A 144,179-nucleotide genomic window follows, 5' to 3' on the forward strand; every position below is an offset into this window, starting at 1 on the left:
ACATAACTGTACAGTAAAATATCTTGATCTTTTTTCTTTTTTTTTCAGAATTTCATATTTTATCAAAATACCTAGGCCCCCATTGTATATATAATTAACTGATAGTTGTCATCAAATAGGGTAAAAGTTAATCCTTAATATCGACTGTAGTGTTATAACCTAACTGGGATTCCGTTAATAGTACAACATCATAACTTCTTATTTATTAAAGAAAAAAGTGGATCTGTTATTTTATCATATTACTTTGAAATAAACCCACCTATGTTCTAGACACAAAATTTCATGTTGTGGAAAAAAACCTTCTCTTTTGACCGATCAGAATGGTTATTTCAGTAAATCTTTTAAAAATCATTCTGACCACCTAATTTGTTAGTTGTACAATAATCCAATATCATGATTGATAGGGTATTAGGCTTGATTATCCACAATGTCACTAATATATCACTATTCAACATGCCTCAGACACTTTATTTCACAAAAGTCACCAATGAATTTCTATGCAATATGCATCATGAAATATCACACAAAATGTATAAACACGTTAACACATATATACAACATGTATTAACAATATCCACCAATTTATAATATCACCTTGGGATGTTCAATTATCCACAATTACACAATGACACAATGATGCGTGTACAATGCTTCCATGCACAATGAATTGATATGAACACACTAAACGCACACACTATCCCTTCGTTTGATATGTTTGAGCTATTGATTTTGCCACTGTATTAGGATTTACGTCAAAAGAGTAGGTTTCAGCTTCCCAATAGTGAAGCATTGGGAAGCTGAAATCATCACTTCGTAATTTTAACGGACGCCATCACAAGTATGTTTACCGTCATGAAATATTTGTTATATTAATGATATCGGATATGTTCCTAACATGTATGTCGTAACTACAATCCCGTTCTCTTTTCGAGAATGTGACCTTTCGAATTAGAGTTTTTACCTGTAATGTCTGTTTGTTAAGTTGTTGTTGTCCATTCGTTTGATGTGGGGTTTTTTTGTCATTTAATTAGGGACTTTCCGTTTTGAATTTACCTCGGAGCTCAGTAGTTTTGTGATTTTACTTTACACTGTTTATCACTTTGAATCTGAACCAAATGAATATATTCCAAACTGGTAAAATTAAACACAGTTGACTTTGACTTATAAACTTCCACAATATAACGACTTGCAACACCAGCAAGTATACATCGTGTATTCTGACTATTACACATCGATGAAGTATTCATATTTCCCAATAGTACAACTTGCAACACCAGGAAGTATACACCTTGCTATATCACTAATATACTGCCGCAATAACAAAACTTGCAATGGCAGCAAGTACTGCTTGATTTCTTTTACTTGACTGGGCAGAGTTTTATCGGTTTGCTCATAATAGACTAGTTCATCTATATATAGGTGTTTTATACACTCATCAGTGAACTGTCCACATCATACACTCATTTTGTTTGTAAATTCGTTTGGTGACATGATAGGTGATTAGAAATCAATAATAATTGAAGTGGCAATCCTCTTTATCACACACATCTTCAAATAGACTGTCCTTATGTTAATCAAAACGTAAGCTCCACCCAATCAGGTGAATTAACATTTGTGATAAACACCTTGTATTCTCACTAATACAACAACATAATATATAAGTTTCACTTTGTATCAATTACTTTTGATTAAGTTCGTAATTTGTTTTTCTTCACAAAAATAATCAGTAAGCTTAAATGCAGATATATGTGTGTGAATGCGTTTACGACTGTTTATCTGAAATATTACATCACAAATGTAATGTTTATCAAAAGTATCTTTTTATAGATATTCTTATTTGTGTTTTATTGCACATTTGTCATTAGTTTTGTCATTTCAAAACCCTCCTAATACATGTAACAGTAAAAAATGTCATTTTTTCGCAATTTTTTATAAATAAGACTGTATAACGTGGCTACTTTTTTTCCTCAATATGTTTCCCAACATTTAACCACATTATACTCTGCCGTTATATAAGATAACATAAACATGATAAATGTACAGTGAAATACCTTGATCTTGGTGTTAAGCTTTCTTTCTTACAGTCATTCGACTATCCCTGTCTGGAAAAGTTGCCGCAACTTTTGCGTCAAATCTAATGAGAGTATTCCTTAAGTATTAAAATTATTGTGAAATTAATTATTACAAATCGTCAACAATTGTATATTAATGAAGCAAGTTATCAAAAAACAATAGAAACCCGTATATACTAAATTTGTTTCAGATCAATAATTGTTTTACAAAAATAATCAATATCCATAAATGCAGATACATGTATCTATTAATAGCATTGCCTATCTATTTTTTTTTGCATAATTTGTCACCAGCTCTGATGTGTTGAAGACTTCCCATGCAATTAAAAAACGTCATATTATTTGTAATTACTCATAAAAAAAGCTTTTGTAAATATAACGGAATTTGATGAGACTGTCACCAAAGTCAGAGGGTTACCGCTATGAAACCAGGTTTAATTCACCATTTTCTAAATTTGAAAATGCCTGTACCATGTCAGGAATATGAGTTCTTGTCCATTCGTTTTTGATGCGTTTTGGTATTATGTTTTGCCATGTGATTATGGACTTTCCAAATTGATTTTCCTCAAAGTTAAGTATTTTTTTGTTATTTTACTTTTAACGTTTAGTAAATATTAATCACAAACCTGAACTACATACAAGATCGCCGTTATAATAGGAAGACTAACTGTGCAGTTGGTTGTCTTGATAGCGGTGTTTTGCATGTTTATTAACAGTTATTTGAATACCTGTTTACAAAAAATTGTCCAAGATGTATGCTTCTGATTTGAAGAAACTATTCCAAGAAATCAAAAAGTATCCTAAAAATAGAAAAAAAAATTGTCAATATTTGTATATTTATGTAGTAAGTTATAATTGTACAAAAGAAACAGTGTACACTTAAATCAATAAAGTTCTTTTTTTATTAGGGGGGGGGGGATTATCAGTTACCTTGGGTGCAGATATATGTGTTCGAATGTTTTTACGACTATTTGCCTGAACTCTTAAATTACCAATGTTATTCCTATTAAAAGCATTTTTTTATTTAACAGTTCATATTAGTGGTTCATTGCACACTATGTCACTAGCTTCGTACTTCAAAAAACTCTTCTTACAATAGCAAATCGTCATTCTGTTTTCAATTTATTAAAAATAAGTCTGTCTTACGTAGCTACGTGGTTTGGTCAAACTGTTGATCAAAATTAAACCACATGACACTGTGCCGTTATATGAAATAACATAGTGTACAGTTAGATATCTTGGTCTTCATGTTTTGCTTTTTTCTAACAGTAAGTCGAGTTTCTATCCCCAAGTTAAGAAATTGCAGTTAAATTAAGTTCATAAAAAAAAATTTGTACAAAAATATTCAGATGCAGATATGTGTTATTGAATGCGTTTACGACTAATTGTCTGTAAAATGACGTTTCCAACACAATGTTCATTAAAAGCATCTTTTCATACGAGTGCCTATTTGTGTTTTATTGCACATTTGTCATAAGCTTTGTCTTTTTCAAAATTAATCAGTCAGCTCAAATGTAGGCATCTATCTTCGAATGCGTGTACGAGTAATTGTCTGAAAAACGACGTCACCAATGTTATGTTTATTATAAACATCTTTTTTATAGCAATGCTTATTTGTGTTTTATTGCACAATTACAACTGGCTTCTTTCTTTTTTAAAACTCTCCAAACAATAGAAAAACGTCAATTTTTTCGTAATTTCTTATAAATGATATTGTTTTAGTTGGCTACTTTTTTAGGTTCATATGTTTATCAAAATTAAACCATATAACAGTGTGCCGTTATATAAGATAACATAAATGTCCAGTTAAATATCTTGATCTTGATGTAATGCTGTTTTTCTAACAGTCAGTCGAATATTCATGTCTGAAAAGTCGCCGAAATTTTTGCATGTTATCTTTTTAGAGTATTCTTCATTTTTTGAAATTCTAGTGAAATTAATAATTACAAATCGTAAATAATTGTATATTAATGAAGTAAGTTATCAATGTTTAATAGAAAACAGTGTATACTAAATTTGTTTGATATCAATCACATGTTTACAAAAATAATCAATATCCGCGAATGCAGATAGATGTGTTCGAATGTGTTTACGACTAATTGTCTAAAATATTACGTTGCCAATTGTATGTTCCTTTAAAGCATCTATTGATAGCAGTGCCTATATTTTTTTAGGCATAATTTGTCACCAGCTTTGATGTGTTGAAAACTTCCCATGCAATTGAAAAACGTTATTTTGTCGCATTTTCTTAAAAAGACTGTCTTACGTGGCTTAATGTCTGGGTCAATATGTTTATCAAAATTAAACCACATTACACTGGGCCGTTATATAAGATAACATAAATGTCCAGTTAAATATCTTGATCTTGATGTTATGCTGTTTTTCTAACAGTCAGTTGAATATTCATGTCTGAAAAGACGCCGACATTTTTGCGTCTTATCTTTTAAGAGTATTCTTCATTTTTTGAAATTCTAGTGAAATTAATAATTACAAATCGTAAATAATTGTATAGTAATGAAGTAAGTTATCAATGTTAAATAGAAAACAGTGTATACTAAATTTGTTTGAGATCAATCACATGCTTACAAAAATAATCAATATCCGCGAATGCAGATACATGTGTTCGAATGTGTTTACGACTAATTGTCTAAAATATTACGTTGCCAATTGTATGTTCCTTTAAAGCATCTATTGATAGCAGTGCCTATATTTTTTTAGGCATAATTTGTCACCAGCTTTGATGTGTTGAAAACTTCCCATGCAATTGAAAAACGTTATTTTGTCGCATTTTCTTAAAAAGACTGTCTTACGTGGCTTAATGTCTGGGTCAATATGTTTATCAAAATTAAACCACATTACACTGGGCCGTTATATAAGATAACATAAATGTCCAGTTAAATATCTTGATCTTGATGTTATGCTGTTTTTCTAACAGTCAGTCGAATATTCATGTCTGAAAAGTCGCCGAAATTTTTGCGTCTTATCTTTTAAGAGTATTCTTCATTTTTTGAAATTCTAGTGAAATTAATAATTACAAATCGTAAATAATTGTATAGTAATGAAGTAAGTTATCAATGTTTAATAGAAAACAGTGTATACTAAATTTGTTTGAGATCAATCACATGTTTACAAAAATAATCAATATCCGCGAATGCAGATACATGTGTTCGAATGTGTTTACGACTAATTGTCTAAAATATTACGTTGCCAATTGTATGTTCCTTTAAAGCATCTATTGATAGCAGTGCCTATATTTTTTGGGGCATAATTTGTCACCAGCTTTGATGTGTTGAAAACTTCCCATGCAATTGAAAAACATAATTTTTTTCGCATTTTCTTAAAAATAAGACTGTCTTACGTGGCTGAATGTCTGGGTCAATATGTTTATCAAAATTAAACTACATTACACTGGGCCGTTATGTATGATTACATAAATGTACAGTTAAATATCTTGATCTTGATGTAATGCTGTTTTTCTAACAGTCAGTTGAATATTCATGTCTGAAAAGTAGCTAAATTTTTTTATGTTAATATTACTAGATTTTTTGACAATTTGTCAAATTCTAGTAAGAGTAATAGTAGCAAATAGTCAATGATTGTATATTAAAGAAATATTACACAGTGATCACTAAATGTGTTAAAGTTCATAAAGTCTTGTTTTTACAAAAATAATCAGTTAGCTCAAATGTAGACATCTGTGTTCGAATGCGTGTACGAGTAGTTTTCTGAAAACCAACGCTACCAATGTTATGTTTATTATAAACATCTTTTTATAGAAATGCTTATTTGTGTTTTATTGCACAATTGTCACTAAGTTTTTCTTTTTTCAAACTCACTAAACAATAGAAAAACGTCATTGTATTCGTTATTTCTTATGAATAATACTGTTTTGCGTGGCTACATTTTTGGGTTATTATGTTTATCAAAATTAAACCATATTACAGTGTGCCGTTATATAAGATAACATAAATGTCCAGTTAAATATCTTGATCTTGATGTAATGCTGTTTTTCTAACAGTCAGCCGAATATTCATGTCTGAAAAAGACGCCGAAATTTTTGCGTCTTATTTTTTATGAGTTTTCTTCAAGTTTTGAAATTGTAGTGAAATTAATAATTACAAATTGTAAATAATTGTATATGAATGATGTAAGTTATCAATGTACAATAGAAAACAGTGTATACTAAATGTTTTTGAGATCAATCATATGTTTACAAAAATAATCAATATCCACAAATGCAGATACATGTGTTCGAATGTGTTTACGACTAATTGTCTAAAATATTACGTTACCAATTGTATGTTCCTTTAAGGAATCTTTTGATAGCAGTGCCTATAATTATTTTGGCATAATTTGTCATCAGCTTTGGTGTGTTGAAAACTTCCCATGCAATTGAAAAACGTTATTTTGTCGCATTTTCTTAAAAATAAGACTGTCTTACGTGGCTTAATGTCTGGGTCAATATGTTTATCAAAATTAAACCACATTACACTGGGCCGTTATGTATGATGACATAAAAGTACAGTTAAATATCTTGATCTTGATGTAATGCTGTTTTTCTAACAGTCAGTTGAATATTCATGTCTCAAAAGTCGCCGAAATTTTTGATGTTAATATTATTAGATTTTTTGACAAGTTGTCAAATTCTAGTAAAATTAATAGTAGCAAATAGTCAATGATTGTATATTAAAGAAATATTACACAGTGATCACTAAATGTGTTAAAGTTCATAAAGTCTTTTTTTTACAAAAATAATCAGTTAGCTCAAATGTAGACATCTGTGTTCGAATGCGTGTACGAGTGGTTTTCTGAAAACCAACGCTTCCAATGTTATGTTTATTATAAACATCTTTTTATAGAAATGCTTATTTGTGTTTTATTGCACAATTGTCACTAAGTTTTTCTTTTTTCAAACTCTCTAAACAATAGAAAAACGTCATTGTATTCGTTATTTCTTATGAATAATACTGTTTTGCGTGGCTACATTTTTGGGTTAATATGTTTATCAAAATTAAACCATATTACAGTGTGCCGTTATATAAGATAACATAAATGTCCAGTTAAATATCTTGATCTTGATGTAATGCTGTTTTTCTAACAGTCAGCCGAATATTCATGTCTGAAAAAGACGCCGAAATTTTTGCGTCTTACTTTTTAGGAGTATTCTTCAAGTTTTGAAATTGTAGTGAAATTAATAATTACAAATCGTAAATAATTGAATATGAATGAAGTAAGTTATCAATGTACAATAGAAAACAGTGTATACTAAATTTTTTTGAGATCAATCATATGTTTACAAAAATAATCAATATCCACAAATGCAGATACATGTGTTCGAATGTGTTTACGACTAATTGTCTAAAATATTACGTTGCCAATTGTATGTTCCTTTAAAGCATCTATTGATAGCAGTGCCTATATTTTTTGGGGCATAATTTGTCACCAGCTTTGGTGTGTTGAAAACTGCCCATGCAATTGAAAAACGTTATTTTGTCAAATTTTCTTAAAAATAAGACTGTCTTACGTGGCTTAATGTCTGGGTCAATATGTTTATCAAAATTAAACCACATTACACTGGGCCGTTATGTATGATGACATAAAAGTACAGTTAAATATCTTGATCTTGATGTAATGCTGTTTTTCTAACAGTCAGTTGAATATTCATGTCTCAAAAGTCGCCGAAATTTTTGATGTTAATATTATTAGATTTTTTGACAAGTTGTCAAATTCTAGTAAGTGTAATAGTAGCAAATAGTCAATAATTGTATATTATAAGAAATATTACACAGTGATCAATAAATTTGTTAAAGTTCATAAAGTCTTTTTTTTATAAAAAAAAAAACAACAGCTAGCTCAAATGTAGATATCTGTGTTCGAATGCGTGTACGAGTAGTTTTCTGAAATACGACGTTACCAATGTTATGTTTATTATAAACATTTTTTTATAGAAATGCTTATTTGTGTTTTATTGCACAATTGTCACTAGGTTTTTCTTTTCTAAAACTCTCCAAACAATAGAAAAACGTCATTTTATTCGTTATTTCTTATGAATAATACTGTTTTACTTGGCTACTTTTTTAGGTTCATATGTTTTATCAAAATTAAACCATATAACAGTGTGCCGTTATATAAGAAAACATAAATGTCCAGTTAAATATCTTGATCTTGATGTTATGCTGTTTTTCTAACAGTCAGTCGAATATTCATGTCTGAAAAGTCGCCGAAATTTTTGCGTCTTATCTTTTAAGAGTATTCTTCATTTTTTGAAATTCTAGTGAAATTAATAATTACAAATCGTAAATAATTGTATATTAATGAAGTAAGTTATCAATGTTTAATAGAAAACAGTGTATACTAAATTTGTTTGAGATCAATCACATGTTTACAAAAATAATCAATATCCGCGAATGCAGATACATGTGTTCGAATGTGTTTACGACTACATATGTAATTGTCTAAAATATTACGTTGCTAATTGTATGTTCCTTTAAAGCATCTATTGATAGCAGTGCCTATAATTTTTTTTTGGCAAAATTTTTCACCAGCTTTGATGTGTTGAAAACTTCCCATGCAATTGAAAAACGTTATTTTTTCGCATTTTCTTAAAAATAAGACTGTCTTACGTGGCTTAATGTCTGGGTCAATATGTTTATCAAAATTAAACCACATTACACTGGGCCGTTATGTTTGATGACATAAAAGTACAGTTAGATATCTTGATCTTGATGTAATGCTGTTTATCTAACAGTCAGTTGCAAATTCATGTCTCAAATGTCGCCGAAATGTTTGCTATTAATGTTATTAGATTTTTTGACAAGTTTTCAAATTCTAGTAAAATTAATAGTAGCAAATAGTCAATGATTGTATATTAAAGAAATATTACACAGTGATCACTAAATGTGTTAAAGTTCATAAAGTCTTTTTTTTACAAAAATAATCAGTTAGCTCAAATGTAGACATCTGTGTTCGAATGCGTGTACGAATAGTTTTCTGAAAACCAACGCTACCAATGTTATGTTTATTATAAACATCTTTTTATAGAAATGCTTATTTGTGTTTTATTGCACAATTGTCACTAAGTTTTTCTTTTTTCAAACTCTCTAAACAATAGAAAAACGTCATTGTATTCGTTATTTCTTATGAATAATACTGTTTTGCGTGGCTATATTTTTGGGTTAATATGTTTATCAAAATTAAACCATATTACAGTGTGCCGTTCTATAAGATAACATAAATGTCCAGTTAAATATCTTGATCTTGATGTAATGCTGTTTTTCTAACAGTCAGCCGAATATTCATGTCTGAAAAAGACGCCGAAATGTTTGCGTCTTATTTTTTAGGAGTATTCTTCAAGTTTTGAAATTGTAGTGAAATTAATAATTACAAATCGTAAATAATTGTATATGAATGAAGTAAGTTATCAATGTACAATAGAAAACAGTGTATACTAAAAATTTTTGAGATCAATCATATGTTTACAAAAATAATCAATATTCACAAATGCAGATACATGTGTTTGAATGTGTTTACGACTAATTGTCTAAAATATTACGTTACCAATTGTATGTTCCTTTAAGGAATCTATTGATAGCAGTGCCTATATTTATTTTGGCATAATTTGTCACCAGCTTTGATGTGTTGAAAACTTCCCATGCAATTGAAAAACGTTATTTTGTCGCATTTTCTTATAAAAAAGACTGTCTTACGTGGCTTAATGTCTGGGTCAATATGTTTATCAAAATTAAACCACATTACACTGGGCCGTTATGTTTGATGACATAAAAGTACAGTTAGATATCTTGATCTTGATGTAATGCTGTTTTTCTAACAGTCAGTTGAATATTCATGTCTGAAAAGTCGCCGAAATTTTTGATGTTAATGTTATTAGATTTTTTGACAAGTTGTCAAATTCTAGTAAGAGTAATAGTAGCAAATAGTCAATAATTGTATATTATAAGAAATATTACACAGTGATCACTAAATTTGTTAAAGTTCAAAAAGTCTTTTTTTACAAAAAAAAATCAGTCAGCTCAAATGTAGACATCTGTGTTCGAATGCGTGTACGAGTAAATATCTGAAATACGACGTTACCAATGTAATGTTTATTATAAACATCTTTTTATAGAAATGCTCATTCGTGTTTTTTTGCACAATTGTCACTAGCTTTTTTTTATTTAAAACTCTCCAAACAATAGAAAAACGTCATTTTATTCGTAATTTCTTATAAATAATACTGTTTTACGTGGCTACTGGTTTAGGTTAATATGTTTATCAACATTAAACCATATAACAGTGTGCCGTTATATAAAATAACATAAATGTACAGTTAAATATCTTGGTCTTGATGTAATGCTGTTTTTCTAACAGTCAGTCAAATATTCATGTCTGAAAAGTCGCCGAAATTTTTGCGTCTTATCTTTGAAGAGTATTCTTTAAGTTTTGAAATTCTAGTGAAATTAACTATCACAAATCGTAAATAATTGTGTATTAATGAAGTAAGTTATCAATGTACAATAGAAAACAGTGTATACTAAATTTGTTTGAGATCAATCACATGTTTACAAAAATAATCAATATCCGCGAATGCAGATACATGTGTTCGAATGTGTTTACGACTAATTGTCTAAATATTACGTTGCCAATTGTATGTTCCTTTAAAGCATCTATTGATAGCAGTTCCTACTTTTTTTTTGGCATAATTTGTCACCAGCTTTGATGTGTTGAAAACTTCCCATGCAATTGAAAAACGTAATTTTTCGCATTTTCTTAAAAATAAGACTGTCTTACGTGGCTTAATGTCTGGGTCAATATGTTTATCAAAATTAAACCACATTACACTGGGCCGTTATGTTTGATGACATAAAAGTACAGTTAGATATCTTGATCTTGATGTAATGCTGTTTTTCTAACAGTCCGTTGCAAATTCATGTCTCAAAAGTCGCCGAAATTTTTGCTATTAATGTTATTAGATTTTTTGACAAGTTTTCAAATTCTAGTAAAATTAATAGTAGCAAATAGTTAATGATTGTATATTAAAGAAATATTACACAGTGATCACTAAATGTGTTAAAGTTCATAAAGTCTTTTTTTTACAAAAATAATCAGTCAGCTCAAATGTAGACATCTGTGTTCGAATGCGTGTACGAGTAATTGTCTGAAATACGACGTTACCAATGTTATGTTTATTATAAACATCTTTTTATAGAAATGCTTATTTGTGTTTTATTGCACAATTGTCACTAGGTTTTCTTTTTTAAAACTCTCCAAACAATAGAAAAACGTCATTTTATTCGTTATTTCTTATTAATAGTACTGTTTTACGTGGCTACATTTTTGGGTTAATATGTTTATCAAAATTAAACCATATTACAGTGTGCCGTTATATAAGATAACATAAATGTCCAGTTAAATATCTTGATCTTAATGTAATGCTGTTTTTCTAACAGTCAGTCGAATATTCATGTCTGAAAAGTCGCCGAAATTTTTGCGTCTTATTTTTTAAGAGTATTCTTTAAGTTTTGAAATTCTAGTGAAATTAATAATTACTAATCGTAAATAATTGTAAATTAATGAAGTAAGTTATAAATGAACAATAGAAAACAGTGTATACTAAATTTGTTTGAGGTTTATCTCGTGTTTACAAAAATAATCAATATCCGCGAATGCAGATTCATGTGTTCGAATGCATTTACGACTTCTTGTCTAAAAAATACGTAACCAATTGTATGTTCCTTCATAGCATCTATTGATAGCAGTGCCTATATTTTTTTTGGCATAATTTGTCACCAGCTTTGATGTGTTGAAATTTTCCTATGCAATTGAAAAACGTTATTTTTTCGCATTTTCTTAAAAATAAGACTATCTTACGTGGCTTAATGTCTGGGTCAATATATTTATCAAAATTAAACCACATTACACTGGGCCGTTATGTATGATGACATAAACGTACAGTTAGATATCTTGATCTTGATGTAATGCTGTTTTTCTAACAGTCAGTTGAATATTCATGTCTGAAAAGTCGCCGAAATTTTTGATGTTAATGTTATTAGATTTTTTGACAAGTTGTCAAATTCCAGTAAGAGTAATAGTAGCAAATAGTCAATAATTGTATATTAAATAAATATTACACAGTGATCACTAAATGTGTTAAAGTTCATAAAGTCTTTTTTTTACAAAAATAATCAGTCAGCTCAAATGTAGACATCTGTGTTCGAATGCGTGTACGAGTAATTGTCTGAAATACGACGTTACCAATGTTATGTTTATTATAAACATCTTTTTATAGAAATGCTTATTTGTGTTTTATTGCACAATTGTCACTAGGTTTTCTTTTTTAAAACTCTCCAAACAATAGAAAAACGTCATTTTATTCGTTATTTCTTACTAATAGTACTGTTTTACGTGGCTACATTTTTGGGTTAATATGTTTATCAAAATTAAACCATATTACAGTGTGCCGTTATATAAGATAACATAAATGTCCAGTTAAATATCTTGATCTTAATGTAATGCTGTTTTTCTAACAGTCAGTCGAATATTCATGTCTGAAAAGTCGCCGAAATTTTTGCGTCTTATTTTTTAAGAGTATTCTTTAAGTTTTGAAATTCTAGTGAAATTAATAATTACTAATCGTAAATAATTGTATATTAATGAAGTAAGTTATAAATGAACAATAGAAAACAGTGTATACTAAATTTGTTTGAGGTTTATCTCGTGTTTACAAAAATAATCAATATCCGCGAATGCAGATTCATGTGTTCGAATGCATTTACGACTTCTTGTCTAAAAAATACGTAACCAATTGTATGTTCCTTTATAGCATCTATTGATAGCAGTGCCTATATTTTTTTTGGCATAATTTGTCACCAGCTTTGATGTGTTGAAATTTTCCTATGCAATTGAAAAACGTTATTTTTTCGCATTTTCTTAAAAATAAGACTATCTTACGTGGCTTAATGTCTGGGTCAATGTATTTATCAAAATTAAACCACATTACACTGGGCCGTTATGTATGATGACATAAACGTACAGTTAGATATCTTGATCTTGATGTAATGCTGTTTTTCTAACAGTCAGTTGAATATTCATGTCTGAAAAGTCGCCGAAATTTTGATGTTAATGTTATTAGATTTTTTGACAAGTTGTCAAATTCCAGTAAGAGTAGCAAATAGTCAATAATTGTATATTAAATAAATATTACACAGTGATCACTAAATGTGTTAAAGTTCATAAAGTCTTTTTTTTACAAAAATAATCAGTCAGCTCAAATGTAGACATCTGTGTTCGAATGCGTGTACGAGTAATTGTCTGAAATACGACGTTACCAATGTTATGTTTATTATAAACATCTTTTTATAGAAATGCTTATTTGTGTTTTATTGCACAATTGTCACTAGGTTTTCTTTTTTAAAACTCTCCAAACAATAGAAAAACGTCATTTTATTCGTTATTTCTTATTAATAGTACTGTTTTACGTGGTTACATTTTTGGGTTAATATGTTTATCAAAATTAAACCATATTACAGTGTGCCGTTATATAAGATAACATAAATGTCCAGTTAAATATCTTGATCTTAATGTAATGCTGTTTTTCTAACAGTCAGTCGAATATTCATGTCTGAAAAGTCGCCGAAATTTTTGCGTCTTATTTTTTAAGAGTATTCTTTAAGTTTTGAAATTCTAGTGAAATTAATAATTACTAATCGTAAATAATTGTATATTAATGAAGTAAGTTATAAATGAACAATAGAAAACAGTGTATACTAAATTTGTTTGAGGTTTATCTCGTGTTTACAAAAATAATCAATATCCGCGAATGCAGATTCATGTGTTCGAATGCATTTACGACTTCTTGTCTAAAAAATACGTAACCAATTGTATGTTCCTTTATAGCATCTATTGATAGCAGTGCCTATATTTTTTTTGGCATAATTTGTCACCAGCTTTGATGTGTTGAAATTTTCCTATGCAATTGAAAAACGTTATTTTTTCGCATTTTCTTAAAAATAAGACTATCTTACGTGGCTTAATGTCTGGGTCAATATATTTATCAAAATTAAACCACATTACACTGGGCCGTTATGTATGATGACATAAACGTACAGTTAGATATCTTGATCTTGATGTAATGCTGTTTTTCTAACAGTCAGTTGAATATTCATGTCTGAAAAGTCGCCAAAATTTTGATGTTAATGTTATTAGATTTTTTGACAAGTTGTCAAATTCCAGTAAGAGTAATAGTAGCAAATAGTCAATAATTGTATATTAAATAAATATTACACAGTGATCACTAAATGTGTTAAAGTTCATAAAGTCTTTTTTTTACAAAAATAATCAGTCAGCTCAAATGTAGACATCTGTGTTCGAATGCGTGTACGAGTAATTGTCTGAAATACGACGTTACCAATGTTATGTTTATTATAAACATCTTTTTATAGAAATGCTTATTTGTGTTTTATTGCACAATTGTCACTAGGTTTTCTTTTTTAAAACTCTCCAAACAATAGAAAAACGTCATTTTATTCGTTATTTCTTATTAATAGTACTGTTTTACGTGGCTACATTTTTGGGTTAATATGTTTATCAAAATTAAACCATATTACAGTGTGCCGTTATATAAGATAACATAAATGTCCAGTTAAATATCTTGATCTTAATGTAATGCTGTTTTTCTAACAGTCAGTCGAATATTCATGTCTGAAAAGTCGCCGAAATTTTCGCGTCTTATTTTTTAAGAGTATTCTTTAAGTTTTGAAATTCTAGTGAAATTAATAATTACTAATCGTAAATAATTGTATATTAATGAAGTAAGTTATAAATAAACAATAGAAAACAGTGTATACTAAATTTGTTTGAGGTTTATCTCGTGTTTACAAAAATAATCAATATCCGCGAATGCAGATTCATGTGTTCGAATGCGTTAACGACTTCTTGTCTTAAACAATACGTAACCAATTGTATGTTCCTTTATAGCATCTATTGATAGCAGTGCCTATATTTTTTTTGGCATAATTTGTCACCAGCTTTGATGTGTTGAAATTTTCTTATGCAATTGAAAAACGTTATTTTTTCGCATTTTCATAAAAATAAGACTATCTTACGTGGCTTTATGTCTGGGTCAATATATTTATTAAAATTAAACCACATTACACTGGGCCGTTATGTATGATGACATAAACGTACAGTTAGATATCTTGATCTTGATGTAATGCTGTTTTTCTAACAGTCAGTTGAATATTCATGTCTGAAAAGTCGCCGAAATTTTTTATGTTAATGTTATTAGATTTTTTGACAAGTTTTCAAATTCTAGTAAAATTAATAGTAGCAAATAGTCAATATTTGTATATTAAAGAAATATAACACAGTGATCACTAAATTTGTTAAAGTTCATAAAGTCTTTGTTTACAAAAATAATTAGTCAGCTCAAATGTACGCATCTGTGTTCGAATGCGTGTACGAGTAATTGTCTGAAATACGACGTTACCAATGTTATGTTTATTATAAATATCTTTTTATAGAAATGCTTATTTGTGTTTTATTGCACAATTGTCACTAGGTTTTTCTTTTTTAAAACTCTCCAAAAAATAGAAAAACGTCATTTTATTCGTTATTTCTTATGAATAATACTGTTTTACTTGGCTACTTTTTTAGCGAATTCAGATTCATGTGTTCGAATGCGTTTACGACTTATTGTCTAAAAAATTACGTTACCAATTGTATGTTCCTTTATAGCATCTATTGAAAGCAGTGCCTATATTTTTTGGGGCATAATTTGTCACCATAATGTGTTGAAAACTTCCCATGCAATTGAAAAACGTTATTTTTTCGCATTTTCTTATAAAAAAGACTGTCTTACGTGGCTTAATGTCTGGGTCAATATGTTTATCAAAATTAAACCACATAACACTGGGTCGTTATGTATGATGACATAAACGTACAGTTAGATATCTTGATCTTGATGTAATGCTGTTTTTCTAACAGTCAGTTGAATATTCATGTCTGAAAAGTCGCCGAAATATTTGCTGTTAATGTTAAATTTTTTGACAAGTTTTCAAATTCTAGTAAAATTAATAGTAGCAAATAGTCAATAATTGAATATTAAAGAAATATAACACAGTGATCACTAAATTTGTTAAAGTTCATAAAGTAGTTGTTTACAAAAATAATTAGTCAGCTCAAATGTAGGCATCTGTGTTCGAATGCGTGTACGTACAAGTAATTGTCTGAAAAACGACGTTACCAATGTTATGTTTATTATAAATATCTTTTTATAGAAATGCTTATTTGTGTTTTATTGCACAATTGTCACTAGGTTTTTCTTTTCTAAAACTCTCCAAACAATAGAAAAACGTCATTTTATCCGTTATTTCTTATGAATAATACTGTTTTACGTGGCTACATTTTTAGGTTAATATGTTTATTAAAATTAAACCATATTATAATGTGCCGTTATATAAGATAACATAAATGTCCAGTTAAATATCTTGATCTTCATGTAATGCTGTTTTTCTAACAGTCAGTCGAATATTCATGTCTGAAAAGTCGCCGAAATTTTTGCGTCTTATCTTTGAAGAGTATTCTTTAAGTTTTGAAATTCTAGTGAAATTAATAATTACTAATCGTAAATAATTGTATATTAATGAAGTAAGTTATAAATGAACAATAGAAAACAGTGTATACTAAATTTGTTTGAGGTTTATCTCGTGTTTACAAAAATAATCAATATCCGCGAATGCAGATTCATGTGTTCGAATGCGTTTACGACTTCTTGTCTAAAAAAATACGTAACCAATTGTATGCTCCTTTATAGCATCTATTGGCATATTTTTTTTGGCATAATTTGTCACCAGCTTTGATGTGTTGAAATTTTCCCATGCAATTGAAAAACGTTATTTTTTTGCATTTTCTTATAAATGAGACTGTCTTACGTGGCTTAATGTCTAGGTCAATATGTTTATCAAAATTAAACCACACTACACTGGGCCGTTATGTTTGATGACATAAAAGTACAGTTAGATATCTTGACCTTGATGTAATGCTGTTTTTCTAACAGTCCGTTGCAAATTCATGTCTCAAAAGTCGCCGAAATTTTTGCTATTAATGTTATTAGATTTTTTGACAAGTTTTCAAATTCTAGTAAAATTAATAGTAGCAAATAGTTAATGATTGTATATTAAAGAAATATTACACAGTGATCACTAAATGTGTTAAAGTTCATAAAGTCTTTTTTTTACAAAAATAATCAGTTAGCTCAAATGTAGACATCTATGTTCGAATGCGTGTACGAGTAGTTTTCTGAAAACCAACGCTACCAATGTTATGTTTATTATAAACATCTTTTTATAGAAATGCTTATTTGTGTTTTATTGCACAATTGTCACTAAGTTTTTCTTTTTTAAAACTCTCTAAACAATAGAAAAACGTCATTGTATTCGTTATTTCTTATGAATAATACTGTTTTGCGTGGCTACATTTTTGGGTTAATATGTTTATCAAAATTAAACCATATTACAGTGTGCCGTTGTATAAGATAACATAAATGTCCAGTTAAATATCTTGATCTTGATGTAATGCTGTTTTTCTAACAGTCAGTTGCAAATTCATGTCTCAAAAGTCGCCAAAATTTTTGCTATTAATGTTATTAGATTTTTTGACAAGTTTTCAAATTCTAGTAAAATTAATAGTAGCAAATAGTTAATGATTGTATATTAAAGAAATATTAAACAGTGATCACTTAATGTGTTAAAGTTCATAAAGTCTTTTTTTTACAAAAATAATCAGTTAGCTCAAATGTAGACATCTGTGTTCGAATGCGTGTACGAGTAGTTTTCTGAAAACCAACGCTACCAATGTTATGTTTATTATAAACATCTTTTTATAGAAATGCTTATTTGTGTTTTATTGCACAATTGTCACTAAGTTTTTCTTTTTTCAAACTCTCTAAACAATAGAAAAACGTCATTGTATTCGTTATTTCTTATGAATAATACTGTTTTGCGTGGCTACATTTTTGGGTTAATATGTTTATCAAAATTAAACCATATTACAGTGTGCTGTTATATAAGATAACATAAATGTCCAGTTAAATATCTTGATCTTGATGTAATGCTGTTTTTCTAACAGTCAGCCGAATATTCATGTCTGAAAAAGACGCCGAAATTTTTGCGTCTTATTTTTTAGGAGTATTCTTCAAGTTTTGAAATTGTAGTGAAATTAATAATTACAAATCGTAAATAATTGTATATGAATGAAGTAAGTTATCAATGTAAAATAGAAAACAGTGTATACTAAATTTTTTTGAGATCAATCATATGTTTACAAAAATAATCAATATCCAAAAATGCAGATACATGTGTTCGAATGTGTTTACGACTAATTGTCTAAAATATTACGTTACCAATTGTATGTTCCTTTAAGGAATCTATTGATAGCAGTGCCTATATTTATTTTGGCATAATTTGTCACCAGCTTTGATGTGTTGAAAACTTCCCATGCAATTGAAAAACGTTATTTTGTCGCATTTTCTTAAAAATAAGACTGTCTTACGTGGCTTAATGTCTGGGTCAATATGTTTATCAAAATTAAACCACATTACACTGGGCCGTTATGTATGATGACATAAAAGTACAGTTAGATATCTTAATTTTGATGTAATGCTGTTTTTCTAACAGTCAGTTGAATATTCATGTCTGAAAAGTCGCCGAAATTTTTGATGTTAATGTTATTAGATTTTTTGACAAGTTGTCAAATTCCAGTAAGAGTAATAGTAGCAAATAGTCAATAATTGTATATTAAATAAATATTACACAGTGATCACTAAATTTGTTAAAGTTCATCAAGTCTTTTTTTTACAAAAATAATCAGTTAGCTCAAATGTAGACATCTGTGTTCGAATGCGTGCACGGGTAGTTTTCTGAAATGCAACGTTACCAATTTTATGTTTATTATAAACATCTTTTTATAGAAATGCTTATTTGTGTTTTATTGCACAATTGTCACTAGGTTTTCTTTTTTAAAACTCTCCAAAAAATAGAAAAACGTCATTTTATTCGTTATTTCTTATTAATAGTACTGTTTTACGTGGCTACATTTTTGGGTTAATATGTTTATCAAAATTAAACCATATTACAGTGTGCCGTTATATAAGATAACATAAATGTCCAGTTAAATATCTTGATCTTAATGTAATGCTGTTTTTCTAACAGTCAGTCGAATATTCATGTCTGAAAAGTCGCCGAAATTTTTGCGTCTTAATTTTTAAGAGTATTCTTTAAGTTTTGAAATTCTAGTGAAATTAATAATTACTAATCGTAAATAATTGTATAATAATGAAGTAAGTTATAAATGAACAATAGAAAACAGTGTATACTAAATTTGTTTGAGGTTTATCTCGTGTTTACAAAAAAATAATCAATATCCGCGAATGCAGATTCATGTGTTCGAATGCGTTTACGACTTATTGTCTAAAAAATTACGTTACCAATTGTATGTTCCTTTATAGCATCTATTGATGGCAGTGCCTATATTTTTTTTGGCATAATTTGTCACCAGCTTTGATGTGTTGAAATTTTCCCATGCAATTGAAAAACGTTATTTTTTTGCATTTTCTTATAAATAAGACTGTCTTACGTGGCTTAATGTCTGGGTCAATATATTTATCAAAATTAAACCACATTACACTGGGCCGTCATGTTTGATGAAATAAACGTACAGTTAGATATCTTGATCTTCATGTAATGCTGTTTTTCTGACAGTCAGTCGAATATTCATGTCTGAAAAGTCGCCGAAATTTTTGATGTTAATGTTATTAGATTTTTTGACAAGTTTTCAAATTCTAGTAAAATTAATAGTAGAAAATAGTCAATAATTGTATATTAAAGAAATATAACACAGTGATCACTAAATTTGTTAAAGTTCATAAAGTCTTTGTTTACAAAAATAATTAGTCAGCTCAAATGTAGGCATCTGTGTTCGAATGCGTGTACGAGTAATATTCTGAAATACGACGTTACCAATGTTATGTTTATTATAAATATCTTTTTATAGAAATGCTTATTTGTGTTTTATTGCACAATTGTCACTAGGTTTTTCTTTTTTAAAACTCTCCAAACAATAGAAAAACGTCATTTTATTCGTTATTTCTTATGAATAATACTGTTTTACTTGGCTACTTTTTTAGGTTCATATGTTTATCAAAATTAAACCATATAACAGTGTGCCGTTATATAAGATAACATAAATGTCCAGTTAAATATCTTGATCTTGATGTTATGCTGTTTTTCTAACAGTCAGTCGAATATTCATGTCTGAAAAGTCGCCGAAATTTTTGCGTCTTATCTTTTAAGAGTATTCTTCATTTTTTGAAATTCTAGTGAAATTAATAATTACAAATCGTAAATAATTGTATATTAATGAAGTAAGTTATCAATGTTTAAAAGAAAACAGTGTATACTAAATTTGTTTGAGATCAATCACATGTTTACAAAAATAATCAATATCCACGAATGCAGATACATGTGTTCGAATGTGTTTACGACTAATTGTCTAAAATATTACGTTGGCAATTGTATGTTCCTTTAAAGCATCTATTGATAGCAGTGCCTATATTTTTTGGGGCATAATTTGTCACCATAATGTGTTGAAAACTTCCCATGCAATTGAAAAACGTTATTTTTTCGCATTTTCTTATAAAAAAGACTGTCTTACGTGGCTTAATGTCTGGGTCAATATGTTTATCAAAATTAAACCACATTACACTGGGTCGTTATGTATGATGACATAAACGTACAGTTAGATATCTTGATCTTGATGTAATGCTGTTTTTCTAACAGTCAGTTGAATATTCATGTCTGAAAAGTCGCCGAAATATTTGCTGTTAATGTTAAATTTTTTGACAAGTTTTCAAATTCTAGTAAAATTAATAGTAGCAAATAGTCAATAATTGAATATTAAAGAAATATAACACAGTGATCACTAAATTTGTTAAAGTTCATAAAGTCTTTGTTTACAAAAATAATTAGTCAGCTCAAATGTAGGCATCTGTGTTCGAATGCGTGTACGTACAAGTAATTGTCTGAAATACGACGTTACCAATGTTATGTTTATTATAAATATCTTTTGATAGAACTGCTTATTTGTGTTTTATTTTACAATTGTCACTAGGTTTTTCTTTTTTAAAACTCTCAAAACAATAGAAAAACGTCATTTTGTTCGTTATTTCTTATGAATAATACTGTTTTACGTGGCTACATTTTTAGGTTAATATGTTTATTAAAATTAAACCATATTATAATGTGCCGTTATATTAGATAACATAAATGTCCAGTTAAATATCTTGATCTTCATGTAATGCTGTTTTTCTAACAGTCAGTCGAATATTCATGTCTGAAAAGTCGCCGAAATTTTTGCGTCTTATTTTTTAAAAGTATTCTTTAAGTTTTGAAATTCTAGTGAAATTATATTACTAATCGTAAATAATTGTATATTAATGAAGTAAGTTATAAATGAACAATAGAAAACAGTGTATACTAAATTTGTTTGAGGTTTATCTCGTGTTTACAAAAATAATCAATATCCGCGAATGCAGATTCATGTGTTCGAATGCGTTTACGACTTCTTGTCTAAAAAAAAACGTAACCAATTGTATGTTCCTTTATAGCATCTATTGATAGCAGTGCCTATATTTTTTTTGGCATAATTTGTCACCAGCTTTGATGTGTTGAAATTTTCCCATGCAATTGAAAAACGTTATTTTTTTGCATTTTCTTATAAATAAGACTATCTTACGTGGCTTAATGTCTAGGTCAATATGTTTATCAAAATTAAACAACATTACACTGGGCTGTTATGTTTGATGACATAAAAGTACAGTTAGATATCTTGACCTTGATGTAATGCTGTTTTTCTAACAGTCAGTTGAATATTCATGTCTGAAAAGTCGCCGAAATTTTTGATGTTAATATTATTAGATTTTTTGACAAGTTGTCAAATTCTAGTCAGAGTAATAGTAGCAAATAGTCAATAATTGTATACTAAAGAAATATTACACAGTGATCACTAAATTTGTTGAAGTTCATAAAGTCTTTTTTTTATAAAAAAAAAAAAACAGCTAGCTCAAATGTAGAGATCTGTGTTCGAATGCGTGTACGAGTAGTTTTCTGAAATACGACGTTACCAATGTTATGTTTATTATAAACATTTTTTTATAGAAATGCTTATTTGTGTTTTATTGCACAATTGTCACTAGGTTTTTCTTTTCTAAAACTCTCCAAACAATAAAAAAACGTCATTTTATTCGTTATTTCTTATGAATAATACTGTTTTACTTGGCTACTTTTTTAGGTTCATATGTTTATCAAAATTAAACCATATAACAGTGTGCCCTTATATAAGATAACATAAATGTCCAGTTAAATATCTTGATCTTGATGTTATGCTGTTTTTCTAACAGTCAGTCGAATATTCATGTCTGAAAAGTCGCCGAAATTTTTGCGTCTTATCTTTGAAGAGTATTCTTTAAGTTTTGAAATTCTAGTGAAATTAACTATCACAAATCGTAAATAATTGTGTATTAATGAAGTAAGTTATCAATGTACAATAGAAAACAGTGTATACTAAATTTGTTTGAGATCAATCACATGTTTACAAAAATAATCAATATCCGCGAATGCAGATACATGTGTTCGAATGTGTTTACGACTAATTGTCTAAATATTACGTTGCCAATTGTATGTTCCTTTAAAGCATCTATTGATAGCAGTGCCTACTTTTTTTTTGGCATAATTTGTCACCAGCTTTGATGTGTTGAAAACTTCCCATGCAATTGAAAAACATTATTTTTTCGCATTTTCTTAAAAATAAGACAGACTGTCTTACGTGGCTTAATGTCTGGGTCAATATGTTTATCAAAATTAAACCACACTACACTGGCCGTTATGTTTGATGACATAAAAGTACAGTTAGATATCTTGATCTTGATGTAATGCTGTTTTTCTAATAGTCCGTTGCAAATTCATGTCTCAAAAGTCGCCGAAATTTTTGCTATTAATGTTATTAGATTTTTTGACAAGTTTTCAAATTCTAGTAAAATTAATAGTAGCAAATAGTTAATGATTGTATATTAAAGAAATATTACACAGTGATCACTAAATGTGTTAAAGTTCATAAAGTCTTTTTTTTACAAAAATAATCAGTTAGCTCAAATGTAGACATCTGTGTTCGAATGCGTGTACGAGTAGTTTTCTGAAAACCAACGCTACCAATGTTATGTTTATTATAAACATCTTTTTATAGAAATGCTTATTTGTGTTTTATTGCACAATTGTCACTAAGTTTTTCTTTTTTAAAACTCTCTAAACAATAGAAAAACGTCATTGTATTCGTTATTTCTTATGAATAATACTGTTTTGCGTGGCTACATTTTTGGGTTAATATGTTTATCAAAATTAAACCATATTACAGTGTGCCGTTATATAAGATAACATAAATGTCCAGTTAAATATCTTGATCTTGATGTAATGCTGTTTTTCTAACAGTCAGTTGCAAATTCATGTCTCAAAAGTCGCCGAAATTTTTGCTATTAATGTTATTAGATTTTTTGACAAGTTTTCAAATTCTAGTAAAATTAATAGTAGCAAATAGTTAATGATTGTATATTAAAGAAATATTACACAGTGATCACTTAATGTGTTAAAGTTCATAAAGTCTTTTTTTTACAAAAATAATCAGTTAGCTCAAATGTAGACATCTGTGTTCGAATGCGTGTACGAGTAGTTTTCTGAAAACCAACGCTACCAATGTTATGTTTATTATAAACATCTTTTTATAGAAATGCTTATTTGTGTTTTATTGCACAATTGTCACTAAGTTTTTCTTTTTTCAAACTCTCTAAACAATAGAAAAACGTCATTGTATTCGTTATTTCTTATGAATAATACTGTTTTGCGTGGCTACATTTTTGGGTTAATATGTTTATCAAAATTAAACCATATTACAGTGTGCCGTTATATAAGATAACATAAATGTCCAGTTAAATATCTTGATCTTGATGTAATGCTGTTTTTCTAACAGTCAGTTGCAAATTCATGTCTCAAAAGTCGCCGAAATTTTTGCTATTAATGTTATTAGATTTTTTGACAAGTTTTCAAATTATAGTAAAATTAATAGTAGCAAATAGTTAATGATTGTATATTAAAGAAATATTACACAGTGATCACTTAATGTGTTAAAGTTCATAAAGTCTTTTTTTTACAAAAATAATCAGTTAGCTCAAATGTAGACATCTGTGTTCGAATGCGTGTACGAGTAGTTTTCTGAAAACCAACGCTACCAATGTTATGTTTATTATAAACATCTTTTTATAGAAATGCTTATTTGTGTTTTATTGCACAATTGTCACTAAGTTTTTCTTTTTTCAAACTCTCTAAACAATAGAAAAACGTCATTGTATTCGTTATTTCTTATTAATAGTACTGTTTTACGTGGCTACATTTTTGGGTTAATATGTTTATCAAAATTAAACCATATTACAGTGTGCCGTTATATAAGATAACATAAATGTCCAGTTAAATATCTTGATCTTAATGTAATGCTGTTTTTCTAACAGTCAGTCGAATATTCATGTCTGAAAAGTCGCCGAAATTTTTGCGTCTTATTTTTTAGGAGTATTCTCCAAGTTTTGAAATTGTAGTGAAATTAATAATTACAAATCGTAAATAATTGTATATGAATGAAGTAAGTTATCAATGTACAATAGAAAACAGTGTATACTAAATTTGTTTGAGATCAATCACATGCTTACAAAAATAATCAATATCCGCGAATGCAGATACATGTGTTCGAATGTGTTTACGACTAATTGTCTAAATATTACGTTGCCAATTGTATGTTCCTTTAAAGCATCTATTGGTAGCAGTGCCTACTTTTTTTTTGGCATAATTTGTCACCAGCTTTGATGTGTTGAAAACTTCCCATGCAATTGAAAAACGTTATTTTTTCGCATTTTCTTAAAAATAAGACTGTCTTACGTGGCTTAATGTCTGGGTCAATATGTTTATCAAAATTAAACCACACTACACTGGCCGTTATGTTTGATGACATAAAAGTACAGTTAGATATCTTGATCTTGATGTAATGCTGTTTTTCTAACAGTCCGTTGCAAATTCATGTCTCAAAAGTCGCCGAAATTTTTGCTATTAATGTTATTAGATTTTTTGACAAGTTTTCAAATTCTAGTAAAATTAATAGTAGCAAATAGTTAATGATTGTATATTAAAGAAATATTACACAGTGATCACTAAATGTGTTAAAGTTCATAAAGTCTTTTTTTTACAAAAATAATCAGTTAGCTCAAATGTAGACATCTGTGTTCGAATGCGTGTACGAGTAGTTTTCTGAAAACCAACGCTACCAATGTTATGTTTATTATAAACATCTTTTTATAGAAATGCTTATTTGTGTTTTATTGCACAATTGTCACTAAGTTTTTCTTTTTTAAAACTCTCTAAACAATAGAAAAACGTCATTGTATTCGTTATTTCTTATGAATAATACTGTTTTGCGTGGCTACATTTTTGGGTTAATATGTTTATCAAAATTAAACCATATTACAGTGTGCCGTTATATAAGATAACATAAATGTCCAGTTAAATATCTTGATCTTGATGTAATGCTGTTTTTCTAACAGTCAGCCGAATATTCATGTCTGAAAAAGACGCCGAAATTTTTGCGTCTTATTTTTTAGGAGTATTCTCCAAGTTTTGAAATTGTAGTGAAATTAATAATTACAAATCGTAAATAATTGTATATGAATGAAGTAAGTTATCAATGTACAATAGAAAACAGTGTATACTAAATTTGTTTGAGATCAATCACATGTTTACAAAAATAATCAATATCCGCGAATGCAGATACATGTGTTCGAATGTGTTTACGACTAATTGTCTAAATATTACGTTGCCAATTGTATGTTCCTTTAAAGCATCTATTGGTAGCAGTGCCTACTTTTTTTTTGGCATAATTTGTCACCAGCTTTGATGTGTTGAAAACTTCCCATGCAATTGAAAAACGTTATTTTTTCGCATTTTCTTAAAAATAAGACTGTCTTACGTGGCTTAATGTCTGGGTCAATATGTTTATCAAAATTAAACCACACTACACTGGCCGTTATGTTTGATGACATAAAAGTACAGTTAGATATCTTGATCTTGATGTAATGCTGTTTTTCTAACAGTCCGTTGCAAATTCATGTCTCAAAAGTCGCCGAAATTTTTGCTATTAATGTTATTAGATTTTTTGACAAGTTTTCAAATTCTAGTAAAATTAATAGTAGCAAATAGTTAATGATTGTATATTAAAGAAATATTACACAGTGATCACTAAATGTGTTAAAGTTCATAAAGTCTTTTTTTTACAAAAATAATCAGTTAGCTCAAATGTAGACATCTGTGTTCGAATGCGTGTACGAGTAGTTTTCTGAAAACCAACGCTACCAATGTTATGTTTATTATAAACATCTTTTTATAGAAATGCTTATTTGTGTTTTATTGCACAATTGTCACTAAGTTTTTCTTTTTTAAAACTCTCTAAACAATAGAAAAACGTCATTGTATTCGTTATTTCTTATGAATAATACTGTTTTGCGTGGCTACATTTTTGGGTTAATATGTTTATCAAAATTAAACCATATTACAGTGTGCCGTTATATAAGATAACATAAATGTCCAGTTAAATATCTTGATCTTGATGTAATGCTGTTTTTCTAACAGTCAGCCGAATATTCATGTCTGAAAAAGACGCCGAAATTTTTGCGTCTTATTTTTTAGGAGTATTATTCAAGTTTTGAAATTGTAGTGAAATTAATAATTACAAATCGTAAATAATTGTATATGCATGAAGTAAGTTATCAATGTAAAATAGAAAACAGTGTATACTAAATTTTTTTGAGATCAATCATATGTTTACAAAAATAATCAATATCCACAAATGCAGATACATGTGTTCGAATGTGTTTACGACTAATTGTCTAAAATATTACGTTACCAATTGTATGTTCCTTTAAGGAATCTATTGATAGCAGTGCCTATATTTATTTTGGCATAATTTGTCACCAGCTTTGATGTGTTGAAAACTTCCCATGCAATTGAAAAACGTTATTTTGTCGCATTTTCTTAAAAATAAGACTGTCTTACGTGGCTTAATGTCTGGGTCAATATGTTTATCAAAATTAAACCACATTACACTGGGCCGTTATGTATGATGACATAAAAGTACAGTTAGATATCTTGATCTTGATGTAATGCTGTTTTTCTAACAGTCAGTTGAATATTCATGTCTGAAAAGTCGCCGAAATTTTTGATGTTAATGTTATTAGATTTTTTGACAAGTTGTCAAATTCCAGTAAGAGTAATAGTAGCAAATAGTCAATAATTGTATATTAAATAAATATTACACAGTGATCACTAAATGTGTTAAAGTTCATAAAGTCTTTTTTTTACAAAAATAATCAGTCAGCTCAAATGTAGACATCTGTGTTCGAATGCGTGTACGAGTAATTGTCTGAAATACGACGTTACCAATGTTATGTTTATTATAAACATCTTTTTATAGAAATGCTTATTTGTGTGTTATTGCACAATTGTCACTAGGTTTTCTTTTTTAAAACTCTCCAAACAATAGAAAAACGTCATTTTATTCGTTATTTCTTATTAATAGTACTGTTTTACGTGGCTACATTTTTGGGTTAATATGTTTATCAAAATTAAACCATATAACAGTGTGCCGTTATATAAGATAACATAAATGTCCAGTTAAATATCTTGATCTTAATGTAATGCTGTTTTTCTAACAGTCAGTCGAATATTCATGTCTGAAAAGTCGCCGAAATTTTTGCGTCTTATTTTTTAAGAGTATTCTTTAAGTTTTGAAATTCTAGTGAAATTAATAATTACTAATCGTAAATAATTGTATATTAATGAAGTAAGTTATAAATGAACAATAGAAAACAGTGTATACTAAATTTGTTTGAGGTTTATCTCGTGTTTACAAAAATAATTCGATTTAAAGGGCTTGACCGTTAAATCACGTTATCAGAGGAAGACAAGACTTGCTACAGTTCATGCACAGGTCAATGTAACGCGCATGTCTTAATTCGATTACACGGAATATCAATTTTACCAGCTAAAGCACTCCTCACAATATTTTGAATGCACGGTCTGCTAGGAAGTAACTATATATATCTCAGGTCAGATTGTTGAGTTTATTTTACGCATAATTATTGTAAATACTTATCTTAATAATTTTTCAATTTCAACTGATTATTGATTAATTAATTTCAAATCGGTCACATTCAATTTGATAATTCATAAATTATTGGACAATTTACTAAAGCAAGGATTTATATATAGTATACAAATCTTTGTCTAAAGTTATTATAATACGAGCGAATTTATTTTAATTTATTTTTATGATTGTATAATAAATTTTTGATTCGCATAATTTCTAATTCCAGTTATATTGATATTTTTGTATCTTTTTATCGAGGTATTAAAATATGAAAACTAGGTTCCAGGTATTTCTATTCAATTTACATTTCGTAATGCAGATTAAAATGGTAATGTTCCATTATCAGGTATGTTTAACTATTATTTAATAATGGGGTTTTCTTGTGAGACATTAACACCATCAAATGCAATAATTAATTTATGGTATCATTTATTGTTCTTTAGCGTGTTTAGGACAGCAGTAAATCGTAAATTATATTTCAAAGTTGAGCATCCGTTAAAAGAAACTAGTTGATAAAATTTGATACGGCAGCTACAGTAATGTCTTTATAACCGATTATTTTTCAGTCAGCCAAATTGCGTTGCACATACATGTATACAGCGACATATAATACAATATGTCTCTGATATTTATATTTAATATTTATTTCAAATAATATTCATTCATATTTTGAAGTAATGTCTTTATAACCGATTGTTTTTTCGGTTATAAATGCAAATTTCATTGCACACATTTTAATATTTATTTAGTGTATAAAATCAAGGATTTGTATAGTTGTATATTATTTTAATTATATTTGTTCATATTGACATTTATTGTAAGGTTTATGATGCCTGAGAAGTAAAGGCGTTAAAAGAGGTGTTATAATTGGGGTAAAGAAAACGGCTTTAGCCACCTGTGAGGTCAAATAGCTACGCATCGGAAACAGAAACTGAAATTTGTTATCTAGGATTATTTCATTCATCAGCAGGATCATTTTTATGTATGTCAGTCAGAGAAGTGGCAGTATGCCTTATCTAAATACATCAATAAAAAAAGGTACATCTTTTATTCTTTAATTTTAATGTAACTAATTCAGTACATGACATTTTTAGCTTTAGCATTGATTTGAGTAGTAACATTTCGAGCATAATAAGAAAACGATTCTAAATGGCGGATACTATATTGATCCGGATTGCTTTTTACTATGAGAGACCATACCACGAATAAGAATAAGATTGATTTAGTTAATTGGTTTCTTATCTATATATCTCACCACGATTAGAAAACATTTCAACATTGATTTATTTTATAATTACACTGAGAAGGTATAGTCCCGCAAGTCATTTTTTATTCAGTGCATATTTTTAGTATGTGTATATATCACGAAGGAATTTTTACATTTTTCTCTTTTTATCACTCTGACCACAAGTATACCTAAATTTGATTTATTTTCACGCATCTTTATAAAAGAGAGATTCATTTCACTAATTTCAGAAACTAAATCTGCACTACTTAATATAAAGTATAAATATAAAAATAAATGGTATCTCGCAGGTATATAAAAATTCATCAACAAAATATCAATGATGATGCATTTTATATCAGATATTTATTTGACAACCAATTTTAATTAGGCAAGAGAGCAAAGAAGACTTGGAGCTAGCAGGGTTCAGGTCATAAGTTGGAAACGAGCTGTTTCGGCTAAGGAAAGCAATTTCACAGTCTTGTAATTGGGGACCAGTTGATTTAGATCTATGGATATTATTCATGTACCATGATCACAACAAATCATTCATGCCCTGTCTGTATTATGTATAAATAATGTGATCAAAACTAAGGTCTTGCACAAGGGTAAACCATCATGACTCATAAAGCTTTTTTGCGCACGTTTTAATCGTGCCCAGAAAAATAAAATGCTACATGTAATGGACAAGATAATCAATTGTTGATTTTCAAATATTTACATAAGCTGAAAATAGTATTGCCATGTGTTTGACGTTCAAGTCACGAATCTTTATTGTTTTTTTGGGGGGGTTTGTTTAAACTAGCTTTTATATTGGATTTTTCACATGAGTGGAACTAGTAGCTATTAATTCGGGATCCACTTGGGCATTTTTAACTTTAAAGTTTCCATTAGCCTCAAATTTTAGAAAATTGATCAGCAAGGCAAGATATTTTTACTACTATACTTGGAAAAAGGCTTCGTTGGTCTATGTCTGTCATATTTGTTTTTCGTAAACTGCTTTGTTATAAATTAGGCCGTTAGTTTTCTCGATTGAAATGTTTTATATTTTCCATGTCGGGACCTCTAATAGCAGACTATATGGTATGGGTTTTTCTCATTGTTGAAAGCCGTAAGGTTGACTATATTTGCTTACATTTACTTCATTTGTACTTTCAAGTGGATAGTTGTCTCACTGGCAATTATAATCTTTTAATTAACACTAATAACGATTAGAGCAGAAATAGTATACACTTCTGCAAGTTACGTTTACAAACTGTATTACCAGATGCGTAGATCTCTGATAAATTATCGTCTGAAAATTGTTGATATAAATTTACAACTTAAGCGAGTTTTTGTCTGGGTTAATAGTTTTCTTTAATCTTATGTATATCATTACAGAGGTCAAGAAAAGTTCAAATTAGTTAGGTGATGCATTGATTTTATTGCTTTTGTAGTATAGATATTAAAGTTGCGTATATCCCAGACTATAAAATTGCTAATTAGTACGATTTTGTTATCTGAAAGAGAAACAACGTAATTGGGTTAAATACTGTGAACAGTTATACATGGAATTTTATGTATATACGTTTATTAGAGAATACTAGTTTTTTGTAAGCAGTCATAAATGATTTGGCATAATAATTGTTGTCGAACGCCATACTAATGATATGCAATAAAACAAAACAAAACAAACAAAAACAAACAAAACAAAAACAAACAAAACAAAAACAAACAAAACAAAAACAAAACAATAAACAAAAACAAAATTAAACAAACAAAACAAAATATTACACGATAAAAGTTTTAATGCCGTATTGACGAGCGCCCCTAAAACGTCGGCTATTTTTAGAGTCAAATTTTTGGGGGGTCTTAACTGCACCTCAGTTTTAAAAGTTTTTGTCTAGGCAACACGATTCATTAACTAGTTTGAATTGACTCTGAACAGGCTTTCAGTAACTGCGAGTACTCTTAGGTGGGTACTTGATGTCTTTAGTCTATTTGTTAGTTGTGTATTGTGTTTTGTGTCTAGCTAATGAGTTAAACCTACCTCAACTTTGTTTCATTTTGTGTTGTTAACCAATGTCCCCGGTTACGGTAGGGATAAATTCTCACAAACTTGTAGTGTGTCGCAGTCTTTTATACTTGTTGTACGTTTAAATTGATTTATACTAAAATATGGCTTTGTTTTCTTGTTTGCCGGGACCCTTTGTTGCTAATATACTGTATGGACTATGTTTATTGGTGAATGCTGTAAGGTGGTATATAGCTGTTTACGACCACGCTATTAAGTTTAAAAATAGTTCATGTCAGATCTTCTAGTTTATTTTCTGATAGTAAAAGTAGAATTCAGCCAATGGTAATATAAAAAGTATCAACCATATATCTGATTACAAACATACATATAACAGTTGGCAAGTCAAATATTTTTTATCTGTTATCATATCAATTTTATTTATTTTTCTATATTGTAAATTACCAATCTAGAGCTGATTATTGATTGATTGTCAATTTAAGATATTTCATGTTTCCAAAAGCGTGCTTGGAAAGTGGGATTTTCAATCACCAAAACTTCGTTGTTGCTCGGAAGTTTGTAGTTACTTATTTTTGTGTTCTCTTATACATTTTCGTATCACAATTTTTTAGCAAGGTCAAAGTGTTATGGGGCACTTTAAGTAAAGAGATAAACTAATCGTATGCTCATTTTTGAAGGGCCCTGCAATATTAAGTAATCCACTAAAATGAACATGACATCGGACAACCGTTCTATACGATAGGTCCTAACTTATAAGCGATTTGATTTTCTCCAAGATTTGTTACCTTAGTCAAATTTGCTTTGTTCAAATGTTACCACGATTGCAATACAAGCACAAGATTCCAAATAAGTGATTGAACCAAACTACAGTGAGAAGGAATATGTTATTTGTCAGATTTGAAAGCTATCTAATTTTATGCAAGTTACAATTTTAATTTATGCTATTATCTATTTTCATCTATTTATTGTCTATCAAACGGCGAAGTAGGTTATTGGCTTCGGGAATCTGTTAGCTAGTAGTTACTGCGGTCAGATTCTTGTTATTACACAATATAACAGTCAGAGTTATCTGTTATATCGACTCTCAATGTATGGTACTGGTTGGCGGTAACAAGTTCCAAAACATTCTTTGTGAAATCAGTGTTTTTGAACTTGTTTAGTGGCGGACTTTATAGGCTGCACCAGTACCGATGAACTTGATTTATCACTGTATTATTATTTCATTTAGAACATTAATCCAGGTTATCTTTATTTTCACCTCAAACGAAATTTCTCATGTTGATTTTGGACATCTGTTGCCAGGGTTCAATTCAGCACCCCATTATTTCAAAATTTTCATTTCATTTTAGTTTTTATTTGAATTTTGAATTTTATTTATCTATTTTATTTGCATTTTATTTACGGTTGCCCAAAGACCCTTTGTTTGTGGGTTGGTAACCGACAGAAGCCATGATCTTACTTCGCCAATAAAATATATTTTGACTTTAATAACGTCTTCTCTCTTATAATTCGATTTAAAGGGCTTGACCGTTAAATCACGTTATCAGAGGAAGACAAGACTTGCTACAGTTCATGCACAGGTCAATGTAACGCGCATGTCTTAATTCGATTACACGGAATATCAATTTTACCAGCTAAAGCACTCCTCACAATATTTTGAATGCACGGTCTGCTAGGAAGTAACTATATATATCTCAGGTCAGATTGTTGAGTTTATTTTACGCATAATTATTGTAAACCCACCCATCCCTCCTCTTATATTTTTTCGATACTGCTGTTTTATGTCTTATTTTACAGATTTCTGCTTGTTTTTAACCTCAACATAGAACTCCTGTCACGGCTTCTGGATTTACAACTCTTCGCCAGTCTATAAACACAATTAACCACATTATGCCGTCCATCTGACGAGTGATAACGGATTAACAGTCATAGTGAATCGATAAATAATGTTATGACAGTCTTTTAGAAGAGTTCATCACATTTTTGGGTTAATATGTTTATCAAAATTAAACCATATAACAGTGTGCCGTTATATAAGATAACATAAATGTCCAGTTAAATATCTTGATCTTAATGTAATGCTGTTTTTCTAACAGTCAGTCGAATATTCATGTCTGAAAAGTCGCCGAAATTTTTGCGTCTTATTTTTTAAGAGTATTCTTTAAGTTTTGAAATTCTAGTGAAATTAATAATTACTAATCGTAAATAATTGTATATTAATGAAGTAAGTTATAAATGAACAATAGAAAACAGTGTATACTAAATTTGTTTGAGGTTTATCTCGTGTTTACAAAAATAATCAATATCCGCGAATGCAGATTCATGTGTTCGAATGCATTTACGACTTCTTGTCTAAAAAAGACGTAACCAATTGTATGTTCCTTTATAGCATCTATTGATAGCAGTGCCTATATTTTTTTGGCATAATTTGTCACCAGCTTTGATGTGTTGAAATTTTCCTATGCAATTGAAAAACGTTATTTTTTCGCATTTTCTTAAAAATAAGACTATCTTACGTGGCTTAATGTCTGGGTCAATATATTTATCAAAATTAAACCACATTACACTGGGCCGTTATGTATGATGACATAAACGTACAGTTAGATATCTTGATCTTGATGTAATGCTGTTTTTCTAACAGTCAGTTGAATATTCATGTCTGAAAAGTCGCCGAAATTTTTTATGTTAATGTTATTAGATTTTTTGACAAGTTGTCAAATTCCAGTAAGAGTAATAGTAGCAAATAGTCAATAATTGTATATTAAATAAATATTACACAGTGATCACTAAATGTGTTAAAGTTCATAAAGTCTTTTTTTTACAAAAATAATCAGTCAGCTCAAATGTAGACATCTGTGTTCGAATGCGTGTACGAGTAATTGTCTGAAATACGACGTTACCAATGTTATGTTTATTATAAACATCTTTTTATAGAAATGCTTATTTGTGTTTTATTGCACAATTGTCACTAGGTTTTCTTTTTTAAAACTCTCCAAACAATAGAAAAACGTCATTTTATTCGTTATTTCTTATTAATAGTACTGTTTTACGTGGCTACATTTTTGGGTTAATATGTTTATCAAAATTAAACCATATAACAGTGTGCCGTTATATAAGATAACATAAATGTCCAGTTAAATATCTTGATCTTAATGTAATGCTGTTTTTCTAACAGTCAGTCGAATATTCATGTCTGAAAAGTCGCCGAAATTTTTGCGTCTTATTTTTTAAGAGTATTCTTTAAGTTTTGAAATTCTAGTGAAATTAATAATTACTAATCGTAAATAATTGTATATTAATGAAGTAAGTTATAAATGAACAATAGAAAACAGTGTATACTAAATTTGTTTGAGGTTTATCTCGTGTTTACAAAAATAATCAATATCCGCGAATGCAGATTCATGTGTTCGAATGCATTTACGACTTCTTGTCTAAAAAAGACGTAACCAATTGTATGTTCCTTTATAGCATCTATTGATAGCAGTGCCTATATTTTTTTGGCATAATTTGTCACCAGCTTTGATGTGTTGAAATTTTCCTATGCAATTGAAAAACGTTATTTTTTCGCATTTTCTTAAAAATAAGACTATCTTACGTGGCTTAATGTCTGGGTCAATATATTTATCAAAATTAAACCACATTACACTGGGCCGTTATGTATGATGACATAAACGTACAGTTAGATATCTTGATCTTGATGTAATGCTGTTTTTCTAACAGTCAGTTGAATATTCATGTCTGAAAAGTCGCCGAAATTTTTGATGTTAATGTTATTAGATTTTTTGACAAGTTGTCAAATTCCAGTAAGAGTAATAGTAGCAAATAGTCAATAATTGTATATTAAATAAATATTACACAGTGATCACTAAATGTGTTAAAGTTCATAAAGTCTTTTTTTTACAAAAATAATCAGTCAGCTCAAATGTAGACATCTGTGTTCGAATGCGTGTACGAGTAATTGTCTGAAATACGACGTTACCAATGTTATGTTTATTATAAACATCTTTTTATAGAAATGCTTATTTGTGTTTTATTGCACAATTGTCACTAGGTTTTCTTTTTTAAAACTCTCCAAACAATAGAAAAACGTCATTTTATTCGTTATTTCTTATTAATAGTACTGTTTTACGTGGCTACATTTTTGGGTTAATATGTTTATCAAAATTAAACCATATAACAGTGTGCCGTTATATAAGATAACATAAATGTCCAGTTAAATATCTTGATCTTAATGTAATGCTGTTTTTCTAACAGTCAGTCGAATATTCATGTCTGAAAAGTCGCCGAAATTTTTGCGTCTTATTTTTTAAGAGTATTCTTTAAGTTTTGAAATTCTAGTGAAATTAATAATTACTAATCGTAAATAATTGTATATTAATGAAGTAAGTTATAAATGAACAATAGAAAACAGTGTATACTAAATTTGTTTGAGGTTTATCTCGTGTTTACAAAAATAATCAATATCCGCGAATGCAGATTCATGTGTTCGAATGCATTTACGACTTCTTGTCTAAAAAATACGTAACCAATTGTATGTTCCTTTATAGCATCTATTGATAGCAGTGCCTATATTTTTTTGGCATAATTTGTCACCAGCTTTGATGTGTTGAAATTTTCCTATGCAATTGAAAAACGTTATTTTTTCGCATTTTCTTAAAAATAAGACTATCTTACGTGGCTTAATGTCTGGGTCAATATATTTATCAAAATTAAACCACATTACACTGGGCCGTTATGTATGATGACATAAACGTACAGTTAGATATCTTGATCTTGATGTAATGCTGTTTTTCTAACAGTCAGTTGAATATTCATGTCTGAAAAGTCGCCGAAATTTTTTATGTTAATGTTATTAGATTTTTTGACAAGTTGTCAAATTCCAGTAAGAGTAATAGTAGCAAATAGTCAATACTTGTATATTAAATAAATATTACACAGTGATCACTAAATGTGTTAAAGTTCATAAAGTCTTTTTTTTACAAAAATAATCAGTCAGCTCAAATGTAGACATCTGTGTTCGAATGCGTGTACGAGTAATTGTCTGAAATACGACGTTACCAATGTTATGTTTATTATAAACATCTTTTTATAGAAATGCTTATTTGTGTTTTATTGCACAATTGTCACTAGGTTTTCTTTTTTAAAACTCTCCAAACAATAGAAAAACGTCATTTTATTCGTTATTTCTTATTAATAGTACTGTTTTACGTGGCTACATTTTTGGGTTAATATGTTTTTCAAAATTAAACCATATTACAGTGTGCCGTTATATAAGATAACATAAATGTCCAGTTAAATATCTTGATCTTAATGTAATGCTGTTTTTCTAACAGTCAGTCGAATATTCATGTCTGAAAAGTCGCCGAAATTTTTGCGTCTTATTTTTTAAGAGTATTCTTTAAGTTTTGAAACTCTAGTGAAATTAATAATTACTAATCGTAAATAATAGTATATTAATGAAGTAAGTTATAAATGAACAATAGAAAACAGTGTATACTAAATTTGTTTGAGGTTTATCTCGTGTTTACAAAAATAATCAATATCCGCGAATGCAGATTCATGTGTTCGAATGCATTTACGACTTCTTGTCTAAAAAATACGTAACCAATTGTATGTTCCTTTATAGCATCTATTGATAGCAGTGCCTATATTTTTTTTGGCATAATTTGTCACCAGCTTTGATGTGTTGAAATTTTCCTATGCAATTGAAAAACGTTATTTTTTCGCATTTTCTTAAAAATAAGACTATCTTACGTGGCTTAATGTCTGGGTCAATATATTTATCAAAATTAAACCACATTACACTGGGCCGTTATGTATGATGACATAAACGTACAGTTAGATATCTTGATCTTGATGTAATGCTGTTTTTCTAACAGTCAGTTGAATATTCATGTCTGAAAAGTCGCCGAAATTTTTGATGTTAATGTTATTAGATTTTTTGACAAGTTGTCAAATTCCAGTATGAGTAATAGTAGCAAATAGTCAATAATTGTATATTAAATAAATATAACACAGTGATCACTAAATTTGTTAAAGTTCATAAAGTCTTTGTTTACAAAAATAATTAGTCAGCTCAAATGTACGCATCTGTGTTCGAATGCGTGTACGAGTAATTGTCTGAAATACGACGTTACCAATGTTATGTTTATTATAAATATCTTTTTATAGAAATGCTTATTTGTGTTTTATTGCACAATTGTCACTAGGTTTTTCTTTTTTAAAACTCTCCAAAAAATAGAAAAACGTCATTTTATTCGTTATTTCTTATGAATAATACTGTTTTACTTGGCTACTTTTTTAGGTTCATATGTTTATCAAAATTAAACCATATAACAGTGTGCCGTTATTTAAGATAACATAAATGTCCAGTTATATATCTTGATCTTGATGTTATGCTGTTTTTCTAACAGTCATTCGAATATTCATGTCTGAAAAGTCGCCGAAATTTTTGCGTCTTATCTTTTAAGAGTATTCTTCATTTTTTGTAATTCTAGTGAAATTAATAATTACAAATCGTAAATAATTGTATATTAATGAAGTAAGTTATCAATGTTTAATAGAAAACAGTGTATTCTAAATTTGTTTGAGATCAATCACATGTTTACAAAAATAATCAATATCCGCGAATGCAGATACATGTGTTCGAATGTGTTTACGACTAATTGTCTAAAATATCACGTTGCCAATTGTATTTTTCTTTAAAGCATCTATTGATAGCAGTGCCTATATTTTTTTTGGCATAATTTGTCACCAGCTTTGATGTGTTGAAAACTTCCCATGCAATTGAAAAACGTTATTTTTTCGCATTTTCTTAAAAATAAGAATGTCTTACGTGGCTTAATGTCTGGGTCAATATGTTTATCAAAATTAAACCACATTACACTGGGCCGTTATGTATGATTACATAAAAGTACAGTTAGATATCTTGATCTTGATGTAATGCTGTTTTTCTAACAGTCAGTTGAATATTCATGTCTGAAAAGTCGCCGAAATTTTTTATGTTAATGTTATTAGATTTTTTGACAAGTTTTCAAATTCTAGTAAAATTAATAGTAGCAAATAGTCAATGATTGTAAATTAAAGAAATATTATACAGTGATCACTAAATGTGTTAAAGTTCATAAAGTCTTTTTTTTTACAAAAATAATCAGTTAGCTCAAATGTAGACATCTGTGTTCGAATGCGTGCACGGGTAGTTTTCTGAAATGCAACGTTACCAATTTTATGTTTATTATAAACATCTTTTTATAGAAATGCTTATTTGTGTTTTATTGCACAATTGTCACTAGGTTTTCTTTTTTAAAACTCTCCAAACAATAGAAAAACGTCATTTTATTCGTTATTTCTTATTAATAGTACTGTTTTACGTGGCTACATTTTTGGGTTAATATGTTTATCAAAATTAAACCATATTACAGTGTGCCGTTATATAAGATAACATAAATGTCCAGTTAAATATCTTGATCTTAATGTAATGCTGTTTTTCTAACAGTCAGTCGAATATTCATGTCTGAAAAGTCGCCGAAATTTTTGCGTCTTAATTTTTAAGAGTATTCTTTAAGTTTTGAAATTCTAGTGAAATTAATAATTACTAATCGTAAATAATTGTATAATAATGAAGTAAGTTATAAATGAACAATAGAAAACAGTGTATGCTAAATTTGTTTGAGGTTAATCTCGTGTTTACAAAAAAATAATCAATATCCGCGAATGCAGATTCATGTGTTCGAATGCGTTTACGACTTATTGTCTAAAAAATTACGTTACCAATTGTATGTTCCTTTATAGCATCTATTGATAGCAGTGCCTATATTTTTTTTGGCATAATTTGTCACCAGCTTTGATGTGTTGAAATTTTCCTATGCAATTGAAAAACGTTATTTTTTCGCATTTTCTTAAAAATAAGACTATCTTACGTGGCTTAATGTCTGGGTCAATATATTTATCAAAATTAAACCACATTACACTGGGCCGTTATGTATGATGACATAAACGTACAGTTAGATATCTTGATCTTGATGTAATGCTGTTTTTCTAACAGTCAGTTGAATATTCATGTCTGAAAAGTCGCCGAAATTTTTGATGTTAATGTTATTAGATTTTTTGACAAGTTGTCAAATTCCAGTAAGAGTAATAGTAGCAAATAGTCAATAATTGTATATTAAATAAATATTACACAGTGATCACTAAATGTGTTAAAGTTCATAAAGTCTTTTTTTTACAAAAATAATCAGTCAGCTCAAATGTAGACATCTGTGTTCGAATGCGTGTACGAGTAATTGTCTGAAATACGACGTTACCAATGTTATGTTTATTATAAACATCTTTTTATAGAAATGCTTATTTGTGTTTTATTGCACAATTGTCACTAGGTTTTCTTTTTTAAAACTCTCCAAACAATAGAAAAACGTCATTTTATTCGTTATTTCTTATTAATAGTACTGTTTTACGTGGCTACATTTTTGGGTTAATATGTTTATCAAAATTAAACCATATTACAGTGTGCCGTTATATAAGATAACATAAATGTCCAGTTAAATATCTTGATCTTAATGTAATGCTGTTTTTCTAACAGTCAGTCGAATATTCATGTCTGAAAAGTCGCCGAAATTTTTGCGTCTTATTTTTTAAGAGTATTCTTTAAGTTTTGAAATTCTAGTGAAATTAATAATTACTAATCGTAAATAATTGTATATTAATGAAGTAAGTTATAAATGAACAATAGAAAACAGTGTATACTAAATTTGTTTGAGGTTTATCTCGTGTTTACAAAAATAATCAATATCCGCGAATGCAGATTCATGTGTTCGAATGCATTTACGACTTCTTGTCTAAAAAATACGTAACCAATTGTATGTTCCTTTATAGCATCTATTGATAGCAGTGCCTATATTTTTTTTGGCATAATTTGTCACCAGCTTTGATGTGTTGAAATTTTCCTATGCAATTGAAAAACGTTATTTTTTCGCATTTTCTTAAAAATAAGACTATCTTACGTGGCTTAATGTCTGGGTCAATATATTTATCAAAATTAAACCACATTACACTGGGCCGTTATGTATGATGACATAAACGTACAGTTAGATATCTTGATCTTGATGTAATGCTGTTTTTCTAACAGTCAGTTGAATATTCATGTCTGAAAAGTCGCCGAAATTTTTGATGTTAATGTTATTAGATTTTTTGACAAGTTGTCAAATTCCAGTAAGAGTAATAGTAGCAAATAGTCAATAATTGTATATTAAATAAATATTACACAGTGATCACTAAATGTGTTAAAGTTCATAAAGTCTTTTTTTTACAAAAATAATCAGTCAGCTCAAATGTAGACATCTGTGTTCGAATGCGTGTACGAGTAATTGTCTGAAATACGACGTTACCAATGTTATGTTTATTATAAACATCTTTTTATAGAAATGCTTATTTGTGTTTTATTGCACAATTGTCACTAGGTTTTCTTTTTTAAAACTCTCCAAACAATAGAAAAACGTCATTGTATTCGTTATTTCTTATGAATAGTACTGTTTTACGTGGCTACATTTTTGGGTTAATATGTTTATCAAAATTAAACCATATTACAGTGTGCCGTTATATAAGATAACATAAATGTCCAGTTAAATATCTTGATCTTAATGTAATGCTGTTTTTCTAACAGTCAGTCGAATATTCATGTCTGAAAAGTCGCCGAAATTTTTGCGTCTTATTTTTTAAGAGTATTCTTTAAGTTTTGAAATTCTAGTGAAATTAATAATTACTAATCGTAAATAATTGTATATTAATGAAGTAAGTTATAAATGAACAATAGAAAACAGTGTATACTAAATTTGTTTGAGGTTTATCTCGTGTTTACAAAAATAATCAATATCCGCGAATGCAGATTCATGTGTTCGAATGCATTAACGACTTCTTGTCTAAAAAATACGTAACCAATTGTATGTTCCTTTATAGCATCTATTGATAGCAGTGCCTATATTTTTTTTGGCATAATTTGTCACCAGCTTTGATGTGTTGAAATTTTCCTATGCAATTGAAAAACGTTATTTTTTCGCATTTTCTTAAAAATAAGACTATCTTACGTGGCTTAATGTCTGGGTCAATATATTTATCAAAATTAAACCACATTACACGGGGCCGTTATGTATGATGACATAAACGTACAGTTAGATATCTTGATCTTGATGTAATGCTGTTTTTCTAACAGTCAGTTGAATATTCATGTCTGAAAAGTCGCCGAAATTTTTTATGTTAATGTTATTAGATTTTTTGACAAGTTGTCAAATTCCAGTAAGAGTAATAGTAGCAAATAGTCAATAATTGTATATTAAATAAATATTACACAGTGATCACTAAATGTGTTAAAGTTCATAAAGTCTTTTTTTTACAAAAATAATCAGTCAGCTCAAATGTAGACATCTGTGTTCGAATGCGTGTACGAGTAATTGTCTGAAATACGACGTTACCAATGTTATGTTTATTATAAACATCTTTTTATAGAAATGCTTATTTGTGTTTTATTGCACAATTGTCACTAGGTTTTCTTTTTTAAAACTCTCCAAACAATAGAAAAACGTCATTTTATTCGTTATTTCTTATTAATAGTACTGTTTTACGTGGCTACATTTTTGGGTTAATATGTTTATCAAAATTAAACCATATTACAGTGTGCCGTTATATAAGATAACATAAATGTCCAGTTAAATATCTTGATCTTAATGTAATGCTGTTTTTCTAACAGTCAGTCGAATATTCATGTCTGAAAAGTCGCCGAAATTTTTGCGTCTTATTTTTTAAGAGTATTCTTTAAGTTTTGAAATTCTAGTGAAATTAATAATTACTAATCGTAAATAATTGTATATTAATGAAGTAAGTTATAAATAAACAATAGAAAACAGTGTATACTAAATTTGTTTGAGGCTTATCTCGTGTTTACAAAAATAATCAATATCCGCGAATGCAGATTCATGTGTTCGAATGCGTTAACGACCTCTTGTCTTAAACAATACGTAACCAATTGTATGTTCCTTTATAGCATCTATTGATAGCAGTGCCTATATTTTTTTTGGCATAACTTGTCACCAGCTTTGATGTGTTGAAATTTTCCTATGCAATTGAAAAACGTTATTTTTTCGCATTTTCTTAAAAATAAGACTATCTTACGTGGCTTTATGTCTGGGTCAATATATTTATCAAAATTAAACCACATTACACTGGGCCGTTATGTATGATGACATAAACGTTCAGTTAGATATCTTGATCTTGATGTAATGCTGTTTTTCTAACAGTCAGTTGAATATTCATGTCTGAAAAGTCGCCGAAATTTTTTATGTTAATGTTATTAGATTTTTTGACAAGTTTTCAAATTCTAGTAAAATTAATAGTAGCAAATAGTCAATATTTGTATATTAAAGAAATATAACACAGTGATCACTAAATTTGTTAAAGTTCATAAAGTCTTTGTTTACAAAAATAATTAGTCAGCTCAAATGTACGCATCTGTGTTCGAATGCGTGTACGAGTAATTGTCTGAAATACGACGTTACCAATGTTATGTTTATTATAAATATCTTTTTATAGAAATGCTTATTTGTGTTTTATTGCACAATTGTCACTAGGTTTTTCTTTTTTAAAACTCTCCAAAAAATAGAAAAACGTCATTTTATTCGTTATTTCTTATGAATAATACTGTTTTACTTGGCTACTTTTTTAGGTTCATATGTTTATCAAAATTAAACCATATAACAGTGTGCCGTTATTTAAGATAACATAAATGTCCAGTTATATATCTTGATCTTGATGTTATGCTGTTTTTCTAACAGTCAGTCGAATATTCATGTCTGAAAAGTCGCCGAAATTTTTGCGTCTTATCTTTTAAGAGTATTCTTCATTTTTTGTAATTCTAGTGAAATTAATAATTACAAATCGTAAATAATTGTATATTAATGAAGTAAGTTATCAATGTTTAATAGAAAACAGTGTATTCTAAATTTGTTTGAGATCAATCACATGTTTACAAAAATAATCAATATCCGCGAATGCAGATACATGTGTTCGAATGTGTTTACGACTAATTGTCTAAAATATCACGTTGCCAATTGTATGTTCCTTTAAAGCATCTATTGATAGCAGTGCCTATATTTTTTTTGGCATAATTTGTCACCAGCTTTGATGTGTTGAAAACTTCCCATGCAATTGAAAAACGTTATTTTTTCGCATTTTCTTAAAAATAAGAATGTCTTACGTGGCTTAATGTCTGGGTCAATATGTTTATCAAAATTAAACCACATTACACTGGGCCGTTATGTATGATTACATAAAAGTACAGTTAGATATCTTGATCTTGATGTAATGCTGTTTTTCTAACAGTCAGTTGAATATTCATGTCTGAAAAGTCGCCGAAATTTTTGATGTTAATGTTATTAGATTTTTTGACAAGTTTTCAAATTCTAGTAAAATTAATAGTAGAAAATAGTCAATGATTGTATATTAAAGAAATATTACACAGTGATCACTAAATTTGTTAAAGTTCATAAAGTCTTTTTTTTACAAAAATAATCAGTTAGCTCAAATGTAGACATCTGTGTTCGAATGCGTGCACGGGTAGTTTTCTGAAATGCAACGTTACCAATTTTATGTTTATTATAAACATCTTTTTATAGAAATGCTTATTTGTGTTTTATTGCACAATTGTCACTAGGTTTTCTTTTTTAAAACTCTCCAAACAATAGAAAAACGTCATTTTATTCGTTATTTCTTATTAATAGTACTGTTTTACGTGGCTACATTTTTGGGTTAATATGTTTATCAAAATTAAACCATATAACAGTGTGCCGTTATATAAGATAACATAAATGTCCAGTTAAATATCTTGATCTTAATGTAATGCTGTTTTTCTAACAGTCAGTCGAATATTCATGTCTGAAAAGTCGCCGAAATTTTTGCGTCTTAATTTTTAAGAGTATTCTTTAAGTTTTGAAATTCTAGTGAAATTAATAATTACTAATCGTAAATAATTGTATAATAATGAAGTAAGTTATAAATGAACAATAGAAAACAGTGTATACTAAATTTGTTTGAGGTTTATCTCGTGTTTACAAAAAAATAATCAATATCCGCGAATGCAGATTCATGTGTTCGAATGCGTTTACGACTTATTGTCTAAAAAATTACGTTACCAATTGTATGTTCCTTTATAGCATCTATTGATAGCAGTGCCTATATTTTTTTTGGCATAATTTGTCACCAGCTTTGATGTGTTGAAATTTTCCCATGCAATTGAAAAACGTTATTTTTTTGCATTTTCTTATAAATAAGACTGTCTTACGTGGCTTAATGTCTGGGTCAATATATTTATCAAAATTAAACCACATTACACTGGGTCGTCATGTTTGATGAAATAAACGTACAGTTAGATATATTGATCTTCATGTAATGCTGTTTTTCTGACAGTCAGTCGAATATTCATGTCTGAAAAGTCGCCGAAATTTTTGATGTTAATGTTATTAGATTTTTTGACAAGTTTTCAAATTCTAGTAAAATTAATAGTAGAAAATAGTCAATAATTGTATATTAAAGAAATATAACACAGTGATCACTAAATTTGTTAAAGTTCATAAAGTCTTTGTTTACAAAAATAATTAGTCAGCTCAAATGTAGGCATCTGTGTTCGAATGCGTGTACGAGTAATATTCTGAAATACGACGTTACCAATGTTATGTTTATTATAAATATCTTTTTATAGAAATGCTTATTTGTGTTTTATTGCACAATTGTCACTAGGTTTTTCTTTTTTAAAACTCTCCAAACAAAAGAAAAACGTCATTTTATTCGTTATTTCTTATGAATAATACTGTTTTACTTGGCTACTTTTTTAGGTTCATATGTTTATCAAAATTAAACCATATAACAGTGTGCCGTTATATAAGATAACATAAATGTCCAGTTAAATATCTTGATCTTGATGTTATGCTGTTTTTCTAACAGTCAGTCGAATATTCATGTCTGAAAAGTCGCCGAAATTTTTGCGTCTTATCTTTTAAGAGTATTCTTCATTTTTTGAAATTCTAGTGAAATTAATAATTACAAATCGTAAATAATTGTATATTAATGAAGTAAGTTATCAATGTTTAAAAGAAAACAGTGTATACTAAATTTGTTTGAGATCAATCACATGTTTACAAAAATAATCAATATCCACGAATGCAGATACATGTGTTCGAATGTGTTTACGACTAATTGTCTAAAATATTACGTTGGCAATTGTATGTTCCTTTAAAGCATCTATTGATAGCAGTGCCTATATTTTTTGGGGCATAATTTGTCACCATAATGTGTTGAAAACTTCCCATGCAATTGAATAACGTTATTTTTTCGCATTTTCTTATAAAAAAGACTGTCTTACGTGGCTTAATGTCTGGGTCAATATGTTTATCAAAATTAAACCACATTACACTGGGTCGTTATGTATGATGACATAAACGTACAGTTAGATATCTTGATCTTGATGTAATGCTGTTTTTCTAACAGTCAGTTCAATATTCATGTCTGAAAAGTCGCTGAAATATTTGCTGTTAATGTTAAATTTTTTGACAAGTTTTCAAATTCTAGTAAAATTAATAGTAGCAAATAGTCAATATTTGTATATTAAAGAAATATAACACAGTGATCACTAAATTTGTTAAAGTTCATAAAGTCTTTGTTTACAAAAATAATTAGTCAGCTCAAATGTAGGCATCTGTGTTCGAATGCGTGTACGTACAAGTAATTGTCTGAAAAACGACGTTACCAATGTTATGTTTATTATAAATATCTTTTTATAGAAATGCTTATTTGTGTTTTATTTTACAATTGTCACTAGGTTTTTCTTTTTTAAAACTCTCAAAACAATAGAAAAACGTCATTTTGTTCGTTATTTCTTATGAATAATACTGTTTTACGTGGCTACATTTTTAGGTTAATATGTTTATTAAAATTAAATCATATTATAATGTGCCGTTATATAAGATAACATAAATGTCCAGTTAAATATCTTGATCTTCATGTAATGCTGTTTTTCTAACAGTCAGTGGAATATTCATGTCTGAAAAGTCGCCGAAATTTTTGCGTCTTATTTTTTAAAAGTATTCTTTAAGTTTTGAAATTCTAGTGAAATTAATAATTACTAATCGTAAATAATTGTATATTAATGAAGTAAGTTATAAATGAACAATAGAAAACAGTGTATACTAAATTTGTTTGAGGTTTATCTCGTGTTTACAAAAATAATCAATATCCGCGAATGCAGATTCATGTGTTCGAATGCGTTTACGACTTCTTGTCTAAAAAAATACGTAACCAATTGTATGTTCCTTTATAGCATCTATTGATAGCAGTGCCTATATTTTTTTGGCATAATTTGTCACCAGCTTTGATGTGTTGAAATTTTCCCATGCAATTGAAAAACGTTATTTTTTTGCATTTTCTTATAAATAAGACTGTCTTACGTGGCTTAATGTCTAGGTCAATATGTTTATCAAAATTAAACAACATTACACTGGGCCGTTATGTTTGATGACATAAAAGTACAGTTAGATATCTTGATCTTGATGTAATGCTGTTTTTCTAACAGTCAGTTGAATATTCATGTCTGAAAAGTCGCCGAAATTTTTGATGTTAATATTATTAGATTTTTTGACAAGTTGTCAAATTCTAGTCAGAGTAATAGTAGCAAATAGTCAATAATTGTATACTAAAGAAATATTACACAGTGATCACTAAATTTGTTGAAGTTCATAAAGTCTTTTTTTTATAAAAAAAAAAACAGCTAGCTCAAATGTAGAGATCTGTGTTCGAATGCGTGTACGAGTAGTTTTCTGAAATACGACGTTACCAATGTTATGTTTATTATAAACATTTTTTTATAGAAATGCTTATTTGTGTTTTATTTTACAATTGTCACTAGGTTTTTCTTTTCTAAAATTCTCCAAACAATAGAAAAACGTCATTTTATTCGTTATTTCTGATGAATAATACTGTTTTACTTGGCTACTTTTTTAGGTTCATATGTTTATCAAAATTAAACCATATAACAGTGTGCCCTTATATAAGATAACATAAATGTCCAGTTAAATATCTTGATCTTGATGTTATGCTGTTTTTCTAACAGTCAGTCGAATATTCATGTCTGAAAAGTCGCCGAAATTTTTGCGTCTTATCTTTGAAGAGTATTCTTTAAGTTTTGAAATTCTAGTGAAATTAACTATCACAAATCGTAAATAATTGTGTATTAATGAAGTAAGTTATCAATGTACAATAGAAAACAGTGTATACTAAATTTGTTTGAGATCAATCACAGGTTTACAAAAATAATCAATATCCGCGAATGCAGATACATGTGTTCGAATGTGTTTACGACTAATTGTCTAAATATTACGTTGCCAATTGTATGTTCCTTTAAAGCATCTATTGATAGCAGTGCCTACTTTTTTTTTGGCATAATTTGTCACCAGCTTTGATGTGTTGAAAACTTCCCATGCAATTGAAAAACGTTATTTTTTCGCATTTTCTTAAAAATAAGACTGTCTTACGTGGCTTAATGTCTGGGTCAATATGTTTATCAAAATTAAACCACACTACATTGGGCCGTTATGTTTGATGACATAAAAGTACAGTTAGATATCTTGATCTTGATGTAATGCTGTTTTTCTAACAGTCCGTTGCAAATTCATGTCTCAAAAGTCGCCGAAATTTTTGCTATTAATGTTATTAGATTTTTTGACAAGTTTTCAAATTCTAGTAAAATTAATAGTAGCAAATAGTTAATGATTGTATATTAAAGAAATATTACACAGTGATCACTAAATGTGTTAAAGTTCATAAAGTCTTTTTTTTACAAAAATAATCAGTTAGCTCAAATGTAGACATCTGTGTTCGAATGCGTGTACGAGTAGTTTTCTGAAAACCAACGCTACCAATGTTATGTTTATTATAAACATCTTTTTATAGAAATGCTTATTTGTGTTTTATTGCACAATTGTCACTAAGTTTTTCTTTTTTAAAACTCTCTAAACAATAGAAAAACGTCATTGTATTCGTTATTTCTTATGAATAATACTGTTTTGCGTGGCTACATTTTTGGGTTAATATGTTTATCAAAATTAAACCATATTACAGTGTGCCGTTATATAAGATAACATAAATGTCCAGTTAAATATCTTGATCTTGATGTAATGCTGTTTTTCTAACAGTCAGTTGCAAATTCATGTCTCAAAAGTCGCCGAAATTTTTGCTATTAATGTTATTAGATTTTTTGACAAGTTTTCAAATTCTAGTAAAATTAATAGTAGCAAATAGTTAATGATTGTATATTAAAGAAATATTACACAGTGATCACTTAATGTGTTAAAGTTCATAAAGTCTTTTTTTTACAAAAATAATCAGTTAGCTCAAATGTAGACATCTGTGTTCGAATGCGTGTACGAGTAGTTTTCTGAAAACCAACGCTACCAATGTTATGTTTATTATAAACATCTTTTTAAAGAAACGCTTATTTGTGTTTTATTGCACAATTGTCACTAAGTTTTTCTTTTTTCAAACTCTCTAAACAATAGAAAAACGTCATTGTATTCGTTATTTCTTATGAATAATACTGTTTTGCGTGGCTACATTTTTGGGTTAATATGTTTATCAAAATTAAACCATATTACAGTGTGCCGTTATATAAGATAACATAAATGTCCAGTTAAATATCTTGATCTTGATGTAATGCTGTTTTTCTAACAGTCAGCCGAATATTCATGTCTGAAAAAGACGCCGAAATTTTTGCGTCTTATTTTTTAGGAGTATTCTTCAAGTTTTGAAATTGTAGTGAAATTAATAATTACTAATCGTAAATAATTGTATATTAATGAAGTAAGTTATAAATGAACAATAGAAAACAGTGTATACTAAATTTGTTTGAGGTTTATCTCGTGTTTACAAAAATAATCAATATCCGCGAATGCAGATTCATGTGTTCGAATGCATTTACGACTTCTTGTCTAAAAAATACGTAACCAATTGTATGTTCCTTTATAGCATCTATTGATAGCAGTGCCTATATTTTTTTTGGCATAATTTGTCACCAGCTTTGATGTGTTGAAATTTTCCTATGCAATTGAAAAACGTTATTTTTTCGCATTTTCTTAAAAATAAGACTATCTTACGTGGCTTAATGTCTGGGTCAATATATTTATCAAATTTAAACCACATTACACTGGGTCGTTATGTATGATGACATAAACGTACAGTTAGATATCTTGATCTTGATGTAATGCTGTTTTTCTAACAGTCAGTTGAATATTCATGTCTGAAAAGTCGCCGAAATTTTTGATGTTAATGTTATTAGATTTTTTGACAAGTTGTCAAATTCCAGTAAGAGTAATAGTAGCAAATAGTCAATAATAGTATATTAAATAAATATTACACAGTGATCACTAAATGTGTTAAAGTTCATAAAGTCTTTTTTTTACAAAAATAATCAGTCAGCTCAAATGTAGACATCTGTGTTCGAATGCGTGTACGAGTAATTGTCTGAAATACGACGTTACCAATGTTATGTTTATTATAAACATCTTTTTATAGAAATGCTTATTTGTGTTTTATTGCACAATTGTCACTAGGTTTTCTTTTTTAAAACTCTCCAAACAATAGAAAAACGTCATTTTATTCGTTATTTCTTATTAATAGTACTGTTTTACGTGGCTACATTTTTGGGTTAATATGTTTATCAAAATTAAACCATATTACAGTGTGCCGTTATATAAGATAACATAAATGTCCAGTTAAATATCTTGATCTTAATGTAATGCTGTTTTTCTAACAGTCAGTCGAATATTCATGTCTGAAAAGTCGCCGAAATTTTTGCGTCTTATTTTTTAAGAGTATTCTTTAAGTTTTGAAATTCTAGTGAAATTAATAATTACTAATCGTAAATAATTGTATATTAATGAAGTAAGTTATAAATAAACAATAGAAAACAGTGTATACTAAATTTGTTTGAGGTTTATCTCGTGTTTACAAAAATAATCAATATCCGCGAATGCAGATTCATGTGTTCGAATGCGCTAACGACCTCTTGTCTTAAACAATACGTAACCAATTGTATGTTCCTTTATAGCATCTATTGATAGCAGTGCCTATATTTTTTTTGGCATAATTTGTCACCAGCTTTGATGTGTTGAAATTTTCCTATGCAATTGAAAAACGTTATTTTTCGCATTTTCTTAAAAATAAGACTATCTTACGTGGCTTTATGTCTGGGTCAATATATTTATCAAAATTAAACCACATTACACTGGGCCGTTATGTATGATGACATAAACGTTCAGTTAGATATCTTGATCTTGATGTAATGCTGTTTTTCTAACAGTCAGTTGAATATTCATGTCTGAAAAGTCGCCGAAATTTTTTATGTTAATGTTATTAGATTTTTTGACAAGTTTTCAAATTCTAGTAAAATTAATAGTAGCAAATAGTCAATATTTGTATATTAAAGAAATATAACACAGTGATCACTAAATTTGTTAAAGTTCATAAAGTCTTTGTTTACAAAAATAATTAGTCAGCTCAAATGTACGCATCTGTGTTCGAATGCGTGTACGAGTAATTGTCTGAAATACGACGTTACCAATGTTATGTTTATTATAAATATCTTTTTATAGAAATGCTTATTTGTGTTTTATTGCACAATTGTCACTAGGTTTTTCTTTTTTAAAACTCTCCAAAAAATAGAAAAACGTCATTTTATTCGTTATTTCTTATGAATAATACTGTTTTACTTGGCTACTTTTTTAGGTTCATATGTTTATCAAAATTAAACCATATAACAGTGTGCCGCTATTTAAGATAACATAAATGTCCAGTTATATATCTTGATCTTGATGTTATGCTGTTTTTCTAACAGTCAGTCGAATATTCATGTCTGAAAAGTCGCCGAAATTTTTGCGTCTTATCTTTTAAGAGTATTCTTCATTTTTTGTAATTCTAGTGAAATTAATAATTACAAATCGTAAATAATTGTATATTAATGAAGTAAGTTATCAATGTTTAATAGAAAACAGTGTATTCTAAATTTGTTTGAGATCAATCACATGTTTACAAAAATAATCAATATCCGCGAATGCAGATACATGTGTTCGAATGTGTTTACGACTAATTGTCTAAAATATCACGTTGCCAATTGTATGTTCCTTTAAAGCATCTATTGATAGCAGTGCCTATATTTTTTTTGGCATAATTTGTCACCAGCTTTGATGTGTTGAAAACTTCCCATGCAATTGAAAAACGTTATTTTTTCGCATTTTCTTAAAAATAAGAATATCTTACGTGGCTTAATGTCTGGGTCAATATGTTTATCAAAATTAAACCACATTACACTGGGCCGTTATGTATGATTACATAAAAGTACAGTTAGATATCTTGATCTTGATGTAATGCTGTTTTTCTAACAGTCAGTTGAATATTCATGTCTGAAAAGTCGCCGAAATTTTTTATGTTAATGTTATTAGATTTTTTGACAAGTTTTCAAATTCTAGTAAAATTAATAGTAGCAAATAGTCAATGATTGTATATTAAAGAAATATTACACAGTGATCACTAAATTTGTTAAAGTTCATAAAGTCTTTTTTTTACAAAAATAATCAGTTAGCTCAAATGTAGACATCTGTGTTCGAATGCGTGCACGGGTAGTTTTCTGAAATGCAACGTTACCAATTTTATGTTTATTATAAACATCTTTTTATAGAAATGCTTATTTGTGTTTTATTGCACAATTGTCACTAGGTTTTCTTTTTTAAAACTCTCCAAACAATAGAAAAACGTCATTTTATTCGTTATTTCTTATTAATAGTACTGTTTTACGTGGCTACATTTTTGGGTTAATATGTTTATCAAAATTAAACCATATAACAGTGTGCCGTTATATAAGATAACATAAATGTCCAGTTAAATATCTTGATCTTAATGTAATGCTGTTTTTCTAACAGTCAGTCGAATATTCATGTCTGAAAAGTCGCCGAAATTTTTGCGTCTTAATTTTTAAGAGTATTCTTTAAGTTTTGAAATTCTAGTGAAATTAATAATTACTAATCGTAAATAATTGTATATTAATGAAGTAAGTTATAAATGAACAATAGAAAACAGTGTATACTAAATTTGTTTGAGGTTTATCTCGTGTTTACAAAAATAATCAATATCCGCGAATGCAGATTCATGTGTTCGAATGCGTTTACGACTTCTTGTCTAAAAAAATACGTAACCAATTGTATGTTCCTTTATAACATCTATTGATAGCAGTGCCTATATTTTTTTTGGCATAATTTGTCACCAGCTTTGATGTGTTGAAATTTTCCCATGCAATTGAAAAACGTTATTTTTTTGCATTTTCTTATAAATAAGACTGTCTTACGTGGCTTAATGTCTAGGTCAATATGTTTATCAAAATTAAACAACATTACACTGGGCCGTTATGTTTGATGACATAAAAGTACAGTTAGATATCTTGATCTTGATGTAATGCTGTTTTTCTAACAGTCAGTTGAATATTCATGTCTGAAAAGTCGCCGAAATTTTTGATGTTAATATTATTAGATTTTTTGACAAGTTGTCAAATTCTAGTCAGAGTAATAGTAGCAAATAGTCAATAATTGTATACTAAAGAAATATTACACAGTGATCACTAAATTTGTTGAAGTTCATAAAGTCTTTTTTTTTATAAAAAAAAAACAGCTAGCTCAAATGTAGAGATCTGTGTTCGAATGCGTGTACGAGTAGTTTTCTGAAATACGACGTTACCAATGTTATGTTTATTATAAACATTTTATTATAGAAATGCTTATTTGTGTTTTATTTTACAATTGTCACTAGGTTTTTCTTTTCTAAAACTCTCCAAACAATAGAAAAACGTCATTTTATTCGTTATTTCTTATGAATAATACTGTTTTACTTGGCTACTTTTTTAGGTTCATATGTTTATCAAAATTAAACCATATAACAGTGTGCCCTTATATAAGATAACATAAATGTCCAGTTAAATATCTTGATCTTGATGTTATGCTATTTTTCTAACAGTCAGTCGAATATTCATGTCTGAAAAGTCGCCGAAATTTTTGCGTCTTATCTTTGAAGAGTATTCTTTAAGTTTTGAAATTCTAGTGAAATTAACTATCACAAATCGTAAATAATTGTGTATTAATGAAGTAAATTATCAATGTACAATAGAAAACAGTGTATACTAAATTTGTTTGAGATCAATCACATGTTTACAAAAATAATCAATATCCGCGAATGCAGATACATGTGTTCGAATGTGTTTACGACTAATTGTCTAAATATTACGTTGCCAATTGTATGTTCCTTTAAAGCATCTATTGATAGCAGTGCCTACTTTTTTTTTTGGCATAATTTGTCACCAGCTTTGATGTGTTGAAAACTTCCCATGCAATTGAAAAACGTTATTTTTTCGCATTTTCTTAAAAATAAGACTGTCTTACGTGGCTTAATGTCTGGGTCAATATGTTTATCAAAATTAAACCACACTACACTGGGCCGTTATGTTTGATGACATAAAAGTACAGTTAGATATCTTGATCTTGATGTAATGCTGTTTTTCTAACAGTTCGTTGCAAATTCATGTCTCAAAAGTCGCCGAAATTTTTGCTATTAATGTTATTAGATTTTTTGACAAGTTTTCAAATTCTAGTAAAATTAATAGTAGCAAATAGTTAATGATTGTATATTAAAGAAATATTACACAGTGATCACTTAATGTGTTAAAGTTCATAAAGTCTTTTTTTTACAAAAATAATCAGTTAGCTCAAATGTAGACATCTGTGTTCGAATGCGTGTACGAGTAGTTTTCTGAAAACCAACGCTACCAATGTTATGTTTATTATAAACATCTTTTTATAGAAATGCTTATTTGTGTTTTATTGCACAATTGTCACTAAGTTTTTCTTTTTTAAAACTCTCTAAACAATAGAAAAACGTCATTGTATTCGTTATTTCTTATGAATAATACTGATTTGCGTGGCTACATTTTTGGGTTAATATGTTTATCAAAATTAAACCATATTACAGTGTGCCGTTATATAAGATAACATAAATGTCCAGTTAAATATCTTGATCTTGATGTAATGCTGTTTTTCTAACAGTCAGCCGAATATTCATGTCTGAAAAAGACGCCGAAATTTTTGCGTCTTATTTTTTAGGAGTATTCTTCAAGTTTTGAAATTGTAGTGAAATTAATAATTACAAATCGTAAATAATTGTATATGAATGAAGTAAGTTATCAATGTAAAATAGAAAACAGTGTATACTAAATTTTTTTGAGATCAATCATATGTTTACAAAAATAATCAATATCCACAAATGCAGATACATGTGTTCGAATGTGTTTACGACTAATTGTCTAAAATATTACGTTACCAATTGTATGTTCCTTTAAGGAATCTATTGATAGCAGTGCCTATATTTATTTTGGCATAATTTGTCACCAGCTTTGATGTGTTGAAAACTTCCCATGCAATTGAAAAACGTTATTTTGTCGCATTTTCTTAAAAATAAGACTGTCTTACGTGGCTTAATGTCTGGGTCAATATGTTTATCAAAATTAAACCACATTACACTGGGCCGTTATGTATGATGACATAAAAGTACAGTTAGATATCTTGATCTTGATGTAATGCTGTTTTTCTGACAGTCAGTCGAATATTCATGTCTGAAAAGTCGCCGAAATTTTTGATGTTAATGTTATTAGATTTTTTGACAAGTTTTCAAATTCTAGTAAAATTAATAGTAGAAAATAGTCAATAATTGTATATTAAAGAAATATAACACAGTGATCACTAAATTTGTTAAAGTTCATAAAGTCTTTGTTTACAAAAATAATTAGTCAGCTCAAATGTAGGCATCTGTGTTCGAATGCGTGTACGAGTAATATTCTGAAATACGACGTTACCAATGTTATGTTTATTATAAATATCTTTTTATAGAAATGCTTATTTGTGTTTTATTGCACAATTGTCACTAGGTTTTTCTTTTTTAAAACTCTCCAAACAATAGAAAAACGTCATTTTATTCGTTATTTCTTATGAATAATACTGTTTTACTTGGCTACTTTTTTAGGTTCATATGTTTATCAAAATTAAACCATATAACAGTGTGCCGTTATATAAGATAACATAAATGTCCAGTTAAATATCTTGATCTTGATGTTATGCTGTTTTTCTAACAGTCAGTCGAATATTCATGTCTGAAAAGTCCCCGAAATTTTTGCGTCTTATCTTTTAAGAGTATTCTTCATTTTTTGAAATTCTAGTGAAATTAATAATTACAAATCGTAAATAATTGTATATTAATGAAGTAAGTTATCAATGTTTAAAAGAAAACAGTGTATACTAAATTTGTTTGAGATCAATCACATGTTTACAAAAATAATCAATATTCACGAATGCAGATACATGTGTTCGAATGTGTTTACGACTAATTGTCTACAATATTACGTTGGCAATTGTATGTTCCTTTAAAGCATCTATTGATAGCAGTGCCTATATTTTTTTTGGCATAATTTGTCACCATAATGTGTTGAAAACTTCCCATGCAATTGAAAAACGTTATTTTTTCGCATTTTCTTAAAAATAAGACTATCTTACGTGGCTTAATGTCTGGGTCAATATATTTATCAAAATTAAACCACATTACACTGGGCCGTTATGTATGATGACATAAACGTAGTTAGATATCTTGATCTTGATGTAATGCTGTTTTTCTAACAGTCAGTTGAATATTCATGTCTGAAAAGTCGCCGAAATTTTTGATGTTAATGTTATTAGATTTTTTGACAAGTTGTCAAATTCCAGTAAGAGTAATAGTAGCAAATAGTCAATAATTGTATATTAAATAAATATTACACAGTGATCACTAAATGTGTTAAAGTTCATAAAGTCTTTTTTTTACAAAAATAATCAGTCAGCTCAAATGTAGACATCTGTGTTCGAATGCGTGTACGAGTAATTGTCTGAAATACGACGTTACATCTTTTTATAGAAATGCTTATTTGTGTTTTATTGCACAATTGTCACTAGGTTTTCTTTTTTAAAACTCTCCAAACAATAGAAAAACGTCATTTTATTCGTTATTTCTTATTAATAGTACTGTTTTACGTGGCTACATTTTTGGGTTAATATGTTTATCAAAATTAAACCATATTACAGTGTGCCGTTATATAAGATAACATAAATGTCCAGTTAAATATCTTGATCTTAATGTAATGCTGTTTTTCTAACAGTCAGTCGAATATTCATGTCCGAAAAGTCGCCGAAATTTTTGCGTCTTATTTTTTAAGAGTATTCTTTAAGTTTTGAAATTCTAGTGAAATTAATAATTACTAATCGTAAATAATTGTATATTAATGAAGTAAGTTATAAATGAACAATAGAAAACAGTGTATACTAAATTTGTTTGAGGTTTATCTCGTGTTTACAAAAATAATCAATATCCGCGAATGCAGATTCATGTGTTCTAATGCATTTACGACTTCTTGTCTAAAAAATACGTAACCAATTGTATGTTCCTTTATAGCATCTATTGATAGCAGTGCCTATATTTTTTTTGGCATAATTTGTCACCATAATGTGTTGAAAACTTCCCATGCAATTGAAAAACGTTATTTTTTCGCATTTTCTTATAAAAAAGACTGTCTTACGTGGCTTAATGTCTGGGTCAATATGTTTATCAAAATTAAACCACATTACACTGGGTCGTTATGTATGATGACATAAACGTACAGTTAGATATCTTGATCTTGATGTAATGCTGTTTTTCTAAGTCAGTTGAATATTCATGTCTGAAAAGTCGCCGAAATATTTGCTGTTAATGTTAAATTTTTTGACAAGTTTTCAAATTCTAGTAAAATTAATAGTAGCAAATAGTCAATAATTGAATATTAAAGAAATATAACACAGTGATCACTAAATTTGTTAAAGTTCATAAAGTCTTTGTTTACAAAAATAAGTAGTCAGCTCAAATGTAGGCATCTGTGTTCGAATGCGTGTACGTACAAGTAATTGTCTGAAATACGACGTTACCAATGTTATGTTTATTATAAATATCTTTTTATAGAAATGCTTATTTGTGTTTTATTTTACAATTGTCACTAGGTTTTTCTTTTTTAAAACTCTCAAAACAATAGAAAAACGTCATTTTGTTCGTTATTTCTTATGAATAATACTGTTTTACGTGGCTACATTTTTAGGTTAATATGTTTATTAAAATTAAACCATATTATAATGTGCCGTTATATAAGATAACATAAATGTCCAGTTAAATATCTTGATCTTCATGTAATGCTGTTTTTCTAACAGTCAGTCGAATATTCATGTCTGAAAAGTCGCCGAAATTTTTGCGTCTTATTTTTTAAGAGTATTCTTTAAGTTTTGAAATTCTAGTGAAATTAATAATTACTAATCGTAAATAATTGTATATTAATGAAGTAAGTTATAAATGAACAATAGAAAACAGTGTATACTAAATTTGTTTGAGGTTTATCTCGTGTTTACAAAAATAATCAATATCCGCGAATGCAGATTCATGTGTTCGAATGCATTTACGACTTCTTGTCTAAAAAATACGTAACCAATTGTATGTTCCTTTATAGCATCTATTAATAGCAGTGCCTATATTTTTTTTGGCATAATTTGTCACCAGCTTTGATGTGTTGAAATTTTCCTATGCAATTGAAAAACGTTATTTTTTCGCATTTTCTTAAAAATAAGACTATCTTACGTGGCTTAATGTCTGAGTCAATATATTTATCAAAATTAAACCACATTACACTGGGCCGTTATGTATGATGACATAAACGTACAGTTAGATATCTTGATATTGATGTAATGCTGTTTTTCTAACAGTCAGTTGAATATTCATGTCTGAAAAGTCGCCGAAATTTTTGATGTTAATGTTATTAGATTTTTTGACAAGTTGTCAAATTCCAGTAAGAGTAATAGTAGCAAATAGTCAATAATTGTATATTAAATAAATATTACACAGTGATCACTAAATGTGTTAAAGTTCATCTGTGTTCGAATGCGTGTACGAGTAATTGTCTGAAATACGACGTTACCAATGTTATGTTTATTATAAACATCTTTTTATAGAAATGCTTATTTGTGTTTTATTGCACAATTGTCACTAGGTTTTCTTTTTTAAAACTCTCCAAACAATAGAAAAACGTCATTTTATTCGTTATTTCTTATTAATAGTACTGTTTTACGTGGCTACATTTTTGGGTTAATATGTTTATCAAAATTAAACCATATTACAGTGTGCCGTTATATAAGATAACATAAATGTCCAGTTAAATATCTTGATCTTAATGTAATGCTGTTTTTCTAACAGTCAGTCGAATATTCATGTCCGAAAAGTCGCCGAAATTTTTGCGTCTTATTTTTTAAGAGTATTCTTTAAGTTTTGAAATTCTAGTGAAATTAATAATTACTAATCGTAAATAATTGTATATTAATGAAGTAAGTTATAAATGAACAATAGAAAACAGTGTATACTAAATTTGTTTGAGGTTTATCTCGTGTTTACAAAAATAATCAATATCCGCGAATGCAGATTCATGTGTTCTAATGCATTTACGACTTCTTGTCTAAAAAATACGTAACCAATTGTATGTTCCTTTATAGCATCTATTGATAGCAGTGCCTATATTTTTTTTGGCATAATTTGTCACCAGCTTTGATGTGTTGAAATTTTCCTATGCAATTGAAAAACGTTATTTTTTCGCATTTTCTTAAAAATAAGACTATCTTACGTGGCTTAATGTCTGGGTCAATATATTTATCAAAATTAAACCACATTACACTGGGCCGTTATGTATGATGACATAAACGTAGTTAGATATCTTGATCTTGATGTAATGCTGTTTTTCTAACAGTCAGTTGAATATTCATGTCTGAAAAGTCGCCGAAATTTTTGATGTTAATGTTATTAGATTTTTTGACAAGTTGTCAAATTCCAGTAAGAGTAATAGTAGCAAATAGTCAATAATTGTATATTAAATAAATATTACACAGTGATCACTAAATGTGTTAAAGTTCATAAAGTCTTTTTTTTACAAAAATAATCAGTCAGCTCAAATGTAGACATCTGTGTTCGAATGCGTGTACGAGTAATTGTCTGAAATACGACGTTACCAATGTTATGTTTATTATAAACATCTTTTTATAGAAATGCTTATTTGTGTTTTATTGCACAATTGTCACTAGGTTTTTCTTTTTTAAAACTCTCCAAACAATAGAAAAACGTCATTTTATTCGTTATTTCTTATTAATAGTACTATTTTACGTGGCTACATTTTTGGGTTAATATGTTTATCAAAATTAAACCATATTACAGTGTGCCGTTATATAAGATAACATAAATGTCCAGTTAAATATCTTGATCTTAATGTAATGCTGTTTTTCTAACAGTCAGTCGAATATTCATGTCTGAAAAGTCGCCGAAATTTTTGCGTCTTATTTTTTAAGAGTATTCTTTAAGTTTTGAAATTCTAGTGAAATTAATAATTACTAATCGTAAATAATTGTATATTAATGAAGTAAGTTATAAATGAACAATAGAAAACAGTGTATACTAAATTTGTTTGAGGTTTATCTCGTGTTTACAAAAATAATCAATATCCGCGAATGCAGATTCATGTGTTCGAATGCATTTACGACTTCTTGTCTAAAAAATACGTAACCAATTGTATGTTCCTTTATAGCATCTATTAATAGCAGTGCCTATATTTTTTTTGGCATAATTTGTCACCAGCTTTGATGTGTTGAAATTTTCCTATGCAATTGAAAAACGTTATTTTTTCGCATTTTCTTAAAAATAAGACTATCTTACGTGGCTTAATGTCTGAGTCAATATATTTATCAAAATTAAACCACATTACACTGGGCCGTTATGTATGATGACATAAACGTACAGTTAGATATCTTGATATTGATGTAATGCTGTTTTTCTAACAGTCAGTTGAATATTCATGTCTGAAAAGTCGCCGAAATTTTTGATGTTAATGTTATTAGATTTTTTGACAAGTTGTCAAATTCCAGTAAGAGTAATAGTAGCAAATAGTCAATAATTGTATATTAAATAAATATTACACAGTGATCACTAAATGTGTTAAAGTTCATAAAGTCTTTTTTTTACAAAAATAATCAGTCAGCTCAAATGTAGACATCTGTGTTCGAATGCGTGTACGAGTAATTGTCTGAAATACGACGTTACCAATGTTATGTTTATTATAAACATCTTTTTATAGAAATGCTTATTAGTGTTTTATTGCACAATTGTCACTAGGTTTTCTTTTTTAAAACTCTCCAAACAATAGAAAAACGTCATTTTATTCGTTATTTCTTATTAATAGTACTGTTTTACGTGGCTACATTTTTGGGTTAATATGTTTATCAAAATTAAACCATATTACAGTGTGCCGTTATATAAGATAACATAAATGTCCAGTTAAATATCTTGATCTTAATGTAATGCTGTTTTTCTAACAGTCAGTCGAATATTCATGTCTGAAAAGTCGCCGAAATTTTTGCGTCTTATTTTTTAAGAGTATTCTTTAAGTTTTGAAATTCTAGTGAAATTAATAATTACTAATCGTAAATAATTGTATATTAATGAAGTAAGTTATAAATGAACAATAGAAAACAGTGTATACTAAATTTGTTTGAGGTTTATCTCGTGTTTACAAAAATAATCAATATCCGCGAATGCAGATTCATGTGTTCGAATGCATTTACGACTTCTTGTCTAAAAAATACGTAACCAATTGTATGTTCCTTTATAGCATCTATTGATAGCAGTGCCTATATTTTTTTTGGCATAATTTGTCACCAGCTTTGATGTGTTGAAATTTTCCTATGCAATTGAAAAATGTTATTTTTTCGCATTTTCTTAAAAATAAGACTATCTTACGTGGCTTAATGTCTGGGTCAATATATTTATCAAAATTAAACCACATTACACTGGGCCGTTATGTATGATGACATAAACGTAGTTAGATATCTTGATCTTGATGTAATGCTGTTTTTCTAACAGTCAGTTGAATATTCATGTCTGAAAAGTCGCCGAAATTTTTGATGTTAATGTTATTAGATTTTTTGACAAGTTGTCAAATTCCAGTAAGAGTAATAGTAGCAAATAGTCAATAATTGTATATTAAATAAATATTACACAGTGATCACTAAATGTGTTAAAGTTCATAAAGTCTTTTTTTTACAAAAATAATCAGTCAGCTCAAATGTAGACATCTGTGTTCGAATGCGTGTACGAGTAATTGTCTGAAATACGACGTTACCAATGTTATGTTTATTATAAACATCTTTTTATAGAAATGCTTATTTGTGTTTTATTGCACAATTGTCACTAGGTTTTTCTTTTTTAAAACTCTCCAAACAATAGAAAAACGTCATTTTATTCGTTATTTCTTATTAATAGTACTATTTTACGTGGCTACATTTTTGGGTTAATATGTTTATCAAAATTAAACCATATTACAGTGTGCCGTTATATAAGATAACATAAATGTCCAGTTAAATATCTTGATCTTAATGTAATGCTGTTTTTCTAACAGTCAGTCGAATATTCATGTCTGAAAAGTCGCCGAAATTTTTGCGTCTTATTTTTTAAGAGTATTCTTTAAGTTTTGAAATTCTAGTGAAATTAATAATTACTAATCGTAAATAATTGTATATTAATGAAGTAAGTTATAAATGAACAATAGAAAACAGTGTATACTAAATTTGTTTGAGGTTTATCTCGTGTTTACAAAAATAATCAATATCCGCGAATGCAGATTCATGTGTTCGAATGCATTTACGACTTCTTGTCTAAAAAATACGTAACCAATTGTATGTTCCTTTATAGCATCTATTAATAGCAGTGCCTATATTTTTTTTGGCATAATTTGTCACCAGCTTTGATGTGTTGAAATTTTCCTATGCAATTGAAAAACGTTATTTTTTCGCATTTTCTTAAAAATAAGACTATCTTACGTGGCTTAATGTCTGAGTCAATATATTTATCAAAATTAAACCACATTACACTGGGCCGTTATGTATGATGACATAAACGTACAGTTAGATATCTTGATATTGATGTAATGCTGTTTTTCTAACAGTCAGTTGAATATTCATGTCTGAAAAGTCGCCGAAATTTTTGATGTTAATGTTATTAGATTTTTTGACAAGTTGTCAAATTCCAGTAAGAGTAATAGTAGCAAATAGTCAATAATTGTATATTAAATAAATATTACACAGTGATCACTAAATGTGTTAAAGTTCATAAAGTCTTTTTTTTACAAAAATAATCAGTCAGCTCAAATGTAGACATCTGTGTTCGAATGCGTGTACGAGTAATTGTCTGAAATACGACGTTACCAATGTTATGTTTATTATAAACATCTTTTTATAGAAATGCTTATTTGTGTTTTATTGCACAATTGTCACTAGGTTTTCTTTTTTAAAACTCTCCAAACAATAGAAAAACGTCATTTTATTCGTTATTTCTTATTAATAGTACTGTTTTACGTGGCTACATTTTTGGGTTAATATGTTTATCAAAATTAAACCATATTACAGTGTGCCGTTATATAAGATAACATAAATGTCCAGTTAAATATCTTGATCTTAATGTAATGCTGTTTTTCTAACAGTCAGTCGAATATTCATGTCTGAAAAGTCGCCGAAATTTTTGCGTCTTATTTTTTAAGAGTATTCTTTAAGTTTTGAAATTCTAGTGAAATTAATAATTACTAATCGTAAATAATTGTATATTAATGAAGTAAGTTATAAATGAACAATAGAAAACAGTGTATACTAAATTTGTTTGAGGTTTATCTCGTGTTTACAAAAATAATCAATATCCGCGAATGCAGATTCATGTGTTCGAATGCATTTACGACTTCTTGTCTAAAAAATACGTAACCAATTGTATGTTCCTTTATAGCATCTATTGATAGCAGTGCCTATATTTTTTTTGGCATAATTTGTCACCAGCTTTGATGTGTTGAAATTTTCCTATGCAATTGAAAAACGTTATTTTTTCGCATTTTCTTAAAAATAAGACTATCTTACGTGGCTTAATGTCTGGGTCAATATATTTATCAAAATTAAACCACATTACACTGGGCCGTTATGTATGATGACATAAACGTAGTTAGATATCTTGATCTTGATGTAATGCTGTTTTTCTAACAGTCAGTTGAATATTCATGTCTGAAAAGTCGCCGAAATTTTTGATGTTAATGTTATTAGATTTTTTGACAAGTTGTCAAATTCCAGTAAGAGTAATAGTAGCAAATAGTCAATAATTGTATATTAAATAAATATTACACAGTGATCACTAAATGTGTTAAAGTTCATAAAGTCTTTTTTTTACAAAAATAATCAGTCAGCTCAAATGTAGACATCTGTGTTCGAATGCGTGTACGAGTAATTGTCTGAAATACGACGTTACCAATGTTATGTTTATTATAAACATCTTTTTATAGAAATGCTTATTTGTGTTTTATTGCACAATTGTCACTAGGTTTTCTTTTTTAAAACTCTCCAAACAATAGAAAAACGTCATTTTATTCGTTATTTCTTATTAATAGTACTGTTTTACGTGGCTACATTTTTGGGTTAATATGTTTATCAAAATTAAACCATATTACAGTGTGCCGTTATATAAGATAACATAAATGTCCAGTTAAATATCTTGATCTTAATGTAATGCTGTTTTTCTAACAGTCAGTCGAATATTCATGTCTGAAAAGTCGCCGAAATTTTTGCGTCTTATTTTTTAAGAGTATTCTTTAAGTTTTGAAATTCTAGTGAAATTAATAATTACTAATCGTAAATAATTGTATATTAATGAAGTAAGTTATAAATGAACAATAGAAAACAGTGTATACTAAATTTGTTTGAGGTTTATCTCGTGTTTACAAAAATAATCAATATCCGCGAATGCAGATTCATGTGTTCGAATGCATTTACGACTTCTTGTCTAAAAAATACGTAACCAATTGTATGTTCCTTTATAGCATCTATTGATAGCAGTGCCTATATTTTTTTTGGCATAATTTGTCACCAGCTTTGATGTGTTGAAATTTTCCTATGCAATTGAAAAACGTTATTTTTCGCATTTTCTTAAAAATAAGACTATCTTACGTGGCTTAATGTCTGGGTCAATATATTTATCAAAATTAAACCACATTACACTGGGCCGTTATGTATGATGACATAAACGTACAGTTAGATATCTTGATCTTGATGTTATGCTGTTTTTCTAACAGTCAGTTGAATATTCATGTCTGAAAAGTCGCCGAAATTTTTGATGTTAATGTTATTAGATTTTTTGACAAGTTGTCAAATTCCAGTAAGAGTAATAGTAGCAAATAGTCAATAATTGTATATTAAATAAATATTACACAGTGATCACTAAATGTGTTAAAGTTCATAAAGTCTTTTTTTTACAAAAATAATCAGTCAGCTCAAATGTAGACATCTGTGTTCGAATGCGTGTACGAGTAATTGTCTGAAATACGACGTTACCAATGTTATGTTTATTATAAACATCTTTTTATAGAAATGCTTATTTGTGTTTTATTGCACAATTGTCACTAGGTTTTCTTTTTTAAAACTCTCCAAACAATAGAAAAACGTCATTTTATTCGTTATTTCTTATTAATAGTACTGTTTTACGTGGCTACATTTTTGGGTTAATATGTTTATCAAAATTAAACCATATTACAGTGTGCCGTTATATAAGATAACATAAATGTCCAGTTAAATATCTTGATCTTAATGTAATGCTGTTTTTCTAACAGTCAGTCGAATATTCATGTCTGAAAAGTCGCCGAAATTTTTGCGTCTTATTTTTTAAGAGTATTCTTTAAGTTTTGAAATTCTAGTGAAATTAATAATTACTAATCGTAAATAATTGTATATTAATGAAGTAAGTTATAAATGAACAATAGAAAACAGTGTATACTAAATTTGTTTGAGGTTTATCTCGTGTTTACAAAAATAATCAATATCCGCGAATGCAGATTCATGTGTTCGAATGCATTTACGACTTCTTGTCTAAAAAATACGTAACCAATTGTATGTTCCTTTATAGCATCTATTGATAGCAGTGCCTATATTTTTTTTGGCATAATTTGTCACCAGCTTTGATGTGTTGAAATTTTCCTATGCAATTGAAAAACGTTATTTTTTCGCATTTTCTTAAAAATAAGACTATCTTACGTGGCTTTATGTCTGGGTCAATATATTTATCAAAATTAAACCACATTACACTGGGCCGTTATGTATGATGACATAAACGTACAGTTAGATATCTTGATCTTGATGTAATGCTGTTTTTCTAACAGTCAGTTGAATATTCATGTCTGAAAAGTCGCCGAAATTTTTGATGTTAATGTTATTAGATTTTTTGACAAGTTGTCAAATTCCAGTAAGAGTAATAGTAGCAAATAGTCAATAATTGTATATTAAATAAATATTACACAGTGATCACTAAATGTGTTAAAGTTCATAAAGTCTTTTTTTTACAAAAATAATCAGTCAGCTCAAATGTAGACATCTGTGTTCGAATGCGTGTACGAGTAATTGTCTGAAATACGACGTTACCAATGTTATGTTTATTATAAACATCTTTTTATAGAAATGCTTATTTGTGTTTTATTGCACAATTGTCACTAGGTTTTTCTTTTTTAAAACTCTCCAAACAATAGAAAAACGTCATTTTATTCGTTATTTCTTATTAATAGTACTGTTTTACGTTGCTACATTTTTGGGTTAATATGTTTATCAAAATTAAACCATATTACAGTGTGCCGTTATATAAGATAACATAAATGTCCAGTTAAATATCTTGATCTTAATGTAATGCTGTTTTTCTAACAGTCAGTCGAATATTCATGTCTGAAAAGTCGCCGAAATTTTTGCGTCTTATTTTTTAAGAGTATTCTTTAAGTTTTGAATCTCTAGTGAAATTAATAATTACTAATCGTAAATAATTGTATATTAATGAAGTAAGTTATAAATGAACAATAGAAAACAGTGTATACTAAATTTGTTTGAGGTTTATCTCGTGTTTACAAAAATAATCAATATCCGCGAATGCAGATTCATGTGTTCGAATGCATTTACGACTTCTTGTCTAAAAAATACGTAACCAATTGTATGTTCCTTTATAGCATCTATTGATAGCAGTGCCTATATTTTTTTTGGCATAATTTGTCACCAGCTTTGATGTGTTGAAATTTTCCTATGCAATTGAAAAACGTTATTTTTTCGCATTTTCTTAAAAATAAGACTATCTTACGTGGCTTAATGTCTGGGTCAATATATTTATCAAAATTAAACCACATTACACTGGGCCGTTATGTATGATGACATAAACGTACAGTTAGATATCTTGATCTTGATGTAATGCTGTTTTTCTAACAGTCAGTTGAATATTCATGTCTGAAAAGTCGCCGAAATTTTTGATGTTAATGTTATTAGATTTTTTGACAAGTTGTCAAATTCCAGTAAGAGTAATAGTAGCAAATAGTCAATAATTGTATATTAAATAAATATTACACAGTGATCACTAAATGTGTTAAAGTTCATAAAGTCTTTTTTTTACAAAAATAATCAGTCAGCTCAAATGTAGACATCTGTGTTCGAATGCGTGTACGAGTAATTGTCTGAAATACGACGTTACCAATGTTATGTTTATAATAAACATCTTTTTATAGAAGGGCTTATTTGTGTTTTATTGCACAATTGTCACTAGGTTTTTCTTTTTTAAAACTCTCCAAACAATAGAAAAACGTCATTTTATTCGTTATTTCTTATTAATAGTACTGTTTTACGTGGCTACATTTTTGGGTTAATATGTTTATCAAAATTAAACCATATTACAGTGTGCCGTTATATAAGATAACATAAACATGATAAATGTACAGTGAAATACCTTGATCTTGGTGTTAAGCTTTCTTTCTTACAGTCATTCGACTATCCCTGTCTGGAAAAGTTGCCGCAACGTTTGCGTCAAATCTAATGAGAGTATTCCTTAAGCATTAAAATTCTTGTAAAATTAATTATTACAAATCGTCAACAATTGTATATTAATGAAGTAAGTAATCAAAATACAATAGAAACCCGTATATACTAAATTTGTTTCAGATCAATAATTGTTTTACAAAAATAATCAATATCCACGAATGCAGATACATGTGTTCGGATGCCTTAACGACTAATTGTCTGAAATTTTACGTTACCAATTGTATGTTCATTTAAAGTATCTATTAATAGCATTGCCTATATATTTTTGCATAATTTGTCACCAGTTCATATCATTTGTAATTACTCATAAAATAAGCTTTTGTAAATATAACGGAATTTTATGAGACTGTCACCAAAGTCAGAGGGTTACCGCTATGAAACCAGGTTTAATTCACCATTTTCTAAATTTGAACATGCCTGTACCAAGTCAGGAATATGAGTTTTTGTCCATTCGTTTTTGATGCGTTTTGGTATTAGGTTTTGCCATGTGATTATGGAATTTCCAAATTGATTTTCCTCAAAGTTAAGTATTTTTTTGTTATTTTACTTTTAACGTTTAGTAAATATTATTCACAAACCTGAACTACATTCAAGATCGCCGTTATAATAGGAAGACTAAATGTGCAGTTGGTTGTCTTGATAGCGGTGTTTTGCATGTTTATTAACAGTTATTTGAATACCAGTTTACAAAAATTTGTCCAAAATGTATACTTCTGATTTGAAGAAACTATTCCAAGAAATCAAAAAGTATCCTAAAAATAGAAAAAAAAATTGTCAATATTTGTATATGTATGTAGTAAGTTGTAATTGTACAAAAGAAACAGTGTACACTAAAAACATTATCTTTTTTTTTTTGGGGGGGGGGGGGGGGGGGAATAATCAGTTACCTTGGGTGCAGATATATGTGTTCGAATGTTTTTACGACTATTTGTCTGAACTCTTAAATTACCAATGTTTTTCGTATTGAAAGCAATTTTTTATATAACTGTGCTTATTTATGTTTCATTGTACATGTTGTACACTATGTTACTACCTTCGTCTTTTAAACAACTCTCTTAACAATAGCAAACCTTTATTCTATTTGTAATTTTTATAAATAAGACTTTTTTACGTGGCTACGTCTTTGGGTCAAAATGGTTATCAAAATTAAACCACATTACGGGGTGACGTTATATAAAACAATATTAATGTACAGTTAAATATCTTGATGTTCATGTTTTGCTTTTTTTCTAACCGTCAAACGAGTATTCTAGCCTGAAACAATCGCCGAGGTGTTTGCTGTTTATGTTGTTTAATTATTGAGAAATTAAGTTTATAAAGTTTTTTTTTACAAATATTATCAGATGCCGATATATGTATTCAAATGCGTTTACGACTGATTGTCTGAAATATAACGTTGCCAAAACAATGATCATTAAAAGCATCTTTTCATAAGAGTGCCTATGTGTGTTTTATTGCACATTTGTCATTAGCTTTGTCTTTTTAAAAACTTTCCTTACAATAGAAAAATGAGTTTTTATTCGTAAATTCTAAAACATAAAACTGTCTTACTTGACTCTTTACTTAGTCAATATGTTTATAAGAATTCAAACCACACTACACTGGATCGTTATACATGATAACATAAATGTACAGTTAAATATCGTGATCTTCATGTTTTGCTATTTTTCTTACAGTCATTCCAATATACCTGTCTAAAAAGTCGCCGAAATGTTGGCTATTAATGCTGTGAGATTATTTATTGTCATTTCTTATATATAATACACGTTTTGAAATTCTGGTGTCATGAAAAGAAACAAATAGTAAATTGTTGTATATTAATGAAATATTAAACAGTGATCACTTAATTTGATTAAGTTCGTAATTTGTTTTTCTTCACAAAAATAATCAGTAAGCTCAAATGCAGATATTGTGCGGAATATGTTTATGACTGTTTATCTGAAATATTACATCACAACTGTAATGTTTATCAAAAGCATCTTTTTATAGATATTCTTATTTGTGTTTTATTGCACATCTGTCATTAGTTTTGTCTTTTCAAAACCCTCCTAACAGTAGAAAATGTCATTTTTCGCAATTTTTGATAAATAAGACTGTCTTACGTGGCTACTTTTTTTGGTCAATATGTTTCCCAAAATTTAACCACATTATACTCTGCCGTTATATAAGATAGCATAAACATGATAAATGTACAGTGAAATACCTTGATCTTGGTGTTAAGCTTTCTTTCTTACAGTCATTCGACTATCCCTGTCTGGAAAAGTTGCCGCAACGTTTGCGTCAAATCTAATGAGAGTATTCCTTAAGCATTAAAATTCTTGTAAAATTAATTATTACAAATCGTCAACAATTGTATATTAATGAAGCAAGTTATCAAAATACAATAGAAACCCGTATATACTAAATTTGTTTCAGATCAATAATTGTTTTACAAAAATAATCAATATCCACGAATGCAGATACATGAGTTCGAATGCGTTAACGACTTATTGTCTGAAATTGTACGTTACCAATTGTATGTTCATTTAAAGAATCTATTGATAGCAGTGTCTATCTATTTGTTTGACATAATTTGTCACCAGCTTTGATGTGTTGAAAACTTCCCATGCAATTAAAAAACGTCATATTGTTTGCAATTACTTATAAAATAATTGTCACCAAAGTCAGAGGGTTACCGCTATAAAATCAGGTTTAATTCACCATTTTCTACATTTGAAAATGCCTGTACCAAGTCAGGAATATGTGTTCTTGTCTATGCGTTTTGTTATTTGGTTTTGCCATGTGATTATGGACTTTCCAAATTGATTTTCCTCTAAGTTCAGTATTTTTTTTATTTTACTTTTTACGTTTAGAAAATATTATTCACAAACCTAAACTACATACAAGATCGCCGTTATAATAGGAAGACTAAATGTGCAGTTGGTTGTCTTGATCGCGGTGTTTTGCATGTTTACTAACAGTTATTTGAATGTCTGTTTACAAAAATTTGTCCAAGATGTATGGTTCTGATTTTAAGAAACTATTCCAAGAAATCAAAAAGTATCCTAAAAATAGAAATACAAAATTGTTAATACTTGTATATTTTTGTAGTAATTTATAATTGTACAAAAGAAACAGTGAACACTAAAACAATGAAGTTCATTTTTTTTTTTGGGGGGGGGGGGATAATCAGTTACCTTGGTTGCAGAATAAAGACAACAGTAGTATACTGCTGTTCAAAACTCATAAATCCATGGACAAAAACAAAATCGGGGTAACAAACACTTAAACCGAGGGAAACGCATTAAATATAAGAGGAGAACAACGACACAACACCGAAACGCACCACACACAGAAACGGACCAAGCAACAGACAAAACACCACGAGAATAACAAATATAACATCAAAACCAAATACTGTGGATATATTTTTTTTCGTGGGTATCAATTTTCGTGGATAGCTGAAAACTTGCATTTTCATGAATATTTGATTTCGTGGTTTTGCCAATCTCTGTATATAAAGCTATTGAAATATATTATTCGTTGAACATTTGAATTCGTGGTTCACCTCTACCCACGAAACCCCCGAAAATTGGTATCCAACGAATAATAATGAATCCACAGTACATGAATTTGGGATAGACAAGTACTGTGCCACGTCTTATCTCAATATCTCAAAAGTAAGAGAAAACACAAACGACTCAACGTTAAAATGCAACACACACAGAAACGAACAATGTTATAACAATGGCCACCTTCCTGACTTGGTACAGGACACTTTTAAAGGGGAATCAAAGTGGTGGGTTGAACCTGGTTTTATGGCATGCCATACCTCGCACTTTAATGGCAAAGTTAAATATAACATTGAAATGACAACATAATCAGTCAGGGGCGTAACTTAAACAAGTTAATAAAAAATAATTACTTATGTAAGTATTTTTTTATTTTAAAAATAAAAGAAATACTTAATAGAGTTATTTTTATTTTCAATAGAAACATAGACTAAATGTAGTTTTCATGATTTTAAACAACATTTTATATCATAAAATAAAGAATTTATCAGATTTGAGAGGAGTATAGAGATAACGGGTTACTTTGAAAATAATGACAAAAATATTACTTCAATAAGTTATTTTAAACATTTTTGAAAAAAACAACAATTACACTTATCTAAGGCACATATGTAATTGATTTAGGTTACAAATTATAAATAACTTCAGTTCTTTATTAATTCACAATTATCTATCTATTTATATCAGTCTACCTTCAAGATTTTAGAGGAAAATGACAATGTAATAGTCCCAAGAGACCAATCTTTGACCCAGAAGCGTCGGTATGAAAGATTAGTGCGTCGGAAAGTTCAATAGTGTTTCTGAAGAATTAGTTTTTATATATCAAGGGAAAAATAACCAGATAACTGTGAACATTATTTAAAGCTAGTAAAATCTGTATTCTTGGACACCTATAAAAATAATATTCAGAAACATAACTTATATAAGTTATATTTAAATTAGCCTTGTTTTCAACATTACGTGTATAGGTAATTTTAATTGTTACTTGTTTAAGTAATGCCCCTGACTGGTAATATTACAGGACTACAATACAAATAAAAAGGAGAACATATTAGACAAAGAAAAGCATGATTAATAGATAACAAAAAGCATCAGATTAAAATTAGATAAGATATATGTGTTCGAATGTTTTTACGACTTTTTGCCTGAACTCTTAAATTACTAATGTTATTCCTATTAAAAGCATTTTTTTTTTAACAGTTCATATTTGTGGTTCATTGCACACTATGTCACTAGATTAGTCTTTAAAAAAAACTCTTCTTACAATAGCAAACCGTGATTCTGTTTTCAATATATTATAAATAATTCTGTCTTACGTAGCTACGTCTTAGGGTCAAACTGTTTATCAAAATTAAACCACATGACACTGTGCCGATATATAAAAATAACATAAAGTACAGTTAGATATCTTGATTTTCATGTTTTGCTTTTTTCTAACAGTCAGTCGAGTTTTCTAGCCCCAGACCATCTCAGAAGTGTTTGCTGTTTATGTTGTTTGATTATTTCACAAGTTACGAAATTGTAGTTAAATTAAGTTCGTAAAGGTTTTTTTTGTACAAAAATAATCAGATGCAGATATATGCTATTGAATGCGTTTACGACTTTTTGTCTGTAAAATAACGTTTCCAACACAATGTTCATTGAACGCAACTTTTCATAAGAGTGCCTATGTGTGTTTTATTGCACATTTGTCATAAGCTTTGTCTTTTTAAAAACTCTCCTAACAATAGAAAACGACATTTTATTCGTAAATTCTAATAAATACAACTGTCTTACGTGACTCCTTTTCTTAGTTAATTTGTGTATCAACATTAAACAACAATATAGCATATTAATCTATTGCAATAAAAATTCATAATTTCAAATAAAATTTGTAGATTTAGCTAACTAAGTCCTTATATTTGTATAAAATAACATTCGTTTATAGTGGAACATTGTTTTAACAATGAATTAGCTGCAATCAAAATTTGCTTGCTAGTCCCTCTCTGTGATCACAAAAAGATAACTCTGGTTCATTTCCCAATCAATCTATCATGAAGGGAAGTAATTTCATGGATGTTTTATTCATAGTCTATTTCAAAAATAATAAAAAGTTCTTTATATTGGTATGTAAAAAATTTAAGCGTTTCAAATTTATGAAATTATTTTCGTACATCAATTGTTTTGATACATCGATAACAAAAGCTGAAATATATTGCATTGATTCATTTTGCAATTATTCAAAATTATATCAGAAACCTAAACATAATTATAAAAAAAATGAACCTGTTAAGGGGAGACAATTCTCGTATAACTTTTTCGAATTGGCACTTAATACCACGGAATGTCACTCATCATACAAATGGCACATCCATATAATAAATTAACTGCGCAATCGCGCTCCACCTTCAATGATGATTCTGAATTATAAATATAACCAAAAGTTGTTAATCTATAGATAGTGAAGACTAATGAAAGCTAACCCACTGTAAAAATATTTTTTGCACTTTTTTAAAACTTCTTCAGGAAAAATTCTCTAGCCACTTGACTTTCATAGCTCAAAATTAACGTTTTTACAGAATATTTGAATAAAGTAGTTACAAATTATTCGCTTCTCAAAGTGTAAGACGCAATAAAAAAACCGTATGCTTGCACAATCTTACCGAAATACGGATTTAATTAAGTCCTTAACATTTTGACATTTCTTCGTATATTGTTATCGAAAACCGGTTTAAACAAATCACACGTACGTGTTAAGATCCGACTAAATACCTATTTCCCGATATGGTCAGGTAAAATTGCTAAACAATACACTGGGCCATTATACATGATAACATAAATGTACAGTTATAAATATATTATCTTCATGTGGTTTTTTTCTAACAGTCATTCCAATATACCTGTCTAAAAAGTCGCCGAAATGTTGGCTGTGAATGCTGTGAGATTATTTATTGCCATTTCTAATATATAATACACGTTTTGTTATTCTGGTGACATAAAAAGTAACAAATAGTCAATTGCTGTATATTAATGAAATATTCAACAGTTATCACTAAATTTGATTAAGTTCGTAATTTTTTTTTCTCCCAAAAATAATTAGTAAAATGCAGATATATGTGTTCGAATACGTTTACGAATGTTTTTATTAAATATTGCATCACCAATGTAATAATTATCAAAAACCACTTTTTAAAGGTATGCTTATTTGTGTTTTATTGGACATTTGTTATTAGTTTTGTCTTTTCAAAGTTCTCATTTTATTCGAAATTTTTGATAAATAAGACTGTCTTACGTGTCTACTTTTTTTGGTCAATATGTTTTTCAAAATTAAACCATATTATACTCTTTAGTTATATATGAGAACATACATGTACAGTTAAATATCTTGATCTTGATGTTAGGCTTTTTTCTAACAGTCTGCCGACTGTTCCTGCCTGACAAAGTCGCCGATATTTATTCGTCTTATCTTGTGAGAGTGAAACTTGACACTAAACCCACCTATGTTCCAGAAACAAAATGTTATGTTGTGGAAAAACACATTCTCTTTTTATTGGTCATAATGGCTCTTTCAGTAAATCTTTTAAAGTTTCTTCTAACTACTTAATTTGTTTGTTGTACAATAATCCATTATCATGATTGATAGGGTATTAGGCCGGAATATTCACAATGTCACCAATATATCACTATTCAACATGACACAGACACTTTATTACACACTGTCACCAATGGATTGCTATGCAATACGCCCTATTAAATATCCCACAAAATGTATGAACACGTTAGCACATGTATACAACATATATTAACATTATCCACCAATTTATAATATCACCTTGAGATGTTCAATTATCTACAATAACACAATGACACAATGATTCATGTACAATGCTCAAATGCATTTATATGAACACATCTAAACGCACATGTTGATCTTGCAACTGTATTGGGATTGATATATAGAAATTGACTACGAGGGTCGGTTGGAAACAAAATCTTACGACACAGGAGGTGGTTTCAACTTCCCAATAGTGAAGCATTGGGAAGCTGAAATCATCACTCCGTTATGTTAACGGAAGCCATCATGAGTTGGTTGACTGTGATGAAATATTTGTTATTTTAATGATATCCGATATGTTCCTTACATGTATGTCGTAACATCAATCCCGTTCTCTTTTCAGGAATGTGACCTTTCGAATTAGAGTTTTTACCTATATGTCTGTTGGTTAAGTTCACACATCATTATCAATATCATTAAATTTTCATACAATTTGGGGGTTTATCGCTGTAAAGACAGGTTCAATCCACCATTTTCCTACATTTGTAAATGCCTATACCAAGTCAGCAATATGATAGTTGTTGTCCATTCGTTAGATGTGTTTTAATTTTTGATTTTGTCATTTGATTGACTTTCCGTTTTGAATTTTCCTCGGAGTGCAGTAGTTTTGTGATTTTACTTAATTGATTATCACCTTGAATCCGAAAGAAATTAATATATTTCATACTGGTAAAATTAAACACAGCTCACTTTAACTTATATACTTCCACAATATAACGACTTGCAACACCAGTTCATCTATATATAAGTGTTTTTGGATAAACTCATCAATGAACTGTCCACATCATACACTTATTTTTTTTTTGGTAAATTCGTTTGGTGACACTATAGGTGATTAGCAATCAATAATATTTGTAACGGCAATCAATCTTATCACAAACATCTTCATATAGACTGTCCTTATGCAAATATATTCGTAAGCTCTACCCAATCAGTTGAATTCACATTGGTAATAAGTAAAATCACAAAAATACTCAACTTAGGGGAATATCCATCCAGAAAGTTCATTATCACATGGCAAAATCAAATAACAAAACGCATCAAAAACAAATGGACAAGAACTGTCATATTCCTGACTTGTAACAGGCATTTTCAAATGTAGAAAATGGTGGATTAAACCTGGTTCCCTAGCGCTCACCCTCTCACTTTAATGACAGTGTCATCAAATGCTGTTATATTTACATTGATGCGTGAAATAAACAGATACTATAAATAAAATAGTCAAAATATGGGTACATCAGTCATCATCGTATAACATTTTTTAAAAAGAACAATTTAACAGAACACAAAAACATCTACTATCTACGAACACATTCATTGATTTGAGTGTCTGACGTCAGAAAGTTGTAAACGTCACAAAAAAAATTCGTTCAATGTGCATACAAACAATTTTAAAATTTACATAGGCAATGTTAGCATACAGGGTTAAAAAATCAAAAGTGCGTAAGAATAGATTTCAGAAATAGATCGAGATTGAAACTAATATAATGTTATAAATAGAAATTATAAGAATCCACAAATAGTTAATTCCGCTACGCGATTGAATGATTTTGACGTTTGTGGCATGGTTCAACGTATATTGTAATTCATAATAGAAATATATCATAATCACATATAATAGAACAATATCATACTGACGGGATCTTTTATATGTACAGAGTGAACAAACGGAATTAAAAAATATCGCATATACAAAACAAACCACCAAACAATGAAAGCCAATACAAACACTTTGACAAGATGTATAAGTACCGTGCCACGTCAAACGGATATCACATAAAACCATTCAACAGTAAAAGTAATATTAATAATAGAACAAAGACAAATGAAAGAACTATAAAACACGTTGTTAAGATGAACACCTTGTATTCTCACTAAGACCATAACTTAATATATACATTGATTCACTGATAGGGTCTTTGCATCGGAACTAAACACATTTATTTCTAAAAAAAAACAGTTGTTGGCATGACACGGGTTATGTTCTTCTCATATATTTTATGATAGTATGATACTAAACCCCTAACGGGAGGGATTGTACCTGATATTCATATGATGAAGACATAATCTTTCAATCAGTTTAATTGAGGTCTGGAGCTGGCATGTCAGTTAACTGCTAGTAGTCTGTTGTTATTTATGTATTATTGTCATTTTATTTATTTTCTTTTGTTACATTTTTTGACATCAGACTCGGACTTCTCTTGAACTGAATTTTAATGTGCGTATTGTTATTACTTTTACTTTTCTACATTGGCTAGAGGTATAGGGGGAGGGTTGAGATCTCATAAACATGTTTAACCCCGCCGCAATTTTGCGCCTGTCCCAAGTCAGGAGCCTCTGGCCTTTGTTAGTCTTGTATGATTTTTAAATTTTAGTTTCTTGTCTATAATTCGGAGTTTAGTATGACGTCCATTATCACTGTACTATTATGCATATTTTAGGGGCCAGCTGAAGGACTCCTACGAGTGCGGGAAATTCTCGCTACATTGAAGACCCATTGGTTGCCTTCGGCTGTTGTTTGCTCTTTGGTCAGGTGGTTGTCGCTTTGACATATTCACCATTTCATTTCTCAATTTTATGTAAGTTTCACTTTGTATCACAATCACTTTTGCAATATTTACATATAAATCCACACACTATAAACATCATTTCGAATCACTCTATTTACCAGTTGGAAACCAATTCCTGATGTTATCACTTCAACGGTCCTAAGCTGGTTTGTATAAAACCATCTGGAGCAGTCTATTATACTTAAAGGGATGAAAATCACAACTATATTAATTTTAGACACTACAATTAATTAACAGTCTAAAATGGCCTATATTCGTACTCGACTGTACTGATTTTTTCCTCGACTAGCCTGACTTGGTCTAAATTTCACTTAAGAATACTCGACCACAGTCTTAACCGTACTCGACTATGCTGATTTGTACTTAACCCTTATCTTTGACATTGAAAATATTGTGAAGTATTACTAAACCAGTCTGAACTGTACTCACCTATCTCAACCATACTCTACCAAGGGTCTGATCAACACTCTACCTGTCTGAACCATACTTGACCAAAAACAAATTCCTTTTTTTATTTTAATTGTTAAACTAACTTTTTTTACTGACGTGACAACCGCCCCAATAAAATAAAGATATAATATAAAATCATATTTGTACATCCTTACATGATTTTCAAATTTTTCAAATAGAGAAGGTTAAATCAGATTATCGTATAAAATCATGTCATTTTACTCATTTTAAAATTTGAGAGTTTAGAAAAATAAAATATTATCTTTTACCTAAAATTACACTTATACAACCTTATTGAGGTGCTTCTTATTTGGCATGAATGTGTTTTATCTTAATTTCCAAAAATATATTATAAAAACTACATACTAGGTTTCATAGTTCCATACTATAGTAAAATAACTATCTTTTTAATGAGGCACATGACGCAACAGCCAAGAAAATCACTTGAAATGTTCAACCTTATATTAGAAATATCCTTAATTATAATTCGAGATATTTTATATGTGATACGACATGTATAAATCGAATTGAAAAAAAGAATGAAATGTTAAGATACATTAATAAATTTGTTCTTCTTATTAATGTATCAGTTAATACCTCCATCTTGGCGCAACTCATTAAACAGATTACATCTGGTCAGAGAGTATTAAATACTAAATAAATTCATCCAAACTTGCAATATCCTGTACAACTTAAATCGCATGGCCATTTGAATTAACTAGATAAGTAATACACGAGTTTAAGAAAAGTAGGTTTTCTTTTCACCTGTAAAATACACAAGTATTGAATTAGTTAAATATGTTCAGTTTTTCCTGTGTGCAATGTCTTTAAAATATTTTAATTAAAATGAACTAAACATTTTTCTTTAAATTACCCAAACTTTGGAACACATTTTCTTTTTTAAAAGGTAATCAATGATCGATAAGTTTATTCATAATGATTTTATAAATTCACGGTTTTACAAAAACAAAAGTGTCAATATTTAAAATTGCTTTATATACTATTTTAAATGAGTAATATGTATTTTATTATAAAAACAACAATTAACTGCATTATTTATTTTACTCAGCTGACACCTTAAATCTATACTAAGTAGGAAAGTAATTAAGTTTAAATGATTAAAATTGTCAAGTATTTAACCATAATATAGATCTGAAAGATTACAATTTTTTGAATAACATTGAAAATATTAGTCACAACTCAGTTTTGAAATAATCTGATTAGCTTTTTTTATCGTTATTTTGAAGATAATATATAATTGTGTAACTGTTGATAAATATGGTGTTGAGGTAATAGTATGTGTATTGTGAAATTGTGGTACTAAAGTGATCATGAGTACATTTACAATTAATAATTGTTTAAATTTTCATTTCCTAAATATATAAAATACAATGTAAAGATTCAACAAATAGGTCTAGGTTGGTTAAGACATGGTCGAGTATGGTCCAGACTTGTATGAGTATATTTCAGACTAGGTCGAGTAGGGTTCAGATTTGGTTGAGCATTAATCGGACACATTCAAACAGGTCAGGTACAAGTTCCGACTATTAAGTATGGTTAAGCCGACAGTCGAGTAATATATTATTTAGTAAATTTCAAACCAATTCAGACTGGTCAAACAAATTACAGTACGGTCGAGTACAAAGATAGGCCATTTCAGACTTTTACTGGTTTTTAGTGAGAGGTGTTTTAAGTGACATATGGTGCTCGGACTATGAAGAAACTTTTAGAAACCCAATTAAAATGAAAAGACAACTGGTATTTTACATAAAAAATAACTATGACCGATTTCTGTTACAATATGTTTATATAAACAAATCCCTATTTTAAATGCCTACACTAATTTGTGAATGATTTTAATAATGAGTAAAGGATATCCCTGCTTCTACATAGTTCGGCATTCCATGACGTCACTAGGTCGTATATATTGACAATTTTTCGATATACTGATTTTTCCGGATTTTAAAAGAAACTTAAATAGAGTGCAGGAGAGCTCAAGCTACGATAATTTCACAAGAAACAGAAGAGAAATGTATAAACAAAAGTGCACGAAATCAAAATGTTCATCTTTTTATATACTCATCTATTCAGTATGAAATTTTAAGGTGTTTTCTCCATTTATAAAGATAAAAAGATAGACCACTTTCGAGTTCCTCCGTCATCGGAAGAAAAAAAATCGTCAATAATATGCCTGCATGACGTCATTTACCAGAGAGAGAGGCTCGCCTGTATCACTGCACTATTCACGTTCAAAAGTCTTAGTAATAGTTATTGTGTAGGAATAAGCAGCAAACAAAATCGTGCACTATAGCATCATAGATTTCCAACCACTCGCTAAACGTGGGAACGGAAGTGACACAAGTGATATTCTCTAAAACCAAAGTATTTGACGGAAATGCATCGAACTCGAAAGTTGTCTTTTGAAGTGAGAGGCTTGGAAATCTTGCCAACTGTATATAAGGAATTGACGCCTTGAAACCGTCGTATCCCAAAAAAGAACTATATGATTAAAAGTCACTTTTAAGTTTAAACATTTCTTTCATCCCCGGGTGTCAAATGTGAAACTTGATCTGTTCACATTCTAGGGCAACTGAGATCACCCACAGTTTTTATATGGCGCTTGGAGTTGCTCGAGCTTTGGTTTATATATGTTGTGTTTTGCGTACTATTGATTGTCTGATAACTGTTTGTCTTTTTTTCTTTTTTTTTCTTTTTAGTAAAAACGTTGGCAGTTTATTTTCTACTCGTTAGTTTAAATGTCCCTTTGATATCTTTCGCCTATCTTTTTATTTCTCCAACTATAGCAAAACAACATACTAACTTAGTGACACTATTTGCAATTGTGAAATTATGAAATTTAATTTACGGCAACTTGAGAATGATTTGATTTTGAGAGATCACTTAAAACAAGCGCAAGACATTTAAAGCAGTATGACAAATTGATTTTAACAACCCTTCACCAAGACCTGGCTTTGACTTAGATGGTAAAGGCACTGTGCAATTCTTATATACGTTGTATTCTACAAATAATACCAACCAATGTACCTCAGTATAGTAATCGAGTTAGATTGGTTTGTATAGTAAGTGATTTTGTCAATTTTTACATTAAAAGAAAGATTATTCTGTTTTCTATTTTAGTTTTTTCTCGTATTCAAGAACATAGCCCATCATGAAACAATCATTATTTAAGAAAAGAAGACCCGTTTCTTATCGACAAGGTTTACTTTTTCTTATTAGAATTACAAAAAAAATTTGTCCATTATTTTTCTTTAATATTCCGTTGCACTCTGATTAAAAGTACCAATGTGCTAAATTATTTAGAAATTGGAATATATATTATTCAGTATCGTACTAGTCCTGAATACCAAACAGCGTATTTGAGTATTGTTTCAAGTGAGAAAGGCTATGTATAGTGAGCGATTTTGTCAATTTTTATTTAAGAATAAAGTACATTTAAGTTTCTATTTCAATTCCCTGTGTTCTTCATCGGGTTGCCCATATATCATTTTCCCATAACGTTACTTTACGTCATTTTCATTATACAAAACAAAAAGATACAACGAAAATTACCATAGCAGGACACCGTAGAAAGATACACTAGGTGACAAATCTTATTTCACGGCAAGTAAAAAAGAAGCAAATAAAAAAGTATGAAAAAAATGTCCTTTAACACATTTTATTATGTTATTACGTCACAGCTTATCTATAGATTTAAAGCCAATGTCCAGACTATACTGAATCGCATGAATGACATACGCATGAGATGACCTTAACAAATTTATCAAGAATACAGTCTCATCGTGTCACGGTATTGCTAATTTTATTTTTTTATGGGGGGAACGTTAGTTTTCAGCTAACATGTTCATTCCCGGCACATTCTGTATGTGCATACCTATGCAGGTCAAAAGCCTGTAATTCAGTAGTTATCGTTTGTGATGGTTACCTATTTGTTTTGCGTTCCTTTTTTGCACATAAATCAATCCGTTAAATTTCACGTTTGGATTGTTTAACATTTATCATTTTGAGGTCTTTTATAGCTGATTATGCAATATAGGCTTTGTTCATTTTTGAATCGGTACGGTGATTCATAGTTGCAATTTAATGCCTGTGTCAGTTGGTCTCTTGTGTAAGGTTGTCTAATTTGCAATAATACCAAAATCTTCTTGTTTTATATTTATGCTTTAAAATTTTTGATTTCAAATGTATTCCTCTGTTTTTCTTCCATGTAAACACGAGTTATTCATTATAAAACATCCCTTTGTAGATAGAAAGAAAAGATGTTAACTCTTTTTGTTTCCATTTTCCGTTTCCGTGCCGTTTTCCGTTTCGTTTACTGTCTCCACCGTTTGGTAACATCTCATAAAAAAAATTGGTACACACTAAATAAAAAACGAATAAACCCAGAAAACTCGTTTCATCTAAATTGAATTATTTCCCCATAGACTGAGAAAATATATTACAGTTTTTCCATATATATCAAAATTTCAAACACATCAATGATAATAAAATAAACCATAAAGGACCCCATCAGGTATTTAAACAGAATGTAAAATGAAAAGCTTTTGGATTCAAATGAGAATATTTCTAACTTACGGAGTCTTTATTTCGATCAGATTGTATGACCCCTTTCAATCTCAAAGACAGGTTTATTTGAGAAAAACGGAAGGATTAACAGTTCACCATTCCTTATTTTTAATATTCTGCGTTTGCTATTAACACACTGCAATCAATGATAAGTTGCCAATTCACTGATTTCATGACATGTATTTAAAGATAAAAAAACACGATGACATCTTTCTTATAGATTGCTTTTTAAAACGCGTCTTTTTCAACTGATTTTTATAGTTCGTTCTTATGTTGTACTGTTATACCACTGTCCCACGTTAGGGGAGGGATTGGATCCCGCTAACATGTTTAACCCCGTCACATTATTTATGTATGTGCCTGTCCAAAGTCAGAAGCCTGCAATTCAGTGGTTGTCGTTTGTTGATGTGTTACATATATATTTGTTTTTCGTTCATTTTTTAAACCAATAATAAAGGCCGTTAGTTTTCTAGTTTGAATTGATTTACATTGTCATATCGGGGCCTATTATAGCTGACTATACGGTAAGGCTTTGCTCATTGTCGAATGCCGTTCGGTGACTTATAGTTGTTAATGTCTGTGTCATTTTGGTTTCTTGTGGATAGTTGTCTCATTGACAATCATACCACGTCTTTTTTTTTGTATGAAATAGTATGAAACATATACCTGGTAGTTTTATTCAGGTCATGAAACATTAAACTTTTATATTCTATAATGTTCAGTTGCAATTAATGGCATTATGTAACGTCTTTAAAAGCTTTAATTATACATTTTTTTTGAATAACTTTAAAGATTTTCTGGCGGTGGCGCTTTTTCTGCGCAAGTGACCTAAAAGCGACGTCGGCGTTTTAAAGTGTCTTCCACAACCACACATGACACCTTCCACAGGAAAATTATCGGGTAACCACTTTGAGAACGTAACTGTATTTGTTGAAGCAAACATTCCCTTTTTCCTAGTCCTTTTCTTCTTTTTCATAAAAGTATCCTTTAGTATGTTAATAGCCTCCTTCCATACTGCAATTGAAGTTTTTTGTTCATAGATAGATCAATGGTGTGAACTGTTGTTTTTTTTTTTAATTTTGGTTATATTGTGCTATTTCTTATTATAAAAAAAATATCTTATTCTCAGGTCTTGTTCACCATAAGTATAATATGTGAGTCCATTGATAAATTGAATACTCTTTATTTCTACATAGCAAAGCACCATCGTCGACGAACCTAACCATGGTATCAACAGTCGTTATTGATTTTTCCTACTCTATGGAGGAGATTAACATGTATGTCATAATATGGCAAATCTATCCAATTTTGCATTTTTAATGTTTGTTGAAAGGAAGCATATGATGGTACGTTAAGGGTGGACATGCAATGTTTGTGTTTATTTCACGAACGCTAAATGAACACATGTGATCGTTTAAACGATTATTGTTATTTCATAGCATTGTTTTTTTGTAGCTTACTCCTGCTCTGTGACTATCGTAGAATAACAGACCCACTTCGTTTCTTAAAACCAGGTTGTAAAAAAAATAATCTGATTTTTTCAAAACACTCACCAGCCGTAAATATAATAAAGCACGTAATTTTCTATATCAAAATGAAAAGACCTTAACATAAATTACATACTACTCTCGATATTTGCACATTTATTTGAAGATTTAGACCAATTGATATCTACTTTTTTCAAAATCAAAGATGGAGTAGGACACCCTATCTACTATACGAGAATATGACTACTGATAAACCAAGTGAAAAATCATTTCAGCTATAAAAAGATATCAGAGAACAAACTTGCATTGGATAGACATATTTGTGATATTGATAAGTAAAATGTCCCGTATTTAAGTACACTTGTCTTTTTTATAATCATTTGTCATCAGGTAGTAATTTTTTTGTTTATCTATTTAACCTAGGAATCAAACACACATGAAGGCTACAAGAGGGAGATTTAAATGAAACAACGAGTAGATCGACAAGTTCTACTAACTTGATAAGGGGGAAGAAAATAGAGTAGGCTAGTGAGATGTTGTACTGTAAATTTAGAGCTACGCTAAAATTGTTGTTATACTAATAATTTATTAAAGGGAATATCCGCCATAATTATACAATTCTTAATTTGTGAAATGCAATTTCTCAAATGGAAAAATGTAATTTCTTAATTTGTAACATGTATTCTTTCCATCTGTTACATCTTTTTCTACATTTCTTGATGTGTTAAATGTAAATTCTTAAAGTGTTAACACAATTTCTTAATTTGTTTACGTATTTTATTCATTCGTAATATGAATTTCTAAATTTATTAAATTTTTTATGAGGAAGATTTCATATCTTTAATTAGTACATATAATAATTTGGTTTTTTTAACACTTGAGTATAAATGTATTGCTCTAAAGCTGTTAAGGGATGGATCATTTGCTATTCGGAGGGGAGAGAAGGGACAAGAGGACTTGTTTCTGAGCTCTTATTTATTTTTGTAAGAGGACAGATTATTCATTTTCTGCATTATTGAAGCAAGATTTTTTTATTTTCATTAAAGCAAGGGACTGGTTATTCATTTTCACAACTATATTTATGATATTCAAAAAAATACAAATTTTCAAATAAAACATGTATAGTCAAGTCAATATGATTTTTTTTAATCAGAATTAGTCATCATTCTCTGCAGAAATGAATCTTTTATATTCCCAACTGCATATACATGTATTGCATACAAAAATAGTATTAAAGTTTGGTTGTAATTAGCCTCTTTTGAAAGTAATGGCAAACATATTTCGCCGAGAGGAGCGAGGAAAAAAATTGAAGGGTTTTGGAGCCACTGATGGCCACAAAGCTATAGAACAAATGATGCAAAATCATGTTTTCTGTGCGTTCCAAAGACCCTTTCATAATCTGAAAATGCAAATTTTGTTTTAATAATTATTTGACAATATTTTGTTCTCTAAGCAAAATGTATAAATTCAGTGTAAAACTTAAAGTTTCTAGGGACAACATCAAAAGACCAATGTGCATGATAAAGCAAAACAGGAAGGTCTGTTGCTGCTGTTGTTGTTTTTAACTCATGACCAAGTTCCTAACAAAATTACTAGATTACAAAAGGAATACAAAACTAACAGAATACAGAGAATTGATCCCGAAAAAAATAGGGATTTGCCTCAATGTAGTTACGGCCCTGTTAAAATAACAGTGAGGTAAGGTTTCCTGAGACAATATACCTCAAGTTAAATGAAACCAATTTCTAGATATCTTCATTTGTGAAATGTAGTAACTTTGTTTGAGTCACGGGTGAGATCGCGTCTGTATAATTGTTACCGCTGTCAGTCAATAAGAAGTTCTATTTCTTAATAAGGTACAAATCAACATGTTACAAATCAAGAAGTTTGACAAGACTAGAAGTTTTACAAGTCTAGAATGAAAAAGTTTAACAATAATCAACCTGAGGACGCTGTGGAGTCATGTCAACTCGTACCTTCACAAACTGGTACCCAATAGTTACACATGCGTATTTCTACCAACTCGCACACAATATTTTTTGATTTGTATCCATTAGTTTGTTAAATTCTTTTCTTGAATATAAAAATACACATAACTTTAAGTGCAACTGCATTTATTGGTAATCTGCTGCAATTGGTTTTCAAATAAGAATCGTCTAAAGTTTACAAGTTCAAGTGTCTTAAACAATCAGCTCTATATACCGGACACTGTATAAGACGAATCTTGAGTAAACAGAACGTACTAGCTCGTCGTCAACACATTTTGACACGACCCTAAAAGGTACATGCTTCACCAACTTAATTCTTGAAGATAGCAGGTGGTGCAAATGTACTGTCTAAACAAAAATCGACCAGTAATAGAACGGTAAATAACAAATAAAAATTGTATATTGATAGATTTAGCTTAATTTCTTATATAATTGTGGGCTGACAAAACAAATGCTGTCTCCGGTTTTTATTGACATCTTTTTTGGACATCATATATAAATATTTGATGAAACAGTGTTAACTAACATAGATATTTTAAACCTACTGGACGATTGTATTTATTTTAATATATTTAATTCTTTTTTTGACTTTATCGCTTCATAAATTTATGGGTTGTCAATTTCCCTATCGAAGATCTACGGTTTTCTCCTGCCACTCCGTCTTCCTCCACTAAAAAAACTACCCGACACGAAATAGCCAAACAGCGGCGCTTAGAAGTGGCATTAAAACACTAACAACCAATCAATCGATGTTAACGATACAAAAGGCTTTTATACAAAAACTAAATAGAAAAATCGCCGTGAACACGTGTTTAACACAAAGATCAGTGGAAAAAGATTCATAGGATGTTTTCTCTTATCTTTTTGAAGTACAAGCATTAAACATACATGTAGTCCAAACGTTTTAAACAGTTATTTATATATTATAACAAATACGAGCCATGGTTTAAATTTTGAAAAAAAATATATATATATTTTGCCCTGTTTTTCACCCAATCTTAGTTTTTAGAAAGTCAATTAGGAAAACTCAATGGAATGTGGTGTTCAAAGTGCAGTACTGATTCTAGAATCTGGATTTTCATACACTCGTCTATATTTATTTTTTCTTATAACAACCCGATTCTCATCTATTTTCGTATGTTCGTGCCTTGTGTCCACTAATTAGGTGTCCCAGGAACCTCCCACTCCTTCCGCCAAATTGACTCATGATCACTGATTAGAATATACGTTTTAATCAGAAATATCTCAGTTAATCATTCGCCTATAGAAGAAAGTGATTATACGAAATTGTTTGACCGATAATTTGTTTTGTATACATGTCCCCTAATTATAAACCAGTACAATGGGTAACTTTCTATAATTCTAATTTCAAAATCAATTGCATCAGATTACAAATCGATGCAGTTGCATTTGATTGGTTTTTGTTTTATATTATAGAAAAGAATATAACAACTTTTAAATCAATGGATATAAACTGTAATAAATTGGATGCGAGTTGGTAGAAATAAGAGTTGTTAAATATTGAGCACGAGTTTGCGAAGGTACGAGTTGACATGGCTCCACAGCGACCTCGTGTGTAATATTGTGAAACTATTTCATTCTAGTCTTGTAAACTCACACTTCTTAATTTGTAACATGTTGCTTTGGAACTTGTATTTTTTTTTTCTTTAAAAACGGAACTTCTCTAGGCTGGCAGCGGTAACAATTATACAGAGGCGATCTCATCAAACGTGACTCATACAAAGTTCACAAATTAAAAAGTTTAAAAATTCATGTAACGAATGACGAAAATACCTGAACAAATTAAATTGTGTTTACACATTAAGAATTTACATTTCGCAAATTAAGAAATGTAGAAATTCATGTAATGGATTGAAAAAATACATGTTACAAATTAAGAAATGACATTTTACAAATTAACCTTCCATAATAATTGTTCCCATCTTATCTAATTCATTTGTATTCTTGATCAATCAATATTGAGTATAGACACACAGTGTAATACTTATAGATAAATGATCAGTTAAGTTTTCAAGCGTTAACATGGTTAACTGGTCAATTCAGTTATTATTTTAGTATTTTCAATAAAAAAAAATATAGACATACGGTGTTTATGTTTCAATATCATTTAACTTCTAAAACAATACCTGGTTGACCTGGACTGTTTACCTCATCCGCTACTGCGAGCTAAAAAAAAAAGAACGATGAACCGAACTTATTTTCTATCAGGAAACTGTAAACACCCAATAATGTTTGTTTGAAGTGCAATAAAAAAAATAACAAACACAGATAAAAAAAAAACAGATTTAAAGACTATCCATTTGAGTAAACTTGGTCACCAGAAATTGATTCCGAATACGGTACATAAAATTGTAAATAGTCGTTCAGAACCGATCACAATGACTTTTTCGTAGTTTGGATAGCTATTTGTACTTATTACAAGCTCATATTGGTCATCTGTTTTAAACAAAAAAGCTAGATTTACCCCAATTTTTTCCTTATTACAAAATATATTTCAATATCTGTCAATGTGGAAATGTTGCTATTTATTAGGTCAATTGTGATTAATATTAAATACATGCATTTATTTCGATTTTTTTAAAATACGTAGTTTCAAATTAAAAACAAAACAGATCAAGCGACATATAGAATAACTAGAGGCTCTAAAGAGCCTGTGTCGCTCACCTTGGTATATGTGAATATTAAACAAAGGACGCAGATGGATTCATCACAAAATTGTGTTTTGATGATGGTGAAGTATTTGTACATCTTACTTTACTGAACATTCTAGCTGCTTACAATTATCTCTATCTATAATGAACTTGGCCTAGTAGTTTCTGTGGAAAATTGTTAAAAATTGACTGCAAAGGAAAATTACTCCTCAGGGGGTCAATTGACCATTTCATTCACGTTGACCTGTTTGTAAATCTTACTTTGCTGAACATAATTGCTGTTTACAGTTTATTATAAGATTCAAAATAATGTAATAATAATATTCTGATTAATCTGAAAATATCAGGGCAGATAGTTCTTGACCTTTTTGTAATTTATATTTCTTTTCATTGGGGAGAATTGCAAAGTTTTTTATATTATTCATTCAGTTTTGGGTTTTTTGATTTGATATAAAGAAAAACACTCAATTATGCATACTTCACTTCAAAATCAACCATCTTACATCGAAAAAGATAACTTTTCTGCAAAAAAAGGGTCCATAATCTGTTTTGCCTAGCTCCGCTCAGCAACTTCTGCATGAACCTCATCATAAGTCATCAGGGGTCTGTTGTTCAACTTGTGATTAAACTAATCATATGATTAATTTTAATCAGTCGTTAAAAGTTAATCGGATGATTAGTAAATGCAATGATTAAATTTCGTTGTTCAACTTATTTTAATCATTGTATTTACTAATCATGCGATTAATTTTTAATCATATGATTAAGTTTGGGTAGTTAGCAAGTGTTTCCCACAATGCATTGTAAATCAGGGCCTCTTTAACTTCCCTGTTTGCATTAAATCATAACATTCTTCTTTTAAACAGTTTTTTGGTACCAATAATTATTGAATAAATATCTTATAACATGTTCATATTTTTTATGGAATCATATTCGTATTTTAGTTTTGTTTCCAGTTTATAATGAAATGTTCTTAAATGGAACAATAGTTTCAGTGAAAAGTCAAGTAATGGCCTGAGAATCTGCAGCATTGCCAATTTGTTTGGTCCCTGTTTACCATGAAATGGTTATGGGTACATTTTGTAATAATCAAAATTTGCATTTCACTTGAAATATATTTATCATGCAACATTTGGTTGTTCTGTAAACTCAGAAAGATCCAGAAATAATGTCAGTGATCTGAATTGTCTTCGGTCCTCATCCGGTTCATGGCCGTGATTTTCATAATTTTACCCCCGTTTTCCACATATCCAGATCATAATGATTTCTTTAAAAATCCTGTCAGTTATGTTGTTGATTTAGTACAACCTTCTTCATATGCTAAATGACGAAATAACACCCCCATTGACGGGTTGATGAAGAGTGCTTTCTTTCACGTCCGCATTTCATCAAGTATGGCAAGCCAAGTTAACATGTAAGATACTTTTTACGGATGGTGTAGATCGCAGATTGTAATTCCTACGGCACAAGGAGTTACAGAGGGACAATTATAAAATATGCAATTGTATAAGTGTAATGGCATAATGCACAGTCCGTCAAAGTTGTAATTCTATCAGTCAAGGTATCTGAGTTTTCAATATTTTTTTAAAATTGAAATAGCAACTTTTTCGTGACATTATTTGACAATACGCTGTCACAAAAAAATCCCGATAGAAATAATAATAAAGATCAATGAAAGCAATCCGACAGAAGGATATATTTTGGGTATATCCGATAATCATGTGGGATAGGGTGCATACTAGTAAATATAAAGACAAGAAGATATACATATATGTAGTATGAATGTCAGCGAGACAACTCCCTTTCGGAGACAAAATGGTGCAGAAGTTAACGAATTATAGGTCACCGTACGTCATCCAACAACGAGAAAAACTCATAACGTTGAATAAGCTATAAATTTTAAAGGCCTAGATATGACAAATCGCGGTAAAACAATTACAGGCACATGCAAATAGCCGATTGTATACAAGTAGCAGATGCTTATTTGGTCCCTTTTGTGTGGTCTCTTTTACAATTGGATGATATTGTGCAACTAACCAACAAAGATGGCTGCCTACTATAAATAAAATAACTATGGATTATGTTTATGTTTCTTTTTTTTTGGCAAAAATTACTGTGACAGCTTCTTGTTTGAAATACATTCTTTTAATTGATGTTTGATACATGTATGCATGAAGTGTTTGCAAGTAGACGTTCAGTTTATTCTTATCTACCCTAAAATAACAATATATTCTTTAAAACCTGTCAGAAGTTATAAACACCTCTCCAATATATTTATTAAACGCGTTTCAGCAGAAAAATACGAAAATGTGACAAGGCAAATAATTAATATCAAACACATGAGATCACACAATAATATTTCATAGTTTGCTTGTCTTAGACTGATCATCAAGTTGATAAAATTGAGAATGGAAATGGGGAATATGTCAAAGAATCATCAACCGGACCAAAGAACATAAAACAGCCGAAGGCCACCAACACCGTGTCTTCAACGCAGCGAGAAAATCCAGCACCCAGAGGCGGGGTTAAGCTGACCCCTAAATAAAATTGTGTACTAGTCCAGTGAAAATGGACGTCACACTTAACTCCAAAACATATTAAAAATGATCTAAAGATTAATCTAGACAAAGTGTTGCCCCCCCCCCCACACACACACACACTCCATTCTGAGGTAACTGTATCAACTGTATCATAACAAAGTAAATATGAGACTTTATTTGAGATATTGTTGTGCCCCCGCAGATGTAAATTTAATTTTAAATCAAAACACCTTAAAAATTGTATAAGAAAAAACATAAATCGTAATTTCCTGTCGATATGCACGTCTACATAGTATGTCCTTATAATCTAAAAGGTTTTATGAAATTCTGTTGTTGGTGACAAACTGTTGCAGTAGTACATTGAGGCAAATAAGTTCAAAGGGGCGTAACTCCTAGAAAATAACCTGAAACATAGTTTCACATCTATACATAGTATGTTCTTATTGTCTACTATTCCACATGCACATCTTCAGTATATATGTTAAAATAGTCATAAAACTGAAGACTTCCTATCATTCAAACTGTGGGAGGAGTTATCCATCAGGAAATGATATGCATTTTTTATTTAAGCATATACTCCAATAATGACAAGTTCAACTATCTCCCAAAAGAGCAAATATTAATAAAAATCAAAGCCCTGACCACATGCACACCTAGGATATATGTACAAATAGACAGTTAAGTTAAAACTTCCTAGATTTCAAACTGTATGAGGAGTTATGTGGAATAAGTATATACCATAATGGGACGGAAAGACGGACGGATGGAAAAATTAACGGACAGGGGAGCCCCAACCCCATATAAAACATTCAATATTAACAAAGGCCAGAGGCTCCTGACTTGAGACAGGCGCATAAATGCGTGGGTTAAATAAGTTTTGAGAAATCTCAACCCTCCACCTTTACCTCTAGCCAATGTAGAATAAAGAACAACATAAATTACGCATAGTAAAACTCAGCTAACAGAAGTCTTAGTCCGAAGTCAGATAAGGTAACAAAAAAAACTAAACAAAATGACTGTCACAATGATATGCCAGGGGCACCCTCTCCGTGTTCAAAATATACATGAAGTATAAGTCACTGTACCTTGTCTGCCCTAGGAATTTTAACCACGAGTTTTTTTATCCGCTACATGTCAAGAAATCTTTGCTCAAATAGCCGATGAACCCCTATTGCACCCATTAGAAGATAAACATTTGATTCCATTAAATGAAATTAATTTATGACCTAAATGTACGTGTCGCTAAGAACACGATCATAATATAACAAATGGTGAATATATAAAATTCTCCATGTAATTTTCTCTTTTGGATTTTTGCATGCCCTTTATTGTTAATATTGACGCAATTTATACTTTATCATGTCTTACTCGTACTATTAAACCGGAGAAGCATATACATGATATAGTTGAGTGTTAAATAAATCAAACATAATATTATGCTTTGTAATGATCCATTTGAATGACCATGATAAGGCAGCAACCATTTGATTTTCTAGGGAGGGCTATGGGTTTTTTTTTGAAAAAAAAAGTTTGTTTCCAGGTTTTGGTGAAAAAATAATTTGTTTTGGACCCTCAGCTGTCACTATATGTAATGCTAAAATTGAAAGAAAAAAAATGTTTTCGGTTTGTCGCTAAAAAAGTAGATTGTTCTTCGCCAAAAGCAAAAAAAAAAGTTTGCACAGAAAAAATCCATAGCCCCCCCCCCCCCCCCCCCACCCCCCCCACAGAAAATCAAATGGTTGCTGCCTAACAGGTGCGTGCATTTTTATATTACACGTCAGTTGAGAAATATGAGACATATCATCATTGACTCATTCTTTTTTTTACTAAATCAATAACATAAAACACTTGCAGTAGAACATTTTCATAATAAATAATTTGAGTGGAGGTTCAGGAGGAGGTACCCCTTTTTATTTTACAATCACAGCCTTTGAAAGGAGACACATGTAGTTGGAACAACCCTTTTAACTTAGGCACTATTGGACCCCTCCCCCTTTCCCCCAAATGGCTGGATCCGTCCATGATTTGGGTCCTCGATTTTAATAATAAATTGGAAATAAATAATGTTTAAAAACTCTCGTGTAAAGATAAAACCCGTAAGGTCCGAGCTATCTGAAGGACGAATTGACCCGTTAGAATTTACCTGCGTAAACTGGTAGGTCAAGGGCGCTGCCAGAGAATGTGCTATTATTTGAACTTTGAAAAATGGGAAAATTAGCAAAGACTTGCTTCCAAAATCGCCTATGGCCTGTACATTAATGCTATGGTAACATTTATTATTTATAAAGCTATTTTGCGAAATACTTTATTGAATGATTCCGCACAATAATGTGGCCGTCGTTGCATATCAACACCGTCACTGAGCGGTAAAATACAAACGGAAATCTGCCGAAATGTGCAGTTTTATTCTGTTATCAAATGACCAATTAATGATTGCTTCCGATCCTTCGCCCCATCTTGTCACATCTCTTTTCAATTTATGTGTCAACTCAACTGCTAGCAAATTTATTGTGTTTCTTTCAAATATTAAAGCTCTTTCATTGCTGAAATCACTTTCCAGGAGCTTAATATATCTTAAACATCTCATATTTCGAGGATAAGCTTATTTTTGCATTGGTACTGCAGCCATCTTGGATGCTTTAATCATATGATTAAAATTTGATACACCTCAAAGAGGTGGATTAAGTTTAACGACAGATTTAGCCTTTTTAACGCAGCGTTAAAATTAACGACAAGTTGAACAACACACTTATCATATGATTAAATTTAATCGAATGATTAACAAATTTTAACGACGCGTAAGCACTAACGACAAGTTGAACAACAGAACCCTGGTTTCAAAAGGGATACATTTAATATTGGCTAACGAAGGGCTGAATTATTAAACAAATGTAGCTTAAAATAATAGTTTTTTGCTATATCACAACACATAAGGCAGATACAACCACACACGCTTACTGAAGATCGCACAGGTGATATCAGAACAGATGTAGAAGTTTTAGTTTGTGCCAGTTACATGACAATGTTGATTAGCGTATTTACAATTAATTGGGGTAATATATTTTGCCGATTTTTTCTAGCCCTCGAATCATTTGAATTGGATTTTATGTGAATCATTTTGAAATTGTGTGTATTTCTGAAATGGTAATAATTATGTACATTCTGTTACATATATGTGTTAATAATGCTACTAGATGGATTTCCAAAGTATTTTAAAACTCAAGAGGACTAAGGTTAGGGTAGTCCTTAACAGCTCTAGTTCTTATTATATCTGCGGAAATCACGGCTTATTACTTTAAATTAAAAAAGATATCAAGGGGTAGTAGTTAAATTAGATAAACAAAATCAAAATTTGAATTTTCAAATTAGCTGATTTTAGGGATTTTATTTTTCAGTCATAGAAGAAAATTTCAAAAAAAGTTGCAATGAACCAAATAACATTTTTGTTAATTTACAAAAAAAAAAAGAGGACGTATATTGGTAAGGAATCTAATCATATATGTCGCAGGTTATAAATCGCAATGACGAAACTAAGTCTTGGGGAATGAATGTATATCAATCAAAGCTGTTCAAAAGACGATGATGAAGTCTGAAAGTTCAATGAAAATTATTTCAAAAATTTATAGATATAAATTGTTTGGAAGACTAAAACAATTGAAACTTCAAATTGTTTACCATCATATAAATCAATATGAAAAGATACAATTGAACCCTGAATTGGTGATAGCAGAGGGATACTAATTTTACAAATCAATGGACACTTAAGTCACTGGTGGTAAGCGGATGGTCGTAACTAAAAGTTACGACCATCCGGAGATGGGAGACAACTCTAGGGATAAGTTTTTCTTTTCCGAATTTCGTGCACTAAAAGGTTCATTTGAACCAAACCGCTTGTCTTGTACATACTTTTCGGCAGTCCGGTGATATTAAAACCAAATTTGATGCATTAAAACATTCCAATTTTCGTAAAATAGTCATTCAAAAATTCAAGCATGATGGTCGTAACTAAAAAAACTAAAATATTGAGGATGGTCGTAACGTAAATTTGTGATGGTCGTAACTCTGTTTTGAATAAGACCGAATAAGGCAAATCAAGAGTTTTAAAAGTGTCTTTTATTATATGCATATTATATTCCATTCTCAATTTCATTAGTATTTTATATGATGTATTTCTGAAGATTTGTTTTCATTAAACATGTAAAATAAAGCAATTTCAATGCGTGTAACACCTTTTAATTCAATTTTTTTTAACGTTTTCAAATATTAGTTTTGGGGGAATTTTGATTAAAGTTCGATTTAAAATTCCAAAGTTTTCAAATGTCTTGAACCGAACCAGTCAAGAGTTCTAAACGTGTCTTTTGTTATATGAATATATCATATATCATAATATCATAAGTACGTCTGAGTCAGTGACAACCCTACAACAGATGTATCCATCGGATCGCCATCAATGATGGTGATTCATGGCTGTGTATATAATGTATATACAACTCGTCTAAACATCAACCCAACAATGTTAGATCTGTAAATTTGCTTTCGCAAATTTTTGGTTCTTCCCTCGCCGGGATTCGAACCCATGCTACTGTGATATCGTGACACCAAATCGCCTGCACTGCAGTACATCTTCATGCCTTATATATCATGTACTGTAGTACGCCGCTAGATTAAAACTGACGTGGAAAGGTAATACATGCCCACCGAAAGCTCTTTATTTTGAGAGCCCAAGTGGTCGTGTGGTCTAGCGGGACGGCTGCAGTGCAGGCGATTTGGTGTCACGATATCACAGTAGCATGGGTTCGAATCCCGGCGAGGGAAGAACCTAAAATTTGCGAAAGCAAATTTACAGATCTAACATTATTGGGTTGTTGTTTAGACGAGTCATATATCATATTATATACTGTAAACCAACTTATTTTCGCGAGCGATTTATTTTCGCGACTTTCGCGAGTAGAAAAAAAACGCGAATATAAATCGTCGCGAATATGTAAACCTTCGATCTTTTCTTATTAAACTGTATCAAGTAAATCAGAAAATCGCGAAATTAAATAGCTGCGAAGTGGTCAAGAAAGGGTAAAACGCGAAATAAAGTATCCGCGAAAATAAGTTGGTTTACAGTATTTGTGAAGTTGTTTTCACCAAATAATAAAAACTAAATGGAGAGAGGGATACCTGTAAAGAAGAAAATTGGAACGAATCGAACCAATACAAAATGAAATGAACAGTCATATATTCTGAAAATATAATGTATAAAATTAACAAAGAGGCAAATAGTTGAATTAATGTAAGCGGTTAACAATGTAAATATCTCAAAAGTGGAGAATTCATTTTAAAAAAAAGAAACACAGCTCTGGTTTTGATAATTCTTAGTTAGAAATAAAATGCACGAAATGTATCAAATAATTGTTTTAATTACAAAATAAATGAGTTTAAGAAAAGGCATTTTTATCAAATTGGACATCACATGAAATAACAGTATCCTGATTTTTTTCTCTGGAATTCGCATCGATTGAATACATAAACTTTTTGAGGATGTAACTTCTAGTTGATTTTTTTAAAAATCTTCAATTTCAGAATGATACATTAAGTCAAAAGAGCATTAATAAGGAGTCAAAATAAGCTTAAAATATTGATAGGTTATGAAGGTCGTTATCGAGACTAGATCATACCCGCGAATTCGCAGGTCCGTACCTGAGTTATTTAGAACATACGCTTTATTTTTAGCCTGGATGCTTAAACGTCATATTGTTGTTTGGTGAAATCAAGCTGATAATCAGGTGCACAGTAATGTGTAATGACGAAGTCCATGAGTAGCTTGTAGCCATACATACAATGTAAACATAATTTACACATGATGTTCAATCTGCATACCGGTATTTGTATGTAATAGTTGCCATTTAGTTTGACCTTAGTCCTTGTAAAACTATCCTGGCTACAAGCTTAAGCCTGGCTACAAACTAGTATTTTATTTTACTCTTAAATTCAGTGCATGTAGCAGTGTAAAATATATATCAACAATATTCCTATCCTGTAATCGATAAAAAACGACAACACGTAATAAAATCCAGGGTTGAGCTCAAAACCGTAGCCGCTACATTACCGCTATCAATATATATGTAACAACTAGTCAATAGCTACATGCTCAATCGTCAAAATCTACTTAGTACTACGTAGCAGCTACGATATTGAACTCAATCCCGACTCAGAAGTGCATTTGTGGATTCTATTTCCTCATGAACGACCATAGGACGAATATTTGGAGGCCAATAGTTTTTAAGACCATAACAATTTAAAGTAAAGGAGTAAACAAAGATTCAATGACTCAAAGACATATAAGAACTGCAATAGATGGTTAAAAGATGATTGTTCAGAATTGTACGTTTAATAATTTCATCTGCCGACATGATTGCAGATAAAAAAAAAAGTCGTAAATAAAAAAACACTAAAAACAAATATAAGGGAATACACGTGCTTTGATAATTTCATGCCTTAACGTACAGTAAAAAATATATTAATTCTCAACCCTAACATACGTTTTGGCTTATTGCGAGTTGATTAGTTTTCACTGTTGCTCCTAAATGATGAGCGTTTGTAATCCATCAGAAATGTGGTTGTTTAATAATTCGCTAGCTTAATTTCTGCATATCATTTCAAGAGTAACAAATAATATTGTTTGTAGCAAATCATATATGACATATGAGTCTATAACCTTTACAATTAAATACATTAATAAAAGTTTGTCTAAATACTCGAGTTACGGTCATCTTTCAAAGTTACGACCATCTTGTATCGGCTACGACCATCATCCAAAATACTATAGTTGAAGTTACGACCATCACAATGTAAAGTTACGACCATCATGCTTGAATTTTTGAATGACTATTTTACGAAAATTGGAATGTTTCAATGCATCAAATTTGGTTTTAATATCACCGGACTGCCGAATAGTATGTACAAGACAATCGGTTTGGTTCAAATGAACCTTTTAGTGCACGAAAATCGGAAAAGAAAAACGTTTCCATAGAGTTGTCTCCCATCTCCGGATGGTCGTAACTTTTAGTTACGACCATCCGCTTACCACCAGTGTTAAGTGTAAGTTACTAAGATAACACTCCTTTTAAAAGACAACTCAAAGATACTTTCAAATACACAACTGTTTATATTGAAAATGACCTTCCATGACAATAAAGAACGGGCAAGTACAATTACCGAACACTTCTCCGTGCTAGGGGAAAGATTTTAAAACAATGGGAGGACAAATACAAAGTTTTTAAAGCTATAGATCAGGTGTTTTATTCAATAAAAGTGAAATCCCAGGTAAACTCAACCCATAACACATACCTGATCATTCAATGTTATGCTGTGAATAAAATTAAAACTATTTGTTTCTCAAATAGTGTAAATAAAGCTAATAAATGTAGCGTCAATAGTAAAATTCAAATCAGACAAGATCAGTATTATATTGAGTGAAAAATATTTTAAATGATTGGGTGTTAAATAAGGCCTTTGAAAATAAGGCCTTTGAAAATAGTGGAATAGATTACTTTTGGAGTGTCAAAAATGGTTCGAGTTACTTGATAAATTGCATGCTAATAATTGGTGCTTTTGATTTTATTTTGCAAAAAGATATGTTATTTCTATGTGACGTCAACAGGCATGATCGCCTTTTTTCATGTCGTCACAGTAGGAAATTCAGAGGAAAGCAAGACAGTTCGACGTCATAATCGGATTTTAACGAATGAAGAACTGAGATCAAATACACGTTGATTATTTTTTTGTATTCAATGGGTGCAGAAAGGGATACATTGACGAAGAATTAGAGAAACAGTTTTGTTAGTACTAAGCGTCATAAAGAGACCTCATTTTCAAGAATCATCATAGTATGTATAAAGATATGTCTTGTCCACTAAACGACAACATTTGTTCAAGCAACAATTATAATTGCAAAGAATTAATTGTAAAAGCTCAAATGCTGAATGCAGACACTTCGTTTTTATACCAATTTTATAGTCACGAAAATAAATGACTAGTGAACTAACCAAGGAAAACAATACTTATTTATAAAAGTGATACAAATTATGGTGTTTCTTAATACTATTTTGTAATAAAGTACAGTAAAGAAATATTAGTAATAAGTAATATCAGTGGTACTTTACACTTGTAATAACATCGAGAACGGAAAAGGGAAATGTATCAAACAGACAATAACCTGACCACAACAAAGAGTGCAAATATACGTTAAAACTAACTCCAAAACATAAATAAACAAAAATCAAAAACATCCTACAAGACTGAAAACGTTAAGGGCCTCCGTACTTGAGACAGACACTCACAGACGGTGGGGACAAACATGTTTTGTAAGATCTCATCCCTCCTTTATACATGTAGCCAATGCAAAAATAGGGAATGAGACGATGACCTGATCACAAGACAGAGTGCAAATATACGTCTCACTTAACTCCAAAACATAAATAAACTAAAATCAAAAACATCCTACAAGACTGAGAAAGGACAGGGGCTCCTCAATTGAGACATACTCGCACATACGATGGGGACAAACATGTTTCGTAAGATCTCATCCCTCCCCTATACATCTAGCCATTGTAAAAAAAAAACACACAACACAAACCAAAACTTAATTCAGAAAGAGTCCAAGTTCAATGTCAGAAATGTTACAAAATGATACATAAATCAACAAAGGACAGATAGCAGTCACTAAGATGCCTGATTCAGACCTCAATTAAACTAATTAAGAATTATGACTTCATCATATGATAATCAAGTACCATCCCTCTCGTTATGGATTAGAGTATCATACCATCATAAATTGGATGATAAGAATTTAACTCGTTTCATTCCGACAACTGATTTTTTTTACATGCAAAGACCATATTAATGAATCAAAACCATCTCTCTAAGCAAGTATCAAAGCATGTATTTAACCATACTGATTTAAAACGATCTGTATGAAATAATATATGTATGTTACTAAGTAGGGAACACATATGTGGTACCTCATGCTCTGTATTTGCTCCTACTAATTCGTCTCCATCTTCAACATCATGTTGGCTTAGTATAGCCTTGTTCTTTCCATAATCTAGTATGTCTTCGTTTTTCCTATCTGAACCAACCCGTTGGATTTGCTTCCAAAAAAAAGGAAAACATATAGTAACAATTTCAAAACATACTCGAATAAATATCATGAATATCAATTTCAATTACAATTGGCTTAGTATAGATATAAGAAATCAAAATAAATATGTATTTTCGGTTGAACTAATTTATGATGAAGGCTATTGCCAGAGTTAACAGGATCGAGACCTTTTTTGGAAAAGGCAAGTGTAAGAAACGAGCTGTTCTCTCTCTTTCCTCCAATGCGAACTGATTTGAAATGTCTGTGACTAGCAATATCCAAAATGATAGCTGTAAAATTGTATTGGTTTGAATGAGGGTTTGTATCAGTGGTTTCAAAACAGATTTTAATTATCTAAGGGGTAATAAATATAGCTTTATGCAAAAGTTATGAATGTCTCATGGTTTTTGTGTAAATGAAAAATTGAATGTGCCTATAAAAGAATTATCATGGAGTACAGTTGATAATGTTCATTACATTAGTCGAGCTATATAGGAAGAAATAAGATACTGTAACCATTATTTTTGTCAGTGCAATCATATGAAGTCGCAATTACCAATTAACGATCCCAATGATCTTCTTTTGCCTACGGAGAGGCATTGCAAGAAGGGGATTGTTAGTCCTAAGGTATATTTTCATATACTTCACGCCTGTACATTCTACAATCTTTTTTTGTATTTATATAGAAATAAAATTGAGGACAGTTGACATTCTGTTTCAGTTATACTCCTTCTGAATGAATAAGTACAAAACATAAGGAGATGAGGTGTGATAAACAACGATATAACTTTCTACAGAAATTCAAATGAAGTGGATATAAGCAATTAGAGTACGTACTTCAACAGCTTACAAACAAATCCCACATGTCAGCTGTAAAAGACTTTGACAAGAAAAATATGATAAAACTGAATTCAGAAACCTCTAACGAATAACAAAACAACTCACAATTAACAGACAGACATAAACAAACGACAACCACTGAATTCCTTGCTCCTGCGTTGAGACTGGAGCATAAATAATGTGACAGGGTTTAACATGTTTCTGAATGCTGAATCATCTCCTTAACCTGGGGCAGTTAAGAACAAACTATGATCAATGAGGACAGCACATGCTACAAAATGTACATGTATATCTGAAACTGTAGCATTTTCTCCAGACTTAACGTTCCGGAAAACAAATCAACTAAATAGCGGGGCTGTTAAAATCAATATACCTTACTTTAAATACATACCTTATTAACTACAAATTTATGATCCTATTGTTCTAGTTAGGTCATTAGAAAACTGAAATCAGGCAATCTACTTATTCACGGAGGGAACACACATATAAAGATTGCCAGTCTAACATTTTTATAAGGATTATTACAGGACAATGGTTGACCTCCATCCATGTTTATTGATTATACATCTCCAATAAAAACCACAGACGTATTGAATAGTTGTTGGACAACAACCATTCTTATGTGCGGCTCCAAACTATCTTTTTCCAATTCAAACATTGACCAAATACGAAGACTCATTAAACATGAAACATTAGACCTATTCAAAAGCACATCAATGTTTCATTTCTGAAAATCAAACTACCCTTCTTCTTTTTTATCTATTTAATAAGTATAGTCTGTAGAATAAAAATTAACAAAAATACTTTTCATTTTTTGTGACATAATGGACATGATGAGATCAAACTACCCTACTACTTCGGTTTTTTATCTATTTAATAAGTATAGTCTGTAGAATAAAAATTAACAAAAATACTTTTCATCTTTTGTGACATAATGGACATGATGAGATCTGCTGATTTTAATCACTGTACACTTTTGTGAGACATTTTTACCATTATTTCGCTTTAAAGTCAAAATATGTTTAAAGTGGTCTACTTTTCTACTTGTCATAAATTTAATGACACAAAATCCTACCTGTACAATTTCTTTTGTGTGTACTTGAGTCTTCTCATGATGATATTCTTCCCTACAATGTTAAATGTTTTACTTTGAAAATATATGTGTGTAGCATACTAAATATTTCTCAAAAACGTTTAAACACACGCGTACGTGAATAAATATATAATAAAATTGATAATTTAAATTGGGAATATGTTAAAGATAAAACGACCCGGCTTTAGGATGGGAAACAGCCGATGACCACGAATGAGTCTTTGAATTTGATTTATACCCGCGAGCCCCCTTAATATTGTCAACGCGATGTAAGTTAAACAAAACAGAGATCAACGGATACAATCAAACAATTGTGTTGTTAACATCCAAGTTATCAAAAGTAACGATACCCAAGTTAAAAATAATTTAAAAAAAAGAAGCCCCTGTTAAATATTTCAATACAAACACTTTTTTACAAAGCAAACGCATATGATTAAAAAGCTTGTGACCAAATTGGAAAGTAATAAAATACTGTGTTATTGCACATAGCGGTCATATTATTTTTTGGGGAAATGATGACTAAAGCCGGTACTTCATCTCGCAGCATTCGAATTATTTTTATTAAAACGTTGGTTTGAAAAAATATTACTCTGCTGATATAAGTTCGATATTGGTTCAGTGTATTTAATTTCATAATATATGGAAACTACATTACCATAAATCGTTTCTTTTGTTGACTCGTATGCATAAAAACACACAAACAATAAGATATAACATTAAAATAATCTCACAAGGTTAGTTGTTCAGTTTGCATTTGAGTTGTAGTAAACTCTCCATTAATAAAAACACGAAATGGCACGCATGCGTGCATGTGGTGACTTCTAGTACATTTAATTTAATACCTTTTTTGTTGTGTTAATCACAACTACCTTTGGTTTCTACATTCAATAGAATTAAAAAGCTAAATCTTACAATGTATAACAGGATTTGGATACTCACAGGATTTTAGTATTTTTAGGTCATTTGCATTGCGACAAGTTCAATGGTATATTCATCACTTTGTTAAAAAAAAAATGTGTTTTTAAGTAGTGCTTAAATAATCATAAATGCTAATGTATGGTACGAGAGTACTAAGCCTCGATATACCCTATTGGTGGAGTAGCAAACATAACAACTTTTAATGTATTCAGATATTTAAAACAATGTTATTTGTAGTTAATTTTTATGCATATGGCAAAATTTAGGGGACCTTGCTAATTTGCATAAAGTCCATTTTGCTTTATCATGACGATACCCATCACAAAAGGATTATACATGGCCCTTAAATAAAAGTTCCAATATACCAATTCCAATATCAAATCCACAATTTGTCCGCATATAGGTGAATATATTGTTAATGTTTTTAGGCTTCTGTTCGTGTACAAATGAACATTGTATACTTTGAAATCATTTGGCATTTTTAGTTTGAAAATCGGAAGCGTAACCAGGTGTTTACCGTAATGTCCGCATGTAAGGAAACACCTACGCCTTGTAGGTCGAACTCTAAAGTTAAATAACTTTTTAACTTACCTGCTTTCTTAAAGCCTCAGTCACACCTAACCGAATAGCTCGAACGGACGACTAACGGATGAAAATAAATTTTGTTCGTTGAAAAAACTGTGGGAGCCCGTTGATGTACTGACCAAATAAAACGGACAAGTAACAAATGCATAACAGATATGCAACGGATATGAAACGTACAAGAAACGGAAACGTACCGCACAGAACGGATGTCGAGCGTACATGCGATGGACGAGTAACCCATAAAACGGACACCTTACGGAAGCGTACCGGATAAAACGGATGAACAAGATATACGGCAAAACGTCTAATCGCTTAAATATTCAAAAAGTTTCTGTGTTACTGGTTTTTGTTTGTTCTTCACAATGCCGCCAAAGGGCATTACCTGGCCTGAATAAGAGCTGCTTGATTGTGAAGACGTGCTCTTACTCTAAGATCGATTATGAATAATAAGAATTCATGAACCCTTAGAAATCTGACTTACCAAGAATTGGCATTTCTGACACGATATTTTCAATGAGCATTTTTTTGTTTCAGATCCGTTCATCTTCCGTTTTATCTGTTATACGCCCGGTAGAAGTCCGTTTCACATTCATTCAACATCCGATTTATCCGTTAAACGTCTGGTGAAGTCCAATAAAACGGATGATGAACGGATCTGAAACGGATAAATGACAATTGAAAATTTCGCGTCAGAAATAACAGTTATTGGTTGGTCAGATTTCTTGAGTGTCATTCATTCTTATTTTTTATAATCGATCTTAAAGTAAGTGCATGTTTTCACTTTCAATCAGCTCTTATTCAGGCCAGACACTACTGTTTTGTGGCATTTTGAAGAACAAACCAAATCCAGTTACACAGAAACATTTGAATATTTATGCAATTTACATATGTAGTATTATTGTCGCCTTTATATTTTCTGTATATCTTGTCCATCCGTTTTATACGGTAGGCTTCCGTTGGATGTACGTTCGACACCCGTTCTGTCCGGTACTTTTCCGTTTCTCGTACGTTGCTAATCATGTGTGTGCCCGTTATGCATTCGTTAGGCGTCCGTTTTATTCGGTCAGCACATCAACGAACTCCCAACGGATAACTTTTATTTTCATCCGTTAGGCGTCCGTTCGTGCTATCCGGTCAGCTGTGACCGAGGCATTATTCATCAGTTCGAATTATTCATTAAGGTGTGACTGAGACTTTAGTTTTCGGCCAAATGCTTTTAAAACATGATGATCTTAACCTTTCCAATCCGTAAAAGTCAAATTTTATGCATTTTCTCCTAGAATATAACCACATTTTTGTAACTATCCGCCTAAGGAAGTTTTGAAAGACACGTTAGTTTTAGATCCATGACGGAAAAGGACTGGATTTTCCACAAATGTGATATAATGTATGTTTTCAATCTTAAACTAAGGTAAGTAATTCATTCCAAAGAACCATAATCCCATGGTGCAAACCATATGAATGAAGTACCTTTGATCTTGCCATATGGAATACTCTCCATTGGTATTCAGTAGTAATTTAACACGATACTTGATAGAATGTTGTACACTTAGTCTAATTGTTTTAAAACAGCAATATGTGCAATAAAAAATTAAAAAATGATAAAAAAAAACCAAGAGTGCACACACTTAAATATCTTGCCTTCTTTACTAATCATTAATTTAGTATTATGTTGATAGTCTTAAATATAAAACTTTCTTACAGTTTTCACACAAAGTTAACATACATCAAGAACACAAAACAGTGGCTAATGAACCATGAAAATGAGGTCAAGATCAGATGAGCTATGCCAGACAGACATGTACAGCTAACAATTCTTCCATACAACAAATAAAGTTGACCTATTGTTTATTAACATACTATATAGTAATAAATCATTTCTGTAGATCACCGAAAGGGGAAGTGGTCTAGAACACAGTATTATTTTATTTAGGGGGTTCACTATGCACGCAAATTTTTATTAGTCTTCACTTCAAGGTTAATCGAGCAGATTTTATTAAATAAGGCTTTTTACAGGTTTTTTTTACTTTACTACGGGCTCATAAGGATCTTAAATCTGATTTTATTGCTGTGTCCATAATAGACACAGCAATATTATTCTACGTATTTAACCTGTATCGGTTTGGACAATTCCATGGACTATTCCATACACACACCATTATGCTTAAGGGGTTTTCATATGTCATGTTAAGATGATATAGGCTATTTACCGTTCTTTGCCACAAAAAAAAATCTGGTAAAGTCACTTTTCTGAAAAACCAATACAATTACAGTTAACATATTTATATATTTAATCTAACTGTGTTCATTGACCCGAATGTTTTAATGACAACACACACCTAAAATTCGTTTTGGTCTATGCCATGACATTTGCGCGGGAAATATTCATCAGAGACTTCATTTTAATGGACGTTCATTTGGAAAACTTTACTATCTATTTTATAATCCTTGTACCTTTGATAACTATTTACACCACTGGGTCGATGCCACTGCTGGTGGACGTTTCGTCCCCGAGGGTATCACCAGCCCAGTAGTCAGCACTTCGGTGTTGACATGAATATCAATTATATGGTAATTTTTATAAATTTTCTATTTACAAAACTTTGAATTTTTCGAAAAACTAAGGATTTTCTTACGCCCAGGAGTAGATTACCTTAGCCGTATTTGGCACAACTTTTTGGAATTTTTTGGTCCTCAATGCTCTTCAATTTGTTTGGCTTTTTTTAACTGTTTTGATCTGAGCGTCACTGATGAGTCTTATGTAGACGAAACGCGCGTCTGGCGTATTAAATTATAATCCTGGTACCTTTGATAACTATTATGTGAACAATTGTCATATGTGTTTGTGTTTCGTACATTTAAAGGATCAACGTTATTTAAATTCCGTATATCTTCATTTGACATCAGGTTTGTACGCATTTAGTCTCTTCCCTAGTTAATAATCTAAACTGAAGGCCGCGAAGGGACACATGTCATGATGACATGTGCTGCACAATCCCACACATTTCAACGAACAAAAAAGTTACTATTGAATAGACTTTATCAGCTGTTTATAGACATTTCATCCCCTAATGTCAGTCATGAAAACACTGGCATTAACAGCGGAAACCGTGTATTCGGGATTCTGTCTTTCGCCTGCTATGGACGATTCCATGTACAACATTGTATATTAGGGGTTTACATTATGGACGATTCCATATAACATTGTAGTTCAGGGGTTGTTTACATGTTTAGTCGTATCTGGTATCGTAATGAAAACGATGTACATTAGTTCTACATACTTGTATATGTTGAAGGAAACAGCTCAATTTCATGATAATTTGGTATACAGAAACATGACATAAGTTTTTTTGTACAATTTTGGTGTGTATAAATGACCTACATTACAGCCCTGAAATTATTGGTGCATTTAATGAGGGGGATAGGAGGGGTTTACTCTTTAACGGATTTACTGTACGCATGTAAATACTGGTGGAGGATATTCAGTGTATTTTTATACACCGTACTCATCTGGGTTTACCTTGATTGGAAGAATATGTTTACAGACAGCCAGGGTCAATTATTTTTTTTCGCCACCTCTTTCGCCAAAACAATATATTTTTCGCCACTTTATTATTTTTTTCGCCAAATAACATAACTATATTTTTCGTTTAAAATTTACATGTTTTTCTACCCATGTTTTTTATGGCAGCTCATAAATTGCCATGTTCAGCCATGCAGGGGACTTACAGTCATGGGAAAAAAGTGAGTTCCCACTCAAAAAATGTCTTATCATTTCAACCAAAATCGATATTTTTCAAAAAAATATTACCAACTAACTGTATGAGCGATTTTTATAAAATAGATACCAAAAGATGTAAAAATGTCTGAAATTTTATTGTTTATTCAGTCATAATTTTCTTGAGTTTTGTTCATCTGATAAGTTAAACTCAAATGCAAATTTTTACGAATTTAATTTGGTTAGAATGATAGCAAACTTTTCAAGTTTGTTTTTTTCATTGTGTTTATCTCGTCAGAAAATTAAAATGAGCATGAATAATGTTATAACCAAATAAACAATAACAGGACTTTTTTGGACTGGGAACTCACTTTTGTCCAATGACTTTTTTTAGTAGAAAATTCAATTTGCAAGGTTTAGTCACAAATTGGGATTTTGTAGTTTTTCAAAACTTAAAACAAATAGATTTAAATGATATCTTTTATTTAGTACATGTACATTTAAAAAAATAACAAACACTTTTTGCTACTTTTGAGTAGCAAGGTGTATGCCTTTGATCCTATCATTTAGCTGAAAATTCTATTTTAGTTGAAAAAATGCTATAATAATGGCTTTACATATTGAACGGATACTCTTTTAAATGATTTTTCCCAGCAATGGGAGTATTTTTCCTGTGAAGTTCAAGGTTTCATCTTTCAGATTATGTAATAAAATTCGACTGTTTGCGATAAAAATATTCACTGTTTAGGGGTGTTGAAATTAGGTCTTACATAGTTGATGCGTATCCGATCCGTGATTTGTATATATTTCAATGGTGCTCTGGGTAAGGCCAAAAAAATATATGTTTGTTTACGGGTACCTGACCGATCCTATTTTGAGCACCCACCCTTATCCATTTTATTGCCGTCGTAAGAAATAATCCAATCATTATAAATAGGGGAACTCTCGCCCCATGGACAACTCGGACCACACAATTCAAAATCATGGCACAAAAAATAAAATGGACAAAATAATAAAAAGAAAATACCGACATTTTCAGAAACAGTTTATTTCCAATTTTTTAGGTTTTGAAAAATACCACTTTGAGCATCTGGTCCGCAATGACAAGCAAGGCTTGAATAATTGTATAGTTATTCATGCAGTGATTTATTTTTTTCCTTTTTGTCACTTATCACAGCTTCAGACTGAACCCGATATTAATAATTTACGACGAAAAATATCTGCTCCAAAAATTTTTTAACATTGCTTATTTTTTTTTCAAAATTGCACAAATCCCCAATTTTCAGCCTCAATTTACTCGAAAATAAGCACGGTGACCTATGTTTTATTTTGTGTTTTATTTTATAACTCGCCAAGGCCTACAACATATTACAAATTTATAAAAATGACATTTAATCGAGAAACTGTATCGGATGCCCTTAAACAGACATGTTAGTTTTCTCGTTTGAATTGTTTTACATTGTCTTATCAGGGCCTTTTATAGCTGACTGCGGTATGGGCTTTGCTTAGGGGGGGGGGGCAGGCCCCTGCTTTTTGAGAAAAAAATTTGGTTGCTTATGTAGGGAATAACTGAATCGTGACTGGAGCGAGCCCCTCTTAGGTCAGTCAGTGGACCCCCACTTTAGAAAATTTCTGGATCCACCACTGGATATACAGTATCGAACAGAAGATAAACTAGAGGCTCTAAAGAGCCTGTGTCGCTCACCTTGGTCTATGTGCATATTAAACAAAGGACACAAATGGATTCATGACAAAATTGTATTTTGGTGATGGTGATGTGTTTGAAGTTCTTACTTTACTGAACGATTTTGCTTCTTACAATTATATCTATCATGAACTTTGCCCATTAGTAACAGAGAACTATATTTGGTAAAAATTTACATAAATTTACCAAATTAATGAAAATTGTTAAAAATTGACTATAAAGGGCAATAACTCCTAAAGGGGTCAATTGACCATTTAGGTCATGTTGACTTATTTGTAGATCTTACTTTGCTGAACATTATTGCTGTTTACAGTTTATCGCTATCTATAATAGTATTCAAGATAACCAAAAACGGCAAAATTTCTTTAAAAATTACCAATTGGAGGGCAGCAACCCAACAACCAGTTGTCCAATTCATCTGAAAAATTCAGGGCAGATAGATATTGACTTGATTAACAATTTAACTTCTTGTCAGATTTGCTCTAGATGCTTTGGTTTCATAGTTATAAGCAAAAAACTGCATTTTACCCCTATGTTCTATTTTTAGCCGTGGCGGCCATCTTGGTTGAATGGCCAGGTCATCGGACACATTTTTCAAACTAGATACCCCAAAGATGATTGTGGCCTAGTAGTTTCAGTGGAGATTTTGCAAAAGATTACTTAGATTTATGAAAAATGGTTAAAGATTGACTATAAAGGGCAATAACTCCTAAAGGGGTCAACTGACCATTTTGGTCATGTTGACTTATTTGTAGATCTTACTTTGCTGACCATTATTGTTGTTTACAATTTATCTCTATCTATAATAATATTCAAGATAATAACCAAAAACAGCAAAATTTCCTCAAAATTACCAATTCAGGGGCAGCAACCCAACAACCGATTGACCGATTCATCTGAAAATTTCAGGGCAGATAGTTCTTGACCTGATAAACATTTTTATCCCATGTCAGATTTCCTCAAAATGCTTTGGTTTTTGAGTTATAAGCCAAAAACTGCATTTTACCCCTATGTTCTATTTTTAGCGGTGGCGGCCATCTTGGTTGGTTGACCAGGTCACGCTACACATTTTTTAAACTAAATACCCCAAAGATGATTGTGGCCAAGTTTTGATTAATTTGGCCAAGTAGTTTCAGAGGAGAAGATTTTTGTAAAAGATTACTTTAATTTACGAAAAATGGTTAAAAATTGACTATAAAGGGCAATAACTCCTAAAGGGGTCAACTGACCATTTTGGTCATGTTGACTTATTTGTAGATCTTACTTTGCTGACCATTATTGCTCTTTACAGTTTATCTCTATCTATAATAATATTCAAGATAATAACCAAAAACAGCAAAATTTCCTCAAAATTACCAATTCAAGGGCAGCAACCCAACAACCGATTGACCGATTCATCTGAAAATTTCAGGGCAGATAATTCTTGACCTGATAAACATTTTTATCCCATGTCAGATTTCCTCAAAATGCTTTGGTTTTTGAGTTATAAGCCAAAAACTGCATTTTACCCCTATGTTCTATTTTTAGCGGTGGCGGCCATCTTGGTTGGTTGACCAGGTCACGCTACACATTTTTTAAACTAGATACCCCAAAGATGATTGTGGCCAAGTTTTGATTAATTTGGCCAAGTAGTTTCAGAGGAGAAGATTTTTGTAAAAGATTACTTTAATTTACGAAAAATGGTTAAAAATTGACTATAAAGGGCAATAACTCCTAAACGGGTCAACTGACCATTTTGGTCATGTTGATTTATTTGTAGATCTTACTTTGCTGAACATTATTGCTGTTTACAGTTTATCTCTATCTATAATAATATTCAAGATAATAACCAAAAACAGCAAAATTTCCTCAAAATTACCAATTCAGGGGCAGCAACCCAACAACCAATTGACCGATTCATCTGAAAATTTTAGGGCAAATAGATCTTGACCTGATAAACATTTTTATCCCATGTCAGATTTCCTCAAAATGCTTTGGTTTTTGAGTTATAAGCCAAAAACTGCATTTTACCCCTTTGTTCTATTTTTAGCCGTGGCGGCCATCTTGGTTGGTTGACCAGGTCACGCCACACATTTTTTAAACAAGATACCCCAAAGATGATTGTGGCCAAGTTTGGAGTAATTTGGCCAAGTAGTTTCAGGAGAAGATTTTTGTAAAAGATAACTTTAATTAACGAAAAATGGTTAAAAATTGACTATAAAGGGCAATAACTCCTAAACGGGTCAACTGACCATTTTGGTCATGTTGACTTATTTGTAGATCTTACTTTGCTGAACATTATTGCTGTTTACAGTTTATCTCTAACTATAATAATATTCAAGATAATAACCAAAAACAGCAAAATTTCTTCAAAATTACCAATTCAGGGGCAGCAACCCAACAACCGATTGACCGATTCATCTGAAAATTTCAGGGCAGATAGATCTTGACCTGATAAACATTTTTACTCCATGTCAGATTTGCTCTAAATGCTTTGGTTTTTTTTGAGTTATAAGCCAAAAACTGCATTTTACCCCTATGTTCTATTTTTAGCCGTGGCGGCCATCTTGGTTGGTTGACCGGGTCACGCCACACATTTTTTAAACTAGATACCCCAATGATGATTGTGGCCAAGTTTGGTTTGATTTGGCCCAGTAGTTTCAGAGGAGAAGATTTTTGTAAAAGTTAACGACGACGGACGACGACGACGGACGACGACGGACGACGACGGACGACGGACGCCAAGTGATGAGAAAAGCTCACTTGGCCCTTCGGGTCAGGTGAGCTAAAAAAGGAACAAGATGGTGAATTTTAGAGATTAATATTCTTTCATGTACATGCATTTGAAATATTTAAGATATATTGTTTCGATTTTTTTTAGTTCTAGGTTCCACGGTGACCTAGCTATCATTTTCGAAAACTGTGATTTAAATGCTAGTCTATTAGAGGGATGTTTCCTTTTCATTGGTTGTAGATATGGAATCTTATTTTACCATGAAGTCAGATTTGAAAATGACTTTGGGAATGAAGATATCGTAAAGACTGAATGTCAGTTTTAGTTATATATATGTACTTTATAATTTTAGTCTTGCATGTACATAATCATGTGTACATTTATCACTGATTCAGTGGCAATGGTAAATAGACACTGACAAGTCTTAGATAATATTTTATAGTTTTTAATGTTTTGTCCGTTGACTAAAATTAGTTGGAGGTTTGTGTGTTCTTATTTCCAACAGAGGTAAACTCAACACATATCAATATGTGCATGAAGCAAATTGATAGTTGCTAGATACGGAATGATTGTACCACAAGAAAGTTTTAACCTGTGTATATATACTTAAAATATGATAAAAAATATAATGTCTTTTTCAGGACTTCTGAATCCAACCATGTAGTATGGAATGTTTTTGAGATGTGGTTTTGGTCGATGGATGTTAATGAAGGACCTGTAGTACAAAGTATATCACTGAATTTAGCTCTTTGTCTAAGTGTATTATTGAATACTTTGCTTTGAGCTCAGTTCATTGTTATGCAAATCATTCTTTGTGAAATAAAGATTTGACAGAAAACTCTCATGTACAAGGATTTGTCAAAGTAGTATCACCTCTATTTACAATGTAAGTATTAGGGAGATAAAAGCATTCTATTTTGATTTGAACCAAACATATTATAAAAAAAGAACAAATTTACCCGAGAATGCTACTACCACTACTAGCAATATGATGCTAGGTTGTTTTAATACATCTGTACTAGCTGCCTACTGAAGACTCGGTTCTGAGTGTAAATGGTCCTTCAACTATGCGGGGGAAAATTATAAGGCATATCTAGGCTTATCAATTTCTAAAACAATATTTCATTGTACATGTTTGAAATTTTTAAACAACCACAGAAATTTTTGCAGTTGAAATACATGTAGGTATCCTGTCGTCGTCTTTCCAAGACGGATGGTTTCCAGATAATAACTTCAGTGTAAGTAAAAAGGAAGCCTTAAAATTATAACATACTGTGGATTCATTTATTTTCGTGGGTACCAATTTTCGTGGATTAAAGAAAATTTGCATTTTCGTGGATATTTAATTTCGTGGTTTTGCCGAAGTCTGCATACAAGCCTATAGAAAATTTGTTAATCGTTGAACATTTAATTTCGTGGTTAGACTCTACCCACGAAAGCCACGAAAATTGGTATCCAAAGAATAATAATGAATCCACAGTAATATTTATAATCATAAAAGGAAGCTTGGGATTGTTTTGGGGGGGTTATATTTATAGTCCCTAAGGTTTAGGAATAAGGGTTCCAAAGGTGACCAAAGCAAACATTAATCTAGTGTCCGTACAAAAATTTGTGTATAAGTATTTCAATTGTTCTGAAATTGTACCATAATATTGAATACCATAAGTAGAAAGTAGAGGTCTATTTTGTGGGTTATGGGGCAAACAGTCTAGGAATTAAGGGCCAAAAACAAACATTTTTGTAGATTCCAGACAATACATTGGAGTTATTTCTTTGTCCAGAATGGTTGTTGAATTACCTAAAACCATTGCTTTATGAAATCTTCTTTAAAAAATAGAGTTTAGATTTCTCTGTCCAGAATAGTAGTTGAATCAACTTAAAATAATGCTATAAATGTATATACAATATACAATGCAAAATTCACTTTACTACCAACTGATAAATTTAAGCAGTCTTTAAAAGCCATTCAGTGATTACAAGCACTTTGATTATCATTCTAGGGTAATGCCCTTTCACAAATGGAAAAATTTCTCAAGTTTGTCTCAACTAAATTTAGTGAAATGTGTATATAATGCTTATTACCTCTAAACTCAGTTTAAGTTCAATTTTTGGCAGCTTCACTTTATGTACCTTTTTAACGTTATATGCTAGAGGGGGCATCATCACCATGACTGTACATGACATTTATATTTTAATACTTTATGTTTCATTAAAATGAGTAGTTGAATAATTATTGTTGCAAACTCCATTAGAAATTTGATTTGAGATCATTTTTATACAACCACAAAAATTAAAAACTTTTTGGTTGTACATTAGTATCACGTTGGCGTCATCGTCTTCATCCAAAGACATTTGGTTTTCGCACTCTAACTCAAGTAAAAGTCAATAGAAATATATGAAATTAAGACACAAGGTTTTATGACCATGAAAGGAAGGCTGGGATTTATTTTGGGTATTTTGGTCTCAACAGTTTAGGAATAAGGGCCCAAATTAGCATTATTCTTGGTTTTTGCTCTATAACTCAAGTATTAGTATTTAAACCAGAAATCTATGATATTTTAACATAAGGTCTAAGGCCACACAAGGAGGGTTGGAATAGATTGTGGTAGTTTTAGTCCCAACAGTGTAGGATTTAGGAACCAAAAACAGGTCCCAAATAAGCATTTTTCTTGGTTTTTTGAACAATACCTTTAGCATAAGTTAATAGAAATCTATAAAGGTTTATGACCACAAAAGGAAGGTTTGGATTATTTTGGGGAGTTTTGGTCCCAAGGAATAAGGGGCCAAAATTAAACTTTGTTTGCTTTCATAAAAAAAATGAATTATTGTCAGTGCTTCTTTGATATGCCAAATCTAACCGTGTTAAGATTCTTAATTTTTGGTCCTGTTTTTAAATTGATCTACATTAAGGTCCAAAGGGTCCAAAATTAAAATTAGCTTGATTTTAACAAAAAATGAATTTTTGGGGTTCTTTGATATGGTGAGTCTTAACATGTACCTAAATTTTTGATTATGGGCCCAGTTTTCAAGTTGGTCCCAATCGGGGTCAAAAATTATTATACTACAATGTAAGTATTGTGCAATAGCAAGAAATTTTCAATTGCACAGTATTCTGCAAAAGCAAGAAATCTTTAATTGCACAGTATTGTTCAATAGCAAGAAATGTTCAATTGCACACTATTGCACAATAACATGAAATCTCCAATTACACAGGATTGTGCAATAGCAAGAAATTTTTAAATGCACTGTATTGCACAGTATTGCACAATAACATGAAATCTCCAATTGCACAGGATTGTGCAATAGCAAGAAATTTTTAAATGCACTGTATTGCACAATAGCAAGAAATATCTAATTGCACAATATTGCGCAATAGCCAGGAATATTCAATTGCACAGTATTGTCCCGTTTTCAAATTGGTCTATATTAAGATCCAAAGGGTCAAACATTGAACTTTGTTTCATTTCAACAAAAATTGAATATATGGGGTTCTTCAATATGCAGAATCTATCCGTGTATTTAGATTTTTAATATTTGGGCCCGGTGATATCAAATTGGTCCACATGGAGGTCTAAAGGGTCTAAAATTAAACATTTGATTTCATCAAAAATTGAATTCTTCGGGTTCTATGATATTCTGAATTTAACCATGTATTTAGATTTTGGATATTGGACCAAAATAAGTAAATGTCCAATTTAAAATTTTTAAGTTGATATTCTTTATAGACCACATTCAATCTGTGTCAGAAACCTATGTTGTGTCAACTATTTAACCACAATCCAAATTCAGAGCTGTATCCTGCTTGAATGTTGTGTCCATACTAGCCCCAACCGTTCAGGTTTCCACCTCTGCAGTCGTATAAAGCAGCACCCTACGGAGTATCTGTTCCATTCATTTGTTATTTCTTAATTTGTGTGAATTAACATTGTTACAGTAAATGTTAATTACTACACTTGCATACCACAACAAATACTGTATTGGTACATGTATCACTTATATTTGTATCCATATAACAAAACAAAAAAGGAAAAGGAATAATTTTGCAATACCTTTTGAGTACTGAATAGCTTTTTAGGTATTTAGACATATTAAGACTTATTAAGTAGATGTTGATGATATCTGCTTGACATGCTTCAAATTCGATCAGATTACTTTTGAAGCAGTTATGAGTCTTTGAAGCATGCTCACAAAGGTTCTTTTGGTGATATAATTTTTATATTTTACATTTAACCGCTGCCTAAATGGACTGCGCTCCTTTTTTTTAAATTTGCTAAAATGACCAAATTTTAAAATAAAAACAAAACGCCCAATCTATTCACTGACAGTCACTTCTTTCGCTTAAAATCTTAACCCATATGTGAGCACAGCTTATGCTTCTGAAAACTTATCACATCATTTTCTATAAATTAACTACTGATTTAGGATATCTTTGACACAATATGTTATAGTTATTGACAAAGCAAGTCGGTATATACAATTTAATCTGCACGGCTCTGGTGATCGGAGTTCGGATTAAAGGGTCACCCAGAGCGTGCAGATTAAATCGTATATACCGATTTGATTGGCCAACAACTGCTTTATCACATGACACAGTCAATTAACGTGAACGTTTTAGAACTGTTGACGATATACCGTAATCCACGGATCCTAGGAAAGTTTCTGGTAGAGTAAAGAAAGGGGGAAATACAACTTTGGTAAGTTTAAAACTAATAACTTTTTTAATATTTAGACTTGCTTAATGGTAGATATTTTTTTCGTTTCTGTTGGATCTATTCCCGATTTTTATTTAATAAGTGACATTTAAGACTTTAACAAATTGTGTACTTTCAAATCGGTGTATGAAAAAAATCATAAAGAGGGTTATTGAGTTTGGATTAATTGCTTTTGAATTTCCTTCCTTCAATGATATCCTTAGAGAAAGACGAACCGAGGAAGATGTTATATTACCTAAATTTTAAATGTTAAATAAATAGAAAATACGTTTCTCTTTCCAATCTTTTACTCCCCCAACCCCACAAATTTCTTTTTATCTACTGTATTAATTTTTAAGACACGTCCATCTAAATGAAGTTTGATTGATCTCCAGCTAATCCCCCTGTTTTAAAACAAAATTTAAATATGATCCTCATTAAATTTGATCCAAAAATAGTCACTTTATAGGAATAGATATTCAACATGTCGTAATAAATTCCATTGAGTCTAAAACTTATCCAAATCAGATTTCTGTTATTCATATATTCTTAGATGTGTACATGTACATATTTTTTGGCAGAAATTACCAGAAATTTTTCTAACTATCTTTCTGACTTTGAAACACTGATTTAAGATTTACGTTGTACATATAATATGATGAAATATTTCATGTCCCAGCTGAGATTAAAAATAAAAAAAAAAAAGGAATGAGGACCCTTTTTTTTCCTATTTTGAAACTAAGTCCCAGAGGATATCAAATATAAATATAGTCTCGATAAACGCTTAGCTTTTCAACAACGGTATAACGGTAATGAATATTCATTAGATCAATTAATTACCTTTTACGCAGGTGGTCATAGAAAAGAACAAATGTATTCCGAAAAGACTTCCGGTGTTCCGAAAGACTACAGAGGTCGTGCAATATATACTGCGTAAACCGTTTACGCAATTAACCTCTACAAATTTTCCCGCGGTGAATACAACTTTTTGTCAATGAGGATTTCCTATGCTTTTAGCCAATGAGAAAACAGAATATTTCTAGTCATATAATAAATTGTATTATTGCTTAGGGGCAAGGTTGCGCCAACTCCGGTAGGGGGTGTTCTCGCAGTGTCGAAGACCCATTGGTCGCCTTTGAATGTTTTCTTCTATTTGGTCGGGTTGTTGTCTCTTCGACACATTTTCCGTTTCCATTCTCAATTCTATAATGGATCTGTTTGAGCCATATGTAATTAATTTAGAAAATAAAAAAAAAGAATGGAACACAACATACACATTTCATTCTATTTTGATAGATTAATCATTATGTTTAAAGTATATATCAAACAATAGAAAACTGGTATCTCAAATATCCCAATTAAAGAAATAAGATACCATGTTTGTATATTAAGTTCAATATAACATGTCAACTGAAATATCTGACAATTGGACTTCAACATCTCATTGATTAGACCTGTTACATTGAAAATCCACCGGAGACCAAAGAACAATGACGTTTTAAACCTTCAACAATTAGGAATGTCCATACTAAACAGCTGTACATATATGTCAAATATCTTTATCTCTGTAGGAAAAAGCATATGCGTGATAGCTATATTGTGAGGCAAAAAATAAGATAGGACATGTTTTATTAAATATTCAAAATATATGAAAACGGTAGGGAACTGGATGTTCCAATCAAAAAGGACTATAAAGCCCTAACCCCTTAAAATAATCCTTCAAAGTGTTATTTAATTCTTACTATAAAAATTTCAAGCGACATGCTGATGACATTTGAAATGGAATACATGTTTCTCGTTTTTTATATAGATTATACCGTTGGTTTTCTCGTTTGAATGGTTTTACACTTAGTCTAGTAATTTTGGGACCCTTTATAGCTTGTTGTTCGGTGTGAGCCAAGGCTCTGTGTTGAAGGCCGTACACTGACCTAAAATGGTTTACTTTTATAAATTGTTATTTGGATGGAGAATTGTCTCATTGGCACTCACACCACATCTTCCTATATCAATGTAATGGCGGAGTCCGTGTTTTGCCATGGGAAACTCCTAAAATCAGCGTTTGCTGCTGCAAACAGTATCTAATTACCATGTACATTAAGTGGGATATATTATGGACATAATTGTGCAAATCGTGATACAAGCATGAAATTTGGCATATGGATGGATTAAATGATATTAAAAAAAAAGCAGCTGCTGGCCATAAAAAAAATCATTTTTTCAAGATGGCCACCGCTCATTTTGCAAAAGGCGTCATATCCAATTGGTCACATTTCGTAAATCTTTTAAAAGCTGTGTAATAAGTATAATCCAAAGCAAGTTTTGATTAAACTTAAATTACAGCAGCATGCTTATCATGGACAATCATTTGTGTATCTGTTTTTTTATGGTTACAAGGGGATATCTGGGAGGTATCTGTATTGAAATTGCAAAGAATTTTTTCACCTTGAGTAGCATAACCATATTCATTAGTCTCTAAAGAAACAATTCTGTCGGCAAGAACCTTGAACAATTCCGTTTTGTTGTCATCTTCACAAGGAAAACTACTCCAAACCCTTGGCGTTCTACTAGAACCAACAACTTTCCGTCTAGCACCAGTACTTTGCATTTTGATTTCGTTCCAGCCTTTAAATAATGAATTTAGTAAACATCAAATCGATGTCTACTCTTGGATACTTATCGAAGGAAGATTTTATGTAAGGCAGTATGATATCATTTGAATAATGATCAAATATGTTTGCCCCGAATGGTGGCAATATATTTACCATTGCTGCCACACCAACGATAAATGCGTCAGAATTATGATCACTTAATGGCAAATCGCAGAATGTTTCAAGTATACCCATTTGCTGCGATTTAATACCTCATCCTGACACAAATACGGAGGGGCAGTTTGGTTTTAATGGCTAAAGAAGAAATGAAAAGTCTAGAAAAAAGATCCCAATCCGTGTTCAGGTTTTCTAGCTTTGTTTTTTGACAAAGAAGTTTCCAGTTTAATTTGACGTCTTTTATATGGAAACGTTCTTTTTCATCTGGTTAAAAAAGCAGATTCTCTTCGTTTCATATTTGCTTCAAAAGATCATACTGTTTGGATCCAATATCTTGGAGTTTATATACATATCTTACCTACTTCTGAATCAACAATTTCCTTAAAAGAGTTCATTTTGACTGTACAAATCTGACGACTCTTCTAGAAATGGACTCAAACCACTGAATCTTTCAAACTCATCTACCAGTCTACTGACTTCTGCTCCAGCTACCACCCGTCGTGTCGAAAGGATCTTTGATTAAACGTATGGTACCAACATCGCCGTTCACGACTCAAATATTCTGTGTTTGTGCCTGATCATTTGTAATATAAGAAATCAACTTGCTGGTCTTACGTACAGTAAAAAATACCATTTACAAATTTTATTGCAACCTGTGGGTGATGTTTGTGAAGGGAATCATTATCTTGAATACTCTACACGGTCAAGAACAAGATTGGTATCATGCTTGATATGGACTGTGTGTAAAGCCCGGTATCTGACTCGTGATATGAGCGTTCTATTGAAGGCACATGAAGTTCGTAATTCATTATTGAACGCCAGAAATTAAACTTTGGTCGATATGACTCTCTTTCCTAACACCCGTTGATCACATACTTGAACGTCACAGAGCCTTGAACTATATTTTCTGTGTTAACGCTTTCATAACGACTAGCATTATCATTTAAAGCAAACCACATGCAGTTATCTGGTGCGCGTGACCATTCTTAATTACATTTTAATTAACATTTGACCATTCTAGGTGTTGCAATATCGGCTTCAGTGAGGGCACATGTCCATCCACTATCACGCAATATATCACTCAGAATTTTAAAACAAGCCATGGACAATCCACCAAACATGACGATGAACAAATCTGGCCATTCCAACTGAAATTGCTTAGCCAATACCAAAGGGTTTATCTGCAGCTATAATTAATGTTTGCCCGAAATTAAGAAACTTAACCACCTTTTTCACCTTATCCATCGAATGCTTGGTCATTGCAACTGAAAGTGATTGTTTTAAACAGTGGCGTCAAAGAAGTAACACTTTATATTCGAACAGAAGAGCCTCGATGCTTGGAGGAATGAATGACGACCAAGGTATGTTTAAGAAATTCAAATCTTCATCTGTTAGAAGAACTACGATTTCCATCAGTGTGCACCTATAGTGCGTGTTATTCGTTATTTATTTATAAATAGTTTGCGCATGCGCGAAATTGTTTAACGTATGAGTATCATAACCTAACAAAACGTCATCAAACAAATTCATAACATCATTAAAAACTCAAAAGCTCTAAGCATGTAATAAATAGCTCAAATGTTTGTGTGTGAATTTTGTAACATTTTCACGCATGCGCAAATCAATAACATGTCAAATAGTCAGATGTAAAGAAGGAATCCACCAAACCTGATAATTTTTTTTACTTCAAGAAGGTCAAAGAAAACGTTTTCCAGAAAAATAAGTATTTCAATCTTAAAAAAACCAGCTATTTTAGAAAAGATGGTGGCCATCTTGAAAAAAAAAAAATTTTATGGCCAGCAGTTTTTTCTTAAAATGTATATAATAATTATGCTTCGTGCTAATTTTCATGCTTGTATCATCATTTGCACAATTCCCTTGATTTTGCTTGCTTATATCTTCCACTAATTATTGAAGATATGTTGATATCAACTTCTTCATTCATAAAAAAAAAAAAATTCTGAAATGTTACTTTTAGTCTGTTTCTGTGGTAAGCCAGTCAAAAATTTAGAAATAAATCTTATATTGCCGGTGACTCCCAAATTTTATTCCAATTTTATAACATACAGACACCAAGCTTTTCAGTATGAAAAAAATAGCAACTTCTGTAATTTTTTTGTTTTTTGCTGTGAATATTCAATCATAGGGGTTTTTGGTCCATTTTCCAGATATATCCATTGAGAAATTATCCTATTTTCATTCTTCAACTACCACTCATTTTCAGAGATAAAAAATCTCGTGGAGGATCGGTGAGCCCCAAATTTTATTGTATTTTCCAATAACCACGCAACAAAATTTAAGTCAACAAAGTATAAGAAAATTCTGTCATTTTTCATACATCCGAACTGCCTTAAACTATTTGAATTTTTGTTTGTGTTAATTAGAAGTTCAAAATTACTGAAAGATTCAATATTGTGTTATACATCCATAAAATCATAGGGACTTCTAAAGAATTGCTTGGAATATCGGAATGGGAAATTTTAGGAACGATTCATAATCTTTGACTTATGTAAAATTGTGTGTGCCATTTCAAAATTCACTAGAACACACCCGCAAAATCGCGGGCAGTTAGAGCGTAGTTAAAAGTATGTAAACTATTGTAGAATGAATTTTTGTAAAAGATTTTATGACTGGGTAATTTCAGGTACAACATCTTTCTTCATAATTTGATGTGACACAACGATGGACGGGCGACGGACCTACGTAGGCGTCCCCGGTCGTAAAGCCACAATTACCGGCCACCTAAATCGACGACGTCACAATGCGTTTGTGCACAAAAAAGTCAGACTTTTCATTGGGAAGCTTTACTATATATATAAGAATCAAAATAATTCATGCATTCCATAGGTTTATTTTCCTTTTCACATATTCGTTAATTTAATAAAGTTTATCACTTGCCTACGCTCGGGATGAAGCTTCAATATAACGACCCAGGCCATGTGAAAAATTTTCAACAAATCTATGGCTTGCATAAATTATTTAAGAAATAATTCCTTCGTGTTATGCTCAATGCTCATTTTAACATGGATAGGCATTATATTTGTTGATATTTTACACTGAGCGTGAGGAAATATTATTATTTCGATTCTAATAGGACAAATACAGTACTTTTATAAGCTGAGGAGTATGAAAATGTATTTAACGCCGTGACTGTCATCTGATGTTGCTTGTTTAATATGTTCGTTGCTTTATGCTTTATATTCAGTAGTATCTATATTATGTTCAGTAGTTTTGATATTATGTTCAGTAGTTTTCATATTACGTTCAGTAGTTTTGACATTATTTTCAGTAGTTTTGACATTATGTTCGGTGCTTTGATTATTATGTTCAGTAGTTTCATTATTATATGCAGTGGTATTTAAATTATGTTTGGTACTTCTGACGTTATATTCAGTTCATTTTGCATTATGTTCAGTACTTTAGAAATTATGTTCAGTAGATTCAATATTATTTGCAGTACATTATGTATTACCTTCAGTGGTCCCGGTTTCTTTATATTCGGTGGATCATTCATTTATATGTTTAGTAAAATCATCAGTATTATCCTCGGGTCAATTAACTATATTTTCAGCGTTTGTATCTTTATGATGATGCAGTAAAAGTCGGGAAATCAATAACGGAATTTGTTGGTGGAAAAAACAACCGCGGATATTTTTGACTGATGTTTTCTTCATGGACATCATTTTTATGTGACGGGATGGAATGAAATGGCAGAATTGGAAGCATTATTAAATCAGTTTGAGTTACGCTCCCCCTGGCAATTTTCACAATGAAAACATAACTCCTGACTCAATTTTTGAGATGTCATGATTGATTGATTGTTGTTTTCTGAGAGACGACAAAAAGACAAACACCAAAATACAAAATATAAAACAGTTTTTATAGCTTTTATATTCTTAGAAGGCAACCCTTGTTGTTGGTTGGTTGTACATCTATCAATAAAATTGAGAATGGAAATGGGGAATGTGTCAAAGGGACAACAATCCGACCATAGAAAAAACAACAGCAGAAGGTCACTATCAGGTCTTCAATGTAGCGAGAAATTCCCGCACCCGGAGGCGTCCTTCAGCTGGCCCCTAAACAAATATATACTAGTTCAGTGATAATGAACGCCATACTAATTTCCAAATTGTACACAAGAAACTAAAATTAAAATAATACAAGACTTACAAAGGCCAGAGGCTCCTGACTTGGGACAGGCGCAAAAATGCGGCGGGGCTAAACATGTTTATGAGATCTCAACCCTCCCCCTATACCTCCAGCCAATGTAGAAAAGTAAACGCAATACAATGCGCACATTAAAATTCATTTCAAGAGAAGTCCGAGTCTGATGTCAGAAGATGTAACCAAAGAAAATAAACAAAATGACAATAAAACATAAATAACAACAGACTACTAGCAGTTAACTGACAAGCCAGCTCCAGACTTCAATTAAACTGATTGCAAGATTATGATTTCATCATATGAATATCAGTCACAATCCTTCCCGTTAGGGGTTTAGTATCATACCATCATAACATATATAAGAATAACATAACCCGTGTCATGCCAACAACTGGTCTTTGAATTTACGAATGATGTCCTTATACCAAAGATAAAATTTAGTAAATGTTTTGACTAGTTTGTGATATCGAAAACCTTGGTGTAATAATTTTTCAGTAATACATAAATTTCACTCGTTAAAATCTAAAACATTGTTACAAACACGAGCGAATCGTACAAGTTGAGACATATAAACACCGTAAGATGGTGACAAGGGAACGTCACCATCTAAAAATGGATAATTAACGATAGGAAATGAAAAATCATCTCTTTTATCATGAATTTTAGTATTAAGTACATCTCTTTATAAGAACCAGGCAGAGTGCCATATACGTGTGATACATGGGGGGTTCCAGATTTTATCTATAATTGGCCAATAAATTAAAAAAAAAAGCAATAAATGAAAACTGCTCAAAAAATAATTTTGACTGGGAAAATATGAGTGGTTGCCATGGTAACGGACACACTTTTTTTGGTTGATAAGCATGGTTAATTTTTTGCAAAAATCATCTAAATCACAACAATGCAGAGCCTGATTATGAATAGAATCATGCATTTTTCATTAATGTTCATATGTAACATTGATACAACTTGGTTTAAGCCTCATTTTATTGAAGATTGCATGTCAACCAAATTTGTAAATTTTTTGAAAAATTATGCCGAAAAATGTATATTTTCAACTTTTCTGAAATTGGGATTTTTGCGAATTTATCAAATTTTCTCTGGTGTTTTTCAGAAAAGTGCAAATATGTACAAAATAGTTAGCACTGTAGTTATGAAGTTTGGATACTTCTTTACCAAATTAAATAGAAACATGCGTGGGATTCTTTTTGTTTTATCACCATAGCAACCAATTTTTTCCTTGGAAACGGAGTTTTTATTTGCAGAATATTGCAGTTTAAGAGCTTAAATGTCCTGAATTGTATTATAATCGATAAGAAAATACATAAAGCTAACGAAAACTTAAAATTACTATCGTCAAGTGTTTTTGACTTCAATTGTTACCCCGGAATCACATAATATCCATAGCAACATCCCCTTAAAAACTGCATAAATAGAAATTTATGTAAAAAAAACATAAACAGAGGCTGTTTATTTTCAAATTGGAATATGAGTTCATTCTTTGCTTCACTCTCAGTCTTGTCTGGGTTTTTTTTCTTCAGATTGTTCAATAAATATAATATATAATGTAACATTTGGGTTGGGGATGAGGCGGTGACGTGGAAAATAAGGGAGGGAGGTATGTTGATTTTTTAAATGTTGCATACAAGTAGATACTTGTAAAGATAATTGCGTTTGGTTGGACTTTGTTCCGAGTTAATCATCTTATAATCAAATTTTGAAAGTTAACAGATGATGAACTTCATGGAATTGCAATAGCCGGGCCAACCTGGCTTATGGCAAGGCAAGGTAGATATGGCCCAAATAATTGTAAGAACATTCTTAATTTATTATGGCACACACCCGTCTGAGATGTTATTCCACTAGCATAAATCACAAAATTGACCTGTAACATAATATTAAGCTGTACAAACCAATAATAGAATCATTTGGTCAAAGCATTTCTAAACTGAAAATGAAGTGTGCTGGACAGACGGATAGACGGACAGGCAAATTGAACACATTTTAAGTTGGTGGTGACTTAAAAATAATATTAGTCAATTGGTGTTCACTAATATCAGAAGTCCAGTTTAATGGAATCCTCTTAATATATACATGTAGCTACTAACATTTCAATAATAACTCCTTTGTTGTACTACTATCCCGCAATTGGAATTTAGGATCTCCGAAATAGACAAATAATAGAATACATCTGCTAAGTTAGAATTGTGCTAATCCCGGTAAAATAATTATGCTATTACCAGCAAAATTATCAAATCAAAATTATCAAGCAAAATTTTCAAACAAAATAATTGAATCAATATATTTCATAAGTTCAAGCTCTATCTCAATTACAATGCCTAGGCAAACATGAATACAAACCAAGCAAGCAAGTCTTAAGTAGCTGCTGTATATTTAGACCGAAATCGTAGACTGCTTTTCCGGTAGCAATCATTTGATTTTCGGGGGGGGGGGGGGTAAGTTACTTAAAACGGCACATTAGATTACAATCTCCGGCGAAGAGATCACATATCCGTTCCGTTCAATACAACGGATTTCTTTTTGGAAAAAGAACTATATTAATGTGTTATTGAAGAAAATGAGTATAGTCTAATTTTCAAAATTTTTCTAGGGGCGGGAGATGAAGGACTTAAACCCTCCTAGCAGGTTCGGATCACTACGTGAAAAAAAATTGTTTTTGATTGGCCCTGGTACAAAATACAAGTTACTTTGCCTGGAAAAAATTACAGGTTATATACATGGAAAACATTACAAGTTACTTCGGGTCAATGTAAAAGCTTTCCTTTAGTGATATAGATATCAAGATCGAGGAAAGAGCAGTGGTCATTGTTAGTATTAGCTTTATTTAAAGTAAGTCCAACAGGATACATTCCTTTAGTATACATACTGAAGTCGTCATTATTGAGAGCCAAAATATCATCCAAATATCTAAAAGTATTATTAAATTTGTTTATCAGATGTTGTTTCGATGGGTCTTTGCTGATTTTTGTTATAAATTGTAACTCATAGCAATACAAAAACAGGTCCGCAATTAGTGGTGCACAGTTAGTCCCTATTGGAAGTCCGATAACCTGACGATATACGGAATCTCCAACAACGAACAAAAATGTTATCTAGTAAAAATTCAAGGGCAGATATAGTACCAAAGCATGTCCAATTGACATAGTTTTTTTAAATGCCCATTTAATTAGGTGTGTGAATTTTTTCTTAATGAGAATGTGAGGCAATGTGGTATACAGGGTAGAAAAATCAAAAACTTTGAACAGATTAAAAATCACCAATATAAGCATGCAATTTATCAAGTACTTCCAACGAGTTCTTGACACTCCAAAAGTTAATTCCACTATTTTCGAAAGCCTTATTTGAACAATTTATTATCAGGTTTTTGATTGTACCAAGTGTACTGGTAAGAAGTCATTTATAATAGACAATTTAGTCGTGAAACAATGGCTTGAAGACGAAATAAATCTATATTTTTAAGTCGTTTTGTGTAGCTTCGGAAGCCAATACATAGTTAGGACTTTCGTTGTATTTGGTTCTGCTTGTAAAGCGGTAGCTAAAAGTTTATGTTTGTTACAGATGTCGTTTTCTGAAAATGGAGTCAATTGGAATGTTGGTGAATTGGCGATTTCTTTTTTCAGAACCTCAATGTAAAATCAAAAGTCAAACAATAATAATACTATTAGCAGCTTTATCGGCCGGGACAAAAACTAATTTCTTGGCTAGTTCTTTTAGTTTATGTTTGATACGAGAAATAGGTTTATTGTGGTTATTGTTAATAGTAAAATGTTCTTTAAAATGTTGAATACGTATATCAACTATCTTCATTACTGAATTAAAAAAAAAGAGTCCAAAGATTTTTTTGTCAGTTTTTTTCCCGTTTTATCCATTTTAAACAGTAAGTTTGGAGTGAGTCGTGGATTATATTACGACACAAATTCAAATTAATTATTGACAAGGGACGATATTTAGGTCCTTTACTGAGGAATGATTTTAACTCTCGGTCTTAAACGATCTTAAGATCTCCTATTATAACATGGGAAATGGGTCCATAAATGTATTCGGAATTACTACAATTACATGAAGTAGGTGTATTTTCACTGATATTAACATCTTTACACAATTGGCTATAATTAAACACAAATTTCCGGGTAGATTTCTTGTAAATATAACAAATAAGAGGTAGCTCAGTATTGTCAAAAAATCCAGGAATTTGTTCTTTAACAGAATGGTCGTTAGATAAATAAAATCAAAACCTTTATTGAGATACTTTATTTTAATAAAATGTTTTTTATGATCTTCAGGGCGATCAAGTTGGGAAATAGTTTAGAATAACAATATGCCATAAAAATTAGAACAATTTCATACTTAGGACTGCTATATGAAATTGTGTTGCAATCCTCCAAAATTTTATTTAACTTATTAACCGGTAATTAACAGACCTTAGTTAACAGATAATGTCTGCCGCTGTTTATTGAAATAGAAATTAGGTCCGAAATATTGGTATGATTGGTCCGAAATTTTCTTTGCCATCGATTTGTTCTACGACAGTAAGAACGGTCAACAACACGTTGTTGAACAAATACTCATTTTGAAGACAAATACAGTTAAATATATTAAACAAAACTATCCGTCACAATGATATCTGATGGTTTGGGCTGGGGGTAACGGAAAAGGGGAGGGGTCTTTATTTCTTTGTCCTGTAATTCTTTTTGCCAGACCATTCTTATCTATTCACGAACTGTTGTATCACTGTTGTTAAAATTTCTAACGCAATGCATGCAGAAAAGAATGTAAGGTAAACGTTGTCTGCAATAGTGGACGAAATGGTACGTCAAGAATTTGGAGGAAAATACCAATGCTTATATACGAATGAACATAATTTGCATGGCTAACATCATTGAACAAGTTATGAATAGGTGCAGTTCAAAATTTCATTCCAAATGGTATACTTATATTAATAATAAATTTGGAATGCAGAAAACGCAGAGATTAGTTATGTTGTTAATCATTTAATTTTTTGTAAAAAGTCAGTGAATGAGCTATATATGCTACAACCAACCAACGAAAAGGGTTGTCTTCAAAGAATATAAAAGCTATAGAATATGTTTTTAGATTTTGTATTTTGCTGTTTATTTTTTTTTTTGTCGTCTCTTTATGGTAATGGTGTTTCAACGACAACGCACGCAACTGCTTTTTTTTGGTTTGAAAATTCTTCTCTCCGTCATAAATATTCATGAAATATTTGCCACCGTACGTTCAGAAAACAATAATCACTCAATCATGAATTCTTACAAATTCAGTCAGGAGTTTTACGCTTTTTTCAGCAAACTGATAGCGATATAATCGTAGCCTTACTTGGTGGTATTACAGATTTTATGCAATCTGTGAACTCTAACAACTGGGGAAACATGATGTGTTGCTTGGCAGATCATATATTTCATCTGTACGGTAAATTTACAGTCGAATTATCTGAGCATAGGTTTAATTTTGGACACTGAAATATCTTAACTAAACAAATGTAGCATATAGATATAAATATATATTAGTATTTTTTTTTGTGTTTGTTTGTGTGTGCTTTAATTGTAGTCTGTAATTATATGTTGTTTATTACTTGTTATTAGTATATTTGTGTTATAAAATGTAAATCTTCAGTATAATGGAGGAAATAAAGAGAATCAATCAATCAATCAATCGTTCAGAAAACAATAATCACTCAATCATGAATTCTTACAAATTCAGTCAGGAGTTATTTTTTCAATGGGAAATTGCCAACGTGTAAGCGTAAACCAAACCGATTTCATACAGCTTCAATTTCTTCTATTTTGATTTCCACACGTATGAAAGGTGTCGTATGAAAATATCAGTAAAAAATATCCTCGTTCGTTTTTTTCCCCAACAAATTCCATTACTGATTTCCCGACTGTTACTGCATCATCATTAAGATACAACCGCTGAACATACAGTTCTTTGAACCGAGTATAATACTGATGATTTTACTGAACATAATGAATAATCCACCGAATATAAAAAATCCGGGACCACTGAAGGTAATACATAATGTACTGCAAATAATATTGAATCTACTGAACATAATTTCGAAAGTACTGAACATAATGAAAAATGCATTGAATATAACGTCAGACGTATCAAACATAATTTAAATACCTCTGCATATAATAATGAAACTACTGAACATAATAACCAAAGCACCGAACATAATGTCAAAACTACTGAACATAATATGAAAACTACTGAACATAATATAAATACTACTGAACATAATAAGATAATACTGAACATAATGCACAAAGTACCGAACATATTAAACAATCAAGATTATTTTTTACATGTTTTTATGGGCTTTTTTCTGTTTTAAATTGGCTCTCCGTATTTTCATAGCTAGACCTGCCATTGGTCCAGAAATTAATGTAAATAAATGTTAACAAACACCTTTTTTTACAAAAAAAATAGATGAAAGACATATGGTTTTCTTTGGATTTACTGAAAGATATATATAAACTGTTTCAGAAAAGGTATTACTTCAATCGATTGAAATTCTACTTTAAGCCAAATTTTCACAGGCACTTGTCTCAAAAAAATATGTGTTGTCGGAATCATCCGTAGCAATTCTACCTAAGTATGTCAATCCTAATAATTTTGCAAACCGCTGAAAATTTGGAAATAAACGTCTCGCAGTAAATGATTAATTATAAAAACTGTTTCAGAAAAGAACTGTTATTTTTTTTCTGAATAGAACTTATCACCCAGTTAGTAAAATTGTATAAGATACCGTGAAAAAAAATCCAACAAGTGTTATTTGTGGTATGTCTAATAAGTTACGAGTTTCCTTTTTAGATACAAATTTTCCCATGACGCCAATGTCATTCAGACTCTCTCTTGACTTTACGTATGAAAATAAAAACAAGATCAGACAACTCCGAGAATCATTTAGACTTTCCCATAAAATTGACCAATCGGAAACCGAGATATAAGGAGACGTGATGCGTTTATTGCCAATTCATCAGCGGTTGGCAAGATTATTACGATTGATATACTTGGGTAGGATTGCTACGGAATCATCCGACAAGAAATGTAGGCATATAATCCTGGTACCTTTGATAACTATTAACACCACTGGGTCGATGCCACTGCTGGTGGACGTTTCGTCCACAAGGGTATCACCTTCCCAGTAGTCAAAACTTTGCCGTTGAAAAGAATATCTATAATGTGGTCATTTTTATAAATTTCCTGTTTACAAAACTTTTCGAAAAACTGAGGATTTTCTTATCCCAGGCATATATTACCTTAGCCGTATTTGGCACAACTTTTGGAATTTTGGATCCTCAATGCTCTTCAATTTTGCACTCGTTCAGCTTTATAAATCTTTTGATATGAGCCTCACTGATGAGTCTTATGAAGAAGGAACGCGCGTCTGGCGTACTAAATTATAATCCTGGTAACTTTGATAACTAGAAACACTATTTCAAAGATAAATCATTTTAGACTGACGATAAAACAAGTTTTAGTGGGGTTGATAACATAGAAAGCGGCATATAACGGAATTTCGTCACCACCTGACATTTTTATGAAATCCAAGTTAAGTATTTTGTGTTATATTAAGGTATATAGGAATTGTTTTTCTGAGACAATTGCCTGTGAAATATGTGACATCTTTTCCCCCCTTTTTGCAATATTTTATAGCAAGTAAATGCAGATTGTTGCCATGGATACAGCCAAAAGAAATGATATTTTACCATTTTATATACTGAATATAAAGTCTATGGAAGATTCTGATTACATACATATGCACATATATTACACAAACAGTACGCTTAATATTGCAGGAAAGCAACGAAAAGGGGATGGTAAAATTGTTGAGGGCAATTTTTTAAATGTTTTCCTTACTGTAACAGTTCAGGTGGATCGATAGTATTTCCTGGCCCATAAGTGATAATGATAGCCTGTTTAGAATTTTCACCACTTCTCACACTGCAAAAATTTCTACATTCACAGTTAACTGAAGTACTTTCATTTTACTATTCAAAAATGAATTTGAATGTGTATCATGACCGTTTACTTGTTTTGCTATTTTTAAAAACCTAAGGCCACTAGTGCTCTAGGTCTTTTATCAAGCAGTGAATACACAATTTAAAAAAATTCTCAAAAATTCATTTTTCATCTGTTTGTAAAATTATTTCATATTTTTCTACCCCTTATTCATCCCTCAGTTTGGAAAAGTGTGTTCAGTTGATACTGTATTTTTTGTCCAATCACACTGTTCAGATACATTGACTTAGGTAGTGTACACAAAAGAGCAACCTAAATTCTTGAATGCAAATACTTCCGTGCCACCTTTATTGCTACCTATGACCGAAAAGTCTGTCCGATGACGGAAACAATAACCGGACGCCTTATTTTCGATTTCCTCCAAAAATAAACAAATTGTAATAATCATTTGCGAGGATGACAAATGCGACAGTGCATTTGAATAACGTTAATCAAATATGTATTAACAGGATTTCCGTGTTTAGTTTTGAGGACAGCGAGAGGAATTATGCTATTTTGAATTCTATTTTTTGCGAAATTATATCTAACAATCACAGATTAACAGCAGCAATCATGTAAAAATTATTTTGTAAAATACTATGGTTCAAAGTTATTCTAAACAGTTCAATGTATAACATTTACGAAATATAAAGAATAGAAAAAAACAATATATACTAGTATATTAAAGATCCTTTCAAGCGACACCACGATATTTATTTTCATCTTATATGACATATCGTACATACACTCGTCCGAAGAATTCATAGTTTAGGGCAGAAATGAAGTGGTGTTGTAAAATTTACAATCAATTTGTATCGTAATGTCTAAACTTCATACAAACCGTAAATCAGAATCTGTATCTTTATCACTAAAATTATAACTAGGTCGTTGAGAACACACACTGTAATCTGAATTTAGAAACGCCGTATTCATGTGCTGTTGTAATATGCGTCCTTTAGAGTTATCTTCTAAATTAGGAATGTTTCTTGTGACATTCAAATATTGTCTTCCTGATTTTTTCCTTTCTAATTTGGTAAGAAATGAAACATCACAACTCTTTACATTGCCATAATGTCCATCTGAATTATTCACATGTTTGGTTTTGACTCCTTTTAGATCAAATTCGCTTTCACGATTTTCATTGGCAGAAGCATCATTCACATTTCGAGCTAAGATGTAGTTTATTTCATTCGAATTTTTTTCAACGGGTTCTTCCTCACTTTCAGAATCTGAATTGACCATGTCATAGTTTTCCTCCGAACATTCTTCTTCCTCACTGCTCGTTACAGTTTCCTCTTCCTCAGAACTGTCTGGCCATTCGGAATCAGATTCTACCTCAGTTGTGATGTCTGTGATATTTTTTCTACAAATACTTTCGGAATTTTCAACAAACTTTTTATTTATACAATCAGAATGCTTATATCTCATATGATATCCTATTTGACTATGATGTATAAATGTTTGCGGACACAGACTACAAGGAACTCGTGGTTGTTGTTCATGAATATTTAGATGAGCTATTAAGCTAGATTCATTCATGAAAGGAATAAAACAAAATGAACACCAATGCTGTCGTTCCATTTGGTACGATTGAAATTTAAATTGCAGATATGTTTCGTTTCGTAATACCTAAAATAAAATTATAGGATTTACAAATGTCATTTTGAATTGACTGTACATTTCTAAAATAGAATATACATATGCAGGGCAAAATCTAACTACAACTTAATTAATAAATGAAAACAAATGATATTTAAGATACAGTTTATCTTTAACTTATGTGATTGATAGTAAATTCACATATCTTTATACTGATAGAAGATGAAAATGTTATATGAGACTTGCTTCGGACACACATATTTGAGTATGAAGCATTTCTCTACTTATTTACATACTAGTGTTAAATTTGTGATCAACGACAGCGACAACTATCCCCCAAAATTAAAATGAAGTAGTTGTAAGCCATTACTGGCACAGTATGACCTTCAACAATGAGATAAACCAATATCTTGAAGTCGGCTATAAAACACCCCGAAAATCTAGATTGTTTTGTCAATAAAAGTTACTTAAAAAATATGAAAAGGTATGGATTAAATGAACATGACACTAGTTAGACATCGTAAATTCACTAGTTTGGTCATATTGTGTCCCCGTGAGTTGTTTTAGGTTTGTCGATTAGATCAAACGTTTATTGTTACAAACTGCATGAGTCATATTGGGGGACCAACAAAAGGTGCATGTCCAAACGCTTCATGTTGACTATGCTTAAACTATATGTAGACAAGTTTGGTTAGCCATAAAACCAGGTTCAACCTACCATTTTTCTTATTAGTAACATGTCATGTCATGTACCACGTCAGGAATATGGTTGTTGTTATCAACATTTCAAACAAAATTATTCCTACGCATAGCTTCAACTTTATCAATAAGTAAAATGTTTGGGTTTCTAATGAAAGCTTAAGGACTTGGGATCACTGAGAACCTTGAAAATTTGTAAATAATAAGGTATAGTTTTGACATGAATCGAATATCACTTTATTTAAACTTAAGTCAAATTAGCTAAACAGATACTCTATTACAAGTTATCTTGATGTACAGTTCTAAAGATGCAGATAAAATGTACATCTGTAAAGCTGTATATCAACTTTACAGCTGTAAAGCTGTATATAAACTGTACATTTGTATAGCTGTATACATGTACATCTGTTAAGCTCTACATAAACTGTACATCTGCAATACTGTATATAAACCGTACATTTTAAAGCTGTATATTAACTGCTACTCTGTAAAAATGTACATTAACTGCACATTTTTAAATCTATGTATAAGCTAAACATATAGATTCTACCACTGAATCTTGTGTGATACGATATCTATCCACAGTTCGCATACAGTTTTACAGATGTACAGTTTATATACAGTTTTTAAAAAAATCCAGTTTATATACAGTTTTTCAGATTAACAGTTTATATACAGCTTTACAGCTGTACAGTTGATATACAGCTTTCCAGACGTACATTTAATATGCATCTTTAGAACTGTACATCAAGATAACTTGATACTAAAGTAGCTGTGTATGAAGGTTTGAAGTTGTAGAATTTAAAATCTACAGCAAGGGGATATGAATTAGTGGTGTTATACTTTTTTCAGGCACCTGCGATTACGACATATATTAGGTTGGTATCTGTCTTTCGGATTTGAATTTGCAATGTAGAGTTTTGTAGAGAGTATTTTTTTTTATTTTTTGCAATAGCTTTGTCAGATTCTTTTGGAATATGACTTTTGACTACCCTTTAGTGTCTTCAGTCTTTGTTTAACAGGAAAACATGTCATGTGCTATACGTATGTTTATCTTATTATGTTGATAATTGGTTCTGAGTAAAACACGCCAACCAAATTTTTTATTCGAAAAAGAAAATAGCTCACTCATAACCGTCAAAAACACATGATTCAAATAGCTTTCTTCTCGTTCTGCTTTAAAAAATCTTTTAAAATAAGGTATACTTTATGATGATGTTAAGACGTAAAAACACTCAACCGAATCCTCGTCATTTAATATGACTTATTTTCTTTTGCTTATGTGACACCACTAAAATGGGGAACAAATATTTCCTTGTAAAGTACAATTTTGAAGACGGACGCCAAGTGATGAGAACAGATCACTTGTTACTTTGGGCCAGGTTAGCTAAAAAGACTACACAATTTTTGTTCTTATTCGGATGCATAATAAAAAGAATTAATGCACAAGAGATTGGAGAAATCAAAAAATCAAAATAAAATAAAATAAAATTCCACGAAAGACCAATATTTTTTGCCGCATTTAAGTCATTTCAAATCATGACGTCATACAAATGAAAACGCTATAACTGACGTTTTTTACGCTCAGGATAAAATTCGAATATCATGTGTAAATTTCTAACAAATCTATGGGTTCCATCAATTATTTCTTATGCAACAATTTTAAAGAACTGAGATTAGGTTAATTGAAATTCAAATACTATCATATCAAAAGGTAAAATCACAAAAATACTGAACTCCGTCAGTGGTAAAAAAAAATTAAATCGGAGATCACACATTTTCTTCATCCAACTTAATAGATACCCATGTCGCCGACTTGACATCTAATTTTTCTACTTAACTATGTAGTAGATAAATTGAAAACTTATGCATATAGTGTTTTTAAAATAAAACACTTCGTAATTGAGCAGAAAAATTGTTATTTATTTGTTTCTATTAACTTTTTAAAAAAAATTGTTACTATAGTAAACATAACAGTGAGCATTTATCGCCTTCTCTAACAAAGAGCTTCGATTCTTTTGTTCTATTTCAACCGGGTTTCCGCCTGATAGAGGTTTCCCGATTTGCTACGTATCAGGTACGGTTGGTTCGTAACACAACCGTTGGTGCTGTTTTGAAAGTATCATTTAATGCATGAAATTATTGTATTTATCATGATAAAAATAAAGAAATCGAATTGCATATCAGCGACAATAACCTTAATCTTTTATTTTATTACGATTTCACTGCTTCTAGAAAACCTTGCTCGTGATTTTATACGATACCATTTATTTTGTGCACAAGAGAATGAATCAAACAGTCCTTACTGGAACTGAGTTGCCTTGACCTTCATATTCTAAATATAGATTTGCATTTCTGTTTGGCTATGTTTTTGTTTTGTGTATATTTAGAAAAAGATTAGAATAAAAAATGTTTTCTAATACTTAAATATAAATTGGAATAATGAGAAATTATTTATTAATAATATCTCAGGGGCGGATCCAGCCGTTCAACTCTATGTCCCCATTCAAATGCATTGATCGGTAAAAAAAACAAGAGGCTCTCAAGAGCCTGAATCGCTCACCTTAATTCTTTTGGTTAAACCTCTCATCAATGATTATTTTGGCTTTTCAATTGATTTAAATGTTTTTGGATCAACCTATTTTCTTCAAAAGCAAAAAAAAAAATCATTTTCTCCTATGTTTTATTTTAGCCATAGAAGCTATGTTTCTTGACATACAAGGAAATAAACTATTATAAAATTTATACTAGATACTATGAAACTCATTTAGCCTAAGTTTGGCTGAAATTGATACAGCAGTTTCAAAGGAGAAGATTTTTTAAAGTAAGTCAACATGATGAACAAATTGTAAAAAAAGTCTTTAAAGGGCAATAACTCCTTAAGGGGTCAATTGACAACTTTGGTCAGATAGACTTATTTGTAGATCTTACTTTGCTGAACATTATTGCTCACTTTACAGTTTATCTCTATCTATAATAATATTCAAGATAATAACCAAAAACAGCAAAATTTCCTTAAGATTATCAATTCAGGGGCAGTAACCCAACAACAGGTTGTCTGATTCATCTGAAAATTTCAGGGCAGATAAATCTTGACCTGATAAACAATATTACCCCATGTCAGATTTGCTCTAAATGCTTTGGTTTTCGAGTTATAAGCCAAAAACAACATTTGACCCCTATGTTCTATTTTTAGCAATGGCGACCATGTTTGTTGATAGATCAAATCTTCGGATACAATTTATAAACTAGATACCCTAAGGAACATTCAGTTAAAGTTTGGAAGTATTTGCCCCAGTAGTTTCAGAGGAGAAGATTTTTGTAAAAGATTACTAAGATTTATCAAAAAATGGTTAAAAATTTACTATTAAGGGCAATAACTCCTAAAGGGGTCAACTGACCATTTAGGTCATGTTGACTTATTTGTAAATCTTACTTTGCTGAACATTATTGCTGTTTACAGTTTATCTCTATCTATAATAATATTCAAGATAATATCCAAAAACAGCAAGATTTCCTTGAAATTATCAATTCAGGGGCAGCAACCCAACAACAGGTTGTCTGATTCATCTGAAAATTTCAGGGCAGATAGATCTTGACCTGAGTAACAAGTGAACCCTGTCAGATTTGCTTTGAATGCTTTGGTTTTCGAGTTATAAGCCAAAAACTGCATTTGACCCCTATGTTCTAATTTTAGTAATGGCGGCCATGTTTGTTGATAGATCAAAACTTCGGATACAATTTATAAACTAGATACCCTAAGGAACATTCAGTTAAAGTTTGGAAGTATTTGGCCAAGTAGTTTCAGAGGAGAAGATTTTTGTAAAAGATAACTAAGATTTACGGAAAATGGTTAAAAATTGACTATAAAGGGCAATAACTCCTAAAGGGGTCAACTGACCATTTCGGTCATGTTGACTTATTTGTAAATCTTACTTTGCTGAACATTATTGCTGTTTACAGTTGATCTCTATCTATAAAAATATTCAAGATAATAACCAAAAACAGCAAAATTTCCTTAAAATTACCAATTCAGGGGCAGCAACCCAACAACGGGTTGTCTGATTCATCTGAAAATTTCAGGGCAGATAGATCTTGACCTGAAAAACAATATTACCCCCATGTCAGATTTGCTCTAAATTCTTTGGTTTTTGAGTTATAAGCCAAAAACTGCATTTGACCCCTATGTTCTATTTTTAGCAATGGCGACCATGTTTGTTGATAAATCAAAACCTCGGATACAATTTATAAACTAGATACCATAAGGAACATTCAGTTGAAGTTTGGAAGTATTTGGCCCATTAGTTTCAGAGGAGAAGATTCTTGAAATAGTTTACGACGACAGACGACGACGACAGACGACAGACGACAGACGACGGACGACGACGGACGCCAAGTGATGGCATAAGCTCACTTGGCCCTTCGGGCCAGGTGAGCTAAAAAGGGGGGTTCGAACATCCGGAAATCCCCCCCCCCTGGATCCGCCAATGTATCTTACTGGTGTTTGTATAACTAGTACACGTTATAAACTTATAAAGGCAAAATTGTGTTCAGAATTGTGTTGACTTCGCATTAAAATCAATTTTTATTAATTAAGCTATCTTTTCGATCATTGGAGCAACATTTTTCTTAAAACGCAACTGTTACACATTGTAAAACTATCGATCTATTTTTTTCCTTATATTTCGTCACTGAACTTTTCGGTGGATGTAATCATTAAAAAAATGTTGATTATATAACTTAAAAAATGAATATAAATCTTATAACACTTACGAAAAGAATTTCTTCAGTCGAAATATTTATCTTCACGAGACTATTTCACCTTGTTCGTTTAATTTTATTTTGTCACTAGACATTGTTATTAGTGACATAAGGAGGGTTTTTTTTTTTAAAGAAAAAGTTATAGCCCGAGGGTATAGATAATTTTCCATAAAGGAAGGATGCCAAGTGAATACTACTATATCAGTTATAGCTCTATGCATAATTGTTCAAGTCAAATTATATCTTTGCTATCAGGTTATCGAATAGAAAATAAACTAGAGGCTCTAAAAACTACAATATCATTCATGACTAAAATCTCGTTTTTGTTTATCAGTTTTCTATTTTAATTTCTCTCTATCTTTCATATTTTGCTGTACACTTAAAAAAGTATAAACATTGCCATTTAAGGGCAATAACTTTCATATGTAGACGACTTTTTGCAGATCCTGTATTTTTGATCAATTTGCTATTCAACGTTTCTATCAATCTAGGGTAATAACTACAAATTACAAGTCGACTGATTATTTAGGATTGCTGATCACTTTTGCTTTTGAAGAAATTATCTGTCTATTAAAGATTTCAAGATAATAAGCTGACCCACAATAGTTTACTTTTTACAAATTGTTACATGGATGGAGACTTGTCTCATTGTCACTCATACAACATCTTCTTATATCTATATAGAACAGAAGTTGATTCAATAGCATATTGACAAAAATGGAACAAAAGGACTATCTGCATTGTTTTATTTTGATGTAGAACAAACTGATTACAACTATTGGAAGATTACTTTTCTTTATCTTTATTTCGGACGACCTTGACTGGTTTTACAGACCTTCAACGGACTGGCTGAAGTTTAATTTGGTTTTAAATTTATTTTTTCATTATTCTTTTGTTATTGAGGTCAATTTCTTTTGTTAAAATACATTTTATTTGTTATTGTTTTCTAAAAACTTACCACAAAAATACAAAACTTTTAACATTTTATAATGATATAAAATTATTACGAACAAAATTTATATAGCTAGGTTTTGAATTTATTTTGTAATTTAGCTCCTTTATGTCTATGTAGTTTCACGGGGAAATAACTCTTAACTATAAACCTTTCGTACCAACGGTTACTTGCAACGGTTGCTTGAAAGCATACTCGAGTGCACACAATATTGTTTCTTATGAATACAAGAAGTAACCACATGAAATTAGTCCCAAATTACAGCTAAAAATTCTCAAAATAGTTCTGCATATGATTCCTAAAATATTCTTTGATATTAAGTGTATACATACATCAATAATTTCCAAAAGTTAAATGACGGCTCCCACTTCGTACTACGGTTGGTACGGTTGCAAATCGGGAAACCTCTGATAAGAGTTTTATGAGACGAAAATCATTTTCTTAATTATTACTAATAACATACTAGTTGTAACAGTCTATTTCATGATTTCAAAGTCAATGTAATTAATTTATGATAAGATAATTAAATATATTAATTGTTAATTTTGTGATAAAATTATTTTAACTTGAAACTTAAAAAATATATATATAAATTTATATATTATTCTTTTTTATTTATTTTCATACTTTTTTAATCAGCACTCATTTTAGAATTCTATGATATGCTCAGATATAACATTTTTGAACTTTTTCGATGATAATTTTATGAATTTTCCTTTGAAACTATATTAATATGTACATAGCATGTGTTAAGTGTCTCATAAGTCAAATTTATGACTGGGTATTGATTGTTTTATTGAATGCTGTGATTTGTAAATATTTGTCAATTAATATATGACACAATAATAAAATTAATTTTTATTATTTATTCATGCAGCAGATGTCAGTTGAATTTGTATGTCCGATAAAGGTACGTTTGAAATTAAAAGAACTGTTGCTGTGTGATTCATACTCGATAGTCATTTATGTGTTATAGAATATTTTCTTCCCGAAAAATCTTCAGAAAGGAGTTGTGGTTGGGAGATAAAAAAGGCGAGGTAATGCACAGTTTCATTCGATGTTTATTTGCCCTCAAATTCAGAAAAGACGTAAAAAATCAAACTTCTCAGATGGTTGGGTTGTCGCATATCAAATGAAAGTCCATAAAGCGTACATTTCAAATATCAAATTGACGTCCCCTGAAATGAGTTAGGTGGGGTCATTGAGTGCAAAAAATAGTTCAAAGGACGTTTTGTAAAAGAGAAACAATTCCTAATACTAACTAGTATCTCAATTGTTAGTAAAACAATTGAAAGGTCTTTCCTGTAAAAGTGATGTTTTCGTAATGTACTTTGCACGACCTTTCGATTGATATACGACAAGCATGCCTTCTGAAACTTTTCGCTTTTTACACTTACCCGCTCACATTTTCGAGATTGGAAATATGATATATGTAATGCAGACTTGATGTTCTTCATTTGATATGCGACAACACCATGTTCTAGAAAGTTTGATTTTTGTACTAAAAAACCCCAACTAACTCATGTTTGGAGGACAGGAATTTGATATTTGAAATGTAAACAATAAGACCTTTCATGTGATATACAATAACCTAATCTTAAATCTTAAAATTTATTTTTCGCACTCAATGACCCCACCCAACCCATTTTTAGGGGACGTCAATTTGAAAAGTCCTGTAAAAGTGATGTTTTCGTAATGTTCTTTGTACGACCTTTCATTTGTTGTACGACTTCCGGTTCTCGAAATACATATTTTTTTTAATTGTGTCAATTTTTCAAGGGAAATAACTCCCTATAAGGGTTAACAACAAAATGATTGTGTATGTTTATTAACATTGCCATCTGTTCTTGTACATGTTTCCGTTTTCAAATCGATTCTATCTAATACTTTTTGAGAAAAATGCAAAGGAAAGAAATTTCTTAGAGAGGTTATAACTCTAATAGGGGATGATGAAATCCTATGCAGCCTCATATGGTAATACATCATGACGAGATCTTCCTATTGTCCAAAAAAAGTCATGATATCTTTAAAAATATTGAGGAGGGTGCATGTTGAAAAAAATCAATAAAAGGGAGATAACTTCTAAATGGGAAGATGAAATCCTACAAAAGTTCATCTGTTAAAACTTCATGAGGTCTATCGATGGTTTAAATTTTGTATTGATAGCTCTAATAGAAGCGGTAGGAGGGCGTGCCAAAAAAATCCTGGAAGTGAAAAAAAAGAAAAAAAAACATTAGAAAAACAATAACGTCTTTCGTCGCCTAGAGGAAAGACCTTAATTATGAAGGTAATTAATAATCTTCTTTCATTCCCAAGAACTGGGATGATCGCAATGGTTGCGTGTTGAATGCATGTAAGGTCCAGGACAAATGTTTGAAGCATGATAAATACACGGAAATAGACCTTTGTAAAATGAAGAAAATTACTACACATCAAGTGCCATATATTTTTAGACTATTATTAGTTTCGACACGATATAACAGGTATCCAAGCAAAATAACTGTAGGAAAATGTCTCAGGAAAATGTAGTCATTTCTATTTCATTTTGTTTTAATCTTCCAATAATTACTACCCCAAGGAGGCAGAGCAAGACTGTGCATTAACAACTTTTAAGAGGGATGTTAATGCACTGGTTCAAGCTCCTCCGATTCTTAGCTATTCATACGAGAAGCCATCAACGGCGGGATAAGAGAGTGAAACAATTAAACAATCATTCAAGAACGTACAATCTAAAAATAACTGAAGTTAACTCATTATAAGATCAAAGGAAAAATCACCATTTATGTTACAATTATAATTTGTTACAATGAACACTTCTGAGTATTGAAATTTGCATTTATTGGTATGTTAAATGTTTGTTTGTTTCTTTTTTGAACTTCTATCTTGGACGCCAGATGTTTCAAAATATAAAAGTAAAAGTTTCAAAATGACAACACTAAGTCATTATTTAAGTGGGTCATTTCAGCCATGTGGCTTAATGTACACCGTCTTAGTTGTTACTTGAAGTATCAACTTGGTGGAAATTACCGTGAAAACTATAAACATGAATGTAGTTGCATTATCCTCTATGAGCGAGCACGATATAGCTTTCACCAAGCATGACTCCCATTGTGCATGAAAAAAAAAATCAACGGATACGTTTTAACATTCAATCTTGTGAGTGAATGGTAACAGCATTTTCTGATAATTACCGATCATAAAACATGGAAACCAGTAACACTGGACTAACTTCTAGTTTGAATAAAGCAGACATGTATTTGTATACCTGTCATGTAAACAATAGTTGACTGATTGCAGTATACAATATGCTTAGTCAAAAATACAAGTAAAACTTGTATGAACGTGGTTGATTTTCTAAAAATAGGAATTTTTCAAAGACTCTCCGGCACATAATCCCTGAACTCAACATTAGTCATTTTAGTCTGTTATGAGCAGACGTTTTGGAAATCGAAAGGTTGATTATTAAATTCAGTTTATATAATTGATACTCCAGATTGACATAATGTATTTGCAAAGAAGACAAAACTGGTATTTCCAGAAAAAGTAAGAGTCTTAATTTTACCCGAAATCGACTTTCGACTTTCGCAACCATAACTTATGAAACAGAGTATGCTTCATTATTGTTCGTGTATTGAGTACATAATGTTATATCAAAGTTTCATTTATATATGAGACTCTGCGTGCCAGAATTCTACAGGTTCTTTTTATTTGTAACAGGGATTTGATCGTAATATGCTTAATAAGCCAATTCGTTTATTCTAGAGTTCAAATGTATTATTTCAGTCAGTACCAATATGGTCTCAAGTATAAGACATAGAAAATACTTTCACCACAATACAACTTCACATTAAATAGTCAATGTTACCTACATTCGATTTCCCCCCCGTGTATTTGCAAAGAAGAAAAAGCTGGTATTTCTGTGACTGAAAGGAAAACAGTTTTTTACCATTTTTACAGAAGAATTTTAAAAAAAAAGACTCATTTGAGCTGAAATCAACTTATGTGATAACCTTGTCAACCCTAATTTATAAAACAGAGTATGCTTCATTATTAATTAACTGGAGCTTATTTGACTAAATACGAGTAAAACTGCCAAATCGATAATTTTGTCCTATAAGGCCAATACGGATTTTTCCGTATTGGCCCGGGTTTAGCAAGCCCAATATTAGCATATTCGATTAGCTCTAGACTAATCGGTTGAAATCCCGATAACTCTAGAGTAACTGAAAGTAAACAGTTGTTTTGAAGACGCAGTTGTCATTTAGTTATCTTCAACATGCTGAAAATGTCAGTATGGCAAACATTTCTGGCGAAAGACGGTCACATTCATTTAAAAGATATTTTGAAGGCAGACGATAGAACTGTTTCAGGTTTGGGGAACGAGTAGATTATCACAAAGTTCATTTCTTGACGACCTTATAATTTCACGATTGT

The 144,179-nt window shown here is 30.5% G+C and overlaps 1 protein-coding gene and 1 long non-coding RNA gene across 2 annotated transcripts in view; both read right to left on the reverse strand.

The window, feature by feature from the left end:
* Positions 1–2,043: 2,043 nt before the first annotated feature.
* Positions 2,044–68,571, reverse strand: LOC134709922 (uncharacterized). Its single transcript, XR_010106075.1, has 3 exons — positions 68,286–68,571; positions 67,616–67,698; positions 2,044–2,872 (listed from the first exon to the last, which is right to left on the reverse strand). It is a non-coding gene; the product is annotated as an uncharacterized LOC134709922 (long non-coding RNA).
* Positions 68,572–81,762: 13,191 nt separating this feature from the next.
* The window catches only part of LOC134684174 (RE1-silencing transcription factor A-like), a 136,431-nt gene continuing 74,014 nt past the window's right edge, over positions 81,763–144,179 (reverse strand). The window contains exons 2-6 of the mRNA XM_063543454.1: positions 132,576–133,363; positions 102,409–102,460; positions 100,375–100,503; positions 88,299–88,338; positions 81,763–83,690 (exon numbers count right to left, since the gene is read on the reverse strand). Of these exons, the coding sequence (XP_063399524.1) occupies positions 83,440–83,690; positions 88,299–88,338; positions 100,375–100,503; positions 102,409–102,460; positions 132,576–133,315 (1,212 nt within the window). The 5' untranslated portion in view covers positions 133,316–133,363 and the 3' untranslated portion in view covers positions 81,763–83,439. The remainder of the gene's footprint in view (positions 83,691–88,298; positions 88,339–100,374; positions 100,504–102,408; positions 102,461–132,575; positions 133,364–144,179) is intronic.

This window comes from Mytilus trossulus, chromosome 1 (assembly GCF_036588685.1).
Source record: "Mytilus trossulus isolate FHL-02 chromosome 1, PNRI_Mtr1.1.1.hap1, whole genome shotgun sequence".
NCBI lineage: Eukaryota > Metazoa > Mollusca > Bivalvia > Mytilida > Mytilidae > Mytilus > Mytilus trossulus.